Below are 144179 nucleotides of genomic sequence, written 5' to 3'. Positions count from 1 at the left end.
TGATAGAGCTGCATAATCCTTATGAATATGAACCCCTAGATACTTTATACTGCTCGTTTGCCATTGTAGCTGGAAGTTAATTTCCAGGAGTTTGGCTATGCGTTGGGGGATATTAATATTGAGTGCTTCTGTTTTGGATGCGTTGATTTGGAGACCTGAAACCGTTCCGAAATGTTGAAGTTCATTATAAAGAAACGGGAGGGATGACATAGGGTTTGAAATTGTGAGGATGCCTGTTATTTTGGGTTGGGTCCAAATTGCAATAGCGAGAGGTTCGATGGCCAGGGCAAACAGCAGGGGGGACAATGGGCAACCCTGGCGTGTGCCCCGTTCAATCGAAAATTTGGGGGAACAGAATCCCATATGGTGTACAGTTGCTGCGGGGTAGGCATAGAGTGCCTTAATTACATTAAGGAAAGGAGTAGGGAAACCACAACTCATCAAGGTTTTTTGTAGATATATCCAAGATACCGTGTCAAATGCTTTCTCAAGGTCTAAAGATAAAAGCATAGTGGGAAGATTTCTTACTTTCGCTAGATGCAAGAGGTTAACAATTCTACGTATGTTATCCGAGACTTGCCGACCTGGGATGAAGCCGAATTGATCTCTATGAATCAAGGATCCCAACATTAGATTCAATCTGGAAGCCATAATCTTTGCCAACAGTTTGATATCTAAATTCAGTATAGATATTGGGCAGGAAATTTTTACAGTTAGTATGATCTTTTTCTGGTTTGGGGATCACTGCTATACAAGAGGTTAGGGTTTCCGGGTGGAATTTATGTTTGCCTTGTAGGATGTCATTAAACAATTTCTGTAGCCAAGGTAACAATGTAGAAGCAAATGTTTTGTAGTATTTGCCGGACAGACCATCCGGACCCGGGGTTTTCCTAACTTTTAAAGTTTTGATAGCCTGTTGTATTTCCAGGGGGTCTATTGGTGTGGATAAGCTCTCGGTCTGTATTTCTGTCAAGTGTGGCATTTTATGTTTTCCAAGAAAATCATAAATTTTTTGTTCCTCAACCGTACCTCGGTTTTTGTAAAGGGATTGGTAATAAGAGGCAAATTCTTGAACTATCGTAAGGGGATTAGCTGTTAGGTGGCCATTTTTGGTTCTGATTTGGGTAAATGGAGTGTTCAGAAATTTATTAGAGAGGCGACGGGCTAACATGGTGTCAGCTTTGTTTGCTTTTTGGAAATACTTTTGTTTTACCCACTGCAGTCGTTTGATCTCTTTTTCTGTTAACAGTAAGTTTATTTGGGTCCGTAATTGATCTATTTGTCGTTTGAGTGGAAGATCTCTGGGATGTAACTTAAGAAGGTCCTCTTTATTTTGTAGTTGCGTGGTGAGGTTAGTGAGAGTTTCTTTCTTAGTTTTCGTTAGTCTTGCTTTAAGTTGTATAAGTATACCCCTGATATAAGCTTTATGAGCCGACCATAAGGTGGGACTAGTAATATCCTGGGTGTCGTTGGTTGTAAAATAATGTTTTAGTTCCTGTTCCACAGTGTTAGTTATTTGGAGGTCTGATAATAAGAAATCGTCAACTCTCCAATTGTAGGAATGTGGTTTATTAATCAGATTAGACAGGCGAACTAGTACTAGCGAATGGTCAGACCAGGAACAGGAGCGTATCTGGGAGTGCATTATCAAGGGAGTTAGGTGTTGTTGCACGAGGACCATGTCTATTCTGGAAAAGGAGTTGTGGGGAGAGGAGAAGAACGTGAAATCTTTTTGCCGGGGGTTACATTCCCTCCAGGCGTCAACATATCCATGCTTATCTAGCAGTTTGGGAAAATAATGGGAGCTGTGTGCCCTTCTATTGTGGGGCTGTGCCGGAGTTTGTCTATCCATATGGGGATTAAGCACTTCATTAAAGTCACCTCCTATTACAGTGGGACCCCTACTGTGTTCCTCCAGCAATACGAAAAAAGATTTATAAAAGGCAGATTGATTATCATTTGGCCCATATACCACCGCCAGTGTGACAAGAGTGTCCTGTAAGAGTCCGTTTAGTATCAGAAAACGGCCCTCAGGATCTATTTTAGAATCTTGAAGTAAAAAATATACTCTCTTATGAATGCAGATGGCTACCCCTCTTTGTTTTTTAACGGAGGATGACAGGAATACATTACGGTATGCATGATGGAAATATTTAGGAGTTGAGGCTCTGGAGAAGTGGGTCTCTTGTAAAAACACTATATCAGCTCCCAGCTGATTATAATGACGGAAGGCCATGGACCTTTATGCGTCACACATAGCAAAGCCATCAGTCAGACCGGTGGAATATAAGCCAAATATGAAACCAGCCGTTATCTGTACATAGCAGTTTGTTGACCTCAGTACCTCAATGCAAAAATGACAGTCGTATAAGACAGTAAGGAAAGAAAAGTGAACAGTAAACATGAAACATATAACAAAAAGCATATTAACTCTTATAATGAAGATTCGTGGAGTATCATCCATCAGAAATGAGGACCAGCTATCGTCCATGTAGGACAGCAAAGGCCTTCGGGTTGGGGGGGGATTTCCAGCTGGTTAACACCTTTTGTAACAGAAAAGATAGTTACCCATAGTTGAGGACCGTCAGCCATTGTGTTTCTGGCTATTGTGCCATAATGGTGAGATGGGGCGAGTTTCGTTGCTCCTTGATGGAGATGGAAGTGTCGGAGAGGTGGGTGGTGTTCCGGTTAGCTTGAGTTGAGTCAGAAGCTCCAGGCCGTCTTGTGGAGTAAGGGTCGAGTATTGACGATTGTGATAAGAGAAGGTTAGTTTGAAGGGATATCCCCATCGGTAATGGATCCGGTGAGAAAGCAGTACAGTTGTCACTGGTTTCATCAGTTTCTGACGTTGTATAGTTGTGGATGCCAAGTCTGCATAAATGGAGTACTTGTGGCCTTTGTACTCTAAGTTAGGAGCTGACCTGGATGCAATCATAATTGCTTCCTTGGAGGTGAAGTAATGGACCCTCGCTATAATGTCCTTCAGGGGGGGCACCCTGAAGCATGGGCCCCAAAGCCCGATGGACTCTGTCCAAAATTAGCTGGTCTTGGGTTAACTCATTGACAAGGCAAAAGGAACCGGATTCCCCTGCAATCAACAGTGAACCATCTGGGATAAGAAGAAAACAGATTTGTTTGTACCTGCTAGTTTGTAACTTCTTACTCCAAACATGCTTTATCCTGCATTTCTCCTCCTTTCACTCTCATGCTTCATAAAACATTTTTCACTACCCCCTCCATGAAATCCCAGTTCTATACAAATCTCAGCCTCTCTACTCTCCTCTCCTTCCCTCTCCACACATGAAGTTTATAAAGTACTCTGTTCAGCTATTCCACAAAACTCCTCTTTTTCATACAAACCAAGGACTTATAAATCCCACTCTCACTTAGTCTATCTTTCCTTTCTATTGCTGACAGCTGGGGACATTTCCCCAAACCCTGGCCCTTACCCCATCCCAGTTATAACACGGCCACGAGCTCCTTCTCTCCGGAGCAAATTCAATCAGTACAGAACACTTACTCTTATACCCAAAAACCCAGTTAATCTTTCATGTGCTCTCTGGAATGCCAGATCTGTTTGCAACAAGCTCACCGCTATACACGACCATTTCATTGCAAATTCCTTTAACCTACTTGCACTTACTGAAACCTGGCTTTCTCCTACTGACACCGCCTCACCTGCTGCCCTGTCCTATGGGGGCCTACACCTTACTCATACTCCCAGACCTGGTAACAGACCTGGAGGTGGGGTAGGTTTGGTTCTCTCTCCCCACTGTACTTTTAAAGTTCTTCCACCTGTTCCCTCTTTATCATTCTCCTCATTTGAGGCTCACTGCATTAGGCTCTTTTCTCCTGTTTCACTCTGCATTGCTGTTATATATTGACCACCAGGACCAACTGCACAATTTCTGGACAACTTTACTGCCTGGCTTCCTTACTTTCTTTCATCTAACATCCCATCCATCATATTAGGTGACTTTAATATACCCGTTAACAACATTAACAACTCTTCTGTCTCTAAACTTCTTTCACTAACCTCCTCCCTAGGCTTATCTTTGTGCTCAGACTCCCCCTCTCACTCCAATGGTAATGCTCTGGATCTCATATTTACCAGACTCTGTTCAACCACCAACTTTACTAACTCACCATTTCCCCTCTCTGATCACAATATGCTCACATTTCAACTCTCACTAACTCCCTCCTCACCCCCTGCTATTCCCCAAACACGTACTTACCGTGACTTGCAAGCTGTAGACGTGTCACATCTCTCTTCTTCCTTTGACTCTCTTCACTCTAATATCTCAGCCATCTCATGTCCTAATGTGGCTACCTCTGTCTACTATAGTACTCTCACCACTGCCCTAAATGAGCTTGCTCCTATAAAAACTAAACGTTTTAGACCCAAACCACTTCAACCTTGGCATACTGCTCATACAAAAGCGCTCCAAAGACACTCACGTGCACTTGAGCGTCGCTGGCGCAAATCCCGTTCAGAATCAGACTTTTGGAGCTACAAATGTGCCCTGCGCTCCTTTAACACCAGCCTCTTCCAAGCCAAACAAACATACTTTACTTCACTCATTAACTCCCTTTCTAAAAAACCAGCACAACTTTTCTCCACCTTTAACACTCTCCTTTCCCCTTCTCCACCCCCTCCATGCACATCTGTCTCTGCTCAAGATATTGCTGAGCACTTCAAAAACAAAATTGACACTATCAGAAGGGGCATTACACTACTCAACCCCCCCTAGACTTCCACCACCCTCCCTCCACACTCCCCAGTCTCTCCTGTGCTCCTTCACCCCTGTCACTGATGAGGAAGTCTCAAAGCTTCTGGCCTCTTCTCACCTTACCACCTGCCCGCTTGATCCAATTCCCTCAAAACTTCTCCGCAATACCAATCCTTGTCTAATCAAAGCCTTAACTCACCTATTTAATCTTTCGCTCTCAACTGGACTGTTTCCTTCTCAACTAAAACATGCTCTTGTCACCCCTATTCTGAAAAAACCCTCTCTTGATCCCTCCAATCTTGACAACCTCCGACCTATCTCTCTGCTACCTTTCATCTCTAAACTACTTGAGCGCCTAGTCTACAACCGACTAACCTCATTCCTCACTGACAATAACCTGCTGGTTTTAAGCCACAACACTCCACAGAAACTGCCCTGACTCGACTAACTAATGACCTTTTAACCGCTAAAGCCAACAATCATTTCTCACTACTAATACTGCTTGATCTCTCAGCCGCATTTGACACTGTAGATCACCCTCTCCTCCTCCAGTCCCTCCAGTCACTTGGCCTTCGTGACACAGCCCTGTCCTGGTTCTCTTCTTACATCACCAATCTTTCCTTCAGGGTCTCCTACAATGGAGTATCAGCTTCTCCCCTACCTCTTTCTGTTGGAGTTCCTCAAGGCTCTGTTCTGGGGCCATTACTATTCTCCCTCTATACTTCCTCCCTTGGCAAATTAATAAATTTATATGGTTTCCACTACCACCTCTATGCTGACAATACTCAGATCTATCTCTCATCTCCTGATCTCAACCCAGAACTCCTAACTCGTGTCTCCTCCTGCCTGTCCGCTATCTCTACCTGGATGTCACAACGCTACCTTAAATTAAACCTTTCTAAAACTGAAATGGTTCTCTTTCCTCCAACTAACACCAGTAGCATCCCCGAAGTATCCATCATAGTTAACAATTTCACTATCACCCCCTCTCCCCAGGCCCGGCGCCTTGGGGTTATCCTAGATTCTGCCCTGTCATTCACTCCTCATATCCAGTCACTTATTAAATCATGTCACTTCCACCTAAGGAACATATCCAAAATACGATCATTTATCACCCAAGACGCTGCCAAAATTCTTATTCACTCTCTCATCATATCACGTCTAGACTACTGTAACTCTCTTTTAAATGGCCTCCCCCTCCAGAGACTGTCACCTCTCCAGTCCATAATGAACACTGCTGCGAGGCTCATACACCTCAGCAACCGCTCCTCCTCTGCCTCGCCATTCTGTCAATCCCTGCACTGGCTTCCGTTACCTTTCAGAATCAAATTCAAATTAATGACACTGACTTTCAAAGCACTTCATAACTCTGCCCCACCCTACATCTCTGAACTCATCTCTATATACTCGCTTACTACGCTCCTCTACTGACCTGCTACTCAACTCTTCTCTCATTACCTCCTCACATACTCGCATTCAAGACTTTGCAAGGGCTGCACCCCTCCTCTGGAACGCTCTCCCACGGTCTGTCCAACTTTCTCCCAACCTTTCTGCTTTCAAAAAATCTCTGAAAACGCACTTCTTTCGAGAACCCTACCCTCACTCTGCTTAACTACCAAACGCAACACCACATACAATACCACATTTCTCACCCACTTAATTCGATCTTGCCCACTCCCACACCTTGTGTATTACTCCCTTCCCTTTAGACTCTATGCCTATGCACCTTTTTGTACCTGTATTGATTGTGATGTTTGTTACTCCATATATTCTATAGATGTAATTCATGGGATGTAGTTGTATAATCACTTTACAGTGCTACGCAATATGTTGGCGCTATATAAATACATGTTAATAATAATAAAATAATAATAATAGCTGAGGAATCTCAGAGTGTAATTCCTGTATGGCATCAGGTAGGCCCCTTATCCTGATATTACTGCGGCGCGACCGGTTCTCTGAGTCCTCCATGCGGTCATGCAGTTCCGCTAGTTGTTTTTGTAAATCGGCGATGAGTTGGTCGTGAGTTTTGACCTTATTGGACACCTCATCCACTTTATCCTCCACCGCCTCTGTGCGGTTTCCCAGGTCACGAAGCTCTTGCGTCACATGGTCTGTTATTCATGTCGCCACCGCCGTCAGTTCTGTTTGTAAAAGTTGTTTAAAGCGGGTGATTAGCACTGCGTCACCTGAGTATGCGGGCGTAGGTTCAATGTCTGATTCCCCTTTATCGGAGTCTCTGTCCGTTGGCGGGGAGGCCCGAGATGGTGTTTTCGTGCTGGCGGCCATTTTGGATGGAGGCGTAGAAGACTGGGGAGGAGAATTCTTACTTTTTGTGGCCTCTCTCCTTGTTCTTCCTCCTCTGGTCATATTCCGGAGGTCGTATCACTCACTTGCGGGTGTTCTTATGTCTGGGTAAGAGCTTATTATCGCTTATAGGGGTTACCGGGTGCGGAGCCCTGAGAGGATGCGACTGCTCAGATCCGCCTCATAACCACGCCCCTAGAGATGACACTTTTTGTTCAAAATAATTTCTACTTGACATGACAGCTGACCAAATCTTTAGGCCCAAATCAGTCAATTACTGTTTATTGAGCCAGCCCAAAAAATTGTGGGCACTGTAGCATTTTGGAAAAATAGGTCATACCTAGGAAATCAGGCCCATAGCATGTTCTGTGCATACATTTTGTTTCCTAGCCTTTCAATTTTTTGTTGGAATTTGTTTTATGTATACTTCATCTTGCCATTAAAAAAAGTAGAAAATGCTCCAGCTGCTGAACTCTATACTGGAAAAGACTGCAATAAGCACAAAAACTCAGGAAGACAACTAATTGAGCATCAGCCATCCATTATTCTTCTTATTGTTCTGGAGCAGCAATTTCAGCAGAAATGTCATTCATAGCGTTAACCATGGTGATCTGCCAGACAGCGAAAAAAAAAGAAAAGATTAATTTGGGTGTGTGGTTGTATTGATTCTCAAAATGTCTATATATATCTAGTATTACAGCGCATTAATCAAGTGTTTTCACGAAAAAATCGTGAAGATCGACGCCAGTGAATTTTCACCAGCGAATTTTCCCGGGAGATTTGCGAATTTATTCGCCAGTGTTGAAACCCGGAAATTCACTGCAAATTATTATGTTATTCGCCCATCACTATTAAAAATTAACAAGCCCCTGAAAGGAAGGGATTGTTTTAAAAAAAGGCTTTAGTTCCTCACATTTTTATGCAATCTTTTTGTTCAACCCACTGAATTAAAGCTGAAAGTCTGCAGTTCAACTGCATCTGAGTTGTTTCATTTAAAATTAATTGTGGTAATGTACAGAACCAAAATTAGAAAATAAAGTTGTCTGTCCAAATATTTATGGACCTAACTGTATATCACACCTAGAGTGATCAGGTAAAGTGAGTAGCCTATGTTTACTAGATCTGACCTTGTCTAGGTTCCACTTCACCCTTTCTGCCTTACAAAATGGACCCTGAGCACTTGTGCTCAGCTTATATATCATTACACACTGCTAAACCTGGGAGCTCTAGGGGTCATTCTTTGACCCAGGAAATGGAGCCTAGCTTCTGTGTAACTAAAGTGCCCTTCAGTGGCCAAACTTTAGGGGATTGCACTATAAATAGGAAATACATTTATCAGTCCCCTACAATACTAAAAAATATTTAAACATTAAACGCAATATGATTGTTTTGCTTCCAATGAGAATCAGTTACAGTTGTGTTCAGAATAATAGCAGTGTTTAAAACAGTGAATAAAGCTCAAAATCCTTAAAACAGTTTTTATTTCCATACACACAATATATTGGGAACACTGCACATTCTATTCAAAATCAAAACATGAAGGAAAATGTATCAAATTTGTGTTATTCCTTTACAGAAAGTAAAGAAAAGGGAATATTAGGCTGTTCCAAAAAATAACAGTGTCTTTTTTTACAAACTCAAACATTCAGGGGCTTATTTACTAAAATCCAAATATCTTTCATTATTTTAGTAAAACCACCTTGACCAAACTCTCATCAACATTTACCTTATTTATCAATAAATGAACTCAAAAAAATCTGGTGTGGGAAAAGATTCAATAAAATCCTGAAAAAATTGGAATCATACTTTTTTATGGATTTGACGGCCTAAAACTCAGACTTTTTGGGATTATAGCACGAAAACCACAAATTATTCGGATTATTGTATGGAACTCAGCACAGAATATGATATCTTCCAATTGTAAAAGGGACATCTGCTACTGACTTCTACATGACCTTGGCAGGTTTGAGATGCAGTACTTGATTATTCAGACTTTTAGCAGCCTTAGGGTTTAATACATCTTGATTCATAGAAATTAGAAGGGTTTTTTTCCAATGAAAAAAATTGTGTTTTCCCCTTTTAAAACTCGGACCAGAAATTGGACTGTATTAAATAACCCCCTCACTGTATAAACTGAAAAATGTTTCAAGATTTAGCTTTCCTTTGAATCACTGAACTAATAATTAGTTGTATAAGCAGTGTTTCTGAGAACTGCTGCACATCTGTGTTGCATGGAGTCGACCAACTTCTGGCACCTGTTACTTTCCATAATTCTTCTGCATTTCTTGGTTTTGCCTCAGAAACAACATTTTTGATGTCACCCCGCAAGTTTTCTATTGGATGAAGGTCCAGGGATTGGGCTGGCCACTCCATATCGTCAATTTTGTTGGTCTGGAACCAAAATGTTGCTCGTTTACTGGTGTTTTTGGTGTTGTTGTCTTGTTGAAACAGTGATGGAAGTGATGGGGAGTGATGGAATAGAGGACAAGGATACGATGATTAGAAGTGGTGCAGTAAGGGCATTTGTACCAACCAAGTTTAGATGAAGGGAGCCAAGTGTTGGTAGTACCTGTTTGGTAACAATGGGTAGGGTCAGTTTTTACCAACAAATGCCTTAAGCTTTTGCCCTGTTTGTATGTCACCATTGGATGCAACCTAAAGATAGGGGGTAAGGATTTATCTTTCTCCAATACTGACAGTGGCATTTTGAATGTAGTAAGAGTCAATCTATCCAACAGAGACTGTTTAGGGTCTGTAATCCTGGCATGTAATAAATCACTTTAGGTCAAAGTAAGTGCTTTATTCTTACATTCAAGAAGTTCATGGAGAATGTAATCTCTGTGTACAAAACGCAGAATCAAATCATCAAGTTTGTTTGGGCTTGTTCTGAGTTTTCCTCAGATTCAGACAAAGTTAATGTGAGATCTAAAATAGAGATTGAACATTCATCAATGTTGCCTCTGAAACAAATGGTCGAAGGAAGTGCATTCAATTCCTGAACCATTGTCCAGAATTGTTCTGTAGAACCAATCCATAGTACAAACAAATCATCTATAAAGCAAAAAAAGTCTATAAATATGTGTGCTATAGTTATACAATGTAAAAGTCTGTTTATTCATAATGTGCCACATATACAGTAGGTTTACAAATGAAGGTGCCACATTAGAACCCATACTGGTCCGACTAATTTGTAGAAAATAAGAAAATAAGTTCAGCTTTGAAGCAATTAAGGGACAGACAATGATTGAGCAGTTGTAAGATAAATTACTGTATATGGGTAAAATTACTTTATGATGGATAAACCTTCTTCAGTGGGAATCACTGTGTAGAGGGATGAAACATTCATCAATGGGGGCCTGAGGCCGTAAGGTCCCTGTACTGCCGCTTCCTCTCACGCCATTCCCAGTGTCCTAGCGCCAGCAGCGGCGCTCTCTGGCACAAAAGCACTGGGGAGCATTAAGTCCCCAGTGCTCCTAAGGATGCGGCTGGGCAGCATACCGTCCTTAAAATATTACCGCTCTAGGCCCAGGCCTTTGCGGTCTCGCCACAAATCCAGGCCTGTCCAATTTGATTCCTGTGGGGAGTGTATAAATTTCCTGAAGCTTGAGTATAAAGTCTCCAGTGTCTCCAGTGTAATGTTTGTGGAAGTAATATGTACAAAGTGCTGAAGGAATCAACAACAAAATGGCAAAAGGTTGTAACAACGAGTCTCTGGCACTGACAATTGGGAGCCCCGGTGATGAGGTTAGGCTTCATTAGTAAGGAAACCAAAAGTATATTCAGTGATGTATCCCTGTGTGAGCCTCAGCTATAAAGTGGCGTCTACCTGTTGTTTGAAAGCAGAAGTGGGGTTCCTAGCTAGTTTTTGATATACAGATATGTCTAATAACTGTTTCCTAATTTATTCACGGTAGTCAGTATAGTTTAAACCACCACCACCAATGCACCCTTATCTGCTGGTCTATTAACAATGTTAGGATTCTGTGCCAGGCTCCTGACATCTCCCTTATCTGCCTTTGACAAATTAAGATGTGATGTATGTGTGGGCTAGTCATTACATTTATGAGTCTATCTTGTCTATCAAAAGCCTTGTAAATGCTTCAATGGATTTTGGTGTATTAGGGGGTAAGAAGGGAAAGTATAGGGAGAAGTGTCTGTGACTAGTGCTAAAGCTGTACTGTCAAGTCCTAGTGCGTGCTAATAGTTTCCCTCCCTGTGTAAACACATCTATTTTGGTAATCAGCAGTTACTCTCACAACTTTTTGTTTCTTGAATTTGTGCAGTTGAGTAGTATAATGGGTTAGTTGATTCTGTAGTTTCTCCAACCACTTGTGTTCAATGATAATATTATTATTGTATAATAGTACAAAAAATGTATTGTAACAAATGCATAAACATATGCAGCGTTATTTCAGAGCAATACATTTTTTGTTTTAATGTGTTTCACAGTTTGTTTCCTTTAGGCTGAATTCTGATTTAGCCATAGCAGAGGATCCTAGATTAATTCAGTACAACTGGCATTTACAATATAAAATAAGTAAAATTCAATGAACCACACAACCTCACCGTCAAAAGCACAAGGCTATTCGGACCAGTAGTTATTAGTTACTACCAGGAGTAATTAGGAGAAAGATAGTACTACAGAACAGCAGAAAAGGCAACATTCAGTGAAGAATCAGAAGGGCCAGGTAGAACTGTAATCTGAAGTCTTGCCCTAGAAATGGAATTTGACATTTGAATTCAGTAGCAGAGGGTTGATATTGCAATGCAGTAAACAACCATTTTTTTCTTACCTCATAAACCTTATGTAGCAACATAGATTGCTTTCAAGAAATCAGTTGACAGCCACTTTTGTCAAGGAAAAGGAAAAAAAACGAGACCTTATACTGTATATAGTGTGGCATTACCTAAACTCTCCCATCTGTTTCTTCCAAACCATTAAGGACAATATCATTTAGGTGGTCTTCTATAGCTATCATCATAAGACTTAAAATGTGTCTTAAAAATGTCCATTAAAATATTTAATATTAATTATAATAATGTTACAAGTATGGGACCTGTTATCCAGAATGCTCGAGACTTGGGGTTCTCCGGATAACGGATCTTCATACTTTAAACCCATAAAATCATTTAAGCATTAAATAAATCAAATAGACAGTGAGGATTAATTATAACTTAGCGTAGATCAAACAGAAGGTACTGTTTTATTATTACAGAGAAAAGGGAAATCATTATTTAAAAATTGGATTATTTGGATAAAATGGAGATAACCTTTCCATAATTTGGAGCATTCTTGATAAGGGATTTCCAGGTAACAAATCCTATACCTGTATTAGCTTTAATAACTTGTGAACGTCATAGGTAAAAATTGAAACTTAGTCACGTAGCAGGCCCCCTATGTGCTAGCTGGTGCAAGAATACTAGTCGTTTTAAATAAACACCCACTATATCTGTTTTTATAGTCTGTGAATGTTTCTTTGTCATTTAGTAAAACTATTGTTAAAGTGATGCTTCTAGTGTTTTCTGGATTGTAGGCAAACCTGTCCAGCTGGTCCCACGTTCATTAAAGGGCGGTATAGGAGGAACTGTAGCTAATGCCTTTTGTCTCAAATGTTTCAGATCTTCCCAAAGAAAACCTTGTCGCAACACAGTAATAATGATTACAGTTCATTTAGTTAACCTTCTACATGTGTTAATGCTGAAACTGGTCTTAGAATTACTTCAAAAAATACTTTAATGCAATCTACTCTACATTTACATTGCAAATGAAAATAATTAAGTAAAACGATCATGCAACCTTAATTACAACTACTCTATTCATATTATCTTTAAGTTACATGTGTAAAGAATTTGTTTAATTCCCAGCTCTTCCTGAGCATATTGAGGAATGGTAGTAGTTCAACAAGGGTTAGAGTGGCACAGCCATGACTATGACTTTCAGCTGCTAATGTTCTAGAAAAATTAATTTCTTATTCTATATTTTAGAATACAGGAATACTCATTTAGTCACATTTCAGCACAAATAACAACTTTCTATATTTATGTTGCATACATTATGGGGGTTATTAATTGAAGTCCGATTTTTTCTGGTCGCAGTTTTAAAGGGGAAAAGCACAATTTTTTCATTGAAAAAAAACCAATTTTTTTCAAGATTTATTAAACTCTGATGGTGATTTGTTAAACTCTGAAGTCCAAATAAAAAAGTACTCCATCTCAAACCTGCAGAGTTCACGTAGAAGTCAATGGCAGATGTCCCATTGACATTTTGAAGATATCCTGATTTGCACTGGGTTTCTTTCAATTATCCAAAGATTTCATGTTTTTTTCAAGCGACAATCCAAAAAAGTCACTGTTTCAGGCGTCAAATACGAAAAAGTTGCAGTTTTTGGTGACAAATCTGAAAAAATTGTACAATGCCGATTTTTTTAAATGATTTTATTGAGTCTTTTCCCACACAAGACATTTTCATGCAAATTTATTGGTAAATAGGGGGAAAACGTCCATTCAGATTTAGTCAGAGGTTTTCAGAAAATAGTGAGAAAATTTTTGATTTTGATAAATAATCCCCCTATATGGAATTCATGCTAGCGAAACTTTGCCAGCGCTCAGCTGCTGAGACGCAACTTTGCATCTTAGTGAATTAGCGTAATGAATTTGTGCCTGGCGAACTGGTGCAAAGTGTAGCAGATCGTTTGCTGGCAAAATTCACCCTTTTGTGTCATATGATGTTTAAATGCTTAAATCATCCATATAGGTTTTAGTGATTGGTCCAGAGCCAAGTTAATAAACACTATTGTATGTAGCTTTCATAAAGCAAAAAAGAGGGAAAGAATTGAAATAGATGTTTATGCAATGTGTTGCACATATAGAAAAATAAACGGTTGGTGCGTATCAGACAAAGGACCAGATTCAATTTGATGAAAAAAGCTCCAATTTTTGATTTTTCTCATAGAGCCAGATGTAATTCAATGAGAAAATCTTATCTCACTCTGAGAAATATTTGTGCCACTGATTGTAGCTCATACCTGCGTAGATGTTGGCTATTTTTTATTGCAAGCTAAATAATATAGCAATTAGTCAACCAGCGCTAGACATCCCATAGCAGGGACAGGCAGGCAGTTGTGGGCATTGAAGTGTGCAGCTGGTACAGATACACATGCAGGACCTTTGCATCATTCAAATGACATAGTCTGTTTAGTAAACCTTAAAGCCTGATTTCTTTCTTGTTAGCTCTTGTCTGTATGCCTCTCTATTACTACACACAGTATGACTGGATTGATCCTTATAGGACCCCTGGTATTATTTTATATTTCTTTTAGCTTCTTCTGTAGTTAGAATTATGTAAAATACATATATAAATGCCCCAAACTTGATGCTATGCACAGTACACAGTACAGATTCTGCGTTTGGATGATCCTTTATCAGTCCTACAGGTTTACCCAGAAACTTTCCTTCATGACTGAATATCCAAAGCGTAAAATCCCAGTGATGCACCTGACTCTCTCTGGCTTTAATTAAGTTTGGAGGAACACATTCCGAGGATAATCCTTTATCCCCAGAGTAAAAGCTGCCATTAGAGTATGTTAAGGGAGGGGGTAGAGCCAGAAAGTGAAATCAGTACCCCTTCCAATATGTTCCCCTCATCTATTTACATCAGTTTGGCTTTATGTGCTGGGCCTGCATTAAGGTTAACAGAAGCCTCTGTACAATTACACAAGCAACAAACGATATCTATAAATGATACATTTTTGGCACATCCTGATTGGCTTCTGCTACTTTTACTTTTTATTATAAATGGTTTTACAGTGATAATGGTGAATTGTTTGACTGTTGATGAACAACAAATGTTATAGAAATCCTTATGAATCTTTTACTTTTGTTTATGCATAAAAGTGGTGCATAAAATGTGGTACATATTTAACAGCACGACATGTCAGTGTACAGCTTTAATCTCATAACTACCTGATCAGCGATCAAGCTCTAAGCTTCTTTAAATGACATTATGTAGGCTTGGCTGTTACTGACATCTTTTATATTCTCACTGGCCATTTACAATTCTGTCTTACCTTCCCTGCATCCCTTATGATGCAGAAACATATCTGTCTGGCATCTATGATCAAATCAGTACATAATAATGATTGGCTTACTGACTACATAAAATGAGACAGAATAGTTCTGTTTTTGAGGTGTTCCCCTTAAGGCTAATGGTACATGGGGCATCTTGACTGCTGCTCTCATCAGACAGTGGTCATTAAAATGCCTCTATTTGCATGTCAACCTTTGAACAAAGGTCCACCTGCCATTGTCAGGGACATTTTGTTTTCTTTCATCTGATTATAGTCAAAATGCTCCTTGTACCAGAAGCCTAAAGTATTTTACAGCAAGGTATATAACATAAAGCACACTATTGATCCAAAAGTTATAGTGGTGCGCTTGATCCCTGGATGCCTGGCTAGACATCACTATATAGCATTATCTTAAGACAATTCTATTGTGTCTTGCCAATCTGTGGCTCAATAAAATAGGCCAAGGTCTTAAATGCATGTGAGTGCTGATCCCGTCGTTATACAGGATTATTGCCCAGCATGGTGCCATTTAAGTGCTGGTCTCCAGTTCTATGTTTATACATGTCTTCATTTAAGAGACAAATTAACAGATATGGCACCACTCCAGAAGGCACAACAACATAAAGTTAAAACACATCATGGCACACAATTAGCTTTTAGGGGCGGGTACATCAAAATTGTGTGTTTTACACAATTAAAGAAATAATGCAGTAAAAAGATTAGATTGTGAATATACTCACAATATTTTTGGAAAACTCAAATAGCTTCATTTCATTAAAGAAAGTGAAAACCCAGAAAGTATAATGTGCTGGGGTTTTTTTCCAGGTCATCAGAACAGTCAAGATTTTCAGCCTCATTGAAAGTTAATGGCGCTATTTGACTTTTCAATTGTGTGAAACTTTTTTAAGAGACAAAACACAGCCATGACTATTCTGCCCTAGTTTTTTTGCTAACATTGTTTAGGGCCAGTGATGGATAAATTTGTCCCGTTTCGATTCACAGCGAAATGGGGAAAAATCTTGCGAAATGCCGACGACATTTGACGTGCATCAAAGTCAATGGGCGTCCGTTTATTGTTGCCATCGTCAGAATTGTCGCTGGCGAATTTTCACTGCAATTTCACAAATAGCGAATCATTTTGCCCGTAACTAGTTAGTGCTTGAAATGAGAAAACAATGTATTGAGTTTTGTCACAATTTTCTTTCTGCAATCATGTTCTTTTCTACTCAGACTTGAAAACGTATAAATCTGCCTTTCAATTGTGAAGTGGAAAGTACATTTCTAGTTTGCAGTTATAGTAATTTAAAATTCTTTTGTGTTTTTGGAGCTGTACAACTTTTTGTTCTCCAGTCTCACTTTACCTTAGCATTCAGGGGTTTGAATGACTGTAAAATGAACAGAATAATACGATAAATTAAATAGAATTTTAGCAACAGCAATCTAGATTTACAAATAAACTGCCTAATAATAAAATAAATAATAATATTTGTAACATTGCTTCAATTACAATGTTTTTTGTAATTCTTTGTTCTCACAGAATGGAGTGTAAAATGTTATATATACATATAGACCTGGGATTTCATGGATAACATTTTTTCCGTAATTTGGATCTTCATACCTTCATCTACTAGAAAATCATTTCAACATCCAATAAACCCAAATGGCTGGTCCTGCCTCCAATGATTTATTATATCTTAGTTTGGATCAAGTAAGTGATACTTTTTTCTTATTATAGAGAAAAAGGAAATAGTTTTTTAACATTTGGATTTTTTGTTTAAAATTGAGTCTATGGGAGACGGCCTTCCCGTAATTCGGAGCTTTCTGGATAAGGTTTTCTGAATAACAGATCCCATACGTATTCACCGAATCCAGGATTCGGTTCGGTATTTGGCCAGGATTTGCCCTTTTTCAGCAGGATTTGGATTCGGCCGAATCCTTCTGCCTGGCCGAACCGAATCCTAATTTGCATATGCAAATTAAGGATGGGGAGGGAAATCGCGTGACTTTTTGTCACAAAACAAGGAAGTAAAAATGTTTTCCCCTTCCAAACACTAATTTGCATATGCAAATTAGGTTTCGGAATCGGTTCGGGATTCGGCCGAATCATTTGCAAAGGTTTCGGAGGTTCGGCCGAATCCAAAATAGTGGATTCGGTGCATCCCTAATATATATATATATATATATATATATATATATATATATATATATATATATATATATATATATATATTTATTTATTTATTATGTGGAAATTTTGCCAGTTACTTTACACAGTTTATTCTGCAAATATTGTTTTGTCGCAGCATAATACATATGAACATTGAAAACATTATGAGAAATTTACAATTTTGAGTAGAACTCAATTCTATTGGATCTGGAGGTCACAAGAAAGTGGCCATGCATCCAAGGATGTTGTTCACTGGAGTATTTTTGAATTTGGATTTATATTTTTTAAAACAATTGAATTGTTTGGTTAAAATAAAGTCTATATGAAATTACCTTCTTGTAACTCTGAGCTTTCTGGATAATGAGTTTCCAGGTCATGGATCCCACTTGTATTACATTTATTAATACAAGCGCCAAAATATAAGGGTACATATGCAAACAAATATATTAGGCACTGAGGGCCCTGCTTACAAGGATTTTCAGTCTTGGGAGTTAATGTTATGATGTGTTATGTCAATACTTGGGTTCCCTGTTGTTAAATGTATTTATGCTAAATAAACATTCCAGCTTAAACAATAGAGCTGAGCTAGTTGAATCACTGTCCTTCAGATTCATTGATTCGATTTATTTAAAAAAAAAAAATCATACATTTATATGATATAAATATGATCTGAATAAATATAAGCCATCTTCTATCTACTAAAATTTTTCTAGCAAAAGTTCCAAGAATGAAACAAACAATAGAAACCAGTTAACTTCAAACCAGGAAGCAAAGAAATAAAAAGAAAATTTGTACACAGAGAGAAAAAAATGCATTTTTTTAAAAAAAAGCTGCTGGTGCTTAAAAAAGGAAACCTGGGGGGCGTGGCCATGCAGCGGACCTAACCAGACGTGTTCCATCGGCTCTCCGCACCCAGGGGACTCTCATAGCTATCAGTGAGCATTATTATTGGACTTGTTACCTACCCTTTGGCTGGCTGAAGCCCTGACCATGTCTAAAAGCAGCAAGCCCAAGAAAAACCTGCTGCCGCTGCGGCAAACGACGACACCGGCCCGCAAACCAGAGTTATGTCGTCGTTCCAATATGGCGGACAGTGCGCCTTCCTCCCCGGCCTCAACCCCGCGACGAGACCCGGACTCGGATAAACTGGACTCCGATCCGGAGACCCAGACGCAATATTCCGGGGATAAACAGCTAATCGCCCGTTTCAAGCAGCTATTACACTCTGAGCTGGACGCGGTGGCAACAAAGATCACGGACCACGTGACTCAGGAACTCCGTGAGTTAGGCCAGCGCACTGCCGCGGTAGAGGACAAAGTCGACGATCTGGTGAGCAAAGCCCAGTCGCATGACTCCTTGATTACTCGCTTACAACAACAGCTCTCGGATCTGCAAGACCGCCTGGAGGATAGCGAAAATCGATCGCGGCGGAACAACGTGAGAATCCGCGGCCTACCAGATTCGCTCACGAACCTTCAGGAAGAGATCCCGCTTCTCCTCCAGTCCCTTGTGCCTGATGTTCCGCCCTCTGAATTGATGCTCGACAGGGTGCACCGAGCCCTCGGTCCGAGAAAGGAAGGAGCTCCACCGAAGGACGTCATAGCGAGGCTTCATTACTTCACTTCCAAAGAGGCTATTATGAGCGCCTCCAGGGCCTCCGCCATGCTGGAGAACAAATCCTTCAAATTTTCCATTTATGCGGATCTCGCAACCTCCACAATTCTGAAACGGAAGCTTATGAAGCCGATCACATCCATCTTGACGGCTCATCAGATCCACTACAAGTGGGGCTACCCGTTTAAGCTGATTTTTACCCACCAGCACCGTCAATATTCTACGGTGTCCCCTTCAGACGGCATGAAGCTCCTAACCCGCTTGAAGCTTCACTCACCTTCGGCCTCAGCTTCACCTACGCCAACACCTTCTGGCAGCCCAAAGGAGAGGGCTCTCTCCCCACTGTGGCACCGGAACCAGAACGGTAAAACAAAGTGACGGGTTTGGGCACCTTATTTTTGTTACAGATGAGTCCCCTGGGGAGTTTTTATCCCCCCTTACTGAGGTCATACCCTGAGACCTCCCGACGTGTTTTCTACAAACGTTCCCCCTATTGACGGGTCAGTTTTTTCGAGTTGCTTTTTTTGTTTTTCCAGTCTTGTTATGTGTAATATTTTGTTTTTTGAATGCAGGTTATGTATACTGAATGCTTTTTGGTTAGGTGTATGGCACAATGTCTTTAGCTCACTCCTTACCCCACCATGGGGCTGCACTGTATAACTCACAATGTTAAGGGCCTCAATTCCCCCATGAAAAGATCAATGGCATTTAGGCAATATTGTAAGATGGGAGCCGATATCCTCTTCCTCCAGGAGACTCATTTCTCTATTACATCTACTCCCAAATATTTTCACCATGTCTATAATCGTTCCTACATGGCTAGCACCGATAAGAAACACAGGGGCGTTGCCATTTTCTTACATAAAAACCTGAACTTTCACCTTACTTACTCCAAATCTGACCCCGAAGGCAGATACTTAATATTGGTCGGTCAAATCCAAGATAACCTGGTTACCCTGGCAACGGTGTATGGCCCTAATGATTCTCAGCGCAATTATTATTCAGATTTTTTTTCAATCCTGGAGGAGGAGGGTAGAGGTCCCATTATTCTCGCAGGGGATTTCAATGAGGTGGTTAATCCTAATGTTGACAGGCAATCTAGTGCTCCCTCCTCCTCCCCTAAGAGAGGCCCCCATTATTTTGCTTCTCTGCTAGGCCAATATGGCTTCGTGGATGCATGGAGGGAACATTACCCCTTTAAGAAGGATTTTTCATTTTTCTCCCCCCCACACAATTCGCACTCAAGGATTGATATGATTTTACTAAGCAGGCAGCTGACCCCTTCTATCCTTCGCTCTACCATACGCTCTTGCTCTTGGTCGGACCACTCCATCGTAACCCTGGAACTTGCCAGTATTTCGGATAAACTGTCCGGTAATAGATGGCGCTTGGATGACACCTTATTATCCTCTCCCCAACATAGGGACCAAATAGAGTCGGAGATAGACTCATACTTTTCCATCAATAATTCCCCTGAAGTTAGCAGCCCGATACTGTGGACAGTCTATAAGGCTTATTTGCGGGGTATTCTGATACAGCTCCGGTCACGGGTCAGGAAAGCCAAGAATGCGAACTTACAAAAACTTATGGTAACGTTGCAGGAGTTGGAAACTCAATATATCCATGACCCCCACAATTCCAGGTTAAGGAAAGACATAGACAAGCTGAGGACGGAAATTAACTTACTTCTGACTGAGTCAGAAATTGCTAAATTACAATGGACCAAGCAGAAGTTCTTTCGCAGGGCCAATAAAGCGGATGCTATGTTAGCTAGAAGGCTTGCTAATAAATCTTTTAAATCCACCTTTACCCAACTCAAATTGAAAGATGGCTCGTTGACGGCTAACCCGGAACGTATTGCTTTAGAGTTTGCTTCTTTTTACCAGACTCTATATAGCAACCGTCCTGATCCTGACCCATCTACTCTGACACATTTCCTCCAAAATTTGAAGTTACCTTCCCTTACCCCACAACAGATTGAAGTTATATCTGCCTCAATTACATCAGAGGAAGTGCAGACAGCTATAAAGCAAATCAAGACTAGGAAGTCCCCTGGCCCCGATGGGTTCTCCGGAAAATACTTCAAAACCTTTGCCTTGAAACTGATCCCTTGGCTCACTACAATGTTTAACGACATTATGCAAGGCAAGAGTGGGTTTTGCCAGGAGGATTTGCTAGCGCAGATAGTGGTTATACCCAAACCAGATAGGGATACCACTTGTTGTAAAAATTTCCGCCCGATCTCTGTCCTTAATGTTGACGTTAAATTACTAGCTAAAATTATGTCCACTAGACTGAACACCGTCATTGAGAGCCTCATTCATAAAGATCAATCCGGATTTATCCCTAGGAGACAGGTTACGGATAACATCCGCAGGATCCTTAATTTAGTTCATATTGCCAAATCGAAAAATATACCATCTATGCTCCTCTCCCTAGATCTGGAGAAAGCGTTCGATACTATATCGTGGCCTTTCCTTTTTGAAGTCCTCAAAACTTTTAATTTCCCTCCGTCCTTTTCACAAGTCATCTCGGCGCTTTACTGCCGTCCTAGAGCAAGAGTCAACTACATGGGTTTCAGTTCCACGGAGTTCCCTATACTGAGAGGTACTAGACAGGGATGTCCCCTGTCTCCCCTGCTGTTCGCCTTAGCGATCGAGCCGCTGGCACAAGCCATTAGAGCTAATAACAAAATTTCGGGGGTGTCAGTGGGGGAGACAGAATATAAATGTGCCCTATATGCCGATGATATTATTTTGACCCTGACCAAGCCCATGACTTCCCTACCTTTTCTGTATGACACGCTTTCCACATATGCTAAACTGTCCGGCCTAGTGGTGAACTCCTCTAAGTCGGAGGCACTGAACATTTGCCTTCCAGAACATCACAGGAAGCTTCTGGAAATAAACTTTGAATTCCACTGGAGGCCGAAAACCATTAAATATTTAGGGACACTGATATCTTCCCATTATTCTACTCTGGCCTCAGACAATTATACTAAACTTGGTCATAAAGTCTTAGCCATGATAACATCCTGGGGTAAACTTAACTTGTCCTGGTTGGGGAGGGTTACGGCCTTGAAAATGTCTGCTCTTCCACTTTTGTTGTATGTTTTCCGCACTCTACCTACCTACCCTCCAAGGGGCTTGCTGGACACTCTACAGAAGGCTTTTACTAGGTTTGTTTGGAACGGTAGGAGGGCCAGATTGAACTTCTCTACAGCTTGCCGCAGTCGTTACAAAGGGGGCCTTGGTATCCCGAACTTGAAATGTTACTTTTTTGCTGCTCAATTGTCTCAAATAGTCTCCTGGCATCAGCCTTACGATGCCCCGTTGTGGGTTCACATTGAACAACATTCTCTCCAGGACGTTTCTCTTCGGAATATACTGTGGATTACAAATCTTCCTACTAAAGCCACGAATAACCCTATAGTGGCGCATTCTCTGACAGTGTGGGCCCGCACAAAAGACGCCTTTGGCCTATTCTCTCCTCATAAACCGGCTACCTCTTTCCTCAACAATGTTGACTTCCCCCCCGGTAAGTCTTCTAAGGCTTTCGCCTGGTGGGAACAGTCTCTCCTGTCGACTATCTACTCCCTGACACGCTCTACCAAGATACTGTCGTTTTCCCAGCTTCAGGAACAATACAAGGCTCCCCCGGGGGAATGGTTACGATACCAGCAGATCGTGCACTTTATAAAATCTCACAAAGGAGGTACTACTTTCCCCCCTCCGACTGCTTTTGAAAGTCTTTGCCTGCATCTCGTCTCCACCAAAGGAGCGTTGTCATACATATATGGTCATCTGATCCATATCACCCCTATCAAGTCATTGAAGTTCGTCCAATATTGGGAGAGGGATCTCAGGCAATGTCTGGATGAAGATACTTATTACTAGTGTCACGGGTCTCACTCTCCCTAAAAACCCGGCTGACGCTCTGCTAAACAAACATGTCCCTGGTGACAATAAATACTCCAGGCGCATGATCACATATATCTTTTCTGCAGCTAAGCAGACAATAGCGAAAGCCTGGAAAACCAACACCTTGGACATACGTGAGGTAAAAAATCGGCTCGACAATTTGCTGATAATGGAACGGCTTACGAGCATCGAGTCCGGCCAATCCAAGGCCTTTAACAAAACCTGGTCCCTCTGGCTCTCCTACCGACAAATTTCTCAGGGGTTGTTAACCTAGTCAAACTGTTGCTGGGAGTGAGGTAGCGCTAAACAATCCTAACCTACAGCTCTTCTGCTATAATGTGCCTAACTTGCATTCATGTTCCCCTTTTTTCCTTTTATTTTTATTCCCTTCCCCCTTTTGGTTGACAATTTGCTGGATATGTTTTCTTGTTTGCCTTATGTATGCATCAGTACTATCTATGCCAATGATAACTGTGTCCCGGGGTGTTCCCGGTTTGCACACGTGTATGATGTCAACTTTTCATTTGAAAATAAAAATACATAAATATAAAAAAAGGAAACCTGAAAATCATCCTGCATTTGGTTAATGTAAGTGAGTTTATGCTATTGCTTTTATTTGTATCTGTGTTTAAGAGCTTTTGAAAACAAGTTGTTGTAATTAGATTATTGTTGTTGTCATTTTAATAGTAAACATTCATAATAATTTTTCTTAAGGGCATTAAGGGACTGATGTTTTGTACTCTATGGAGATTTAAGCGCTCCTTTGTATGGTTTAATGCAAAATGATCAGCTGCAGGAGACATAAATCAAAAAAAACAACCATTTGATGAGTGCCTGAATATTTGGCCATTTGATTATGTGGCACATTAAATAACGGATATTTGTATTGACTGATGCACCCCACGTTTTGAGATCTGATTTTGAGTGGCCCCTTATCTATAATTTGGGTAAGGTAAGAATGCCTAATTCAACTTAGTTCAACAGTTTTTTGTGCATTACAAGCCGGAGATTTGTTTTTGTAAGTAATTGTTAGTTGAAGTTCCCAAACCTGACGGTTTTGCCAACCTGACTGTCCCATCTCAGCCTGTCAGTTACAGTTTCTAATGCTAACGGACTTGTGCTGCACAAATATGGCAGCCCCCTCATACAGGAACATGAGGGTCAGACAGGTAATGTAAAAGCATTGCGCAAATACTTTATGGCAAAATTATAAGAAACATGCAAAGTCAATTTTATGATATACCGTATGTAAAAAAAGGTTACATTTCTGGTGTCAGTATCTCTTTAAGCAAAATATAGGCTGCTGACTTAGGGCAATTTTTTTTAATTACAAATGGCATTTTTGCCCATGGCTAATATTCTTTTCTAATTTGTGAATAATTGCGAGGACATTCTTTCTGGTACAGGTATGGCATATGTTATCCGGAAACCCGTTATCCAGAAAGCTCCAAATCCCAAAGGCTCCATTTTATCCAAATAATCCGAAATTCTCTGTAATAATAAAACAGTACCTTGTACATGATCCGAACTATGATATAATTATTCCTTATTAGAAGCAAAACCAGCATATTTGTTTTACTTAATGTTTAAATAATTTTCTAGTAGACTAAAGGTACAATGATCCAAATTATGTAAAGATCCGTTATCCAGAAACCCCAGGTCCCGAGCAGTTTGGATAACATGTCCCATACCTGTTATTGCTTTCAACAAGTTTATAAGGAAATATGTGTGTTTAAGTTGTTTAGAAAAATATATTTTTTTATTCAGTAGCTCTGAGGTGCTAAATATTAGGGATGTAGCGAACGGCGGAAAAAATGTTCGCGAACTTGCGTCAAAAATGCGAACGGTTCGCGAACGTCACAAACCCCTTGGACTTCAATGGGAAGGCGAATTTTAAAAGCTAGAAAAGACATTTCTGGCCAGAAAAATGATTTTAAAGTTGTTTAAAGGGTGCAACGACCTGGACAGTGGCATGCCAGAGGGGGATCAAGGGCAAAAATGTATCTGAAAGATACATTGTTGACACAGCGCTGCGTTTTGTGCTGTAAAGGGCAGAAATCACACTACGTCACTCAGGTGATGTTTCTGGACACGGAATGTGTAAAAGCTCACACAGCTAGGTGGCACTTGGTTAAAGACTGGGCAAATAATGCCTGCAAGGGCAACGTATACAGTAGTGGATACGGAATATATTATTGCTGCTGTAAAAACATCACTCAGGTGATGTTTACGGACACGGAATTATTATTGTTATTTAGACAGAATGTGAAAAAGCTCACACAGCTAGGTGGCACTTGCATACCTCCCAACTGTCCCTCTTTTGACCACTCAACAGTCCGCGACATCCCTACTAAATATGATTCAATTGTTTCGCCAAAATTGTTGCCCTGAATTCTATTTTTGTGCCAGTTAAAACTTTCTGTTAAATAGATAAAATATGCACTAAAAAAAGTACTAGAATCATTTGTCTCCAAACATGGACGTAGTCCTAAAATAATGTCTATTCAAACGTAACTAGGGAATCATTATAATAGACCAAATAATTGTTTCAAAGAGAAGATCGGAGCAATCAATGAGCTCAAGTGACAATGACACACTTTTAATGCCCCTGGTATTAAAGAATTCTTTGTCATACCATGCTATGCTTGAAGGATGTAAAAATTCCCCTAATACGTTTAGATTTAAGTAGATAGAGTTACAAGGAGCAGTGGCACACCTAGTTTGGTAAAGTTTGTAAAGAGAGACTGAACAGGGGAGGGGAGAAGGAATACAGAAAAAAGATTTTCATGCTACAAATTCTAAAACTCCCTATTTTAATAAAAGTGAATGTATATTATATTCCTATGAAACATAGAAATGTATAAGGCATTGTTAGCTGTTAGATGGACAGATTATTTTAAGAACAATTCCTTTAACAGCAGTTGCTTGTTACAGATCTAAGATCTTTAGGGCTGAGCAAAATGTTCAACTCCACCCCTAAAACTGCAGTGAACCAGGAACATATTAGTGGCTTCAGACTCACATCTCGCCTTTCGCTCTTGAAACTGGGAGATTACCACTTCTAGCAAACAGCAGAATGCAGGGCATGGAATTCTGGCAGCTACAGGTAAGAGATCCACACAATTAAAAGATGTGTGTTCTGTTCATAATTCAAATACACGCCTGATTCTCTATGCTTTTCATTCACTGGGTAGAAACTTTTTATTTATTCTGAGCCTCAAAGACTACCATAATTTTAGTTCACAAGCATCGTATTTGCCTTTTGCTTGAATGTTTGGGTTGTCAGGCATACACGATGTCCAAGCCAGCAGGAAGTATTGAATGGTTCCAGAATATAATTTTTCTTTTATGTGTTTTCTTTTAACATCATTTTTATGTGGATGTTAAGGATGCAGGCGATGGTTAATTATTACCCGTGTATTCCATGTCTGGAATGTGTGTTACTGTGTAACCCATGTGTAGTCCTTATGTAAAGAGGACTCATTGGAAAGGAAACAAGATAAATGTTTGAAAAGTTCTTTTTATATTTTCTGTGCTGCTTATTTCAAGGTTAAAATATTGATCTGCCTCATCAGATGCTTGAGAACCAGGGACACCAAAAATGTGTTTGTGAAGAATAAGGCTGTGCAGTTATTAACCATATCTACTAATAGAAATAAAGGCTCAGCAGACCCTGTGGTTGTAGGGGAGCCTGGAATGCAGAGTCTACTGTATTGTAATCCTCATCCCCCAGCCCCTCTCCTTCATTAAACTTGGAGGGGGGGGTACTACCCCCTTTCAAGTTCAAAAAGTTAATTTACAAGTGTTCAAAGTTCAATTTCAGGAGCAAATCTTTATGTATTTTACCTACAATGTAGTGCTTTTCCCTACAATTCCAGCATAATAGCATCTAACTGTGTTAAAATGCATGCAATTGTGCATTCACTTTAACTCGAATCAGGTAAAATTGTACTGAAAATATTCAGTGTTGGAATGTCGATATTTCTGCTGCTCAGCAGATGCACATACATTTTGGTGCATTTATGTGAAAACAATGGACGTACTACAACTAATATGAAGTGTATCTATACTTTATTTATTAATTTCAATCATAAAAATAATAAATGTCCTAAATGATATAAAATACTTACGGGGAATGTAATTAAAGTCGCAAAGTGCAAAACTATTCACACCAATAAGAATAAAAATCCACATCTCGCAATGTAATATTGTTCCTTAAACTGTTATTGCATTGCGAATTTTAATTGCACACTCTTAAGAAGTGCTTGAAGGTGTCGTTATCTTTTGGAGCCAACATAATGATTTTTTCAGTAAGAAGTTTTATTACCTTAAATTTACAAAAGGTCTTCCACTGTTGGTGGTCGCTAAACAGTTTCCGTGTTCGCAAAAGCTATATTAAATTCGCACAAAGCAAATTTGTTTGTGCAAAGGAATAACTTTTCGCATTGCGAATAGTTTTTCTGTTACTGACTTTTATTACATTCCCCCCGTTAATACTCAAAACAAACCTCTTGGCGAGAAACAATAGCTCCATTCGTATTTTTTTCCATCTATGCAGGCATGCAGTTTGAGATAAAAAAATAATAGCAAACAAGGAAAGCTATGACAGATTCTGTTTTTCTTCATCTAAAAGCTAGCGAGATTGAAGACACTTTACCAGTAGTGCAGGTACAATAGTTTTAGTTGTGTCTAAATGTAGCTTTGAAGTCGCAGGTAAGGCATTTAGGCAGGGGTGCTTCGCCAATGAGGCGAGTTGAGGCTGTCGCCTCAGGCAGCAGCGCCCCACCAGGTACCAGGGGCAGCAAAAATGCTCCTCCTGGTACTTTAAGAGCGAATTTCTGGGGGAGGGGGGACAGCAGCAACTGCTGCTGCCTCAGGTGGATGATAAAGTAATACAGGTTATAAAGGGGTCAGAAATGTGTAATGTGTAGTCTTCAAATGTTATGGGTCAAGAAGGTAAAGTTTTAGATAAAAAGCAGATCAATATCTTTATAAAATCTACAATTTACAGATACATGGGGAAAAGGGTGAGTTAGTTGGGATGGAGTCTTCCTAGACAGTAGAAATGTATTTTGTTTAATTAGTAAAGGTAGATTATTGCTTGTTGCTCTATACAGAGATATATTCTAGAAGTGAAGGGAAGATTTGGTAGTGCCTTGATTAGGATATCAACTTACTAAATGTTATAAAGCAATTGGGTTTAGGTATATGTCTTTTTAGCCATAATTTTTTCTGCAACCAAAGTTCAAAGCAGAAAGGCTCTGTCATGAATCTAATGCATGTATCTAAAGGTGTGGCAGATGATTGTGCAAACAGATGGGATTATGTGATACAAGATGCTTCATTTGCAAAGGGACGATAACCCATTGAAACCAATCAGCATGTAGCATTTATTTGACTCCTGTTTAAAAGCAAATATCTTATTGGTTGCTCTGCATTAATGCTCCTGGGCAAACATAGTGCTTTTTATGACATATGGGGGGGGGGTTAATTTTTCAAAGTAGTACACACTGGATAATTCATACTAAATAAGTTACTATTGTAATATATCATGTTGACTTACTCAGCATACATGTGGTTTGCACTACTAGATATACCAAATTAAGAGTAAAAATGAAACAAACAAAACAATAGGTAGCTGGTCATTTGGTATGGAAAGGTTAGCTGTAATGAGCTATTGGGAGCACTTCAAAAGGGTGTAGGGTATTGAATTTTTACAGTAGGCACCAGGCAGCCAGGTGGGTTGAATTCTGTTTGGATGCTATTTTGGTTTGTTAATGGTGTTTCATTGATTCATTTTCAGTGGCTGGAAAATATTTGAAAAGGACTGGCCAGATTTATAAAATAGAAGAAGAAATATTTTCTTGTTTTGTTGTAAATGTTAACGGATTCATAATTAAATGTGCACAAGGCCCTGTACAGTATATTCCTGAGATCTATGTGTCTGTATCTGTTGTTACTACTAGTGATGGGCGAACTTTTACCGTTACTACCAGTTCCTAAGCAAATTACTAAATTATTATTTAGATCAGTCTAGTTCATAGCTTTTTCTGTTTTGCAAATGCTACAAGTGTACATTTTTGGGAACTATTTTATTCTGTTACTATAGTTAAACAGAAGTGTCAGCAATACAAAAAGGAAATATTTTTAGTAACCAATTGCTTATTCTTTCTATCTTTCACAAACAGAAAATATGAAATGAAGTGTTGTTGGCTGTTAGAAAATGCAGTTTTTATACCAGAATCATTAACTGAAGCGTCATTTAATACTTATTCATACAGTAATGTAACTAGAGGGGGGTGGGCCTTGGTTCGGGCCAATTTTGCGCCCGGAATCAGCGTTGCGTGAGCCAGGAGACCCTGAGGGGGTGCGGGCCTTGGCCCAATGGCACCCCTGCTCCCCCGGTAGTTCCGTCACTGTATTCACATGCAGGGCAATTGTGCAAAAACACAGCATTTTTTGTTTGCACAGAAGTACCCTTTAGATCAGTTATTTGATGTCCAGCTTTTTGATGTCCTATTGCACATGTGATGAAGGCACTTTCATATTATACATTACAGCTAGTAATTGTGTGGCTTGATAGTACAGGGACATATCAGATAAACAGAACAAGCATACAAACATACAAATATACAAAAGAGGAACTTTTATTTATTAAAGCAATCTGTACACTTTCAACATTTAAATTTTAATTGGGCACTGCCTCCCTTCACCTCTCAGACAAAGGGAGGGAAAGTCCCAAGGAAATTTTCAAGGTGCAATGGTGTCATTAATAAATAGGGTAAAGATAAAGAATAGGATAAAGCGGTTGCCATTTGTATGTACAGCTCCTTGTTCTACATTTGTGGTTTATTAAAAGTAATGTTTTGCTTGATGCCCAATGGAGGTAAAACACTACTGCAATGTAATATATAGATAGTATATAGCCACAAAGGGCTGCCTGAGCATTGAACCATTAGCTGAGATACAAGATACTGTGACAGAAAACTGAGTAATTTTAAATGAAAGTTGTTTGGATGGAGTGGGTAGCTAGGCTATTTGAATGTTACAGTCACTTAATGGATGAATAAGGAAGTGAGAGTGAACCCCAGAGAAAAGTCATTTTCCCATGCCACGGGTTGTTAAACTTGTACACCAGGAAATTGATTGCAGAGGTTTTTGAATATACGATACTGGAGCCTATGGTAGTTTAGATAAATAAAAAAGAGAATATTTTACATTCCAGAGGTTTAATAAAGTAGAGCTAACCAGTTGGTGTTTCTTCTAATCACCTGAAACTATTTTATCTACATTATTGCCCCCCCCGCCATTCTACTGGCAACAATGAAACAAACAATTTCTAGTTTGTGCACTTATAGTTAAAAAAGATATACAAACATTATAAATATTGTGGCAGCATGAACATTTATACAGTTTTGTATAGGTTAAGTATTAAATATGCCTGATGGCAATGTAGTTGTATAGTACCCTCCCATTTGACACAAGTGCTAGTGAATTCGTATGCCTTGCTTAGAGTATGTAACCTAAGTACATGTATGGGATCTGTTATCCAGAAACACAATATCTAGAAAACTCCTAAATAAGGGATATTCATCTCCCATATTATCCATTTTTAACAAATAATTACAATTGTTAAAATTATTTACTTTTTCTGTGTAATAATAAAATGGTACCTAAAAATTATTTATCTGTAATAATAAAATGGCAATAGTCTGACTGAATCTATTTGCACTGGTGCAGTCTGGCCCCTATGTCTGAAAAGAAGCCCCAATAAGCCCTATTCATACACTGCCATGATGTGATCTCTGCCGTTGTGCAAAGATGGCATTTCCCCCCCCCCAAATTATTTGGTTAATAAGAGCAACTCTTGTGAGCAAACATTGAAAATAAATATTGTAAAAGACATTGCGAGTAAAATGAATCCCAAATAATTGTTAAATATATAAATAGTAAAATAAATTAAGGAAGAGTCTGTGGGGCCCTTGTTATTAGAGGGAAAAGAAAGCAGGTAGGATGGAGATTTGAAATAATTGGATACTTCTTTTCACATTTTTTTTTAATAAAGGCTTCATTTTTTATAGACCCAATTTGATTAATTTATGTACAGATATGAATGCACTGTGTTCAAAAGGACTAGAACATGTAAAAATAAAAGAAGATTCAGGGACTGATGGTATTCTAGAGTGCAATGGTTCAGGTAAAAAAATATGCAATGTGGAAAAAAAAAATATCGCTCACTGCACTGGCAGTTGTGTGACACTTGTGCATCACAATAGGCATATGAGTGACTTTATTTGCTTACTGTGATATCATGGGTAATGTTTTGGGGTCTTTATATGTGTGTGAGGGGAATTGGACATTACTATTTTGTTTTGTCTTTGTGGTAGTGCCAGGGCTATATTTTTTATGTTTAAAGGAGTGAACTGTTGTTATTATAATTGATGTTTAAGGGAATGGACACACATGCAGTTTTCGGCGCAGAAACGCTTCACGATTGTTAAAAAAGCGGCCGCCGTGTAAATACACTAACCTAGTGTGCCATTGCCTAAGCTTGAAACTGCTTAGTGTATTTACATTTTTGTGGCAGGTTATAAAAGTTTGAACACAATTCTGTGGTTTTTATGTGTTATTACAGTTCTGTAATACAGTAATGAAGGTGAATTGCCCTTAAAGCTGAAAGTCATAGGGAGTTATTCACTAAACTCTGAATGCAAAAATCTTGAAAAATTTGTGATTTTTTTTTATAAAACCGAACTTTTAAAAAATCATGAATTTTTCAGAATTTATTAAACCCAGAGGATGGAAAAGTCTGAATCAGAAAATCCAGCATCTCAGACCTGTCGAGGTTGCATATAAATCAATGAGAGAAGTCCCAATGATTTTTTTGATGTGCGCTGGGTTTTGTGCAATACCCCAAAGTTTTCGGGTGAAAAATCCAAAAAAAAGTGATAATCTGATTTTTTATTTCTTCAAAGCAAATTTTCGGGAAAATGTGATAATAAATTAGTGTAAAAAACCAGAGCGGATTTGATTGGAGTTTGTAGCAGAAAACGTTAAGATAAAATCAGACTTTGATAAATAACCCCCTAAGTTTCCCCAAGAGACGTGCTTATGTTAAATTGTTACAATTGTTTTTTTTTTGCTATCTTAAATTGTTACAAAAATATCTAAGTATCTAGTCTGGCAGCGCCGATTCAGACCTAAGCGCCGCCTGAGGCGGCTCCTGCAATGCCGCCCCCCCTCGCCGACTTACTTGTCGGGAGGGGAGGCAGGAACACTAATGCGGAGAGTGCAATTGCGCTCTCTCGCATTAGTAAAGCCGAATTTCCGGTTTAAAAACCGGAAATTCGGCTCTTAAAGGTGCAGGAGCGGCTTTTTGCCACCCCTGGAAACCGCTTCGGCGTTGCCGCCTGAGGCGAGCGTCTCAGCTCGCCTCATTGGCGGCGCGCCCCTGTAGTCTGGGCTCTCTGCCAAAAGGTAAAGAAACTCACCAGCCCTTGGAACTGATTTCCACCCGATGCTCAATGTCTCCTGAAGGATCAGCACCCTAAAATTAGTAGCAAGTCAATTGGAAACCAACACAACTAGGCTGTTACAAACGGGATAAACTCTGCATGTTTATTGGTGCAAGTGATATAACGTTTTCGGGGCAAGCCCTTTTGTCAGCCTTCAGGGTTTAGCCTGCTTGTAACAGCTTTGTTGTGCCAATTAACTTGCTTTTTCCAAAAGCCAATTAAGTTAGACACTTTGTATCTTTTTCTGAAAAACGGGACAGTTGAGAGGAATGCATTTTTCGATGGCGATTATAGCACAACGGGTGTCACTTGCTTTAAGCAGGTGGTGGAAGCAACATTTCCTGGCGCACTTGAAAAATCCAATGCAGATATTTAAAGGTGTTATTTAAACCAAAAAATAAACAAAGAAAATAGTATGCAGTCCTTTCTTTTTATTTTCCATTCTGCATATCTTTAACTGTTATATGCAAATAACATGAACAGGTTGAACAAGGTATAACATCCTCAGAACAGGAAGGTAAAACTGGCAGAGCCACTTACATCAATTTCATAAACACATTCTTATCTTTCAGTCATACCTATTCTTACTGAGGGATGTCCAGACTGTGATTTGTCTACTAGCCTACAACTCCCAGCATCCCTTGACAGCCCACTGAAAGTACTAGTTTAACAGAATGCAAGCAACAATTTGGCCTTTTATTACTGTGTGCATTGATTAAGTGTGGAAAGGGAACCTTCAACTTAAAATTTAGTTTTTGGCAGGTATAATGTACAGACCTCTTTTCAAACTAATTTTGTGCTACACCATATATTTAGGGGACTATTTATTAAACCTTAGATTTTTATGGTTGGGAAAAGGAGCGGGAAAAATGCAAATTTTTAGAGGGGAAAAAACTTGAGAGAAACTTTTGTGAGATTTAATATGCTCTGAAGCTGCTAAATTCAAATTTGAAAATACCCCAGCTAAAACCTGTTGAAATCATGTAGACGTCAATGGCCTCTAACCATTGGAACATGTTTTTTACCTTAAGGATTCCTGATAGTTTGGACTGTTTACACTGGTTTTTGTTCCATAATTTGTTCGTCAACTCGAAAAAGGCACGAGAGTCAAGCGTCAAATTGTAAAAGTCACATGATTACAATTGTTGCATGCTTTTGTCGCTATTCTTGCATTGAGGTTACCGGTAAATTAAGAGGATTCGGATTTTGGAATTTGGACAAGTTTTTTTTGAGAAGTGTATTCTTAATCTATAAGTTGTGAACTAAAAGCCATGTTCTTTAAATTGAAAGTTGTCATTTTTATTGTTTCATATTGGGTATAACTGAGTGCTGTTTTTCTGTGCTGCGCATTAGGCATAGTAATTGGTTCTAGTGGTAAGTGCTAAGTTTTGGGCTTCCTTTTGGACAAATGCACCACTTTTTTTGCCATTTGCGCCCATATGAAACTGAGGCCCCTGTAGTTTTACAACACCTGGCTTACAAAAAGGTAACATACAAACGCACTTCGTGGGTGAGGCTGAATGGCGTAACTATTGTGCAGAGCCACCTGGTGATACTAAAGGCATTGCATGCTAATTTTTCCTTTGCAAAACAAAAAAGAAACGGTGTCGGACATATTGTAATCCTGTAGGTGTGTGTCAGAGTTGCCGATCACAAAAGAGTAAAAAAACGACTATGGCCACAACAGATCTGGAACATGAATTCCTTTAGAGTTTCACTAAATGAGTTACAATAAGAACTACTGTAAAAACCCTCCTTTGTAAATGGGAAAAGAAGCAATGACAAAACAGTTGGGTGCAGTGCATACCTGCAAGCTTTCTATATAAGCTAAGCCTAAGAAATGGTGAATCCTCTGTGCTGTATTTGTGCATGAATTCTGGATCAGTGTCATTAAGGGAGTGGTACCCACCTACTCCCTAAACATTGCTGGCTGATTTTGCTGCAATTTTTCAGCAGCAAGTTATAGACATCATACACCTGCAAACTAAGTTTAAAGGGTGCAAAAAATCTTACCTGATGGCTGATTGTGGATACAAGGTGGGATCTAACTATTCAACTTTTACCTTACCCGACTCCCCAAGCATCTAAAATAATTAAATCTAAAAGAAAACACATTTAGACTGTTGTCTAAAGTAATTCTAGATTGTCTTTTCCAGCAATTTTTGCATTTATGTCACTGTTCAGGTGCCTTAAATGATCTTTCAGTCTTTTATTCTGCCAGCATTTTTTTCACTTGGTGCTCCTTATGGCATACAATATGTAATATCATGGCACGTGTATTTGATATATGATGATGCGTATCTAATAGGTTCTATAAAATAACAGCAAAACAGGGCAACACTGCAAACGAAGCTGCAAAGGATGTAAGTCTGCATTTATTCACATTTGAACCAAAGATTCTGCAGCCTGACATAAATGGGATCATTTACTATTCTGGGCAAAAATGAAAACCTTCTAAGAGGAGCAAAAGTGTCCCTATTAGTAGTCTTGCACTGAGCTCTTCTGCCTGAGGACTGTCTATTATGTCTTGATCCAGATAAGTCAAAAGCACAGCACAGTGTCAGGAGGTGCAAGGACACCCAAGTTAGGGGATGGGTATGGAGAGGGAGGGGGGATGCTTAAGTGCCTCTTTCTGTCCACCCCTTTTAAAAACAGAGCTGCCAAATGCAGGAAGCATTGCATACCAAGGGGTAGCTGCAATAAGCAAACAATCAAATCTCCAACATCTTTAAACACTGGAATCCTTAAACCCAATGGGTATGCACAAGAGACAGAGTTAAACATTTCAGCAACATGGGAAACTACACAAAGCTTGAATTCAGTTGCAGATACTGGTTTCACAGATACAAAATAACCCAGATTTGTTTCACATTTGTTTGCGTGATAGATTTTTTTACATTCTTTTGCACAACAGTAAATTATACTCAAATGCTTCTAAATGTTGTGCTACTGGTTATCTAATAATGAAAGTGTGCTTCTTTGTGCACTGGGTCAGTTTCATGTTGGATTATTTTTTAGTTTCCTTTTTTAGTTCTTATGTCCGACACACATTGCATTGGTATAAAGGTCTGCTTCTCAGCGTTGTGATAAATATTGGTTCATTCTTCAATTCTGTCCCCAGTAAAGAATTAATAATAGGAGGAGATTTAGCAATCATGCTTTGTATTGTTGAGGATCTTAGGGCTCTTACTCACTGGCGTTCTGACCTGCGCTCCCCTGCGTTCCGTTTTTTGGCGTTCAGCCGCAGGGGAGCGCAGGAATAGACGCATGTCATTATTTCAAATGGGGCTGTACTCACTCAGGCGCGTGTAGGCGCCGAACGCAGGTTGAGAGGCAACATGCTGCATTTTTCCTGCGTTCGGCGCCTACACGCGCCTGAGTGAGTACAGCCCCATTTGAAATAATGACATGCGTCTATTCCTGCGCTCCCCTGCGGCTGAACGCCAAAAAACAGAACGCAGGGGAGCGCAGGTCAGAACGCCAGTGAGTAAGAGCCCTTAGAGTGGCTGCAGTGAGGAGTCCTAACCATCTTGAGCAATTTTTCTGAATTTACGCCAATTCCATTTCCCTCCAAATTGCATCATTGCAAATGTGAAAGTTCTTACTGTGCCCCTGTATCATTTATGCCAGCATAGATTGGCAACACTGTTGCACTGCGAATTTCACTGCTATTTCCAAAAAAATGTAAACACATAACACAGAAAAACATAGTATGGTCACAAAAATACATGTTCAGTAGAAAATGCACAGTACAGCCCAAGCAAGAAAAATATTTTAAAATAAACTGTTACCTAGCAACAAGCAGAGTGCATAAGTTACAATTAATTTCTTTGTATGGAATTTTTGGAAAGTAATGCCATCATGTGTTTCTTAATTTGCTTTTATTCTGATATTCTCTTTCTTTGAAATGCAAATGAGCTAATAGGTTCCTGCTTATTTCTCATATGCATGACTTCTGTTTGCAGGGCTGAAAAAACATTGAAAAAGATGAAATGGACCAGATGAAGACGTAATCCTGACAGACATCTAATAGTGGTTATGAAGTCCAACAATTTCTTCTTGTGGATAAAATGGTGCCAAAGGAGCTTAAACTGTATATAAGCACATTTTTGAATACATGTGAAATAACTTGAATTAGCATATCTTGCTCTACTCAGTGCTTATCCTTACTTACGGGCATATTTTTTATGCTGTGTAAAATGAAATTCATAAAAAAAAACTGTAAAAAGCTGTGTAAAATAAATGGCGAACGTGTGTGTAGTTTTACGCCAAATTTTACATTGCTTTTGGTGGACGTCACATAAGAAAAACCATGTAAAAAGTTTACATTGTTTTTTATACAGCAAAGCCTGTCAATGTGTGGTGTATTGTCCTGACATTTTTTACACAGCATAATAAATATGCCCCTTAGAATACTACTTGTTTTTGAGTTTCAGTGTCATTGTCAGAAACACTGATATCTGTGAGCTGCTTCTATTATTGGCTGTAAGCACAAAATGTTTTAATTTACATTCCACTAAAGAACTCTGGTACACTGTAATGAGAGATTATACATATATATATATATGGTGTATGATTTAAATGTACCTGTCTACTTCTCTACTTAAGTATCCATACTTTATAAAGCTGCAGTGGTCAGGCCCCATGTTTATGACAATTACAATTAAGCAATGTATTGTTTAAAGCAACATTAGCAGTTTATAAATAATTTTCCATATGTGTATGCCTGGATTTACCTACTCTAAATATTGTAATACTACCACTGCTGCTACTAATACTGCTACTACTACTGCTGCTAATATTATAATACTATTTAACATTTAACATGCTTCTTAAAATTCTGTCTAATTTACACATTCAGCCTTCTCTATGGGCAGTGGCGTAACTAGAGTGCACTGGGCCGCCCTGCAAAAATGTCTTCAGAGGGGCCCAGCAAACTCTGTTCAACATCCTCCTGGCCAATTCCCTTCCCACCTCTGCCCAGTCCACGACCCAACTCTGCCCGCCCACTTCCCACCCGCCTCTGCCCACTTCCACGTGACTTGTGTCCCTTCCTCGCTGCAGGTAAGAGAGCGGCTGAGGAGGAGGATTTTTTTTATTAGTTATAGAGGAAGCAGACGCCACAGTCTGACCCCTGTTCCTCAGGCCCCCCTGCTGTCTGCTTCCTCTATAGTTACAGCACTGTCTATGGAAGCAATCATTCTATGCTTTTCTTCCTCAATGCATTCCAAAACATTCCTGGCTCTCGCTAAGTTTTGCTTGTGAATATTCCCAGTAAATGTTGGAAAGGGCTATATGAGGGGTCATACCTTGCGTAGTTTTAAGATATGGGCAGACCTAAAGAACATAATTATAGTAGAAGCAAAGGAGGGTAGAAACACTTAGGTAAATAGCTACATTTTCATTGTGCCACTAGTAACAGTAAGGGGCAAATTTATCAAAGGTCAAAGTGAAAATTCCAATTAAAAAAAAATTCAGATTTCAAGCTAATTTTTGTGTACTTCGACTAGGGGATAGTCCAAATTCAATTCGAATTTGAAAAAAATCTGAATTTCAAAATGTATCATATTGTTATATTTATCATATATTCGCCATCTAAAACCTGCTGAATTGCTGTTTTAGCCTATGGGGAACCTCCTAGAACCTATTTTGAGTCAATTGGTGGACTTTGAAAAATCAAGGTTTTTTTTCAGTTCTTCTTTTTGAATTTTGAAGTTTTTTTAAATTCGAAATTCGACCCTTGATAAATCTGCCCCTTAATGCTGCATGTTCCATAGCTTTTGCAGAGAAAGGCCATTACATGCCTATCCACTTCTTTCTGTGTGTGCACTGGTATTCATTGCATTGGATAGGGTGGATATTGTTTCTGCACTGATGTCGACTCTAGGGGGCACATTTACTTAGTTTGAGTGAAGGAATAGAATAAAAAATACTTAGAATTTCAAAGTATTTTTTTGGCTACTTCGACCATCAAATTGGCTACTTCGACCTTCGACTACGACTTTGAATCGAATGATTCGAACTAAAAATCGTTCCACTATTCGACCATTCGATAGTCGATGTACTGTCTCTTTAAAAAAAACTTTGACCACCTACTTCGCCACCTAAAACCTACCGGGCATCAATGTTAGCCTGTGGGGAAGGACCCCATAGGCTTTCCTAGCTTTTTTTGATCGAAGGAAAATCATTCAATCGATGGATTAAAATCCTTCGAATCGTTCGATTTGAAGAATTTAATCGTTCGATAAAGCGATTTTTCCTACAATTGTTCGAACGAATGAATAACAGTAAATCCTTCGGCTTCGATATTCAAAGTCGAAGGATTTTACTTTGACGGTCGAATATCGAGGGTTAATTAACCCTCGATATTCGACCCTATGTAAATGTGCCCCTATGTGTCTGCATTAAAGCTAATGCACAGCTTTTAGCTTTGATTTTAGCCTTCGACACATTTAGTTTAATGTTTTACTTGGCCTTTCAAATACTTTATTTTTAACCAGAAATTGCATGTACTGTATTCTTTAGTGAACCTGGGGAATGTAACACATGGTCTGTTTTTTTAGCCTGGGATAAAAATAAGGTTTTGTTAAAGCTAAGCAAAACGGTTATTTATTCAATTACATGATTTCAATTCTAAAGATTACTATGCTATATGTTTGCCTCTCACTATTAAAAAACAACTAATTTATATGTTTTGTTTTCCAGGAAAAAGAATAAATTACATTTTCCCATACTTAAGTGTAGGATCTTGTGTAATCTTATATAGTCTTTCCCTATAAATACGACTTTCTACTATGGATCTGGACCAGGGATAGCCGAACTGCTCTACCGCTTTTGTAGATTTATGATTTCCCCAGTGCTGTTTTTAAAGGGAATCAGCAGGAGCTAAGACACTGGGTCTTGGACCACGAAACTGTCCTGGACCGTGAAACTGTCCTGCTCCCTGTGGGGTCACCAAGAGCTGCTGAATTTTCATGTATAATGTCTGAGTATTTAGGGTCTGTATTTTAAATGAAATAATAAAGGCAAACATTTCAAATCACTTGAGTGGGATGTTTATTGAACTTTTATTGGACAGACAAGAAAAGACAACAGCTACATACATTTTCTTCCAAAAGAATCCATCAAAATGCGCTTCCATGTCCAAAAGGTATGTATTAAACAAACACATACAGAAAACTTTCCTGCATTTGGCTAAATATGTTTATTGGCTTGATTGCTATCTCTAAATTGTTATTATTATGTTTCTTTATAGGCTCATACTAGTGGCATTTTTAGGGCAAGGCTGCACAAATGATTGCCTTTCATCTTGTGTAACTTCTCAAACCTTGAACTAGGTATGTATTCATATAGAAAGAATAAGTTATTTGTGTTTTAGGGTCACCAAACAGAGACAAGGTAGAACATTATATTTTAAAGGCCTATCTCATAGAGTCATAGGGGCAGATTTACCTAGGGTCGAATATCGAGGGTTAATTAACCCTCGATATTCGACTGCCGAATTGAAATCCTTCAACTTCGAATATCGAAGTCGAAGGATTTAGCGATATTCCTACGATCGAACGACCGAAGGAATAATCGTTCGATCGAACTATTAAATCCTTCGAATCGAACGGTTCGAAGGATTTTAATCCATCGATCGAAGGATATTCCTTCGATCAGAAAATTGTTAGGAAGCCTATGAGGACCTTCTCCATAGGCTAACATTGGCCTTGGTAGGTTTTAGGTGGCGAACTAGGAGGTCGAAGAATTTTTTAAAGAGACAGTACTTCGACTATCAAATGGTCGAATAGTTGAACGATTTTTAGTTTGAATCGTTCGATTCGACCATCGAAGGTCGTAGTCGAAAACATTCGAAATTCGAACTATTTTTCCTCTATTCCTTCACTCGAGCTAAGTAAATGGGCCCCATAATGTTAAAAAATACTTATTGATTTATTGGTATTCCAAATAGACAGAGTACCATGGAGACTTTATTTTTTTTAACATTATGCCTTGAATAAACTTTTGCTGGCTTTAAGAATAAGATCTGTGTTGCAAGATATTTCTCTGTTTGGTTTCTGATGCTGTGTCATGATTATGGGAGTTGTATTGTGCTCTCACTGGCATTCTTTGATTGCCAGTGTCGGACTGGCCCACTGGGATACCAGGAAAACTCCTGGTGGGCCCAGATGTCAGTGGAATAACAAAGAGAAATTAGATGGCCAAGCAAAATGTGCTGAATTTTTATGATTTATTCAGATCTCTGCACAGTGCACATTTTGCTTGGTGAGTGCCATCTGATTTCTCTTTGTTATTGCTACATGTATGGAACTGAAGAGCAGCAGAGTTCCCAGATAGAGAACCACAGTATTTAACCCATGGAGGTAGGATTCTATTGAAGCCAGATGTCAGTGGACCTTCATGCTGCTAAACTTTTGGCCTTTTTCATGGTCATTCTCTATTTCTATGAGTGACTAAATAGATGGAATAATAGATGATAGTATTATATTATGTAAAGAAAAGAGACTAGGAGAATAGAGGTTGAGTGTGGAAAGGAAGAAAATATTACTGAGGATGGGCCCCTGGTTGTTTGGCAGGCCCCTGGTGGCCCAGTCTAACACTGCCTATAGCCCTACCTTTTACAGACATTTGGAGGCCAGTTTATTACTCTTCATTCTGTGTTTGCTGTCATTAACACAGATGGGTTAATATCACTGAGAAAAAGTAAATCTCAAACAAAAATCCCATAGTCCTATTCATTTTCAACAAGGTCTTAAATCTATACTGCTAACACACCTACTTGCTTAAATGCCTCCATTAACTTTTCCAATATCAGCAGATGTTATATTGCAATAATGCAAGTTTATACAATTATATTTGATATTTTTGCTAAAAATAATATTTTTGCTTAAAAATACGATCTTGAATTTGCAGAATTTAGACCAAAGTATCCAAATATTTGATGTATAGTCTTATTGGCGGATTCCCTATGGACCTGTTTATTATATTAAATGTATGAACCTGTTTGGCAAACAATCTACAAAATATTTATGAACCTGGCACAAGTTGTATGTCTCTGCAGTATTTTGCAAGTTCTATAAAAGAATGCCATTATTCTATTACACCCATGTGGTTTTAAATATTTTCACCTCAATTTTTAAAAAAAATCTAATTAATCTAGGTGGTTTCTTGTTACTAAATGTATCAAATTAAAAAGAAACATATAGGGCTTCATTTTCAAAGTCCGAATTTATCTCAATATTTTCAGAAAAAAACTCCGACCAAATCCGCACGGGTTTTTCAGCTCATTTATTAATACAATTTCCAGAAAATTTTGTTTGTGGGAAAAAAATGTGAATAAATCGTGAAAAATACTCATTTTACAAATTTTTCTGAATTTCCATCTAAAAACTCTGTTTTTTTTTTTTTGGATTTTTGCCCAGCGCAGATCAAAAAATCTTTTGGACTTCTCCCATTGACTTATATGTAACCATGTCAGGTCTGAGATGCCGGATTTTTGGATTCTGACTTTTTCCATCCTCGGGGTATAATAAATTCTGAAAAATTCATGATTTTTTTTTCCACTAAAGAATTCAAATTGTATACTAAAAAACATGATTTTCTTCAGGTTTTTGGCATTCAGAGTTTAGTATATAACCACCATAAAGAAGTTCTTGTTTCTTATTTCAATAAAAATGCTAAAAAACTCTACGATACTTTTCTAATCTGCTAATATATTGATTTAATACAAAATTACATGCTTTTTAAACAAAAGTATATTCTCCTTTCACAGATCAGACTAGTTTTTATGGAAAATAACACAATGAAAACATATAAACAAATGAGGCATAATATGTTGATACTGATACTTGATTAATATGCATTTTTATCAGTACTAATTATCTCTCTCCATTTTACAGATAAACGGGATATGGCATAGGTGATTGGATTTCTCGGTCATCATTAGAAGTTTTTGTTTAAAGCCCAACCTTTTTTCACTTTGTCATGATTGTTAAAACTAATAAAGTTAATGGTGTTAACACTAAGGGGTTTTGTTGCATTATTTCTATTTGCCATGCATTTATTTCTATCAAACCAAGGCTTCCTCACAGCCAGTTTTTCAAGTATTCAGGTCTTTTATTGAAATTACATTTTCCAAACAGTTTAAAACTTTACTCTAATTATCTTAAATGACATTGTCATTTTAATTATAACGAACAATATACTATTTTCTGAAAGGCTTGAAGAAGAAAATGGATCTGATGAAAAAGAGTAAGTACCAGTTTTTATGTTAAGTCAATGTTCAGTTTAAAAAACACCAGCCAAAGGTTGTGATCTGTGTATGTATGTGAGTGTGTATGTGGAAAAAAAGCCAAAACAAATGTAATTTACAATAACTATACAACAGCTGCTTTAAGAGACATGTTTTTTAGATATCAGTGGGAGAACTTTAAGATATATATCTGAAATAGATTATTTTATATCTTACTCTTTCTTATTTAGCCAATGTAGTGCAACTGGACATATGGAGCCCCTGCAACTCATAAAATACAAAACAAAATTCTACATTTCCTGTTCCTGTATTTTGGTAATGTCTATGGCCACAGCACTGGCATGTTTAAAAATGTCCTTATAATGCTATGAGACAGTAAAAAAGATAATGCACCTCATACTTTTCAAAGCTAAAATTAGCCATATAAAAAAGATCCCTTCATATATTGCTCGTTGTTCTGTTGTTTATAATATATGTACTCATTGCCTATGTTGCTCAATTTCAGATCCTTCTCCCATACAAAACCTGTCTGTCTTAGAGGTTCAGAGCTCAAGTGCTATTTTGAGATGGAGCCCGCCACTTACTGGTGCAAGTGATTACCACGTGTTGGTGATTGGATCTCCCACATTATATATGGATCTCTCCTCAACAGAAGCCATTCTGAATGACCTGATACCTGGAAACTACTACACGGTCATTGTAACGGCTAATGGGTCGCCAGTGGAAATATCTTTCAGTACAGGTACTGTTTAATAGTGTTCTTATAATGTACAAAGGTACATTATTTAGGTAAGCTCAAGGTTAGATGACTTATTGTGGTATTTGGATATAAAGTCAATATAAAGTGTGGTCCAATAAACTGATTTGTGGGAATCATTATGCATTGTTTCCTATCACATTGGTAAGCTGAAGAAGTAAATATATAGCTCAGATTTGGATATTCTTTCTGTGCCATGAAATACTAAAAAAAAATACCTTGACATCAAAGAACATTGTAATTTGTAATAACTTTATCTATATTAAATATAAAGTTAGAAATCACCATATTTAAGGGGTTATTCACCATTGAATTAACTTTTAGTATGATGTAGAAAGTGATATTCTGAGACAATTTCCAATTGGTTTTCGTTTTTTTATTAATTTCCTTTTTTGGGTTATTTAGCTTTTTATTCAGCAGCTCTCCAGTTTGAAATTTCAGCCATCTGGTTGCTAGGGTTCAAATTACCCCAGCAATCATGCATTGATTTGAATAAGAGATTGGAATATGAATAGGAGATGGCCTGAATAGAAAGATGAACAATAAAAAGTAGCATAACATTAAAGATGTGTAGCCTTACGGAGTATTTGTTGTTTAGATGGGGTCAGTAACACCCATTTGAATTCTGGAAAGTGTCAGAAGAGGAAGAGAGGGCAAATAATTAAAAAACTATTAAAGAAAGAAAAATGAAGGCCAATTGAAAAGATGCTTCGAATTAGCCATTAGAGATGGGCGAATTTCTCCCGTTCAATTTCGCTGTAAAATTTGCAAATTTCATTCAAGAATCTCGCAGCACAGGGTATGAAGCTACTACAAAACCTAGCTGTGCGAACCCGAATACTATGATAGCTTCTGGCAGATGGCAGGGGATCAAAGAAAGGATGAGTTTGATCTGTTACTATATTAGTTAATTTACTGGCACACCGTTTCTTAAAAACATCTTGAATTGATGGTAAAGTCTCACCAATAAACTCAACTGCTGTTTTCAAAATCCTTTGCAGCCTACTGCGATCAGCACTTCTGTTATTACCATACCACACCATGATGGAGTTTGTCAGTACACTCTCAACAATTCCTCTGTAAAATGGCATCAGTACTTTCTTAGAAAGATTAACTTCCTTCAGCCTTCTTAAAATGAAGAGCTGTTGTTGTGCCTTACTAATTAAAACAGAGGAGTTGAGATTCCACCTAAGCTTTACTTTACTCATAGTTAAAAAAAAAAAAAAGATACTGAATACTATTAAAGGAATTGTTCAGTGTATTTGCACTTATTATACAATGAAATGTTATGTTTGAAGTGTAACTACTGTAATCAAATCTGCTGCTAATGCCCTTATAAATGCTACATGTACTTTTGCTTTGGATGTGGTGGCATCCCTATCATAAATATGCTATCCACAACTTGCATGTTAAGAGGCTGAAATTCTTGGGCATTGTGAGAATTATCATGGCAATTTGAAAACTGTACTTTGCACACTTCAGTTGGGTCATAAATGAGGATTTCCTGTGACACATTACTAATACACATTCACTTTTTTATAACTGCTACTTTTTTAGGGGATATATTATAAGCTATAATACATTTCCACAAATCTTAAATAAAGTTTTAGACACCTTCTTCTGTATAGAAGCACTTCTCCTGCGTTGTTTAACTACAGTTGTATAATTCACTCCATTTACTTGGATTTAAAAAATATATTTAAAATATATATATATATATCTATATACACATACATACATACAGGTATGGGACCTGTTATCCAGAATGCTCGTGACTTGGGTTTCCAGATAATGGATTTTTCCTTAAATTGGATCTTTATACCTTAAGTCTACTAGAAAATCCTGTAAACATGAAATAAAGCGAATAGGCTGGTTTTGCATCCAAAAAGGATTAATTATATCTTAGTTTGGATCAATTACAAGCAATTGTTTTATTATTACACAGAAAAATGAAATCAGTTTTAAAAATCGGAATTATTTGGATAAAATGGAGTCTATGGGAGACTTTGAGACAGCCTTTCCATAATTCAGAGCTTTCTGGATAACGGGTTTCCGGATAATGGATCCCATACCTGTGTGTGTGTATATATATATATATATATATATATATATATATATATATATATATATATATATATATAAGCAAATCTATACTAGACTATGGGCTGATTTATTATGCTGCGTAAAACAGCAGAGAAAAAAACACCACCAGTGATGTCAACCATATCAACCAATCAGATCTTTGCTTTTGTTTTGACTGTTGAAATCGAATTGCTGGTTGGTTGCTATGGGCAAGATCACCGGTGATGTTTTTCTCCAATGTTTACACAGCATGATAAATAGGCCCCTAAAAAAACAAGATGTTGCTGATTCTGACAAATATTTACCTGGATTACATAATAATATGTATTTATGTTTTACATACAGTGCCTGGAAAGATCAAGAATTTGGCAGTTGTGTGTGTCACCCAGCGTACTGTCTCCTTAAGCTGGCAGCCATCTGAAGGAAATTCAAGTTCTTATGTAATGAGGATCTTACAATTTCCAGCTTTCAAAGGAAACTTGATCTTAGAGTCAGTTACCATTGACAATCTGACACCTGGAAATTTCTACACATTTTATATCTCTGTTGTTGTTGGGGAATCTATGGTAGAGGGAAATGACACCTCCATATCTACCTACACATGTAAGTATCTTTACAAAAAAATACATTTATTAATACATTAAGTAAAATAAAAAATATTATAATAAATCTGTATTCTACTATTTCATCTTTAATGCTCGTGTCACCAATTTTCATCCACCGTCTATACCACTACAGAGTATGGTGCAAGAAAACATCAGCTAAATACAATATTATATTCAGGTTCATATTTTGTGTTATTCTGACAAAAATATAACTTGTGAGTCTAGAACTTTTTTTGTTCATTGAAGCCAAGTTATTGGTGTAAATCTAATGGGTAGCTTTATGAAGGCTTGAGAATCCTTAGTGAGCAAACTGTGACTGAGTTCCTGAACTCACTAGCATTTCCTGCAGCTTTTGCTTGATAGTAAATGTTTTTTTTTTTTTTTTTAAATGAGCGCTTATTTTTCCACCAGTGGCTTGTTTACAAAAATAAAATGAGTTCAAACCCCCTGTTTCTGTATTTTAACAGTGTCTACTGTATGTACATTATGTTAATGGTTGCAGGTCACTGATTACTCGACCACACTATCTATATGTTTTTACTATTTCATAGATACTAAAATTTTGAAAAAAAAACATGTGCGCCATAATATGATCCTAACGGGGTTATTTATTAAAGTCTGAGATCCTAAGGGGTTTATTTATTAAAGTTCGAATGCCAAAAACTAAAAAAATGTGAGGTTTTTTTTTTACTATAAAATCCAAATATTTAGGGGTCCATTTACTTAGCTCGAGTAAAGGAATAGAGGGAAAAAAACTTCGAATTTAGAAAGTTTTTTTTGGCTACTTCGACCATCGAATGGGCTACTTTGACTTTCGACTATGACTTCGATTTTCGAATCGAACGATTCGAACTAAAAATCGTTTGACTATTCGACCATTCGATAGTCGAACTACTGTCTCTTTAAAAAAAAACTTCGACCCCCTAGTTCGCCACCTAAAAGCTACCGAAGTCAATGTTAGCCTATGGGGAAGGTCCCCATAGGCTTCCTAAGCTTTTTTTGGTCGAACAAAAATCGTTCGATCGATGGATTAAAATCCTTCGAATGGAATGATTCGATGGATTTAATCGTTCGGTCGAACGAATAGCGCTAAATCCTTCAACTTCGATATTCGAAGTTGAAGGATTTAACTTCGACAGTCGAATATCGAGGGTTAATTAACCCTCTATATTTGACCATAAGTAAATTTGCCCCCTAGTAAATAAAAAAAACCAAAATCACAGGGAAATTTCAGAATCTGAAAATCCAGCATCTCAGACCTGCCGAGATTGTATATAAGTCAATGGAAGAAGTCCTGAAGATATCCTGATCTGTGCTGGGTTTCATGCAAAAATCCGAAGATTTCGTGGTTTTCTGGCAAAAATCCTAAAAAATCCAAAAAATTCATACGGATTTTTAGGACGATTTCTAGATTTTTTTGACTTTTTTTCCGAACTACACATTTTCAGGAAAATGTATTGATAAACAACGGGAAATAACCTGGGTGGATTTGGTTGGAGTATATTAAAAAAAATAATGGGATAAATTGGGATTTTGATAAATAACCCCCTAAGAGTTTATTACTGAATCAGGGAAAATATATCTTCTTTTATTTGGTCTATTGGTTACTTTATAAGGTTCAACAAATCAAATCTGAAAATGTTTTAATTTTATTTTTTCTTAAGATCCTGGAGAGGTTGTGAACTTGACTGTTAGTAACATCACTACTAGTTCTGTGTTTCTGAGTTGGCTTTCTCCTGTGGGAAACTCAAGTTCATTTCTGATCCAAATCCTTCAGAATTCTACATTTGAGATGAAATTGGCCACAAGTTCAGCTGAAATTTCAGATCTACAGCCTGGGAATTTGTATACATTTTTGGTGTCTGCCCTTGTTGGGGAAACAAATATACAAGGAAACAGTTCAGAAATATCTGCCTATGCAAGTAAGAAGAACATATTGTTTGTTTTATAAAGTTCATTTCTTTACTCGGTATTGTTTGTTTTATAAAGTTAATTTTTTAATTCAGTAGTGATAATTGAAATGCATTGCCTTACAAGTCATAGCCATTTCATGCTGAAGGAACTTCTCTGAGGTAACAGTGCAGAGAGTAGCAGTAGACATTTTAAAGGATAGCTTTACAAAATGTTACAAACCATCTTGAAGTCTTCTCTATTTGTACCTTACATAATGCAACATTTGCAATAATAATAATTGTAATAAATAAATAATAAATATTTAATACAATTAATAATATTAATAATGTATTTATTCTCTTTGAAGTGCCTGGAAGAATCAAGAATTTAACAATTGTGTGTTTCACCCTGCGCACTGTTTCTCTAAGCTGGCAGCAACCTGAAGGAAACTATAGCTCTTACATGCTAAGAATTTCACAATTTCCAACTTTCAAAGGCGTCATGGGTTTAACTTCTGTGACTATTGACAGCCTGACACCTGGAAATTTCTATACATTCTATGTTTCTGCTGCTGTTGGTGAATATTTTGCAGAGGGAGACAGCACCAATATATCTATCTATATGAGTAAGCATCTTTACAATAACTATAATATAGTTAAGGTCAATAATGTATCAATAAATGTAGCATCAACTATTATTAGAAAATATTCAACTATTAGAAAATATGGCAGCATTTTATTTTCAAAGAACAAGCCTGCAATAGCTAATTTAACTCTATAGGGGACATTTACAAAACGTAGGGCAGGATACAAAGGGCAAAACCCCGCTCCAAACCTATTGTTTGCACACTGCTATTCACTTTTCTCAATTGCCTCAATTGTCTCAATTGTGCCTGACTTGTTTAAGTTGTTTTTATAAATTCATTAATAAAATTAAGAAAATTGACTTAAAATTATAAATGTGGTGTAAACTAATAGCATTTTCACTGTTGTGAAGCTTAATGGCTTATGTGTAGTGCCTACTGGCAGGCCTGCCAAACCAATGTCTAGTGAAAAATCATCCAGACAGGGCTGGAACTAGGGGTAGGCAGAGCAGGCACTGGTATTTCTGCGCATGCGTGTCTGTGGGCGTTCTGCCCGGCCAGGCAGCCTAGGGCGCCTGCCCGGGTTGGCCCGGCGCTGCATCCAGATATTAAACAGGCAGGCTTGAAAATCAGACAAGGACCACAGCAAAGCACCTACGGTATTCCATAAGAACCACTGTATGCTGTGGTGTTCACTGTATATACTCAGTGCTGTGCTCAGTGATGTTTGGAGCTTTATAAATGTGTATTCATAATCATTATAATCACTATCATCATCATAATAATAATAATAATAATAATAAAGACACAATAATGTCTGTCTTTGACTCACCACTCTTGTAATATCTCAGATCTGCAAAAAAAAAATAGTAATATTGCCATTACCATATACAATTAAAGGTATTCCTTCACTCCATAAATGCATAGAACCAGTGTGGGATAGGAAACATTCTCTCTAAGCATCATAGTATGTTTAGAGAAAACCCAACAAGTCAAAAAGTCTTTCTCTACATGTGGGAATGTCTTTCTCTACAATAATGGGAAACACTCTACCTATAGCACCGACAGGCTTGAAATGGTGTTCTATCTAATATGCCTTTTGACTAGCAACTCTTGCCATTTGTGAAAAATTTGGGGCTATTCTCATTTGTGGCAAGTATATCCGCTCCTTGTTGCTTCTTTTTTCTGCTTTCTACAAACCTTTGGGTGTTATGTATACTATTACTTTGTAAATCATTGCTGTATAAACGTAACTTTTGTAAACACAGTTGTATAATGCCAAATTGTTTAAACAGTAAAATATTTTTTTTGATACCACCTGAGTCTATATTTGTAAAATTCTTTTGAGAGTGCATAACCTATTGTATGGTATATTGATTGTATGGTCGCTCTGTGTAGGGGTGACCTTGGTTTTTTGCACCTCTAGCTAAATAAATAAATATCTAATTGTATAGTATGCCCTCCGTTCCTCCACAATTCTATACGTGAAAAATTTCCCATTTTCTGAATGACAAGTAGTCACAAGTATGGAATAGTGTTGTAACCACTGCACTTCTCTTCAACCCTGTTATAGACAGAGGATGATAAACATTTACATTGGCAATGACATACAATTGGCTGTGTGGAATGCAAACTTCTGTACAAAGTAACTAGCAGGCCCAATACCAATGAGCACAATAGATTAGTTTGACATGAAGTACATGTTATAGAAATAGTGTGAACAGTGTGTTCCTATATAGGTTCCATTAAATAGTCATTTCTTTCCATGATTTTGTTGCAGAACCTGAACAAGTGAAAAACTTGACTTCATACAATATTAGTAGCACTTCTTTGTCCCTGAAATGGGATCCACCAAATGGAAACTACAGCTCTTTCCTCATTCAGCTTCTGGGAAACACATCATTCAGTCTGACCGTGCCTTCAGAAGGAAACATAAGTGCTTCATTGGTTCAGATGCTTGATAATTCAACCTCAAGCAGAATTGTTAAATCAAACGTTGTTAGCATTGAAGGACTTACACCTGGAAATATGTATACCTTCTTCATTACAGCTCTTGTTGGGGAATCTAACTTACAAGGAGACAGCGCAACAATAGCTCCATATACAAGTAGGTGCATTTTTTGTAATAAATGTAATATATTACTGTTCCAACAATATTAATAACTACATTAAAAAATTTATATTTTTTTTAATTGATGTTAAATAAAACTTAAATTGATATAAACCTGAAAATAGTCTCAAAAAATCTGCTATAACAAATATAGCTGTTGTGTGTGCCACTAAAATATTATATATTCTTATGCACGTAGTTGGTATGTAAAGCCTAAACATGTATGACATGTTATACTTGCTACCCAACTTTGTTGAATAATGTCAGAATTATATCACATGTGTATTAAATGGAGTAATGTACTTGAAATGATAAATATAAAATATGAGAGGGATTCCAACTAAAATATAAGATAAGAATTTACAGCATATGAACGGTGGTTTCCAGATTGTTAATATACAATTTCTTCTAGCTTCCTCTGAACAAAGTCACCAATAGATTTTATTTTTGGAATACAGCCTGATTTGCAAATTACAAGGGAAAGTTTGCTCCAAATGGGATAATTTTACAACATAAGTGATTCTATCATGAAGTTTATTCTATCTGTACCTTCCACTTAACACTTTCTGAAACTCTAAAAAATGTAAACAAAGTTGTGCTGGATTCTCTTATTATAGTAACACTTTTTTTATTTTCCAGTGCCTGGAAAAATCAAGAACTTGACAATTGTTTGTCTGACTGAGCATACTGTTTCTCTAAGCTGGCAACCACCTGAAGGGAACTTTAGCGCTTACATTTTTAGGATCGCACAATTTTCATCTTTCAATGGCAGCTTAAATGCAGAAAATGTGACAATTGACAGTCTGATACCTGGAAATGTCTATACATTTTATATTTCTGCTGTTGGTGGTGACTCTTTTGTAGAAGGCGACAGCACAGCCATATCTACATATACTAGTAAGCATGTCTACAATACATATAATTTATATAAGAAAAATATGAATAATATATAATAAATGTATCAACCATTATTTTAAAATGTAAAACATTAGAAAATATGGCAGCATCGCTAGTTTAAACATTGATCAAAGAAAAGGGAAACAGTCTATTAAAAATGACATTGCTTTACCTTTTCAAATTAGTATCCTAGTATACTAGGGGCTTGACTCAACATTCAAAGTTGGATTTTTACCACAATTTGGGGCACATTTACTTAGGGTCGAATATCAAATATTTTCCTACTAAATGCGGTAAATCCTTCGACTTCGATATTCGATTCGAAGGATTTTAATCCATCGATCGAATGAATTTCCTTCGATCACAAATTGGCTAGAAAGCCTATGGGGACCTTCCCCATAGGCTAACATTGATGTTTGGTAGGTTTTAGGTAGTAGGTGGTCGAAGTTTTTTTTAAAGAGACAGTACTTCGACTATCGAATGATCGAATAGTCGAAAGATTTTTAGTATGAATCGTTCGATTCAAAGTTGACACCCAAAAACCACAAAATTTTCGAATTATTGCATAAAACCCAGAGTAGATCGGGATATATTCAGGACATCTCCCATTGACTTCTGCATGAAGTGGGAGTACTTTTTTATTCTGACTTTTAACACCCTCTGGGCTTAAAAACCCCTCTTTAAAAGGTCAATGAAAAAAAATTAAAAACTTTAATAATTAAACCCCTTTATATTTCTGCTGTTTTTGGTTGTTGTTGTTTAGGGGTACCACACAACCATATCTACGTACATGGGTAAGCACCTCTACAATAAGTAAAAGATGAATAGCTATAATTATAAAATATGCATACATATTTTTTTTTTAATACATGTAAAATTTTACAAGATATGTGAAGCCATCATGAAGCCAACTTTTGTAATTCTACATAATTCAATATATACAAAAGAAGCTTATAACAGGATCTTATTATTATATTAACACTATATTTATTTTCTTTGTAGTGCCTGGACAAATCAAGAACTTGACAATTGTATGTGTCACTGAGCACACTGTTTCTCTAAGCTGGCAACCACCTGAAGGAAACTTTAGCTCTTACATTGTTCGAATTGCACAATTCCCAACTTTCAATGGCAGCTTAAATGTAGAGAATGTAACAACTGACAATCTGATACCTGGAAATTTTTATACATTCTATATTTCTGCTGTTGTTGATTCTTTTGTAGAGGGGAACAGCAACGCTATATCTACCTACATGGGTAAGCACCTCTACAATAAAAATAATCTAAGTAAAAAATATAAAACTACATAATTCTATACAGTATACACAGGTACACTTTATTTTATTGCATCATTGAACGGTGTAATGTCGATGACAAAAGATTGTATTGCCTTTTTTTACTTGAACTTTAATTTTTAACTGTAGAATAATTGTATAATAATTTCACAAGATATTTGAGGCCATCATGAAGTCAACTGATGTATTGATGAGTTTGGCAACCACCTGAAAGAAACTTTAGTGCTTACATTTTTAGGATCTCACAATTTCCAAATTTCAATGGCAGTTTTAGGGGCCTATTTATGAAGCCTTGATTTTTTTCTGGTCGAGTTTTTAGGGGGAAAACTTGAATTGTTAGAGGGAAAAAAATTTGAATTCTTCGACATTTATAATGCTCCAAAGCTGCTAAAAATATGAATCCAAAAATAATCCAGCTAAAGCCTGTCAAAATCATGTAAAAGTCAAAGGCACATGTCCATTAGCAATTTAAAGATGTTTCTTGCCTTCTTGATTTTCGAGGGGTTTTGGCTGGTTTCCATCGGATAATCTGAAAAAGTTGTGTTTTACCGGTGTCAGAAAAAGTCGCACATTTCTATTTGACGCATTATTCTGGCACAACTTTTTCCCTCACATGCTTTTTTAAATTTATTGGTAAATTAAGGGAGTTTCATCAATTCTATTTTTAATATAATGATAAAAAGTCGAGTTTTAGTAAATACGCCCTTGATGTACATAACATAGCAATTGACAATATGGCACCTGGAAATGTCTATACATTTTGAGGGTTATTTATCAAAATCTGAAAATTTCTCAGAATTTTCTGAAAAATACTCTGACCAAATTAGCATGAATTTTTTCCCCTTATTTATCAATACATTTTCCAGAAAATTTCTTGTGCTGAAAAAATTCATATTGTACACATTTTTCTGATTTGTCACCGAAAATTGTGACTTTTTTTGGTTTGACGCCCAAAAACCACAAATATTTGAATTATTGCACAAAACCCAACACAGATCGGGATACCTTTGGGACATCTCACATTGACTTCTGCATGAACTCGGCAGATCTGAGTTGGAGAACTTTTTTATTCAGACTTTTAACACCCCTCTTTAGGCCAATGAGAAAAAATTGGACTTAACCCACTTGATATTTCTGCTGTTGTTGGTTGTTGTTGTTGAGAGATACCACACAACCATATCTACCTACACGGGCAAGCACCTTTAAAATAAGTAAAAGTAAAAGATGAATAGCTATAATTATAAAATATGCATACATATTTTTTTTTTATTACATGTAAAGCCATCATGAAGTCAACTTTTGTAATTCTACATAATTCAATATATACAAAAGAAGCTTATAACTGGATCTTATTATTATATTAACACTATATTTATTTTCTTTGTAGTGCCTGGAAAAATAAAGAACTTGACAATTGTATGTGTCACTGAGCACACTGTTTCTCTAAACTGGCAACCACCTGATGGAAACTTTAGCTCTTACATTGTTCGGATTGCACAATTTCCAACTTTCAATGGCAGCTTAAATGTAGAGAATGTAACAACTGACAATCTGATACCTGGAAATTTTTATACATTCTATATTTCTGCTGTTGTTGATTCTTTTGTAGAGGGAAACAGCAACGCTATATCTACCTACATGTGTAAGCACTTCTAAATAAACAATACATTTTATATAGATATATATATAAATATAAACTCGAAAACTTGCTTGAAGCCGGCACAGCACGTATAAAGGTTAAGGGGCCGATTCACTAAGGTTCGAATATCGAGGGTTAATTAACCCTCGATATTCGACTAGGAATTAAAATCCTTTGACTTCAAATATCGAAGTCGAAGGATTTAGCGCAGATAGTTCGATCGAACGATCGAAGGATAATTCCTTCGATCGAACGATAAAATCCTTCGAATCGAACGATTCGAAGGATTTTACTCCAACGATCGAAGGAATATCCTTCGATCAAAAAAAGTTATCCAAGCCTATGGGGACCTTCCCCATAGGCTAACATTGACTTCGGTAGCTTTTAGATGGCGAACTAGGGGGTCGAAGTTTTTTTTAAAGAGACAGTACTTCGACTATCGAATGGTCGAACAGTCGAACGATTTTTACTTCGAATAGTTCGATTCAAAGTCATAGTCGAAGGTCGAAGTAGCCCATTCGATGGTCGAAGTAGCCCAAAAAAAAAGTTGAAATTCGAAGTTTTTTACCTTCGAATCCTTCACTCGAAGTTAGTGAATCGGCCCCTAAGTGTGCCTGGGTGCAAAATGCAAACAATAAGATAACTGTCCCAAATAAGGCATGTACTCACAGGTCTTATCCAAGGTGAAAAAATGGGGATTATTCAACAAAACACTGCTAACGTTTCGGCTAACCCTCTAGCCTTTCTCAAAGTGCAAATCACAATCAAAAACTAACATACATATGATATATATATATATATATATATATATATATATATATATATACATATTTTATTGTATTATATCACTGAACAGTGGCATGTCTTTAATAAAAGATTGTATTTGCTTTTCTTGTTGAGCTTAATCTAAGTTTCAAATATATTGAAATTGTCCTTTAGAATAACGTTATTAGAATTATCTCTGTCTAATGTCAGAATTGTCATATCAATTATGTATTTATTGTAGTGTTGCACTTGTTACCAAAATGGTAAAGATATAATATGAGATCATTTTCAGCATGCAGTTGTGTAGTTGTAGCTTATCTACAAGAAGTACTCACCACTAAAATCTGAATTTATAAATAACATTTTTAATGAACTACATTTCAGTATTTAAACGCATCCCTAAATTTTTGTAAGGGCTGGTATTTATAAGGAATAATTTGCTCAATATGTGTACATTGGCTGTACAATGAAGCCATTATGATGTCTTCACTATCTGTAACGTTTGCTTTTGGATTTTTTGCAAAGCTACATAACTGCTAATCTTGCTATATAGTAACAATATATTCTTTTTTATTTTAAGTGCCTGGAAGAGTCAGGAACTTGACAATTGTTTGTGCCACTGAGCATACTGTTTCTCTAAGCTGGCAACCACCTGAAGGGAACTTTAGCTCATATATTTTTAGAATTGCACAAGTGCCGTCTTTCAATGGCAGCTTAAATGTAGAAAATCTAACAATTGACAATCTGACACCTGGAAATTTCTATACATTCTATATTTCTGCTGTTGTTGGTGACTCATTTGTAGAGGGGGACAGCACAGCCATATCTACCTACATGGGTAAGCACCTCTACCATTGTATGTATTTAAGTAAATGATTAATAACTGCATTAATACTAAAATCTTAGGCTGTTTTGTCTAGGGAGCCTTATTTGTCATTATATTAACATTTATTCATATGAATGGGAGATGCTATATATATTCTTGCCAGTTATATTTTGTTGAAATGCGGTAAATCCTTCGACTTCGATATTCGAAGTCGAAGGATTTTACTTCGAAGGTCGAATATCGAGGGTTAATTAACCCTCGATATACGACCCATAGTAAATGTGCCCCTAAATAAATCCAATAGGATGGTTTTGCCTACAATAAGAATGCATTATATCTTAGTTGGGAAAAAGTACAAGGTACTGTTTTAATATCATTGAGAAAAAGGAAATCATTTTCAAAAGTGTGAATTATTTCATTATAATGGAGTCTCTGGGAGATAGTATTTCCATAATTTGAAGCTTTCTGAATAACGGGTTTCTGGATAATGGATCTTAAACCTGTATTATAAATTAAATTTCTAACTGTCTCTGTAGTTGCAATCTCTGAAGAAAATGACTGCAGAATAAGGTTGTATTGGAAACTGCTTTTTAACAATGTGAAGTGTGAGAGTTTGCATGTATTCTAGAAGCTCCTAAAAAACCAAAACATTCACTTGGCAAAGCTTTTGTATTTTAGTACGGCAATCTGTTAGTTTACTTTTAAATGCTTCTTTTGCATACCTATATTTGAATTTCTTTATTTTTTTCCTACAGAGTTTACCACCACATTAAATTTATTTCATACTGTGGAATTTCTTATTCTAGTGATGCACTTTTTGGTACAAAATCCAGACTTTAACCAAAATAGATTTTCCGTACTGTTAGGCCAGTAATCATCCACAATTTAGGTCAAAGAATTGAAGTCATGCTTGAGAACATGTATGACAAATGCACACAAATGATCTTTTCAGATATAACAAGTGAGTAATAGGGATGAGCAAAATATTTCGCCGCGCTTCACTGCGAATAAACACCCATAGACTCTAATGTTTAGTAAAAAAATTGTCGCACGGTTTGAAAAATGTTGCCAGAAAAAACATCCACTGCAATGTGTTTGGCAAAATTTTTGCTGTTTCAGATTCGCTCATCACCCGGGCCGGTCCCAGACACATACCTTCTTTGCTGCCTTCTCCTAGTCCAGTCCTCTGTCTTTCCGCTTTATGCTCTCCTCACTTGTCCTTTGCAGTACCCCTGGCCCGCAGTGAAGCTTTGCACAGGCACAAGTGTGCCTACATGCACGTCAGGGGGTGATAGTCCACACAACCATGATCCGGCACTGCTGATCACTAGTGAGTAACCTTTTGTGCAAGCTTTCTTGTGCAGGGTCATGAAAGCAGTGTCAGACTGGGATGCCAGGGGCCCACCAGAAAACCTTAGGCTGAGGGCCCACTTTCCAACCTCACTCAACCTCTTTATTCTCAAAGTCTCTTTTCTCTTCATACAATACTCTATTCTTTCATTATTGTTCCCACAAAGAAATAGGGAATGAACATGAAATAGGCCAAATGGTTAGAAGCAAGAGGCCCACTGACACCTGGGCCCACCGAGAGTTTTCCTGGTATCCCTGTGGGTCAGTCGGACACTGCATGAAAGTCTTAAAGAAGAGTTTTACAATAAATATTTTGTAATTGCACTCTTTGTCAATTTCTTTTCATTTGCGTCCTCACATTTGGTTTTCTGTATTTCTCCATACAAAGTTAATATCCCATTAGAACATATATACATGTACATCAATTTCTTATGCTAAAAATACCTATGTACTAACTAAAATCGATTAACAAGGATGAACAAATGTTGTCGACTGAAACATATTTGCTGTGAAGTTTCTGTTCTAAAGAATCTGCACCGTGTGTTTTGTTTTGCTGGAAAAATGGTGTTCTTATGCAAGAAAAAACACCCATTGACTACAATGCGTTTGCCACAAGAAAACTGGTCATTGACTTCAATGCATTAGTGTGAGAAAAAAAACAGGAAAATAAATGCTTATTGACACCAATGCATTGGACAGGAGAAAAAATACTCATTAACTTTTATTAACATTTATTAAAATTTGTGGTTTTCCTATATTTCTTAAAAGCTCTAAAAATTGGATAATTATTTAGTGGAAAAAACCTACAAAAACAAATGTTTTAGCACGCCATTGCACAATTCTTTTCATTCATACTCTTTATATACAGCTTATAATAAATTAAATGACAAATGTTGTTTTAGAATGTATGCGTTTAGTCGTTGTTTCAAAGACCTCTAAAACCATTAAATTCTACCTTTAATCAATAAACCTTTAAACACAGTTGGTGCGAGATAAAAATTAGAGAAAAAGCACCTGTTGAATTTGGCAACATTTTAAGAATGTTTTTTTTTTGCAGTTTTGTGATTTTTTAGGCCATTTTTGCTCATCACTAGAAATTACTATATTGTTGTGCTCCAAACACACATGAGCAAATGATATGATCCAGAATGTTAAGTTTTAAAGTTGAATAGTATCATCAGAAGTAATTCATCAGTTAACAAAAAACAACAACAACCAAAAAATAGTATTTGTCTTTTCAATAGTATTTGTCTTTTCCAGTTAATCATACCTGGAGCTAGTTACTATGTACTTTTAAATGCAGGAGTTTGTAAATGCACTGCTTTAATTCTAAGCATCCACAGGAATAAAATATTATGTCCTATAGGAAGCAATATATACCAGCTACAGAATCTTCAAACAAGGTTGTGCAAAAAACGTAACTACAGAATAGCCACAATCTCTGCATTTAAAAAAAAACGTAGCTACAGAATAGCCACAATCTCTGCATTTAAACATATTTAGTTGATGAATTAATTTTTTACTTATTTCTCTCCTCTTTTAACTAAAACTGCATTTCAGAGTATTATATCTATGGAAAGTTGAATGGATATAGTCATAAAAATAGAGTTAAAAAAAGATTTAATTTGTACATTAGAAATTGTTCATACATGTTTAATTTCTTTTCTATCAGCAGTTTGTAGATTATCTAGGTATATAGACCAACTATGTAAAAATATCTAATTTAATCGCATCTCAGTCAGAGATCTCAGATAAGACAGAATTTCCTTCAATTCAGAAGTATTCCTTTGTAATCCAGTCATTTGGTTATATTGTCATTACAACTATATAACAGTACATGGTGAATTCTGAATCATATTAAGTTTTCGGATTTGTTGACACCCAGAACTTCTGACTTTTTCTTAAATTCGATGCCCGAAATCACGAAAAATTCAGGGTTTTTTTTCTATGTCATATCTTGTGTTCCACTCAGCTTCACTTATGCATTTACAGCATTGTGGGAAAAGGTTTCTAGCCTATTTTTAAGGCAGTGACTATAACCATTACTTGCAAGAGGGGATCAATTCTTCTGATAGCATATGTCAGGCAACTGAAATAAAAATCTATTTGAGTTGTTGGCTAACAAAACACATTTTATGATAACTATTTGTATGCATACATTTCATAGATGAAGCTTAATAATTTTTTTTTCGTAACTTATATTTTTATTCGTTTTTGTCATGAATATACAGAAAGGTAGGGAAACATAGGATCAATAAGTAATAAAAAAAAAACAAAGAAAATCATACAGTTATAACGGTTCAGTTAGATCTTCAGCATACATATTCTTAAAGTGATACTGACACTAAAAAACTACTTTTTAAAGTATGAATGTAAATTAAAAGTTACCTATAGGTCATGTTGACAGTTTGTTGCTGAGAGGTTTATTTATCTAAGTTATTGTTAGTTTCTAAACCTGACTGCTTTGCCAACCCGACTGTCCCATTTAAGCCTGTCAGTTAAAATTTCTAATGCTAATGGACTCCTGCTGAACAAATATGGCAGCCCCCTCATAGAGGAACATGGGGCACCAGTAATGTAAAAACATTGTGCAAATACTTTATGGCAAAGTTATAAGTCGCTTTCAAAGGCAATATTAGATTTAAAAAAGAGTTTAATTTCTGGTATCAGTATCTCTTTAATGGACAATGGGTTCTGCATTGATAGTCTCTATAAATCAAATCATTGTTTGTTCTAGCAGTGGAGAAGAGGGTAGGTCATTGACTCGTTCCTCTTTGTTCATTGTATGTTCATGGTATAGGGGGGCTGCTGTGTAAATATTAAGGTTATCTACTGTATCTCCCATATTCTGTAAGCTTGCTGAGTATTGTTCCCAGATTTGCCATTTTTTTATGTATTGTTGTGCAGTGTTAGTTATTCTGGCTGTCATTTCTTCAAGCCTTTTATTACTTTCAACCCTGGAGATAACTCTTTTATGGTGGGAGTCATTGAAGATATATATTTAGCTTATGACATAATTTTTAATCATATAATCAGTAGTTTCCTATAATTCTTATTTTCAACTTTCAATTATAAATTTATTTCTGCTGTTGGAAAATGTATAGATAAATAGAAAATGTTATATATTGATTATAAACTGCATCTGGAAACATGAAGTAATGTATATGTAAAATGGATCTAACATATAGTTAGGTAATAATATAACTCAAAATAGAATCTATTTGGTTTAAACACATTTAATTAATTTAACCATTCAATAAGTAAATGGTTGTCCTGGCTCAGATATTAATGTTGAGAGTAAAATCCACTGCAAAAAGAGTTAAAAAGAGAAAAAAATAATCACTACTAAAATTGAATCAAACACAAAAAGATGAATAAATATTATTTTCATCACATTTATATATGGCTGAATGAGTTGCAGAAATTTAATGTAAAAATTTTTAATGTTTACATTAACGGAGAAGAAAAGTCTTCAATAATCAATGAAGGACACTATCTTGTAATGTACCCCCCCCTGATCAAAATCATTAACCTTTTTCCCTGGGCCACTGTACTGGCCTCTGCACTTCCTATTTAGTACTTCAGCTGGATAATTTTTAAGAAGTGGTGTTAACAATTTTGCTTACTGGACGGCTGTCTTATTAAATGGTACCACTAGTCTTTAGGTAAATGTATATAGAACCAGCTACTTACCATTTCAGGGTAAACTATTGTATGAATGAGTATTAATGCTTTCTTGGCTTTTTAAAACATTCAAATTGCATTGGGTATTTCAAAGCAGACAAAATGTTCAGTATGTATTAAAATGCATGGTTTCTTTTATCCTCTAGTTCCTTCTGCAATCGAAATCTTGATCATAGACAATGTTACCACCAACTCAGTGTCTCTAAGCTGGCCTATTCCATTTGGAAATATCAGTTCCTATATCATCCAAGTCTTAGGGACCCCCTCGAATGAACTGATAGTGAATACAAATTATTTTCTTGTGGATCAATTGATACCTGGAAACTATTATACATTCATAGTCTTCACCATAGCTGGGGATATGAATGGCACAAAGACAGAGAATTCTACATTTACAGGTATGTTTATTAAAGAGTTCTAGTGACCATAACTTATTTTTATATTAAGTATTTAATGATGTATAATTATCTTTTAATCTGATTCTAAGAAAAAACAACTTATACTTTTGCATCATTGAGTTCAGTACAAAAGTGGCTCCACCAGATCACCAATCATTTCACCACCACATAACTTTCATTGTTGCTATTAAAAGGAAAAACAAATGAAAACACAGGTAGACACAAAGTAACATGTTCACATTGATTATACAACACTAAAGTATAGATGAACTCTATAGTGTCTGGTTTGCCATATATGCTATAAAATGGGCCTAATACTGGGAGTGTAAGACAACTGGTGCATTATATATTGGAATAATTGTACAGTTTTCATGGTCTCCCATGTTTAAATCAAGTGTCAATAAGAAACTGCAGTTAATTCCAATCTCTACAATTCTATTTATTTCATAAATTTTAAAAGCACTTATAAGTAGTGATGGCGTATCTGAGCCGTTTCGCTGAAAATTTGCAAAACTGCAAAAATTTGATGAAATGCATTAAAGTCTATGGGCAACAAATTGAGTTGTTATTTCTTTTAGAGTCTAATGGTGTAATTTCTGCAGTGAAACTTGGCAAAAGATTTTGCCCATCACTAATTATAATCACGGGAATCACTGTAATTTGTTAACCTTCTACTCCAGGGCCAATGGAACGTTGTTTAAAAAAAGAACCACCTGCCTCATTTCTTACAAAAGTACCTGGGGCAGTTAATTTACTTGTTTTAGGCTGCTTACATTTTTTTTTACTTTCCTTGTCCTTTATTTAGTGAATGGGAAAACAGTATAAAAGGTATTACCACTTCAGGGTAAAGTTGTTGTACAGTGTTAGCCAGTCACAGGGGAAAAAATTAACAAAAAGGTAGTATAAAGGTGATAAGTTTATTGGCTAACTAAAATAATCATAGCAAGCTTTCAGAGCATTTTAGTTTATTTTTCAAAAGCCAGTAAGTACTAAAATGCATGGTTCTTTTATCTTTTATCAGTTCCTTCAGTAATTGCAAGCTTGATCATAGACAATGTCACCACCAACTCTGTGTCTCTAAGCTGGTCTTCACCGATAGGAAATATCAGTTCCTATATTATCCAACTTTTAGGGATTCCATCGAATGAACTGATATTGGATACAAATTCTACAATTGTGGATCAGCTGATTCCTGGAAATTATTATACATTCACTGTCTTTGCCATAGCTGGGAACATAAATGGCCCGAAAACTGAGAATTCTACATTTACAGGTATAGAGGTGTAGTGACTGCACATAAAAGTTTCCTTCTAATGTTCTAATATGTACAGTAGGTATATATGCATGCATACGGCAAACAGGCCCGGACTGGCAATCTGTGGGTTCTGGCAAATGCCAGAGGGGCTGCTATAAGGTCCCATAGAAAGTCAGTATTTAGTGGGCTGGTGGGGGCTGTTTGGGCCTCTATGTGGGCTGATTGGGCCTCTGTGCACCTGAAATGCCAGGGCCTATTTTATTTCTCAGTCCGGACCTGACGGCAAATTATTTATTTCTACACTATTTGTAAATTCTGTGCTGTTCTCTGTACTACGTTTGGACAGAGGACACTGCCTTTTACTTTTACTAATACAGGCCAAACTTTGTAAAATCTTGTGTAAACCTCAGTCCCAGATCATAGATTTTGAAGTACTGTACCATTTCTTCAAACTGTCCTTTTTTCCTTTACTTATCAAAATATAATCTGTGTTCATTAATGGTTTGGTTGCACCTACTGTATATCCCTCCACTTCCCTCCTCTAAATTTTTCAATGTCACTAGTTATTAGACTTGCAGATATTTCAGTGTGGGAATATGTTTTATCTTGCAGTTCCATCATTAATTGCAACCATAGTCATAAACAATGTCACCTCCAACTCTGTGTCTCTAAGCTGGTCTTCTCCGTTTGGAAATATAACTTAGCAGATGTTACCTTGGATAATATAGATTAGACAAAATGCTCACAATGTACTAAAATGTATGGGTCATTTGTCTTCCAGTTCCTTCTGTAATTGCAAACTTGGTCATAGACAATGTAACATCCACGTCAATGTCTCTAAGCTGGGCTTCTCCAGTAGGAAATATCAGTTCTTATATCATCCAAATACAAGGGACTCCATCAAAGGAACTGATAGTAAATACAAATTTTTCCCTTGTGGATGAATTGACACCTGGAAATTATTATACATTTGTGGTCTTTGCCACAGCTGGGAAAATGAATGGTACAACAACCGAAAATTCAACATTTACTGGTAAGTAAAGGTCTAGTAACTATACTTAAAAATGTCCTTCTAAGTCCTCAGTTGAACTTATATTTCCCCACTTCCCTCCTCATTTGTTAATGTCACTTGTCTCTAGACTTCTATATGACTAACTGTGTGTGTGTGTGTGTGTGTGTGTGTGTGTGTATATATATATATATATAATGAATAGAGTACCACCTGTTGTAAAATATAAGGATATTATAAGTCGCCGAGGAGTTTCATACATAAGCTTTAGTGAGTCATGTGACAGAAATTGCATCACTAAGCTCCATTTATAACTGATGACATCACTTAGCAGATGTTACCTTGGATAATATAGAGCAGATAAAATGCTCAGTATGTACTAAAATGTATGGATCATTTGTCTTCCAGTTCCTTCTGTAATTATAAGCTTGGTCATAGACAATGTAACAACCACTTCAGTGTCTCTAACCTGGGCTACTCCAGTAGGAAATATCAGTTCCTATATCATCCAAATACAAGGGACTCCATCAAAGGAACTGATAGTGAATACAAATTCTTCCCTTGTGGATGAGTTGACATCTGGAAATTATTATACATTCATGGTCTTTGCCACAGCTGGGAACATGAATGGCACAAAGACCGAGAATTCCACATTTATTGGTAAGCAAAGGTCTAGTAACTATACTTAAAAATGTCCTTCTAAGTCCTCAGTTGAACTTATATTTCCCCACTTCCCTACTCAGTATTTAATGTCACTTGTCTCTAGACTTACAAATGTTTCTATCTGCCTAATTTTATGTGTTTATGTGTGTTTGTGTGTGTTTATATCGTGAATAGAGTACCACCTGTTGTAAAATATAAGGATATTATAAGTCGCCGAGGAGTTTCATACATAATATTTAGTGAGTCATGTGACAGAAATTACATCACTAAGCTCCATTTATAACTGATGACATCACTTAGCAGATGTTACCTTGGAAAATATAGAGCAAATAAAATGCTCAGTATGTTCTAAAATGTATGGATCATTTGTCTTCCAGTTCCTTCTGTAATTGCAAGCTTGGTCATAGACAATGTAACAACCACTTCAGTGTCTCTAAGCTGGGCTATTCCAGTCGGAAATATCAGTTCTTATATCATCCAAGTACAAGGGACTCCATCAAAGGAACTGATAGCAAATACAAATTCTTCCCTTGTGGATGAGTTGACACCTGGAAATTATTATACATTTGTGGTCTTTGCCACAGCTGGGAACATGAATGGCACGAAAACCGAGAATTCCACATTTACTGGTAAGTAAAGGTCTAGTAACTATACTTAAAAATGTTCTTCTAAGTCCTCAGTATTTAATGTCACTTGTCTCTAGACTTACAAATGTTTCTATATGCCTAATTGTGTGTGTGTGTGTGTGTATGTATATATATATATATATATATATATATATATATATATATATATATATATATATATATATATATATATATATATATATATATATATATATATATATAGTGAATAGAGTACCACCTGTTGTAAAATATTAGGATATTATAAGTCGCCAAGGAGTTTCATACATAAGCTTTAGTGAGTCATGTGACAGATATTACATCACTATGCTCCATTCATAACTGATGACATCACTTAGCAGATGTTACCTTGGATAATATAGATTAGACAAAATGCTCAGAATGTACTAAAATGTATGGGTCATTTGTCTTCCAGTTCCTTCTGTAATTGCAAACTTGGTCATAGACAATGTAACATCCACGTCAATGTCTCTAAGCTGGGCTTCTCCAGTAGGAAATATCAGTTCTTATATCATCCAAATACAAGGGACTCCATCAAAGGAACTGATAGTAAATACAAATTTTTCCCTTGTGGATGAATTGACACCTGGAAATTATTATACATTTGTGGTCTTTGCCACAGCTGGGAAAATGAATGGTACAACAACCGAAAATTCAACATTTACTGGTAAGTAAAGGTCTAGTAACTATACTTAAAAATGTCCTTCTAAGTCCTCAGTTGAACTTATATTTCCCCACTTCCCTCCTCATTTGTTAATGTCACTTGTCTCTAGACTTCTATATGACTAACTGTGTGTGTGTGTGTGTGTGTGTGTGTGTGTGTGTATATATAAATATATATAATGAATAGAGTACCACCTGTTGTAAAATATAAGGATATTATAAGTCGCCGAGGAGTTTCATACATAAGCTTTAATGAGTCATGTGACAGAAATTGCATCACTAAGCTCCATTTATAACTGATGACACCACTTAGCAGATGTTACCTTGGATAATATAGAGCAGATAAAATGCTCAGTATGTACTAAAATGTATGGATCATTTGTCTTCCAGTTCCTTCTGTAATTATAAGCTTGGTCATAGACAATGTAACAACCACTTCAGTGTCTCTAACCTGGGCTACTCCAGTAGGAAATATCAGTTCCTATATCATCCAAATACAAGGGACTCCATCAAAGGAACTGATAGTGAATACAAATTCTTCCCTTGTGGATGAGTTGACACCTGGAAATTATTATACATTCATGGTCTTTGCCACAGCTGGGAACATGAATGGCACAAAGACCGAGAATTCCACATTTATTGGTAAGCAAAGGTCTAGTAACTATACTTAAAAATGTCCTTCTAAGTCCTCAGTTGAACTTATATTTCCCCACTTCCCTACTCAGTATTTAATGTCACTTGTCTCTAGACTTACAAATGTTTCTATCTGCCTAATTTTATGTGTTTATGTGTGTTTGTGTGTGTTTATATCGTGAATAGAGTACCACCTGTTGTAAAATATAAGGATATTATAAGTCGCCGAGGAGTTTCATACATAATATTTAGTGAGTCATGTGACAGAAATTACATCACTAAGCTCCATTTATAACTGATGACATCACTTAGCAGATGTTATCTTGGAAAATATAGAGCAAATAAAATGCTCAGTATGTACTAAAATGTATGGATCATTTGTCTTCCAGTTCCTTCTGTAATTGCAAGCTTGGTCATAGACAATGTAACAACCACTTCAGTGTCTCTAAGCTGGGCTATTCCAGTCGGATATATCAGTTCTTATATCATCCAAGTACAAGGGACTCCATCAAAGGAACTGATAGCAAATACAAATTCTTCCCTTGTGGATGAGTTGACACCTGGAAATTATTATACATTTGTTGTCTTTGCCACAGCTGGGAAAATGAATGGCACAAAAACCGAAATCTCCACATTTATTGGTAAGCAAAGGTCTAGTAACTATACTTAAAAATGTCCTTCTAAGTCCTCAGTTGAACTTATATTTCTCCACTTCCCTCCTCAGTATTTAACGTCACTTGTCTCTAGACTTACAAATGTTTCTATCTGCCTAATTTTGTGTGTTTTTGTGTAGTGTGTATATTGGAGTTTCATACATAAGCTTTAGTGAGTCATGTGACAGAAATTACATCACTATGCTCCATTTATAACTGATGACATCACTTAGCAGATGTTACCTTGGAAAATATAGAGCAAATAAAATGCTCAGTATGTACTAAAATGTATGGATCATTTGTCTTCCAGTTCCTTCTGTAATTGCAAACTTGGTCATAGACAATGTAACAACCACTTCAGTGTCTCTAAGCTGGGCTACTCCAGTAGGAAATATCAGTTCTTATATCATCCAAGTACAAGGGACTCCATCAAAGGAACTGATAGTGAATACAAATTCTTCATTTGTGGATGAGTTGACACCTGGAAATTATTATACATTTGTGGTCTTTGCCACAGCTGGGAACATAAATGGTACAACAACCGAAAATTCAACATTTACTGGTAAGTAAAGGTCTAGTAACTATACCTAAACATGTTCTTCTAAGTCCTCAGTTGAACTTATTTCCCTCCACTTCTCTCCTCAATTTTGTAACCAGTCACTAGACTTACAAATGTTTCAGTGTGGGAATATGTTATAATACTTGGAATGGATGTATCTATCTGCCTAATGATATATAGAGAGAGCAGAGAACATGCTAAATATGTACTAAAATGCATGGGGCTTTTGTCTTCCAGTTCCTTCCGTAATTACAAGCTTGATCATAGACAATGTAACAACCACTTCGATGTCTCTAAGCTGGGCTATTCCATTAGGAAATATCAGTTCTTATATAATCCAAGTACAAGGGACTCCATCAAAGGAACTGATAGTAAATACAAATTCTTCCCTTGTGGATGAGTTGACACCTGGAAATTATTATACATTTGTGGTCTTTGCCACAGCTGGGAACATGAATGGCACAAAAACCAAAATTTCCACATTTATTGGTAAGCAAAGTTCTAGTAACTATACTTAAAAATTTCCTTCTAAGTCCTCAGTTGAACTTATATTTCTCCACTTCCCTCCTCAGTATTTAACTTCACTTGTCTCTAGACTTACAAATGTTTCTATCTGACTAATTTTGTGTGTTTGTGTGTGTGTGTATATTGAATAGAGTACAACCTGTTGTAAAATATAAGGATATTATAAGTCGCCGAGGAGTTTCATACATAATTTTTAGTGAGTCATGTGACAGAAATTACATCACTAAGCTCCATTTACAACTGAAGACATCACTTATTAGATGTTACCTTGGATAATATAGACCAAATAAAATGCTCAGTATGTACTAAAATGTATGGGTCATTTGTCTTCCAGTTCCTTCTGTAATTGCAAGCTTGGTCATAGACAATGTAACAACCACTTCAGTGTCTCTAAGCTGGGCTACTCCAGTAGGAAATATCAGTTCTTATATCATCCAAGTACAAGGGACCCCATCAAAGGAACTGATAGTGAATACAAATTCTTCATTTGTGGATGAGTTGACACCTGGAAATTATTATACATTTGTGGTCTTTGCCACAGCTGGGAAAATGAATGGCACAAAAACCGAAATCTCCACATTTATTGGTAAGCAAAGGTCTAGTAACTATACCTAAAAATGTCCTTCTAAGTCCTCAGTTGAACTTATATTTCTCCACTTCCCTCCTCAGTATTTAACGTCACTTGTCTCTAGACTTACAAATGTTTCTATCTGCCTAATTTTGTGTGTTTTTGTGTAGTGTGTATATTGGAGTTTCATACATAAGCTTTAGTGAGTCATGTGACAGAAATTGCATCACTATGCTCCATTTATAACTGATGACATCACTTAGCAGATGTTACCTTGGAAAATATAGAGCAAATAAAATGCTCAGTATGTACTAAAATGTATGGATCATTTGTCTTCCAGTTCCTTCTGTAATTGCAAGCTTGGTCATAGACAATGTAACAACCACTTCAGTGTCTCTAAGCTGGGCTATTCCAGTAGGAAATATCAGTTCTTATATCATCCAAGTACAAGGGACTCCATCAAAGGAACTGATAGTAAATACAAATTCTTCCCTTGTGGATGAGTTGACACCTGGAAATTATTATACATTTGTTGTCTTTGCCACAGCTGGGAACATGAATGGCACAGAAACCGTAATTTCCACATTTATTGGTAAGCAAAGGTCTAGTAACTATACTTAAAAATGTCCTTCTAAGTCCTCAGTTGAACTTATATTTCTCCACTTCCCTCCTCAGTATTTAACGTCACTTGTCTCTAGACTTACAAATGTTTCTATCTGCCTAATTTTGTGTGTTTGTGTGTGTGTGTATATTGAATAGAGTACAACCTGTTGTAAAATATAAGGATATTATAAGTCGCCGAGGAGTTTCATACATAATTTTTAGTGAGTCATGTGACAGAAATTACATCACTAAGCTCCATTTATAACTGATGACATCACTTAGCAGATGTTACCTTGGATAATATAGACCAAATAAAATGCTCAGTATGTACTAAAATGTATGGTCATTTGTCTTCCAGTTCCTTCTGTAATTGCAAGCTTGGTCATAGACAATGTAACAACCACTTCAGTGTCTCTAAGCTGGGCTACTCCAGTAGGAAATATCAGTTCTTATATCATCCAAGTACAAGGGACTCCATCAAAGGAACTGATAGTAAATACAAATTCTTCCCTTGTGGATGAGTTGACACCTGGAAATGATTATACATTTGTGGTCTTTGCCACAGCTGGGAACATGAATGGTACAACAACCGAAAATTCAACATTTACTGGTAAGTAAAGGTCTAGTAACTATACCTAAACATGTTCTTCTAAGTCCTCAGTTGAACTTATATCCCTCCACTTCTCTCCTCAATTTTGTAACCAGTCACTAGACTTACAAATGTTTCAGTGTGGGAATATGTTATAATACTTGGAATGGATGTATCTATCTGCCTAATGATATATAGAGAGAGCAGAGAACATGCTAAATATGTACTAAAATGCATGGGGCTTTTGTCTTCCAGTTCCTTCCGTAATTACAAGCTTGATCATAGACAATGTAACAACCACTTTGATGTCTCTAAGATGGGCTATTCCATTAGGAAATATCAGTTCTTATATAATCCAAGTACAAGGGACTCCATCAAAGGAACTGATAGTAAATACAAATTCTTCCCTTGTGGATGAGTTGACACCTGGAAATTATTATACATTTGTGGTCTTTGCCACAGCTGGGAACATGAATGGCACAAAAACCAAAATTTCCACATTTATTGGTAAGCAAAGTTCTAGTAACTATACTTAAAAATTTCCTTCTAAGTCCTCAGTTGAACTTATATTTCTCCACTTCCCTCCTCAGTATTTAACTTCACTTGTCTCTAGACTTACAAATGTTTCTATCTGACTAATTTTGTGTGTTTGTGTGTGTGTGTATATTGAATAGAGTACAACCTGTTGTAAAATATAAGGATATTATAAGTCGCCGAGGAGTTTCATACATAATTTTTAGTGAGTCATGTGACAGAAATTACATCACTAAGCTCCATTTATAACTGAAGACATCACTTATTAGATGTTACCTTGGATAATATAGACCAAATAAAATGCTCAGTATGTACTAAAATGTATGGGTCATTTGTCTTCCAGTTCCTTCTGTAATTGCAAGCTTGGTCATAGACAATGTAACAACCACTTCAGTGTCTCTAAGCTGGGCTACTCCAGTAGGAAATATCAGTTCTTATATCATCCAAGTACAAGGGACTCCATCAAAGGAACTGATAGTGAATACAAATTCTTCCCTTGTGGATGAGTTGACACCTGGAAATTATTATACATTTGTGGTCTTTACCACAGCTGGGAACATGAATGGCACAAAAATAGAGAATTCCACATTTACTGGTAAGTAAAGGTCTAGTAACTATACCTAAAAATGTCCTTCTAAGTCCTCTGTTGAACTTATAATTGTCCACTTCCCTCCTCAATTTTTTAATTCTCTCCCAGTAGACAGCACTCCAGTTTCAATAAAACCGTCTTTATTGTATGTGGGACAGCAGCATGAAAATACAAAGTTTTGAGTGGCACTCCACTCTTTGTCAAGCATAAAAACACACATCACCACCTGACCTTAAATACAATGTATCACAGTGCCCCCTAGTGTCATGACATGTTTACATAACATACTTTTAGTGTTTAAAAATCAACAACTTTCCATATGTATCCAAATAACTTCCAGTAGTACTTATCTTTCAATGTATCCATCAAATATCATATCACAAAATCACTGAAGATTATTGTAGTTATATCCCACTCCCAGGAAGCGAATACAAATGTCCATGTAATAACCTATAAATAGATAAGATCAATTTCAAATTAAAAACTATTTCAATAAAAATGGATTCAGATCATACTCATGGTTCAGGCCATGTGGGGATAAGGTCCCCAGCCTCCTAATCCACTGAGCTTCCTTACGTAATGGTTCTTTGTCCCTGTTACCCCCACGTCTCCTTCTCGGGACTGTATCCAAAACTTGGAAGCGTAACTGACTAATAGTGTGACCACTTTCATTGAAATGTTTCGCAACAGGCTGGTTCAATTTATTCCTAATAGCTGACTTATTCTCAGTAAGTCTATCCCTTAAACAACGAACTGTTTTTCCCACATATGTTTTCCCACAGGAGCATTTAACACTGTAAACAACATATGTGGATATACAAGTAAAAAAGCCCCTGATGGGAATACGGGTGTCTTGTAGAGGATGATATATCCATTCTCCTTTCAATACATTACTACAATGACTACATCCACAACATGGAAAAGTTCCATTTTTAGGGTTTTTTAAATGGGTCTGTACATATTTTGGCGATGAACCCAAGTCTGCCCTTACCAATTTGGTTCCTATTGTTTCTGCCTTTGAATAGGACATCACCGGTGGAGTTCGAAATATCATTTTGTCTGGAAAACTCCTAGTTAATAAACTCCATTCCTTCCTGACTATTTTAGAGATTTCTCCACTCAATACATTATGTTGGTTAACAAATGGTATTCTTTTCGGAATTCGCTCTGTTTTGTGTTCACTATTTACTAATTCCCTTTCAGTTACCCTATCTATTCCATAAAGGATTTTAGATGGATAGCCTCTCATTCTGAATTTATCCTTCATTTTCTCTACTCTATCCGCTTGTTGCTGTTCATTTTGAACGATGCGTTTTACTCTCATCACTTGAGATCTAGGTAAAGATTTTTTTATGTGCGAGGGATGAAAGGAATCAAATCGCAGTAAACAAACCAACAGGAATACAATACTGTGATTTGATTCCTTTCATCCCTCGCACATAAAAAAATCATATTGAAAAGATAAGTACTACTGGAAGTTATTTGGATACATATGGAAAGTTGTTGATTTTTAAACACTAAAAGTTTGTTATGTAAACATGTCATGACACTAGGGGGCACTGTGATACATTGTATTTAAGATCAGGTGGTGATGTGTGTTTTTATGCTTGACAAAGAGTGGAGTGCCACTCAAAACGTTGTATTTTCATGCTGCTGTCCCACATACAAAAAGTTTTATTGAAACTGGAGTGCTGTTTACTGGGAGAGAATTAACGTAATAATGGAGCCTTGATGAACAGGCCACATGACGTGCACCTGATGATACACTGGCCAATTCAGTAAGTGCGGTCTAATTGGAATTGTTTGTGAAGTTTCCTCAATTTTTTAACCAGTCACTAGACTAGACAAATGTTTCAGTGTGGGAATATGTTGCAATACTTTTAATGGATGTACCTATCTGCCTAATTAGATATAGAGAGAGCAGACAACTTGCTCAATATGTACTAACATGCATGGGGCTTTTGTCTTCCAGTTCCTTCTGTAATTACAAGCTTGATCATAGACAATGTAACAACCATGTTGCAATACTTTTAATGGATGTACCTATCTGCCTAATTAGATATAGAGAGAGCAGACAACTTGCTCAATATGTACTAACATGCATGGGGCTTTTGTCTTCCAGTTCCTTCTGTAATTACAAGCTTGATCATAGACAATGTAACAACCATGTTGCAATACTTTTAATGGATGTACCTATCTGCCTAATTAGATATAGAGAGAGCAGACAACTTGCTCAATATGTACTAACATGCATGGGGCTTTTGTCTTCCAGTTCCTTCTGTAATTACAAGCTTGATCATAGACAATGTAACAACCACTTCGGTGTCTTTAAGCTGGGCTATTCCATTAGGAAATATCAGTTCCTATATCATCCAAGTACAGGGAACTCCATCAAAGGAACTGACAGTGAATACAAATTATTCTCTTGTGGATCAGCTGATACCTGGAAATTATTACACATTTACAGTCTTTGACACAGTTGGTAACATGAACAGCACGAAAAAAGAGAATTCTACATTTACAGGTAAGTACATTAAAGATGTCTTATAATAATAATGTACTTATAATCTATACTTTGCTCATTGCCTCATGGACCATACTTTACATTATATACGTAAAAGGTATTTTGGCAATAGGTACATGCCTTTTTAAACCCTCCACTTAGATATGCATACTAATCCCGTTACAAATATTGCAAGCAGCCTTAGCATTTGTTCCAAAAAACAGAAATGTATCGAACAAGTAAGAATTTTTTTTAGAAAAAAATATTGAAGAGATTACTAATTACAGCAATTAAATATACCAATATAAAATCTGAAAAATGTGATCTCCTTGGGTAGAATATATAAAAAGACATAGATGTCAATGGATAATAGAGTACAAACTATAAAAAAAAAATTCTAAAGCACGAGCCTGCATATGTAATTATTGATGTGTATAAGGTGTTTTTAGGCAACAACATTTCTATTAATTCCAAAAGCCTGTTTGGGCAAAATGATTAAGATGGCAGAGGTTTTTTTAAGCAACAAACCCTACATGATCCGGCTGTTGTCAGCCTGCATATTTTTGCAGGCTGTGAAAAGCAGATCTGCTCAGTTTCCCTGCTCCGCTGATTTGAATCTGATCAGCCTGTGTGCTCTCAGACACAGGGAGTTGGAGCTGAGGTCAGCCCAAATACGCGAATACAGGCTTACAAGAGCTGGAGTCTTCAGCCTGTGTGCCAACAGTCTTAAGATTGCTTGTGCACAAACAATCTTAAATTTTAAATAGGCCCCATAGTGTCAAGAGAGATTAAAAAAGAAGAAGAAAAAAAATAATTTGCCATACATGCTTTTCATAGAAGTAATGCACCTTAAAATAATATATTGTATGCTAACTTTATTGATCAAATTTACTAGTACCATTCAGCCATTACAATACATGCTGGCTGTTTACCAGACTTTTTAGAAGAGACAGTAACATTCAGTACCTTGTATTTAGATGCCATTCAGTCACCATCTTGTTGGTGGGCAGACAACAGCTTAGTGGATGTCCTAGATGCCCTCCTACTGTTTTGGTTAATAAACATTAGGCCTTACCCACAACTCATCTGTAACACAGACAGGAAGAACTCAGGATCTATAGTGAGCTTCAATAATAATATAGTGTAAGATAAAGGCAACAATGGATTTACCATAAATTGAAATCAGTAATATTTTACTAATTTGTAGTAAAACTGGTTAATTATCTGAGATGCGTCTGCAAACTATTTATCAATATGGATGCTAATTTGTGTCTGTGTTGGTAAATCAAGCTCAAGTTGTGGCACAAGCAATGTTTCCACTATTTGTGTTAGAAACTGCATCACTTCCGACTTGTGCTGTTTATAACAGCATTAGCACTTGGCGCAAATCAGTTGTGTGTATTAATGTAATCTGCTAAGGGCATTCTGAAATTCTGGGGTTCCCTTGCATAAAATAATCTGCTTGCATTAAATTCACCAGAGCAAGTTGGACAAGTAAATTGGCATGGGCTGCAATTTAATAGAAATGTGAGAGGGTGCAAATATCCTTGTAAATTACATCATTATGCTCTAAATTTTGCATTTGTTTTAGTGCTTTTTACTTGCTCTTGCATTTGAAATTAAACCCATTTATCATGTTTTAATAAACTATTGAATGTCACTTAATGCCACTTTAACTCAAGTTTGTGTTACTTCCTTTGTTCTCAGAACCTGCAAGCATAATTGTGAACGATGTGTTAAAGTTGAATGCGAATGTGTTAACTGTAAACTGGCAGCTCTCTCAAGGCAATTATAGTTATTATATGGCTGAAGTCATGATAAATCCACCTCAATTTTTTAACACAACATCACCTTTCTTGAGTTTCTATTCTCTGCCTATTGGAGAGCTCCACAAAATAAGGATCTTTGCAGTCGCTGGAAATGGTATTCAAGGGAAAAGAAGAACAGTATTATTCTTGTGTAAGTATTCTTGTTTTATTAGCAGCTATGAAGCCAATTATCTGGAATGTTTATGAATTTCAGGAAAAAGGGTTTTCCATAATTTAAAAACAATGCTTAGCATGAACCCCAATTTCCCCAATGACCTGGATTTATGGTGGGTCGTGTTACCATCAGTTACAAGGTATTCTATTACTATTATATTATCACAGAAAAATGGTGATCAAGCAAAACTGAGATTGAGCTAATCATGATACTGACTATGTTTTTACATGTATGTGCGAGGACCCTAACACTGTATGCTGGCACTGATGTGAATGATGAAAAGAATCTGGAATGTGCTGTGAAACATATTGTTCTTTTAATACACTAGTACATGCATCTCACAGGAGCAGAGCCACTTCTGCCATGAGGCAAGATGAGCAACCATTTACAAGCAGCGGCAAAAAGGCTCTACTAGTACAGAGAGTGCTATTGCACTCATTGCACAAGCTATGTGGTCCCCTTTGTCCCGCTCCAACGCTGATGTTTCAAGTGTGGAGCAGAAAAGTGGTGCTGACATTGGGGCTGCTGCCTCAAGCAGAAGCAGCCCCAGGATTGCCAGGAGCATCCGAGTAGTACTAGTAATTAACATATCCAACGGAACAGTTGCTTTGTGACAAACTTTAGTAAAGCTCTGGAAGCATACTTAGTAGATGTTGTAGCCGAACCATGTATCAACTGATATATCACATTTTAAAGTTAGCAATCTGGCTTAACGAGTTGCTATAGGGAAACTAAAAACATGAATCATATTTTGTAAAAGCAATCTGAACCCTAATATTAATGTTAACAGTTATATTAAAACAGGAATGCCTGTGCTTGTATTGATAACATCTTGTGCGTTCAATGTTATTAAAAAAGGTTCCATTTTCTCATCCATAGTATCAGATACTCTCAACTATACAAATGTATTCACTGATTCGGTTGCATTAGCTTGGATGTCGACAGATGAACATAATATATCTTTCGTAATTAATGTTACCGGATCTCCATCTGTCAGCTGGATAGGGTCTGCTAATCAAACACTGATTGAAGGTTTGACACCTGGGAATCTGTATACAATTCAGTTATCAGCTTACCAAGGAAGTGATATGTTATATGGTTTTGGAAGTTCGTTATTACTGCAAACAAGTAAGTCTAATTTTCTATTAATGTCTTATGTTTAATAATGTTTTTACAAAAATATAATAGTTTTTTTCATAACACATACTAATGAAACGGTCAATGTTTAACTTAGGGTAGAGTCTACATGGTTCCAATTAAAAGGACCCGTGTCTGACCCAGACCCACTGACCCCAAACCCGACCTGCACCCACCATCTAACACATCCCTCTACTCAGAGCCACTAACCGACCCAAGTTAAACTTTCCTTCTGACCCGGGGTCCATGAAACAGGAAGTGACATCATTGTAGACTGGAAGTGACGTCACTCTGGTGCAGGTTCCTTTTCATCCAGAAAGGTACTAAAAAATTCACCAACAGCACTAGGGAGGTTGGGAGAGAGCAATATCGCACATTTGTTGGGTTACCCGCAGACTACACACATGGGAATCAGGGATTTTCTACCCAGAACCTGACAGCTTTGCAGGTATTCCATGGGTACCTACGGGTACCTGACCTGGTGCAGGACTCTTACTTAGGGGGCCATTAATCAAGGTGAGTAAGAAAATCGCATAAAAATATACAAACCTTACATTGGCCTTACATCACTTCATAAAATGCAACATATTTGTATCCCTCTGCTATAAATATAAATCTGCATAAATTGTATAGCATTCTCCTAATATAACTGATAAATACACAAGCTAAAGATGTATATATTGTAGTTAAAAACTCTGCAAGACAATAGAAGGTATTCTTGACCATCAAACATTCTACCCTCCATTCATTTCTGCCTTTTCCTTACCCTACATGTTAAGTTCACAAATCTTCATTTATGCATTACAAGTACAAGTACTTCTGATGAGGGATTATTTTATATATATTTGTAGTAGATTGATTGAGGAACTTTTACTTTCACTGAACATCTTGGTGATGTCAATTATGAAAATGTTTTAAGGTATAGCCCTGAGTATACTTCTAGTTAAAAACTAGACTACATACTTACTCTTAAGAAGAATGGATGTAAAACCTGTACAATGTACAAACTCAAAAACATTGACCTACATGATATTATAGGAATGTAAAATTGTTGATTTATTTGACCTAGTAATTATATATTTGTTATGATTTAGAATAAAATTATCTAGAGAAAAAGTAACTTATTAACTTATTTTTCTCTTCAACCTCTGAACACAGGGCCTGGTGTGGTTAATAACATCGAGGTTGGAAATGTGTCCACTTATTCAGTAGACCTAAGCTGGGGTCCGCCCATCGGACAACATAATTACTACAGTATTGAAGTAATTGGATATGTACTTCAGCAGCTGAATACAACTTTGGAATCAATATCCGTCCAAAGTCTCACTCCAGGAACAAATTATACATTTAGAATCCAGGCAGTGGTTGGGGATAATTTATTAGGAGATCCAGCTGATATTTCTTCTTTTACAAGTTAGTATGGAAATTATGTATTGGGATTTCTTTTTGAAAACTGTAGAAATGTATAGATGTGTATAGATAAAGCATAACCTTCAGTGCTGTAGTTGCAGAAATGTGCAGCACTGTATTAATAGGGATAACGGCAAGTCTTCAAATCATGGTGGATTGTGCCAATTGTATGTTCTCTGTGTGTCTGTGTGGGTTTTCTCTGAGTACTCCAATTCACTCCAAAACAACCGGGCCAACTGTCTCTTGATTAAATGAATCATGTGTTGTTTGACACTGATAAGGCCCTTAGACTGAAAACTCTGTACTCTGGACTAATATTTTACCTATTTCTACCCCCCAGAACCTGGCAACATCAACATCCTGAATATAGATAAGATAAGTAACAGCTCATTATATGTGAGTTGGCAGCTAACAGAAGGCAACAGAACATCATATCTTGTAGAAGTAAGAGGAGATGCACCTCAACAATTCTATGTGGAATCAGAATCAGTAATTATTACTAACTTAACCACTGGAAATCAGTATACAGTGGGGATTTCTGCAATTGCTGGGTCCCAGCAAGGTAACAAGTATGAGTTCTCAGTTTTGTGTAAGTATTCCCATATAGTTACATTCTATTGCATTGTTTTATTATTGTAGCTTCATATGTTATCAATTTATTGTCTCCAGCTTAATATAGTTGCTGGACAAAGTTGTAACAGTATGGAACAAGAGGTTCCTTATTTGCCTCACCAACTTGGAACTCATTTGCTGTATCCTGCATTTTATTTGCAGTCATTTTTGCTGTGACACTATAGCTTTTCATCTCTTCAGCTAAGCAGTTATACTGTCTTTATATTATATAAATGTAGCATAACAATTTCAAAATCAAATACCTTTCATGATATATGAAGCATAAATTTGGACAGTTGTTGTGAAGGCATTGTGAAGTGTCAAAGGCCCATTTGCCATGAATACAATGCTGCCAAACACCATCGGCAATGTATTAATAGGGTGAGTATAAGTCATTACTCACAATGTAACAATGTGAGGGTGAGCTTGCATTATTCTCAAAAACTGAGGGTAGTGGGGAAATGGTCACAGGGAGCACAGAAAGACCATCATGGTTTCATTTCACTTTGAGGAATCAGGTTCATTTATATTTATTTGTTTAGAGGGTTTTTTTATAGTATTTTTTACATAAGCCCAAAAAAATAAGATCATGTCAAAGAGGGGGTATATTTGCCCTTTAACCAAAAGCTAAGGTTTTTAATCCTTTACATAGACAATCTAAATATGATGAAGGAGCCAAGGTGTATGATTTACAGGAAAATACCAGACTGCCGATAGCCCCTATTGTTATTTATTAAACACGTCCATCAGTTCATTGTCCCTACCCTGCAATGTATCATTCCTCAGGGTAGTCAGCATAGTGGCAATTTTGGGTGCTGTAAGCTCCAGATTTTTTAGTAGTCTGACAATATGGTGCCAAAATGTCAGTAAAAGGTCAACATAGACTTACATGTTAATTGTCTGGCAAACACTCATGTCAGCACTTGTCAGCTGATAGTAACCTACTAACATAGAGATATGTTTAGAGGCTACTATCACTTGAAAATCAGTAACACAAGTCTGTAGGGGACTGCTTGTAGTGTACAGAATATTTGATCTACTAAATATTGCCAATGTCCTTAGATTTTTTACTGGTAGGCAGACTGAGCATTTTCATGTTTCTCTGGTTATTTGGGTGATATTCCTTAAATATATAATGTTGACTTTTGAGTTAGGGATTTTTAGCAAATTACATCTGTGTGAACTCTAGTTTGGAGATCTTTTTGTATACTGTACAAAAAGGTTCTATTGACAGGAGTTGCACATAGTGCTTCATGGTGTTCGTGGTGGTTTGTGCTCTCACAGCCTAGGTATATACACTTACCATATGAAGGCAGTAGCCTTAACAGAGTGGAAATACTGTAGGTTTATAGTACAGTATAATAGAATCAATAAGCATTGGGCTCCAGGGGGAAAACTTCTAGTGTGATCTAATACTATTTTCACAATTTTGTACTATTTTTGTTCATATGCCTTTTAATGCTTACAGGCATCTTAGCATCTCAGATAAAAATATTTGTTATTTCACTTCAAAGCTGGCCATACATGTAGTTACTGTAAATATATACATTTTGACAAAATTGTATAGAAATAGCTATTTGTTCTTAGTTTTCAATTAGAGCTGACCATCCAAAACCGAAATCTTGGTTGGTTGATGATGACCCCTATGGCCATATGTATGGTGGCATCAGCTAATATTATTATTATTATTATGATTATTATTATTATGATTATTATTATTATTATTATTATTATTAACATGTATTTTGAAAGCACCAACATATTAATGCTGTACAAAAAATGGGTTTATACAAAGAAGATACAGAATTACATACATACTGTAATAAACAGAAACTAATACAAAATGTGAGATGCAAAAAATGAATTCCACATTCCTATAGTCATGTAACTGTCAGCCCCAAGATCATTTCAGGTGTGGTCAATGTACACAGCAGCAGAGTGAAACTAGTTCTGCAGTTGTCAGTGAGAAACCTTTTTAATTTTTCTCTTCCACAGTGTCAGATACACTCAGCTGTACAAATATATCAACTAAATCCATTAAACTGTTATGGAATGCTCTATCAGAGTCCAACATAACCTATACAATAAATGTAATTGGTTCTCCACCTGGGAATTGGTCAAATTTTACCAATGAAATTGTGCTTGAAAATTTGATCCCAGGCAATCTATATATAATTCAGCTATCTGCTTATCAAGGGAATAACGTGTTGCATGGTTATGGAGGCCAGATTTCAGTTTACACAAGTAAGTATTTACAATTTTTAATTTATCATATGGTGAATCGTTGTACATCTAGTCATACTACTGACTGGTCTACATGTGCTTTTCTAAGGATATGCATTTACGAATGACTTAATTCAATTCCAGTCCCATTTGAGTAAGATTTTTTGTGTATATTTTTTCCAAGGTCAGCTTCAGAGTTTTCATGATATTTGCTAAATCATCTTTAGGTTTCCATGCTGAGTTTTTACTTCTACAACTACTTTCCTGCTTGAAGTTGTTATAAATCATATTCTAGTTGAATCTAAACACTTTCCTGGCAATCAAAAAAGTGTTTTAGAAATTGTTAAGGCAAAGCAAATACATGTGCAAAGTCTTACTAATGGCACCACCTGTTTTACAAAATCAAAAATTATTACATTTAGTGATATGTTATAGCTCAGCAGAAGCACTGAGGATTAAAGCCTCTCTAAAGCATTAGCTTTAGAGTAGAAAAGGGCTTTGTACATCTGTATTGGTATTGGTATTCTTACCAGTTCATATGCATTGTAAACACACATTTAGGGGATTATTTACTAAACTCAGAATGCAAAAATCACAAAAAATTTATGATTTATTTCACAAATTTTTCAGAATTTATTAAACCCAGAGGATGGAAAAGTCTGAATCTAAAAATCTGGCATCTTAGACCTGTTGAGGTTGCATATAAGTCAATGGGAGAAGTCCCAATGATTTTTTGATGTTCACTGGGTTTTTGGCAATACCCCGAAGTTTTCGGGTGAAAAATCCGAAAAAATCGTGAAAATCTGATGAAAAATCGGAAAAAATTTGCAAAAATCTGATTTTTCACGATTTCTTCGGATTTTTTCCCGCAAACAAAATTTTTGGGAAAGTGTATTAAATAAGCCCAAAAAACCCATGCGGATTTGGTCGGAGTTTTTTTCAGAAAATATTGAGATAAATTCGGACTTTGAAAAATAACCCCCTTAATGTTTAGGGGCCGATTCACTAACTTCGAGTGAAGGATTTGAAGGTAAAAAACTTCGAATTTCGGAATTTTTTTTGGGCTACTTCGACCATCGAATGGGCTACTTCGACCTTCGACTACGACCATGACTTCGAATCGAAGGATTCGAAAGAAAAATCGTTCGACTATTCGACCATTCGATAGTCGAAGTACTGTCTCTTTAAAAAAAACTTCGACCCCCTAGTTCGCCATCTAAAAGCTACCGAAGGTCCCCATAGGCTTGGCTAACTTTTTTGATCGAAGGATATTTCTTCGATCGTTGGATTAAAATCTTTGAATCATTCGATTCGAAGGATTTTATCCTTCGATCGAACTATCTGCGCTAAATACTTTGACTTCGAAGGATTTTAGTTCCTAGTTGAATATCGAGGGTTAATTAACCCTCGATATTCGACCCTTAGTGAATCGGCCCCTTAGTGTTTTCATAAAAAAAAAAATTGTATTTTCACAGTTTTTTTCCTTTCAGTTTCCGAATTAAGTTTAAATACTGACTAGGTAGATATGATCTTAATGAAAAATACACATATCCTATTTTAAAGGAATGTTTACGTGGGACTGGGCTGTGAATTTAAATGGTTACATCCTTTTTAGTTGGGACAGAGGGATTAAAAAGGGTGGAGGAGCGTCTTTGTATGTAAAGCCTGAATTAAAGCCATGCACTAAAGAAAAATAATTTTTTAAATATGTAGATAGTAAAAACATTATGTAGCAAGGGGAGGGACCCTTAATATCAGAGGGGGTTCAGCTGGTTGATGAGATCAGAAAAAAGATCTGAACTGTTATTTTTAGCCTGTTTACATAAATGAGGAACCAGTTAATGAAGGCTTCCTTCTTAATAGTCCCAATCCTGGTAATACAACTAATGATGCATTGTTTACACATGAGGAAATTCAAAAAAGACTAGAACATGTTAATATAAACAAAGGTCCGGGACCAGATGGTATTCATCCCAGGGTACTTAGAGAGCTTAGCTCTGTGATTGCCAAACCGCTTAATTTAATTTTTCAGGATTCATTGAGGTCTGGCACGGTGCTGAGGGACTGGTGAATTGATAATGTAGTGCCACTATTCAAAAAGTGATTCTGCTCTCAGCCTCAAAACTAAAGGCCGGTTAGTCTTCAGTGGTAGGAAAGCTTTTCAAATGCGTATTAAAGGAGAATTCAACCTGTAATAAAAAAAAACCCTCCCCCTACCCTGGGTAGACCCCCTCCCTCCTCCCCCCAGCCTACCTGCCCCCTGGGCAAATGCCCCTAATTTTTTACTCACCCCTCTGTGAAGATTCTGGTAAAAAAATTATGGGCATTTGCCCGGGGCAGGTAGGCTGGGGGAAAGAGGGAGGGGGTCTAACCAGGGTAGGGGGAGGGTTTTTTTTATTACAGGTTGAATTCTCCTTTAATACACATTCAAAAAGCTTTCCTACCACTGAAGACTAACCGGCCTATAGTGGTCTTGAACATAGTATTTGTACCTGGATAGAGAACTGGCTAAAAGATAGACTACAAAGAGTGGTGGTATATGGAACATTTTCTAATTGGACCAGTGTTGTTAGTGGAGTACCGCAGGGCTCTGTACTTGGTCCTTTGCTTTTCAACTTGTTTATTAATGACATGGAAGTGGGCATTGAAAATACTGTTTCTAATTTTGCAGATGAAACTAAATTGTGCAGACCTATAAGTTCCATGCAGGATGTTGCCATTTTGCAGAATGATTTGACTAAATTGGAAAACTGGGCAGCAAATTGGAAAATGATGTTCAATGTTAATAAATGCAAGGTTATGCAAAAATAAATGGCAAAAATAATATAAATGGAGGTTATACACTAAATGGCAGTGTGTTGGGAGTTTCCTTAAATGAGAAGGATTGTTTTTTAGATAACAAGTTGTCTAATTCTGCCCAGTGTCATTCTGTGGCTACTAAAGCAAATAAAGTTCTGTCTTGCATAAAAAGGGCGTAAACTCAAGGAATGAAAACATAATTTTGCCTCTCTATAGGTCCCTGGTGAGGCCTCATCTGGAGTATGCAGTGCAGTTTTAGGCTCTAGTCCTTAAGAGGGATATAAATGAGCTGGAGAGTGCAGATACACTCTAACTGGTTAGAGGGATGTAAGACTTAAATTATGAGGGTAGACTGTCAATGTTGGGGTTCTTTTCTCTGGAAAAAAGATGCATAAGAGGGGACATGATAAAACTTTACAAGTTTATTATAGACAAAAAGCAGGGGACCTTTGTACCCATAAAGAGAATCATTACAACGGAGGCCACTCCTTCAGACTAGAGGAAAATAACTTTCATTTGAAGCAGTGTAGGTGGTTCTGCACAGTAAGAACAATGAGGCTGTGGAATGCACCATCGATGATAGGATGGCCGATTCTGTTAATGCCTTTGAGTGGCTTCGATGTTTTTTTTTGGACAAGCATAATATCCATGGCTATTGTGATACTAAAATCTATAGTTAGTGTATGGTATATATAGTTTATGTATACAGTTTTTGATAAATAATCTCCATTAGGGCAGATTTATTAACATTTTAATTTATCATTAATTATTATTCAAGTTTTTGTGCTAAAACTTAATAATTCAAATTAGGGTTAATTGGTTAGTTGGAAACTGTCTTAGCAAAAGTTAAGTGGTTATTTTCAATTCCAGTTTTTCAAATGTTTTTGAAAGTTTATATTTTGGGTTTGTGTTTAATTAAAAAAAAATAAGAATATTTGCCAATTCTGCTTTTGATAAATAGGCCTTGGGCATTTCCCAAACATTACTCAGCAAGAATAGCAATTCACAATATAAATATGTTTCTGATCACTACAATATTAATTTAAGAAATAAATTAAATTACACCTCCAGCCAAAAAATGCCTTTTTCAGTGAAATAACAGAACCTTTTATTTTAGGATATTTTTTTGGGGAGCCTCTAAAAAGTCTAGTAACTCAAACAAGTGTATTTGTGTTTTCATTTGTTTTTAGTACAATGGCTAATCATTTAAAAGAAACATTAACATCATTCTTTGATGATTTTATTTTTATTTTTAATGCAGGACCAGATGAAGTCAGGAATGTGACGTTTGGTAAAGAGACAATCAGTTCTATAGATGTGTCATGGCTTCCTCCAGTTGGTAACTACAGCTTCTTCAAAGTGGAGATTAGTGGAGTTCAAAACATGACAAACTCAACATTGTGGACTTTTCAAGAACTTACTGCTGCCACCCAGTACAAAATCCAGATCTTTGCAGTAGCAGGAGAAGATATAACAGGATCTTCTGTAGTCTTTCTACTATATACCAGTATGATGTTTATTCAGATTCAAATAAATATCTTAAGAAATTGTAAATCATATATTGTTAACTGATGACATATTTGTGTTTTTTATAGGGCCTGATGTTGTCCGAAATCTTAGTATCAGTTTGTTAAACACCACTAGTGTTTTCCTCTCATGGCACAAACCTCAAGGTGGCAAAAGCGACTACAATATAGAAGTTTTAGACACTGATATAACCATCACAAGCTCCACAGAGTCATGCACAATTACTGGACTTAATCCTGGATCCCAGTATACTTTTCTTGTCTATGCAGTAGTTGGAAATATTAAAGGCAATCCAGTCAATGTTTCAGTTGGAACTAGTAAGTTGTGATTTCATGAATTATTCTGTAACAATGGGAGTAGATCTGTCTATATATGAAAGATCCCATGAGCTGAGCAAAAATGCAACTGCAAATATACTCAAAAGATATTCGCAATTTATTAAAGAAAATGTCTAAAGTTAATAGGTATTACCTTTATTTTTTTTAACCATTTTATATAAAAAAAAAGTTGATATTTTACATTTTATTGAAAATAAGTCTCCTTATTTTTCCTTAAATGTTCCTGTGCTCCAGGATTTGAAAAAAAAAGTTGCATTAATTTTATTGCATTTTTTCCTGCAATTGTTTTTTTTTCTTTCTTAAAAATGGATAAATCTGACTTTATGTAGTAGCAAAATATATATTAAAATATTATTCGCAGCATTCATGTGGCCTGACAGAGGGACATGTATTGCATCACTTCTGGCTATAAGTAGTACTATGTAAAAGTACAGTGTACAAATGATAAATAATAAAAACATTAAAAATAAATATTTAATTTCAATACAAGGTGGATCCTTGCTTGAGCCCAACTTTAAATTTGAATTTGATTTTTATTATGTATTTAACTTCATATTTGCAACATATTTGCGGATCATAGACCAAACTTAGTGAATTGCAGTACTTGACCATCGTCATGAGCAAATAACCCTTTATTTTAGTACAGTGCATCTTCTCTATAATGTATAAATTATATATAGATATAATTTTATATATATATATCCTGGAAAAAGGCGAGCACTCACAGGTCTTATGACGCAAGAAAATCAGTGAAATTTATTTAAAATAAATAACTGACGTTTTGGCTAATCCTATAGCCTTTTTCAAAGTGCAACACACAGTGAAGACCAAACATTTAAACCCCAAGTAGCGGGAAAACAAACGTGATGACGTCATCAGGTGTCAAGGGGCGTGGAAAAGAGTATACAGCACAAAGAAAAAGAAAAATAAAGCCTGAACATACAATAAAAATAGAATCAAAATAAAATAATATTGCCCACATGCAATCAGTAGTCTTATATAGAAATAACATGGTTATTAAGTGCCAATAAATGCATAATCTCAAAACACAGCATAAAAGATGAGTAATCATTAACATAGTGTGATCCCCATACTGTTCCACAAGGTGGGCGTCACATCCAGTTGAAAGATGCAAAATAAAAAGTTCAAGTCAGGTGTTTCGGTTATTTCTGTTACTTAATCACAAGCAATGACAGATTGTACAATGTAGTATGTGGCAAACCCAGTGCTTCGGTACAACTGATATGTCAAACAAACATTATAGGACTTACTGTCAGTATCAGGTATATATATGTGGCTGCATTCATGGGCCATTGTATTCTTCTAGAGGTGTAGCAACCTTGGTAAAAGGTAATAATGTTTCTCATGGGGGGTAAGCACACGTAGGGGGTTATTTATCACAGTCCAAATTTATCTCAATAGTTCATGAAATATACTCCAACCAAATTCGTGGGGGTAATTATTTATCAATACATTTTCCTGAAAATTTTCAGTTCGGAAAAAACTCAAAAAAATTGTTATCACCCGAATATTTTAATCATGTGAAGTTTCAGATTTTCTGCCCTAAAACCACGAAATCTTCCGATTTTTGCCCGAAACCCAGCACAGAGCAGGATATCTTTGGGACTTCTCCCATTGTCTTATATACAACGTTGGCAGGTCATAACTTTAATAAATAACCCCCCAACTGTTTTTAGCTTTCCCTAATTTTAATAAATTGGAACAGTTCAGCTATAGTTAAAAATATAGGTATCCATTATCCAGTAAGCTCCAAATTCAGGAAAGGGCGTCTCCCATAGACTCCCATTTTTAAAAATGATTTTTTTCTATGTACTGATAAAATAGTACCTTATTGGAAGCAGAACAAGCCTATTTACAGAAAGATCCATTGTGTGGGAAGCCCTAGGTCACAGCATTTCAGATAACATTCCCATACCTGTATTACCATTTCAGGGAAAATACACTATATAATATTAACATCTACTAATGAATATTCTGCCATAGCTGCATGAAACACCTTTCTTGGGATTTAAAAAAAATCCTGTTACACTGGGTAAGATCCAAAAAATAATGCTCAGTAAGCAGTAAAATGCATGGCCTTTTATTTTCCAGTTCCTTCAGTAATTGGAAGCTTGATCATAGACAACATCACCACCAACTCTGTGTCTCTAAGCTGGCCTATTCCATTCGGAAGTATCAGTTCCTATGTCATCCAAGTCTTAGGGGCTACATGGAAGGAACTGATAGTGAATACAAATTCTACAACTGTGGATGAGTTGACACCTGGAAATTATTATATATTCGTGGTCTTTGCAACAGCTGGGAACATGAATGGTACAAAAACTGAGAATTCTACTTTTACAGGTAAATATATGAAATAGTTTTGACTACAAATAAAAGTGTTTTTTCTGAATATTGCAAGTTCTTAAATTCATTTATTCTCTGTTATTTAAAACAGTATTGCTTAAATATATTATAATTCGATTTTAAGGAGCAAACTATTTTTGCAGTGGTTGCCCCCCAGTTTACAATATGTGGATTTTGGAGTGGAAAGCACCTACAGTATAATCTCTGTAACATCATAGCATTTGTGCAAATGTTTAATGCTGTAGGTTACAAAGGATTTGTTTCATATTACATTAACTTTGCTCCCATTCTGTGAACCAAAAGTGCTGCTCAGACAGATCTCACCAAAAAACTAATTTCCATTCAACGCAGACAACGTGTCTTAATGCTCTTCAACCGACCAACTAGATGATTTCATTTATATCATATAATGCTATCACATGTTCAGTATGTAATAACATGATTTACTTATCTTCCAGTTCCTTCAGTAATTACAAGCCTGATCATAGACAATGTCACCACCAATTCTGTGTCTCTAAGCTGGGCTATTCCATTAGGGAACATCAGTTCCTATATCATCCAAGTCTTAGGGACTCCATCAAAGGAACAAATAGTGAATACAAATTCCTCACTTGTGGATCAGCTGATTCCTGGAAATTATTATACATTCACAGTCTTTGCCACAGCTGGGAATATGAATGGCTCAATAACAATGAATTTTACATTTATAGGTAAGTTAACTATTATGAAGGTCTAGTGCCTACTACTAAAAATGTCCTTATAATTTAGCCAGTTCTCCAGTTTCTCTTTTGTTTGTTACTTTTAATTTAATTCAGTTATATTTTTCTATAAAAATATTTTAATATGATTTTAAGATTTAAGCACATTACTTACATCTTTGCATCACTGAGTTTAGCAGAACAGTGGATGCCAACAAGTGTTTAGTACATGGATTTTGGAGTCAGATTTAGTTAGATGATTTCTGTTGTATCATATAATGCTATTACATCACAGAACATGTTCAGTATATAGTAACATTCATGGTTCACTTATTTCCAGTTCCTTCACTAATTACAAGCCTGACCATAGACAATGTCACCACCAATTCAGTGTCTCTAAGCTGGCCTATTCCATTAGGGAACATCAGTTCCTATATCATCCAAGTCTTAGGAATTCCATCAAAGGAACTGACAGTGAATACAAATTCTTTTCTTGTGGATCAGCTGATACCTGGAAATTATTATATATTTGTGGTCATTGCAACAGCTGGGAATATGAATGGCACAGAAATACTGAATTCTACATTTACAGGTACGTTAACTGTTAAAGAGGTCATATGGGTTTTGGTATCACTTTCAATATGATAATTTCAGTTTGTATCATGTAATACTACACAACACAGCACATGCTCAGTGTGTACTAACAAGCATGGTTCACTTATCTTCCAGTTCCTTCATTAATTGCAAGCCTGACCATAGACAATGTCAACACCAATTCAGTGTCTCTAAGCTGGCCTATTCTATTAGGAAATATCAGTTCCTATATCATCCAAGTTCAATTCGAAACACATTGAAGTCAATGGCCGTTAAACGTATTTTGCTGCACATCAGTTCGCCCAGTTCTTCAGTTTCTCTTGTTACTTTTAATTTAAATTAATTATATTTCTCTCTATATGCTCAGTACTAAAATACATGGTACTTTTATCTTCCAGTTCCTACAGTAATTACAAGCTTGATCATAGACAGTGTCACTACCAATTCAGTGTCTCTAAGCTGGTCTATTCCATTAGGAAATATTAGTTCCTATATCATCCAAGTTTTAGGGACTTCATCAAAAGAATTGACAGTGAATTTAAATTCTACAATTGTGGATCAACTGATACCTGGAAATTATTATATATTCATGGTCTTTGCCACAGCTGGAAACATGAATGGAACAAAAACACACAACTCTACATTCACAGGTAAGCTAACCTTTTTGAAGTTACCTTTGACACATCACTGCTCAGTATGTACTAAAGTGAATTATTTTATCTTCCAGTTCCTTCAGTAATTGCAAAACTGACCATAGACAATGTCACCACCAATTCAGTGTCTCTAAGCTGGCCTATTCCATTTGGGAACATCAGTTCCTATATCATCCAAATCTTAGGAACTCCGTCAAAGGAACTGATAGTGAATACAAATTCTTCCCTTGTGGATCAGCTGATACCTGGAAATTATTATACTTTCATGGTCTTTGCCATAGCTGGGAATATGAATGGTATAAAAACACAGAATTCTACATTTACAGGTAAATAAACTGTTATAGGTGTCTTGTGACTATATGTAAAAATATCTTTCTAATGTGGGCTGTTTTGGTTTTGATTTTTCTTTGTTGTTTTTAAACTGTATTGCAATTTCTGCCCAATTGTGTTTTAAAGATCCACAAACAATACATACTTCTGCATTACCGTATATACTTGAATATAAGCCGACCCAAGTATAAGCCGAGGTACCTAATTTACCTAAGAAAACTGGGAAAATTTATTGACTCTAGTATAAGCCTAGGGTGAGAAATTAATTTTAGGACATGGCCAATTTAAATTTTTTTCTTACTATATTTTTTTCTCCTTCACTGATCCTTTTTAATTATTTTTAACATTATTTCTCTGCCTTCATTTTCTATGCAATTTGCCCTCTTTGTATTTCCATGTGTCATTCTCTTCTACACAGTACATGAACAGTTCTCCCTCATTATGTCAAATGTACAATTCTTCCACCACCCACTTTTTTTCTTTTAATGTTATCTAAACCCCCTGCTTCTATTTCCTTTTATACCTAAGATGCCATATATATCTGCTTTCCCTGTACCTTTGCTCCATCCCTACCATCCACAAATAGCTTGTGTCTAGAGTCTAGTACTTTTTCCAATGTGCCTTTCTTCTTCAGACTTGACATGCTTGTAATTTACAGTCATGGTGTGACCTATGTAGTTCAACAAACCTGGAGGAGCACATTGTACAAAAGAGATAAACTCTGGCCCCAGTCAAATTATTTCAATCCCTGGCTACGTGGATCGGTTGCTTCTAGCTGAACTCTGGCTCTGACACTGATCAGTCACTGTGCGACAGCAGAAACTCCGTACCGATCTGCTCCGTGACTCCAACAGTGTCCGACTGCAGCCAGAGTTCAGTAGAGGGTTACAAGCCAAAATGATTGCACTGAAGTGGTTTGTTTGAAAAAGAAGGCAAACGGAAGGTAAAAGACTTACCGCATTACTCATTTGCAAAGCTACACCCCAAGTCATCCACTCGTTCTGGCCCTGCCTGTCCTAGTCTTAAACACATTACGTTTAAGAAACTCAACGCCAGCCTACATCTCACTTACCATCCACGTGTGCCAAGGTTCTCTTACTTGCGGGAGTAGCGTGCAAAGTTTCTGGAACGCGCCGCACTGGCCATTTGGGATATGTTGATTATCAGGCAAAAATTAAGGGCAGCTTGTGAGGATGTAGCGGCACTGGAACACTGTGACCCCGTAGCCATGCGGCACCTGTTGGTTCATCGATGGTAGTCAGATTTCACGTGTATGAAGAGGGGAAACTGGGCCCCTAAAACAAGGTGGTTGTGGGTAATCCGGCCCTGTGATTACTGAGTGACGAGAGCTGAGAGGGCAGGGGCTGAGGGATAAGGAAACAGAATCAAGCCACGAGGGGGGAGAAGTATGGGCAGCATGAAGGAGTCACTGCACGCTACAATCAGTGAGTAAGCAGTAGCTTTTTAGCTGACTCGAGTATAAGCCGAGGTAGACTTTTTCAGCACATTTTGGGTGCTGAAAAACTCGTCTTATACTCGAGTATATACGGTTATAAGCTCAGCCATATAGGCTACAACCTAATTCATAGTACTTTTATTTGGGAAGTGCTATCTTTTTGAATATTTCAGTCACATCTACAACTTCTAAGCTTATGCTAAGTATGTACTAACATGCATGATTAACTTATCTTTCAGTTCCTTCAGTAATTACAAGCCTGAATATAGACAGTGTCACAACTAACTCAGTGTCTCTAAGCTGGCCTATTCCATTAGGCAATATCAGTTCCTATATCATCCAAGTCTTAGGGACCCCACAAAAGGATTTAATAGCGAATACAAACTCTCTCCTTGTGGATCAGCTGACACCTGGAAATTTTTACACATTCATGGTCTTTGCCACAGCTGGGAACGTGACTGGTATGAAAACACAGAATTCTACATTTACAGGTATGTAAACTGTCAAAGAGCTCTAGTGGCTACACCTAAAAATGTCTTTCTAAAATGTGCAGTTCTTCAGTTTGTTTTTTTCTAATGTTTTTAAACTATATTCTAATTTCCCACATTTTAATTTTAGTTAAAGTATAAGAACATTATTTCAAATATTGCATCACTGAATTTAGGAGAACAATGGCTGTCTCCAAATGTTTAGTATATGGATTTTTTATTGGATTTTTATTGAAGAGTTCAGTCATATGATCTAATGGTGTTACATCACAACATGTGCTAATTATGTACTAAAATGCATGCTATTTTAATTCCTACAGTGCAATATAAAGCAGGTAAAATGCTCAGTTTGTACTAAAATGCATGGTTCTTTTATCTTCCAGTTTCTTCATTAATTACAAGCCTGATCATAGACATTATCACCACCACTTCAGTGTCTCTAAGCTGGTCTATTCCATTAGTAAATATCAGTTCCTATATCATCCAAGTCTTAGGGACTCCATCCAAGGAAGTAATAGTGAAATCAAACTATTTCATTATGGATCAGCTGATACCTGGAAATTATTATACACTTGGGGGGTTATTTACACATTTTTCTGGTCGGGGTTTTAAAGGGGAAAAACACAATGTTTTTGTGGAAAAAAAACCTTGAATTTATTATACCCCGAGGCTGCTAAAAGTCCAGAAGTCAATGGCAGATGTCCCTTTTACAATTCGAAGATATCATGATCTGCACTGGGTTTCGTACAAAAATCTGAATAATTAGTGGTTTTTGGGTGATAATCCGAAATATTTAGTTTTTAGTAAATTGTTTTTGGGCATCAAATATTGAAAATTCGAACAAATTAAATTTTTTCAAGATTTTATTGAGTCTATTCCCGCACCAAATTTTTCGTGTTATTTTATTGATAAATAAGGCAAAATTGTGGATGGGAGAAAAATTTCAGTTATGTCACAGCTGGGAATATGAATCAAACCAGGTACACTGTAGCACACCACACTTGAAGATCAGTGCATCAAATTTTCTTTATTGGCCCCAAACAAAGTAGATACATGCAAGGCAACGTTTCGGACCCCTCTGGGCCCTTTCTCAAGCCTCAGAGTCTTGAGAAAGGGCCCAGAGGGGTCCGAAACATTGCCTTGCATGTATCTACTTTGTTTGGGGCCAATAAAGAAAATTTGATGCACTGATCTTCAAGTGTGGTGTGCTACAGTGTACCTGGTTTGCTACATGTATTATTGGATCACAGGCGGATGATCCTTTCACTGCTAAAGCACCCAACCCAGCAAAAAGGGTTTTCTACAGGTGGAAGCTCTCCATATTTGTGTGAAGCTGGGAATATGAATGGCATGATAACTAAGAATTTTACATTAACAAATAAGTTAAATGTTGATTTAGCCTAGTGACTACACCAAAAAATCTGGTAATCACTAACACTATGGTTACCTTTTCAAAGCCACATGGTCATCTTTTGAGATTAGATGAAGGGAGATAGTATTTTGGGGCCTTATTTGCAAAGCATGGGGCATGGAGCAAAGTTCAGAATGGGCACAAGGCACAATTCAAGGAGAGAGCCCTAACTGGCTAAACACATTCTACTGTACTTCTTGGGAATGTGGGTAGGGCATGCCAAAATCTTATGGTTACATAGACATGGACCTGTAAGCATGATGTGGAGAACCACAATAAAGGTGCCATTTTGGTTGGTTCTACCAATTTGTTTCTTGAAATTTTCTTCGCACAAAATCAAATCGTGTAAAAAAGTAGTGAAACAGTGACCATGTCACAATGTATTATATCTTACTTACGTGTCACATTATAGTGTATAATCACTTTGAAATATATAAGGGAGCCAATTGACTTACTTAATCATAATGTAAAATCCAGTGGGGTTCCCAGCAGACTGATATATCATATATGTTAAAACATACCTGACTGTCAGAAAAAAAATCCTAACAGTCAGGAAAGTGTTTAATGAATTGGAATATTTATTAAAACAATTTCTTCTCTGTTCAGTCTTGTTGAGTCTGTTTGACTGCTTTGAAAAGTCAAATTTCAGTCTGTCCTAAGAGATGTGAGCACCCAATCACATTGCTAAGCTATAATACCCATCATGATTAGATTAGATTTGTTTTAAAATTAACTCAACTAAAGTCAATGTGTTGGGATCAAACAATTTGGAAATGCTATGTCTTCTGTTGTAATAAATGATTACAGTGTGTGAAAAAGCTCTGTGAATCTTTGGCCTTCGGTAATACAATAATAAGGGTGAACTAATCTGCCCCTTAGTGTTAGTTTTCTCCTGCCCCATTCAATGTACCTGCCGCCCTTCCCATTACAAAATGTCATACAAAAACAAGAGCATGAACATAGTGCATGTGCCAGATGCAGAAGGATGTGGTTTCTACATTTCTTCATCTGATAGAGACATTATATTTATGCTGGATTCATTTTCACACAAGTTGCATGTAGCTGAAAACATACTGAGCAAATATTTACCTTGGTTAGGCCCTAGCTGCATTAAAAAACAACAGTGGAGCCAAGTCCTAATCAACCTAAATTGAAAATTAACTTGACCTTTGTTTTGATTATTATTTATATTTCAGCAAATTGATGATGGTTCTTTTGTGTAAAATAGCACAATTTTTAAAATGTGTGAAACACAGAACTAATTATCATGAAAATTGTCTATAAAATCTTTAAATTGTAGCTCCATATGGAAGCTGTATTATCTGCAATACTGAACTGAATGAAAAACTACAGTTGATACATGAAAAGGTGACATTTTATATATTTAAAAAGTTTTTCTTGTGAAATTAACTATTTAGTATTATTTTCTTTACTTTATTTTTTTAGCTTCTGTTTTAATTTTCCTTTTATCAATAATTATTAATATTAAAATGTGTTTATTACTTCACCCACTGAATTCATAACTGTATTGGATCTCACAGAAGGTGACATCTGTATGAGAAAAAGATTTATTTGAAAAAACCTGATACTTTAATTGTATGAGGAACATTGGGAGCATCAGCAAAAATATCAGCAAGGATACACAGTGAGTACAAAAAGTCTTTATGAATACAAATTAAAATAAGAGCACTGACTTCTTGGAAGACACCATATATGTGTCTATGGTTTTACTTTTTAATCAAGGTTACTCATTCTTTTTTTTTTACTAATTTAGGACTCAGCGGGATTAGATATTTCTAATATCTAATTGCCTACCTTGGAAGATCTACAATGGCTTTCATAAGATCTTAACAGCCTACTGGATCAGTTGCAAAGAGATTTGCATGATTCATTGTCCAACAAATGAATCATACATTGAGCAAAATACTTATTCAAGATCTTTTCAACTTGCTCTCCAGTTGCAGTGTCTTAATGGAGATTCTCCGTTCATTTGTAATAGTAATAGTTGCATTTGCAGCTATTTTGAAGCATATGAAGTGTGAGCTTCTATAGTCAAATATTTGTGTGTGGTATAGAAGGACTTAAAGAACAATAAAAATATCACTTGGCAAAACCTTTTGTATTATTGAAACCAGTTATTTCAGTCTTTGAATTTTTCTTTTCCTATGTGCACATTTGTGTTTTCTTTATTTCCTCATACAAAGTTCAATACCACATTAAAACTTACTGTATATGTTATGTGGAATTTATGTTAATAATGCATTTCTTCAAAAATCTGCATAGTATGCTACAGCAACATATATTTTATCTCTGTTGCCTTCCCATAAGGATCTTTTGAAGTCTTTTTTGATAAGATATTGAAACAGAAAGAATTTCTGAAGAAACCAAACTCAGTGTACATCCAGAATCTAGATCACAGAATTTAAAGTCAACCTTGAGAACACCAGTGTCAAGTGTGCATACATGATCTTTTGTATAACAAGACCCATTCAGGTATGCATTAGTTCCTCAGTATCTTATAAATGATGTGTTCAATACATATTTCTCATTCATTTTCCCTTTTTACATTTCAGAATGTATCTGGTGAACTTCATTAGGAAAGGCATGCAAATAAGTCCTGATGCCCATGAATGGATTGTTGCTGAAGCTCACGTTACACGTACCTGCTCAAGTTTCACGGATACTCTTCTATTACAAAAATGATTTTACAAGTTGATAATAAACCAATGGCGGTAATGGTGTTGAGGGGGTATATTTGTGTATATTTAAAAACTCTACACGGAACAATTACAATTTTTTCAGATTCCGACAATATGTTTCTATTTACCTTATAGAAAGTACTGGTTATTCTGCATTCAGAATACCATACATTCTATTTTTCTATTTTTCCATTTTCTATTTCCATTTCTACTACAACTATAGCTACATTTAATCTATTTTTAATAAACAATGACAGAGGCATTATCCCACTGCTCCTTTTGAAAACACATAATTGAAAATATGTCAGTAAATATCTGTTTTATGTCTTTTGAAACTTTTTTCCTTCTCAGTAGATCTTCACACTAGTAAGCATGATAAATAAGAAAAAAAGCAATCAGTGTGTATAATATGTGCGATGTTATATGTATATTGTGTATCTATCTACAGTATATTATTTCTTGGAAATAAAACACAAACAAGCACTTGACTGTGTATACATTTTTACTAAATATTTTTGATATTGAAAACGGACTTTAACTTGAGGAGTGGAAGAAATACTTGATCAGCTTTCTGGATTATTTGGTTCTAGACAACAAACTTGGCTGAAGAACTTGAACATCGTCTGCCTATAATGACTTAAAGTTCTTACAGCACTTACAAGGTCCTCTACTTGGTTGTTCTCCTGGCAGGAGTGAATTGGTGGGACTGATCATCAAACAACACATCCCATCACTTTATGACTACAGACATTAACCAATGCATAATTCTTGATAAATATGGAGCCAGGTTTGGAACTATAACTGTGTCCTTTTTAGCCTTCCCTGTCTACTACTCCCTGTAAGCACCCTGCCAACCTGATGTGCTCTCTTACCTCTTTGTGCTCTGGCCAGTGGGCACGTTCTGCCTGGCACAAGCATGCATGAGCAAAGGCCTGATTCACAGCATCATGTGCACGGTGACGTCACAGCATGTGTGGTTGTGCGTTTTGAAGCCTTTGGGCACCATCTTTGTTTTAGGCTATCCTCTATTTTTGCTGTTTCCTGGGGTTTGTTGCCAAATCTCCATATTTAAACCTGCTCAGAAAATCATTCCTTGTCCAATCTGGCTTCTGATTCTGTCAGATCCTGCTCAAGCCTTTTTGTGAGTTTCTAATCCTGGCTTTTGATTTTGGCCTGCTCGTTGACAACGAAAATTGCCACATGTCCTGACCTCTGCCTGTTTGTGACTCCTCTTTGCTTGACCCTTGTCGGTACCTCATTTTGGAACTTCTGACCCCTGAAGTTGGTAGGATCCCAGCTAGTATTGCAGCAGTGCCGGGCCCCAAAAGGGCATCGGTGAAAATCGGGTCTAGTTGGGCTCTCGTACTTTATGAAAGAGTCAGATTAATACCAGCAAGCTAACTCCAGGTTCCGTCTTAACTAGTATGTTACACTCCCAGAACCAGACTACTCCCTATTCTCCCATGCCCCTGTCTTCCAACTCCCCCTAATCCTCACCATCCCCTCCTAGACCTACACACTCAACACATATACATTTTAAAGTATAAACTCATAAGCAAACAGAATTTGCATTTTAAATTACATGTGTTTGAATCCTGATTTAAATATTCTAGATTTTTAAATAGCTTCAGATTCAAGATGTTATTCTAGTCATCATGATTGAGTTAAAATCAATTGCATGATCATTAAGAAACGGAGCAAAATATATGATTTTTGTATAAGTCTGTTAATGCTGATCATACTTTAAATTGAAATAGATGTGGAATAATGTATATAAGCCTTCCATTTAATACTTTTAGAATAAGATAAAAAATTCAAAATGTGCATGGCACATACATCCATAAACCCCAATGTATTTAGCATGAAAAAAGTCACCCCAACAAAATGGCCATAAACCCTAGTGTATTTTTGTCGCAAGTTGCCATAAAAAGTTGCCACAGAAAAAGGCAATGCAAAACACCAACCCTAGACTCCAATTTATGTTGCAAAAAAAATTTCAGTGGAAAATAAAGATGTCACTAAAAAAAAGTCGCTGTGAAAAAACACCCATAACCTTTGGCGCAGTTTACCAATTTTCCTGAGGTTTTGCTAATGTTTCGTCAAAAAAGGATAGATTCACTTATCGCTACTAAAAATAAAATGCGTTTGGTTTAAACAAAAATTGAATCATGCACCTATATAGTGAGTACTGGCACATCATCTACTGCTTAGACAGAAAAAAAGGAGACAAGCTCAAATAATTTATTACTAGTTTAATTTTATGTATTAAATTATAATAACATAAATTTGTTAACAAACACAAAAGAATAACCAATATTTATCTTATGTCTTATCTTTGTCTATAAATGGCTGAATGAGTTGAAGAAAGTCATAGAGCAGAACAGTAAAACTGGGAAGGCAGCATTTTCATTATTTGCATTAAAGGGCTGGACAATTTAAAAACATTTAAGGGGTGCCAGTTTGTCATGCACGCTTCAGTGAGCAAAATTGCTAATCTTTTTGCCCAGGCCACTGCACCTCTTTTATAAAAACTAACTGACCCCACCAGTACCTTGTCTGGTCATTCTTTCTAGAAGACGAAGAAGAAGTAAGCAATTTTGTTCACTGGAAGCAGCTTAACAAATTTACACCACCAGCCTTTTTAAATTTGTGTCTTAATCAGTGAATGCGACAGAAACAGCTATAAAAGTATAATAATTTCTGTGTAAAATATATGTAGTCTGGTCTATTAATGAACATTTAGGCGTGGCTGTTTGAAACACCTTCTTGGCTTTTAAAACATTCCAGTTACCTTGGGTAATATAAAGCAAGTAAAATGCTCAGTTTGTACTAAAATGCATGGTTCTTTTATCTTCCAGTTCCTTCATTAATTACAAGCCTGATAATAGACATTGTCACCACCAACTCTGTGTCTCTAAGCTGGGCTATTCCATTAGGCAATTTCAGTTCCTATACCATCCAAGTCTCAGGGACGCCATCAAAAGAACTGATGGTGAATACAAATTCTTCCCTTGTGGATCAGCTGATCCCTGGAAATTATTACACATTCACAGTCTTTGTCACAGCTGGAAGCATGAATGGCACAAAAATACAGAATTCTATATTTACAGGTAAATTCTTATGCATTTATGTACTTTATAGTCTTAAATTGTAGTTTTATTTCGAGAGGAAACCATGGAAAAACTCCAGATTACTTTTTTCCTTGCTTGAAAGCTACATGGGTCATGAACCAACACAGCATTCCCCCATTCCCACATACCTTTTTCTTCACTTAGTGATATGCCAAACCTGCAAGGCTGTAAATATACAAACTAAAAAGCTAGATACCACATTGTTAATTCCTATGTATGGGACAGCATATATTTCCCTATGTTACTGCAGAGGTGTAATTGGTTGCCCATGTGCTTCAGGGAAATGAGCATTAGCACATGATCACAAATAATGTTTAACACAGACAGGGACCATGGAGGATCTATGAGGAGATTCAATAAAAATGTTATTTTTAACGATATTTCTTTTATATCAGTTGCTTTATATAATACTACAGTGTGGGTTATGTAATGTGCTAATCATTTAGCTTATTGTAGTGTTTTGCAAAAGGCCTTGAAATAGGTCATACACAGCAGTGTAAACTGATTAATTACCTGTTGGGTGAATACTACCATTATAAATGAGCTTCTGTATATGTATATGTAAATGAAGAATTGCAGGAAAGGCAGTATTTTAATTATTTATTTTAAAGGACAAGAAAAGATAATGGTACTGAGGGGAGCTAGTTTGTATACAGAGTTCTGGGCCAGTGCAGTTGCATTCATTCTTTTGTTGAAGAGATGCACCAGCCTGCTGTAAAAATTAACCACCTAGTTTGCTCATTGGCATGCCCAATTATTATCAGTGAATGGGAAGTGATCCCACCTATTAACTTGGGTTAAACAATGATCTAATTCTGTGTGCTCCATGAAACACCTTTTTGTATTTTTTTTTTATATTCCAGGTTGTCTTAAATTGGTTAAACAGAGCAGACAAAATATGTATAAATGTGGTAAAATTAATGGTTCTTTTATTTTTCAGTTCCTCCAGTAATTGCAGGTTTGATCATAGATAATGTCACCACCAATTCTGTGTCTCTAAGCTGGGCTATTCCATCAGGAAACATCAGCTCCTATATCATTCAAGTCTTAGGGACGCCATCAAAGGAATTGATAGTGAATACAAATACTTCCCATGTGGATCAGCTGATACCTGGAAATTATTATACATTCATGGTGTTTGCTACAAATGGGAATATAAATGGTACAAAAACAGAGAATTCTACTTTTACAGGTAAATATATTAAGGTATCTTTAAGAGGCCTAGTGACTACAACTACTGTAGATATGTTGATGTGCTAATAGACAGTTTTAATTTTCTTTGTTCTTTTTAAACTGTACTTCAATTTCTGCCACAATTACCTTTTAACAAAGAAAAGAAAATGCTTCTCTCACCCCTCCCCCAATGCTGCATTAAAAAAAACTATATTTACAACATTTGACCTGCGCAGGGGTCTCACAAATATTTGCACCAAAGCTGAGTTTGCTACTGGAATCTTGTTTTGTTCGTGTCACTTCCCTCAAGGCATATCCCTAATGCCCATGTGGATTATGAAGTTGACCCTAAAAGTGGCCATACATGTAGAGATCTGCACGTTTGGCAATTTCGCCAAACAAGCGGATCTCTCCTCTGTATGCCCTCATTGAGGTGGGCAATATCGGGCTGAGCCGATCGTGGGCCCTAGGACCCAACGATCGGATCATAATGCAGCCAACATGGGCAGGCGGATCGTGCCTGACCAACATCTGGCCAACTTTCAGCCAGATATCAACCAGGAAAGCCCGTTGGATGGCCCTACACATGGGCCGATAAATTGCCGACTTGGTCTGTCAGCTGCTTTTATCGGGCCGTGTATGCCCAGCTTTACTTGTATTCTGGGGAATGCTTAATTCTGCTCTTCATGAAGCACAGCGCAATAAGGACAGGATTACGACGTGGCTCTACCTCCTGCTGCTTCCCAATTTGTGTACCTGATTGACACTTCATTCAAATGACCCCCATTGTTCTTTTATTTTATTTTTTACCAAAAAATATTGTAGTTGAAGTAATATAATCAATGTGGAGGAAAATGCAGACTTACATCTTTAAGTTGAGGGAATTTACTGGGTGAAAGAAATAACACATTTTATTTGTAACCCCCTCCTTTTCAAGGGACCAAAAGTAATTGAACAGTAGACAGACAAGCTGTTTCATGGCCAGATGTGGGCAGTTCCCTCATTATTTCACTAACAAATTAACAGGTAAACGGTTTTGAGTAGAAAGCTGACTGTATGAACACTATCTCCAAAAAAAGATGTAATAATGTCTCCTTAACTAGATGGTTGGTTGGCTGACATCACATAGCCTCCAATTACTAACTATATGAAACTTTGATGAAAATGTCAAGAAGTGTCTTACTAGTACTGGTCAGTTGTTCCCTTCTTGCTGGCTGTTATCGCAGGCTGTCCAGTAGAACTTGTGGCACTTGGCATATTGTATAAGTTGCCAACATGTTGTGAGCACACAGACAATAGCTTGACTGACTTGACAGGGGACTGCAGGATATAATTCCATTACTGTGAGAGGGTCTGTTATTTTGATACCCTTATTCTACAACTCACATATATAGGTATCAGACATCAGAGAGCATGTATGTATCTTTTACAAATTTAAAAAAGAATCTTTATATTATTTATCATGGTGTAAATAATGAGGGCGATTTCCTAGCAGGGCTGTATTTATATTTATAGGCACTCGGGTGCCTATAAAACATTTTTTTTTTTAAATACAAAGTATCTCCCCAGCCACTGGAGACTTGTGAGGAAATCCAGCAGCTAAGCTTGGGGTGTAGGGCTAGAAGTGCATTTTTTGGGGAGCCAATTTGTTGTTGAGGTGAACCAATCACTAACATTTTTACAGTAACCTGTGCATTGTGCTCACCAACTAGGTTCAATAGGATGTTTATTTTTGAGAGATACACCAGCCCATTGTAAAAGAATAATGATTTAGCTCCCTTCCTTTTAACGTTCCTTGTCATGAGTGGGAATAAAATCAGTTTACCAGATATTAACACTTCAGGGTAAATATTGTACTAATGTTAACTCTGCTAACCAATGTTCAGGCAGAACTTCATGAAACACTTTCTTGACTTTTGTAAAATAATCCAGGTACTTTGGTTAAGATAAAATAGACAAAATGTTCAGCATGTAGTAAAATACATTGCTCTTTTATCTTCCAGTTCTTCCAGTAATTGCAAGCCTTACCATAGACAATGTCACTGCCAATTCACTCTCTTTAAGATGGCCTATTCCATTAGGAAATATCAGTTCATATATCATCCAAGTCTTGGGGACTCCATCAGTGGAGCTGAAAGTGAATACAAATTCTTCCCTGGTTAATTGGTTGATACCTGGAAATTATTACACATTCATGGTATATGCTACAAATGGGAATATGAATGGTACAAAAATACAGAATTCTACATTTACAGGTATGTTTATTGAAGAGGTCTAATGACTACAACTAAAAATGCTTTCTAATATAGACAGCTCTTCAGCTTCTATTTTTATTGTTGCACTTTCTGACTAAGGATAACCAAAGTTTTTACACTTTTGAATTATTTACCTTATCAGTGGTTGCCCCATATGTATATTACATGTATGATGCAGTCATGATGATCTCAATGAATAAATAATGGTTTCAAAAAAAGTTTGTAAAGTGGGTTTCTAAATGAGTGAGAATATATTTGAAAGCTGAGAAAAATCATGATAATGCTTTATAATCTGATCAAACTATCAGCCTCTGTGAAATGCTGGGTTATTCTTGTTGGCACTGCCTGTTTACTACCTTGATTGATATTTGCAATTGTTACTACAGAGGAGAGTTGCACAAAACTGAAGATTCCTTTTTGGGATTAAGCCAAATATCATTTGCTCTATTTGATGGATTCTGTTTCAGCCAAACCAAATCTGAACCCTTGTGACACAAATTTGAAGCCCAAATTTTGAGGAGCGGGTCGGGATCTCCTTGATTAGATGGTTGGTCATAGGTTCATTGGGGGGCACATTTACTAAGCTCGAGTGAAGGATTCAAAGTAAAAAAACTTTGAATTTTGAAGTTTTTTTCTGGGTACTTCGACCATCGAATAGGCTACTTCGACCTTTGACTACGACTTCGACTTCCATTCGAATGAGTCAAACTAAAAATTGTTCGACTATTCGACCATTCGGTAGTCGAAGTACTGTCTCTTTAAAAAAAACTTTGACTACATACTTCGCCACTTTAAATCTACCGAGCTTCAATGTTAGCCTACGGGGACCTTCCCCACAAGGTTTCTAGGCTTTTTTTGATAGAAGGAAAATCCTTCGATCGATGGATGAAAATCCTTCGAATCGTTCGATACGAAGGATTTAATCGTTCGATCTAACGATTTTTCCTTCGATCGTTCGATCGAAGTATTTGCGGTAAATCCTTCGACTTCGATATTCAAAGTCGAAGGATTTTACTTTGCGGCCGAATATCGAAGATTAATTAACCCTCGATAAATGTGCCCCTGGGTCATTCTTCCCCATTACTAACTTTTAATGATGGGCGACAATTTTTTTTGCCGTGCAATTTTTTGCACCCATTGGAGTCTATGGGCGTTTTTTTGCAGTGAAACCTGGCAAAAAATTGCGCTCATCACTACTTACCATATGCTGCTGAAAATGTTAACAAATACCTTATTTGTATCAGTGGTAAGTGAGCTGACCACAGTATATAATTATAGAGAGAAGAGCTGTTATTTGATATGCATTTTTGCACTTTTGGGAAACATATTTTAGTACATGGCCACAACTTATGTAACACAGACAGGAACCAGAGAGGATCTATAGGTTTCTACAAAATGTGAAATTTTTAAAGCACAAATTTAAATCAAGTGCCTTATTAATCTGGATACAGATTTCAAATCATACTATCCCTCTAAGTCATACTGCTGACCTCTAGAAAAATAATGTTCTGCAAGTACTAAAATGTATGTTTCTTTTATTTTTCAGTTCTTCCAGCAATTGCAAGCTTGATTATAGACAATGTCACTACCAATTCAGTAGCTCTAAGCTGGGCTATTCCATTAGGAAATATCAGTTCCTATATCATCCAAGTCTTAGTGAATCCATTGAAAGAATTGACAGTGAATACAAATTATTCCCTTCTGGATCACCTGATTCCTGGCAATTATTATACATTCCTGGTCTTTGCTGTAAATGGGAATATGAATGGTACAAAAACACTGAACTCTACATTTACAGGTAAGAATATTAAAAAGGTCTACTGAATAAGAGGAAGTGGCAAATTGTATACATGCCTACATGAAACTTAGCTTATTAAAAATATTCCAAGAACTTTGGCTATGACACAGCAGGCAAAATATTAGGTACTGTATGTACTAAAATTCATGGTTTTTCCTTACAGTTCCTCCAGCAATTCCAAACTTGACCATAAGCAATGTCACCACCAACTCTGTATCTCTAAGTTGGGCCACTCCACTAGGCAATGTCAGTTCTTATATCATCCAAGTCTTAGGAACGCCATCAAAGAAATTAATTATGAATACAAATTTTTCACTTGTGGATCAGCTGATTCCTGGAAATTATTACACATTCATGGTCTTTGCAACAAATGGGAATATGAATGGTGCGAAAACACAGAATTCTACTTTTACAGGTAAATTTACGAAAAAGTTATAGTTACTACCGCTACTATAGATTTTATCAGCTGATACAGATTCTCTTTAAAACTTGAGTGGCAAAAAAATAGAAGCAGGAAACCAAATGAGAAAAAATGCCCATTGACATCAATGCACTTGAGCTAAAAACACCCGTTGATGTCAATGCATTTGGCATGAGAACTCCAAAAATAAAAAAGTCCAATTACTCCAATACATTTGGGGCAAGAATATTGGCCATTAACTCCAATTGGTTTGGTAAAATTTCACTATTTTGCTAATTTTCCTGCTGTTTTGCATAGTTCTACTTATTATTAGTTATATCTCCTATAAATTCCCTTCCAATATGTCCTGGTTTTCTGTTTTTGAACTGCATTTTGATACCTGCCATAAATATGTTTTAATCTGATTCTATGGATAAACTGTTTACACATTATACTTATTAACCATAGCAGAACAGTGGCTGCCTCCAATGTATAGTGGCAAACATTTAAATTTGTTTCTAAATGAGTCCGAAAAAAACAACAAAAAGCTTAGACAAAATGTGCAGTATGTACTAAAATGCATGATTCTTTTATATTCCAGTTCTTCCAGCAATTGCAAGCTTGATCATAGACAATGTCACCACCACTTCAGTGTCTCTAAGTTGGGCTATTCCATTGGGAAATATCAGTTCCTATATCATCCAAGTCTTAGGAAATCCATTGAAGGAACTGGTAGTGAATACAAATTTTTCCCTTATGGAGAACCTGATTCCTGGGAATTATTATACATTCATTGTCTTTGCTATAAATGGGAATATAAATGGTACAAAAACTTTGAATTCAACATTTACTGGTAAGAATTTTTAATAAATCTAGTGACTACTCCTAAAAATGGTATTTTAATACAGCCAGTTCTTCAGTTAAATTTTTCTCCATTTTTTAAACTGTATTGCAATTTCTGTCATAATTCTGTTTCGATTTGATTCTAAAAAGCCAAGCTATTTACATTTTTGCATTTTAGTAAAAACTAGCAAAACAGTGGCTGCCCCCAATGTATTATATGTAGTACTTACATTTTGGATTGGCAAAGTTTAACGTTTTCTGCCACATCACAGTATACGTGCAAATGTTTTATAATGCATCCTGGAAATTTTGAAACATTATGATCAACATATTCCAAGGTGTTCAGCCAAAACCAAACTTTCAATAATGAGAAATTCTTGAAGACAGCACACAACATTTTTTGGTTCACTAGTAAAAAGTTCTGTCTCCATCCTTTTTTGTTTTCTTTAGTACAATGACAGACCAAACACACACACAAGGGCATTTTCATTCTGACATGGAATCCAGTTACATACAGTTACAGAAATGCCTATACAGTATGTATGTGCGTGTGTGTGTTAAGGAGGGCATTTGTTTTGGAAAAACAGCTAATGTTTCCACCAACCAGAGTGTGGGCTCTATTAGCATGCATATCTTTGTTGAGAAAACAATTAAAGGGTGATAGATGCCATTTAAGTAAAATGTGCAAGTAGTTGAGAGCTTGTTTTATTAAGATCTTGAATCATCAAAAAAATATGTCATAAAGTCCCCTTGACTGCTGGTTGGTAGCTACAGGGGTCACATTACATTGTCATTGCACTTCTTACTGACTGATTTCCAAATCTGTTGAGAAGATTTGGCAGTACTCTGCATATTGTATGAATTGATAACCAATTTAGTGAGTAAGCATCTAAAAGCTTGGCTAACTTCACAGGGATCCAGAATATATAATTTTCTATGTGAGGGAAGATCTGTAATGTGCTACTCATATTCTGGTGTGCTTTTGGGGAGCAACATTTAGGACATGCCCACAAATTATTTGTAACACAGACACGGACCAGTGAAGATCTAGGGGTTTCTATAATAATGGGGGCATTTTTAAAGGTAACAATACTTTTGAGGATTTGGTTTTTAACTGAAATCAGGGGCTTTACAGCATTCATTATGTGCTACATTATTAAAAAAAGAGGCTATATGGCATTCCATTCCTTCTAATTGTAGGGATGTGTTCTAATTGGTTTTATATAATGAAGTGATATAACTACCTAATTATATGTTGGTAAAATAACACCATTATAAATGAGGCTTGTGTATTTATTTGTACAAAAAATAAGTTTTTGTACAGCACCAATAGATTAAAATGCCTTTATTGGTACATTACATGGCAAACAGCCTGGTCTGTTTGCCATGTAATGTACCAATAATGGCATTTTAATGTATTGGTGCTGTACGAAAATTTCTTTTTTGGATCAATGGTGGAGGATGGACCACTGATGGTACGTGCACCTTATATTGCCTTCATATTGAGGAATTCAGCTGACTCAAGCAAACAAGTATTTATTTGTACATCCAGTTTAAATAATAGAGTCTGGATGTTAAATACAGATAAACAGATAAAATGTATTGTGTTTAGTAAAATTAATGATTTATTTATCTTCAAGTTCTTCCAGTAATTGCAAGCTTGATCGTCGACAATATCACCACCAATTCAGTGTCTCTAAGCTGGGCTATTCCATTAGGAAATATTAGTTCCTATATCATTCAAGTCGTAGGGATTCCATCAAAGGAACTCATAGTGAATACAAATTATTCTCTTGTGAATCATCTGATACCTGGAAATTATTATACATTCATGGTGTTTGCTACAAATGGAAATATAAACAGCACAAAAACCTCAAATTCTACATTTATGGGTAAGTATATTGAAGAGGTCTAATTACTACAACTAAAACAACTTCCTTTTATAAGAAGTTCTTCTGTTTCATGTTTTCAAACTGCAGTGCCATTTCTGTTTTCTTGTGATTCCCAGGATAGCCAAGCTATTTATACATTTTAATTATTTAACTTGGCAAAACAGTGGCTGTCCCCAGTGTAAAGTACACTTCATCTAATTACTCCACATATGTTTTGGCCAAATACTGGGATGTAGCTAAAACTTGCTAAAACTAAAATTATTATTTCAAAAACTCAAATGTTGGGTATTTATTAAGCACAAAAACACTTGAATGTAAAACATTGGCATCTAAAAGCTTGCAAGATCATGTAGAAGTCAATAGGAGTGGTCTCAGCCAAAATGAAACCAAATTTTAATTGCCATTTTAAGGTTTTTCAAATTTTTCATTTTTTGGGATTTGTTGCAAATGATGAGTATAATATAAATTTGGAGCATTCAACTGTTTTTCCATGGTTTTATTAAATTAAGTTTTTAGATTAGAAATTTTAAATAAACGAGCAAGCATTCAAATTTTGCATTACTTCGAATTTGTATTAATACTCCTCCCTGTGTTTAGCTAAACCAAATCCAACAAATCACATTAGGCAGGCACCAATCTGGAACATCCAAGAAAGTAGATTCCAAGAGCCAGAAATTATATATAAAATATAATACTTTATTTTACATCACATCTAAAAAAGAATAACGCCTGACGCGTTTCGTGTCACACAGGGACAATTAATCAGATAGCTATCTGTATAACAGAGCATTCTGTCCCAGTGGCTGCACAGATCCTATCTGAACCCCTTTGGAAGCAGCAGTCCTGCCCTGCTTTATGGCTGATTTTCAAAAAAGCATTTGTTTTCAAGTTTCTGTACATCTAAGTGGTGCCAGTGCCTCTTGTTAACTGCCCCAACTCCCTACTAAAGTCCTACGTGTGAGAACTGTTCACTCGAGCAAGGCCTTGTGCTTTCAAATGCAAATTAGCAAAAATGTTCAAAAATACATTAAGGTGATTAAGGTACAGACAACAGACAAAAGGGTAGGGTTTGGGGTTGTGTGCTGTTGTATTCCATGTGCTAAGTACCATTGTGGGAGATGGTGATGTGAGCTCTTATTTGTGTAGTGAGAGTGGACTCTACTTGAAGGAATGCAGTCTATTATTGATGGTGATCACTCGAGCAAGGCCTCGTGCTTTCAAATGCAAATTAGCAAAAATGTTCAAAAATATATTAAGGTGATTAAGGTACAGACAACAGACAAAAGGGTAGGGTTTGGGGTTGTGTGCTGTTGTATTCCATGTGCTAAGTACCATTGTGGGAGATGGTGATGTGAGCTCTTATTTGTGCAGTGAGAGTGGACTCTACTTGAAGGAATGCAGTCTATTATTGATGGTGCAATGGAGTGCAAAATGTAAACCCCCATCTATATTTAAAATTTGCTTTTTGTAGTATGTTGTCTGGACTGGGAGTCAAAATAGGCCCAAACAGTACCCAACCAGCCCACTAAAGAGTAACTTTCTATAGCTTGTTACAGAAGCCAGTCCTGGCCTGCTGGGTGACATCCCTCATTAGTCTGCTTTTTTCAGTGTAGTGGGGGCCTAGAATAATATCTAGGCACCCCTTCCCCCTGCAATCACATGTGCTTGGCCTGCGGGCATGCGCCAAATAATGCCCCCCACCCCACTGGGACAGAATGCTCTGTTATACAGATAGCTAGAATCTCAGCTGCCATAAAGCAGGACAGGACTGTTGCTTACAATGGGGATCAGATAGGATCTGTGCAGCCACTGGGACAGAATGCTCTGTTATACAGATAGCTAGAATCTCAGCTGCCATAAAGCAGGACAGGACTGCTGCTTACAATGGGGATCAGATAGGATCTGTGCAGCCACTGGGACAGAACACTCTGTTATACAGATAGCTAGAATCTCAGCTGCCATAAAGCAGGGCAGGACTGCTGCTTACAATGTGGATCAGATGGGATCTGTGCAGCCACTGGGACAGAATGCTCTGTTATACAGATAGCTAGAACCTGCTTGTCTGTATGAGCCCTTAGTGATCTTAGATGAATCTCTGCTCAAAGAATTGAAGGCCTTGTAAATTAATTTGAATGGTCTGACACTTGCCTACTTAGCACATGGTATAATGTAGCACACACAACCCCCACTCCTTCCTTGTTGTTTGGACCCTATTGTGTATTCCTGTGTCTAGGAGTTTTGTACTAATTATATCTAAGCAGTACTGACCATTAAATGCCTTCAGCTCGTTTGCATTTAAAAAGCACAAGGGTTTGTTTATATTACAGTGTTTACATATGTAGGACTTTTGTTGGGGGGAAGGTCTGTTAAAGGAGAAGAAAATTCCATGTCCAGACTGTGATTTAATATAGGCCCTGAAATTTCAAGTAGACAGAGGCCCAAACAGCCCCCCAGCAGTACACTAAATAGTGAGTGTCTATGGCAGGGGTGCCCAGGACGTCAATCGCAGTCTACCAGTCGATCCCTGTCCTGTTCCTGGTAGGCCGCAACCTGCTATTAGTTTCAATGGCGTGTTAAAATATGCAACATTTATAATTACTTCCAGTGATATGGCTGTGTCCCCCAAAAAAAATCAATGAGCATGTGAATATGAATTATAGGGGGGGTGGGATGGATTTAGAGGTCTCTCCTTAGCATGGGGAAGGGGACGGAGAGGTGGTTATTGTAATCTCAGTACACCAGGAAGCAAGAGATAACATACACTGTGCCGGCCGACAAATGCGGTCTGGTGATTGGCAAAGGCGGTGAAAATATCAAAAACATAAACCAGCAGTCAGGGGCTCATGTGGAGCTGCAGAGAAACCCCCCCCTCTTAACACAGACCCAGGTGTCAGGATATTTATCATCCAGGGTGTCCCAGGTCCAACAATAGGTGGCCCCAGCAGCTTTGGTCAGAGAGCTTTCAGTCAGGCACATGTTACACCTCATCAAAATGCTCCTCAAGCTTTTGTAACACAGGGTTTGGGTAGCACTTACCAGGCACGGCAGCAAATCCATGTTAACAATCCCTATTACCTGTTTCATACAAATATTTGAAACCATTTCTTGAGACAAGTATTGTGTCGGGTGGGGGGGGATAAAAAAAAATGGGACGAGGATCAGGGAGATGTTTTGGAGGCATTGTATAATACCAAGGGTTTTGAAGGGTTAATATAAAAACAATGATTGTTAACCCTTTACTCAAGTGCATTGAATCTCTCTCTCTCTGGCAGGACATCGGGTGCATTTTATAAAATGTTTATTAGTTATTCTGTTGCCTCTGTATATCACACATTCAATCTATAATAACAGGAATTTTTATTTTTTTTGCGCTGTCAGAAATATAAATACTATTATTTTTAATATGAATAAATCAACTGTTAGAATCTTTCATGCAAACACTGTGCAACATTTAACAGTATGAAGTTTAAAAAATATAAAAAAAATGCAGAACTTGAACCCATGACCTTATCCTTCATCAGGCATTCACATAACCACAATGCTATGACGCCTTTTGGCTTTGGAAGCTGCTGAAAACTTTTCTTTAAGGCTAATAGTAAAATTTATAAAAAAAACAACATTGCTACATTTAGGCTATTGCCAGGGGTTCTATAAAACCTTACATAGATGTATGCATTTTTTTATGGGGAGAAAGTATTCAACCAAGTATTTTAATGCAGTACTTTGCAGATTACTAAAACCCAGAATTATGATCACAATGCCCATTCATTTATGTCCATTGATTTGGCAGTGTCCCACCCACCCAAAAAAATTAATGATTGTGAATTATAAGGGGGAAAAGAAAATGTAGGATTTGAACCCATGCCCTTTACCTTTGGAAGCCATTCATTTAACCACAAGGCTATGAAGCATCATCTTTTTTACAAGCTAAAAACGTTTCTTTAAGGCTATTATACAAAGTTATTAAAAAGTAAAAATAAAAATGACTGCTGTATTTGAGATATTGCCATGGGTTCTATAAAATATAGATGCATGCATTTTTTAAAATTATTATTTATTTGTTTTTATGGAGGGAAAGTACTCAACCAAGTATTTTAATGCAGTACTTTGCAGATTCCTAAAGCCCAGAATTATGATCACAATGCCCATTCATTTATATCCATTTATCACCCACCCCAAAAAAAAGAGATCATGATTGTAAATTATAAGGGGGAAAAGAAAATGCAGGATTTGGACCCATGACCTTCATCTCCGAAGTTCATTCAATTAACAACAAGGCTATGAAGCCTCTTACCTGTTAGAAGTGCTGAAAACATTTATTCAAGGGGAATATACATACCGTATATACTCGAGTATAAGCCGAGTTTTTCAGCATCCAAAATGTGCTGAAAAAGTCTACCTTGGCTTATACTCGGGTCAGCGGGCAGTAGCTGAGAATGCAGTCACTTTTAATCGTTCCTATACCAACAGTTCACTTGGGGAGAGACTGCAATATCCCACAATGCCCTCTGTTGGTTATATGAAAGAATAACAGTGCGCCCTCTGTTGGTTATATGAAAGAATAACAGTGACTGCAATATCACACAGCGCCATCTGTTGGTTATATGAAAGAATAACAGTGCACCCTCTGTTGGTTATATGAAAGAATAACAGTGACTGCAATATTACACAGCACCCTCTGGTGGTTATATCAAAGAATAACAGTGCGCCCTCTGTTGGTTATATAAAAGATTAACAGTGACTGCAATGTCACACAGTGCCCTCTGTTGGTTATATGAAAGAATAACAGTGACTGCAATATCACACAGCGCCCTCTGTTGGTTGTATGAAGGATTAACAGTGATGGCAATATCACACTGCACCCTCTGTTGGTTATACAAAAGATTAACAGTGATGGCAATATCACACAGCACCCTCTGCACATGGTAGTGGGACAGTGGGACAATGCACACAGTAAACCGTTTGGCAATTCTCTGTCACCATCAACTTTGCAAAGAAGTCCGGTTGAGGGGGGGTTGGGGGGGTCTCTTTGGTGAAATGTGCGCTGCTGGGAGACAGGGCTGTAGTTGTGTCTAGGCTTATACTAGAGTCAATAAGTTTTCCCAGTTTTCGTAGGTAAAATTAGGTACCTCGGCTTATACTCGGATCGGCTTATACTCGAGTATATACGGTAATTATAATAAGTAAAAAAAAATAAAAATAAATCACTGCTGTATTTAGGATATTGCCACTTGCCAGGGGTTCCATACAACCTTAAATAGATGTATGCATTTTTTTTTTTTTTTAATTATTTATTTTTGTTTATTGGGGGGAAAGTACTCAACCAAGTATTTTAATGCAGTACTTTGCAGATTACCAAAGTCTAGAACAATAATCACAATGCCCATTCATTAATTTTTTCAATTCCATTGATTTGGCAGTACCCCCCAAAAACTCAATACATTTTTGTACTAAAATAAAATGGTATGGTGCTGACACCGTTTTTGACAAGGAGGATTTTGGCAGCAGTCATGGAGCTGAAATATCAAAATGAGTCCAGGCGCCACCTGGTGTCTGTTACTGGTATTGCGCCTATAGTAATTTAGAATCTAGAATTTCTTAACGTCCATCGCGGTTCCCTGCACTCAACGCGACAAGTGCATTTAGCTTGATCTGTTACAGCGCGCCAGACGGACAATCCATTCTGGCTGCATCTGTATATCTAAAAAACAGCATTCACCCCATGGATATTTTCACGTTTTTACAGAATCACAGTAGATTGAAAATGTTTTTTTTTTTTTTTACACTGATCAATAGAAATAGGCTCTTTCATGGCAAAGTAAAAAAACATCTCTGCAAAGTGGTTTAAATTTAATACAATGAAAAAAACCCCAAAAATAATGTACTGTCTAGGTATACACCTCCTTCAAGTCAGTTGTTATTGGATTGGTGGCAATTATAGCCTTGACTCTGTATGGATAGGTGCCATTATCTGACACAGGTTTTCATCTTCATTTGTTTTCCTCCATCTCCTGATAAAGTTATGTCACATGCTGGAAGCATTGCACAATTATTGTGCTTCCATGTATACGCCTGCTGCAATTTCTTTATGATCAAGCTTCTACTAGTATATTCCTGGTGCCTTCCCATTATATCTCCACTCCTGTCTCCCGTCAGTTCAATATCTACCTATCCTCTTTGCTGTTCTGGCTTGCTCAGCCCATTATCTCTGCTGCCATTTATGTTTCTTTGCCCATCGACAAATCAGGGGAAAGCAGTTCGGGTAACTAGTCGCCCCGACGAAGAGGGGATTTGTCAACGGGCGACTGATCTCCCCGAATCTGACTGTATATCTGTTTACCATCCCATTGTTCTGTTGTTAGGCTACGGGGAGGGAAAGGGAGGGGTGATATCACTCCAACTTGCAGTACAGCAGTAAAGAGTGACTGAAATTTATCAGAGCACAAGTCACATGACTGGAAGCAGCTGGGAAACTGACAATATGTCTAGCCCCATGTCAGATTTCAAAATTAAATATAAAAAAAAAATCTGTTTTCTCTTTTGAGAAACGGATTTCAGTGCTGAAGTTTGCTGGAGCAGCACTATTAACTGATGCATTTTGGGGGGAAAAATTTCCAATGACAGTATCCCTTTAATGTTTAATACTTAAAAACTTGTACTGTAGTTCATTTGGATCCTCTATGAGCAACCAGTTAGACAAAAGATCAGTTAATTATTTTACACTGGCTGGAGTCCAGATTTGCAATCTTTTATCACATTATAATATATCTTTGTACAACTAGGTACTGCAATTTTGCTATCGGGACTCATTCTGGGATATTAAAATTGTTGTTTTAAACATTCCTGCTTGAGGTCATTGTCTTGCTAGAAAAAAAACAATTCTCCCAAGGGATCCAGGATCTACAGGCTTTTAGTGTATTATGCAGAATTCAATCTGCCTTCACACGCCTTCCAGGGCATGCTGCAGCAATCTGGTATCACCATGCACCACAGTGGTGATGGTGCATTTATGATGATGTGTAAAATTTAGCTTATGCCAAACATAAAATTTAGCTTGATGACCAAAATCCTCAAGTTTGATCTCATCACACCATATATCTCCTCATTGTGCCGACTTCAGATTTTCTAACATGCCTATACCTAACTATAGGTGAGATGTCAAGTTAATTTTAGTTAACAGTGCCAGTAACAGTTCCAAGTGCGCTCAAGGCATACTTGGAACCAGTAAATGATACATGTCTGCATGTGGTGTTTTGCCAGAAAAAAGCTCCCAGCAGACATCATTGATCTGTCAAAAAATTTGCGAAAGGTATTGAAAGGCATTGAAGTCAATTGGCGGGGAAACATTTTTTTTGCGGTGGATTTTTGTTGCAGTTTTTCAAACAAATTCACAGATGGCGAAGTGTGGAATTTCGCAGCCAATCCATGTCCGAAAAAATTCACTCATAAGTATTCATTAATCCTCCACCAATCCTCAGCACCTGTTTCTTTGCACTCTGGAGATACAACTGCATTCACTATAGTATAATTAAATGCAAATTAAAAAGGGGATTTTGATCAACCTCATTTGCAGCAACTGAGCAACTTGGATAATGTATATCTCAATGGTGCAATGAGGAACAGTCATGGAAAGGACTAAATAATATTTTCAGATGGTTTCGTAGAGATTGTTCAGCAATTATCTTCTCTAACAATGTAGGGCAATGTATAATCTATTGAAGAGGCAAAAACACCATAACCACAATACAATTTTGCATTCTCTTTGACTTCAATGCATTTTAACAAAATTTAGCAGTTTAGCCAACTTTTGTACAAAGTGAAACCCTCATGGTTCTCTAATCATTAGTGTTGTACTCGCTCAGAAGTTCCCTGGTTGGCTGGTGAACTTTCTGCCAACAGGAGCACTAGCCCATGTTTTGGGTAAGTGATTATAATCACTGGGGTATACCTAACATGTGGCATCCCCCAGCGATTTCACTTTTACTTCTCTTTTAATGAATGAGATTAGAACCAGCTGTAGCAACATCACCACTTCAGGGTGTACAAATTGTACTAATGTTTAATACATATTCAAGCTGTGTGAACAACTTTCTGTAGTTTTCTAGGTAATTTAACTATGACAGAGCAGATAAAATGCTTTGAATGTACTAAAATGCATGTTCTTTGTGTTACCTTCTAGTTCTTCCAGAAATTGCAAGCTTGATCATAGACAATATCACTGCCAATTCAGTGTCTCTAAGCTGGCCTATTCCATTAGGAAATATCAGTTCCTATTTCATCCAAGTCTTGGGGACTCCATCAAAGGAACTTGTGGTGAATACAAATTCTTCCCTGGTTAATCAGTTGATACCTGGAAATAATTATACATTTGTGGTGTTTGCAACAAATGGGAATATAAATGGTACAAAAACTTCAAATTCTACATTTACAGGTAAATATATTAAATAAGTCTAATGACTACATCTAAAAAGACCTTTCTAAAATGGAAAGTTTTTCAGTTTCATTCTGCTATGCATGTGTATCTGCTTTCATGTGTTTGAAATGAGTAGATTAAAAGGCATGAAATACACCTGCTTTCAGTAAAATACCCATGTAGGTGAGATTCTTTATTTCTTTAATTATATTTGTGTATCATTAAAAAATCAAATTGTCTGCAATTCTACTTTATTTGTTTTACTAAGGTGGAACAGACACAATACTTTGTATATTGTGATTTGCTAAGTTATTTGCCAGTTTAACCACAAATAAAGTCATCCATCACTATCTATCTGTATATACTAAAATGTATGGTTCTTTTACCCTCCAGTTCTTCCAGTAATTACAAGCTTGATCATATACAATGTCACGACTACTTCAGTGTCTCTAAGTTGGCCTATTCCATCAGGATACGGCAGTTCCTATATGATTCAAGTCTTGGGGACTCCAATGAAAGAACTGATGGTGAATGCAAATTCTTTAATTGTGAATCAGCTGATTCCTGGAAATTATTACACATTCACTGTCTCTGCTACAATTGAGAATATGAATGGTACTAAAACACAGAATTCTACAAATACAGGTTAGTATATTTAAAGGTCTAGGGACTACACCTACAATTGCCATTCTAATATGGCCAGTTCTTCAGGTTTTCATTTTTTTCTCTGTTGTTTTTAAACTGTATTGAAATGTGTGTACTAAAATGTCTTAATGTGATTCTAATCATAATACAATTTTTTACACTTTTGATATTTATGTTAGCAGAACAGTGGCTGCCCACAATGTACAAGCATTTTGAAGTTCATCTAACTTTGCCACATCTCAGCATGTGCTCAACAAATGTGCAAGTGTTCAACAGTGAATCTTGCAATGGATGAATCTGAGACTGGGTATTGGCATACATTATATGAACCAGATATGAACCAGAACTACTGCTTCTCAACAAAAAACGTTTCTCAGTCAATGACTAAATGATGGTTTCAGCACCTAACAGAAAAAAAGTATTTGTGGCATAGCACGTACTCACATGAATCTGGCTCTCTAACAGGCCTGCACTGCCTGCTCTTTTCCCCAGGATTGAGACAGAGAGACACACAATCCCTTCCCTACTTTAGGAGAGAAAACACCTGTTCATCTCTCAGGTGTTGGGCAAACCCGGACTGTCCATCTGGAATCGGATCCCGCCCAACACTCAACACTCTCGTAAACCAGGCCCTTTTCCGGCTATTACAGCTAGCCACAGACCTGTGAAAAATGTACATTTACCTGGTTGCTTAAAAACAGTATGACAGAAATCTGGATGATACATACACCCCTTCAACCAATTTCCCAGCATTTCTGTTACAATATATATATATATATATATATATATGTATATATATATATATATATATATATATATATATATATATATATATATATATATATAGACAAAATGCAGGGATTGACAGCACTCCGAGGAAATACATGGAAACGTTGGAGCCGAAATGTTGGATAACCAATAAATCTCCACTTTCATTTGAACTATTGACTTGATGTATTTCCTCGGAGTGCTGTCAATCCTTGCATTTTGTCTACACACTTCTCAGACTAACACCCAGGTTTCTGCATACTAATGGTTGTACATTCCATTCTGTTTGATTTTATATATATATATATATATACATCAGATCAACGCGTTTCAACCCCCACAGGGCCGTCAACCCCCTGTGGGGGTTGAAACGCGTTGATCTGATGTGGGTTCAATAAAGAAACCTTTTAAACTTTATCTTTACAATGGAGCTGTGAGTGCTTTCATCTACTGGACTTTATAAATTTTTGGTTAGCACCCAGCCTTGACGCTAATGAGTGGTGAGTGCAGTGACGGCAAGTATATTTATATATATATATATATATATATAATAACTCAGCTAGTGTAAATAAGTGATTTATAGAATAAAATCTGTGTTTTGAGCAACGCTGCTCTCTTCATCAGAGAGAGAAGGAGAGAGAGAGAGAGAGAGAGAGAGAGAGAGAGAGTATATGTATGTTTGCAATGAAGAACAGATTAAAGAGCATGGAATGCACTGTATCTAAGGAACACTTTATATTTCAAAAGGACATCACTGAAACACACAATCCTTCCTATACTAACCATATACTGCTTTTAATTGAGATTTTAAAAAAAACTAGTACCAGCCTGCCATTCTGCAAATCTTGCAAGCTGCTTTCCCAGGCTGTCTAAGAGAGTTGGCAGCACATTGTAAAAGTTGCCAACTAATCCCCAACTTGTGGGTTGACATGAGTGGGACCCACAACATTTTTTTACCTAAGTGAGATAACAACGGTTATTTCATACCCATATTCTATGGTCCTCCTGGGAAACAGGACAAGCCTAACACAGACAGGTATAAGAGAGGATCTACAGTATGAGTTTTTTCCAATGAAGGTGTAATTTTTACATTAATATTCATACTATTAAGGCAAAGCTGCCTGAAACACCTTTTTGGGGACATATAACCTATACAGTATTTTATTAGTATTATTTTATCAGTATTATTTTACTATACACAAAACCATATCAAATCATCTAAAACAGAAGAAGACTCACAGCTAAAAGGGCAATTTACCTTCATTTGCAAAACTGTAATAACGGAAAAAACACAGAAATGTGTTCAAACTTTCATAACCTGCCAAATTTTGTAAAATTAACATGGTAATAAGGGGGTGTGGCCACAAAAATGGGCATGTCTTTTTGTCCTTCTTTCTATTTCCAAAATGTTGGGAGATATGAACCACCATTGTAAGGATATCAGTGGGGGGCAGTTATATATACCAAACCAAAGTACAAAGTAGAAGCCTTTCATTCTTTTATTGGGGCAATTTGCAAACAGCTGATACAATGACATTTGTAGGAGGTAATATGTTTTAAAAACACTTTGTTTTCAGCATCATAACCTATTTTGAGAAATGATGAATCATATAACTGAAAATGAGTATTATATAAAATGTCCCCTTTAAATATTTGAACTAATCTTGGTAAGACAAAGCAGACAAAAGTCTCTGTATTTAGTAAATGCATGGTTCTTTTATTTTTCAGTTCCTTCAGAAATTGGAAGCTTGAGCATAGACAATGTCACCACCACTTCAGTTTTTCTAAGATGGATTATTCCTTTTGGAAATTTCAGTTCGTATATCATCCAAGTTTTAGGCACTCCATCGAAGGAACTCATAGTAAATACAAATTCTTCTAATGTGGATCAGCTGATACCTGGAAATTATTATACATTTGTGGTCTTTGCGAGAGTTGGCAACATGAATGGCACAAAAACAGAGAATTACACATTTATATGTGAGTGTAATTATAAAAGGTCTAGTTACTACGCCTAAAGATGCCCTTTAGTATTGTCAGTTCTTCTCTTTCATATTATCTATTGTTTGAAAATTGTATTCTTATTTTGTCATAATAATGTTTTAATCTGATTGTAAGGCTAAGCATATTATTTATTCATTTGAATTACTTACTGAAGCAGATCACAGACTGTCCGCAATGTAAAGGACATTTTGGAGTGGCATTTTGTTTAAAATATTTAATGTATTTTTGGTAAAACAGAGCAGCTAAACAATCAGTATGTACTTAAATGCATGTTTCTTTTATCTCTCAGATCCTTCAGAAATTACAAGCTTGACCATAGACAACATCACCACCACTTCTGTGTCTCTAAGCTGGCCTATTCCATTAGGAAATATTAGTTCCTATATCATTCAAGTCTTAGGGACTCCGTCAAAGGAACTGAGAGTGACTACAAAGTCTTCATTTGTTGATCAGCTGATTCCTGGAAATAAATATACATTCATAGTCATTGCCACAGTTGGGAACATGAATAGCAGAAAGATAGAGAATTCTACATTTACAGGTAAGACATTTAAAGAGGGCTAGTGTTTACAGCTAAAAATGCCCTACAAACATGGCCAGTTCTTTTTCTTTTTTGTGTAATTTCAGACATAATAATTTTTATCTGATAAAAGAAATGTACATGTTTGCATTTACCCTTTTGTAGCATTTGTACAGGCCCGGATTTGTGGAAAGGCCACCTAGGCCCGGGCCTAGGGCGGCAGGATTTTAGGGGGGCGGCATGCTGCCCAACCACACCCACATTGGTTCAAAAACACTGGGGATGTGCTGGAGATGCAATCATTTTTTTACATTTCCTGTGTGCCAATCCCCATTGCTCCTGTCCCCCTGGAGGGGACAGGGGCGACGAACGGTAGTGGGCCTAGTGCCCTGCATTTGTACCTACTAACAAGAACAAGAAAATAGAACAAGAAAGTCACAAAAAATCATGTGACCCCAAATCACGTGATCTTGAAAAATGTTACTTTGTTTCATGATTGAGGACTTTTAAAAAATGAAAAAGCTTGGCACCTACAACTAGGCAAGCTTTTCATAGTTCATAGTCAAAGAACTCACTAGTGGTCATGTAGAAGTCAATGGCAGGTGTCCTATTTATAATTAAAAGATATCATGATCTGCCCTGGGTATCATGAAATTAATAACCTTATTAATTTGTGGTTTTTGGATGATAATACGGAGAAAATAAATTTTTAAGTCTTTTCTAGAACCAGATTTTTTTTTAGTTAATTTATTGATAAATACAGTAAAAATGTGGATGGGAGTTTGGTCAAAGAATATAATGAGACAATTTGATTTCTTTTACATAGTGCATCATGTACTTTTGGGAGGAAGGAAAGCTGTCTATAAATTATGTAATTAAATAGTTGATCTAAATAGTTATCTAGTAAAAGATATATCTTTGCCAAAATACTATCTCTATGACTAAACATTGTCATAGAGATGGTATGCTATGAAAGTGTACTGGTTAGCAGTTCTGGTCAGTTCATCTTTACAATGTTGTGGGATATATAGGATATATATATATATATATATATATATATATATAAATATATATATATATATATATATTTATATATATATATATATATATATAGAAAGGGTTTAAAATTAATTATTTTTCTCTGGACTAATATTTTACCTTTTTCCACTCCAGTACCTGGTAACATCAACATTGTGAATATTAATAAGATAAGTAACAGCTCGTTATATGTTAGTTGGCAGCTAACAGAAGGCAACAGAACATCATATCTTGTAGAATTAAGAGGAGATCGGCCTCAGCAATTCTATGTGGCTTCAGAATCAGTAAATATTTCTAACTTAACCACTGGAAATCAGTATACAGTAGGGATTACTGCAATTGCTGGGTCCCAGCAAGGTAACAAGTACGAGTTCTCAGTATTGTGTAAGTATTCCCATATAATTGCATTCTATTATATTGTTTTATTATTGTACCTTAACTAAATATGAATTTGAAGATCTGTCAGATTTAATATACCCTGTGGAAAAAGTGGAAACATGATGGAGCCAGAAGTTCTTAATTCTGCCACATCACTTTAAAAATGTTTATTTGTACCCTGTGTTTAATTTGCAATGATTTCTGCTACTGAGACTGACTTTAGCATTTATTTAGCTGAGCATGTCTATTGTCTATAGATGATATAGATGACTGATATATAGATGCACTCAACAATTTCATACTCTGCTAGTACCCATACAAGCATTCTCTATGATGAAGTAAGCAGCAGTGCAAGCTAGGCAGTGGTTTTGGATTATATTAAGTTTCACCAAGCAATCTAACTTAATATAAAGTAAAACTGAATACTGACTGTAAGGACTACTTCAAACTCTCTGACATCACTTGCACAAACTTAAAAATATTAAAAGGGGTAAAAAAAACTTGTAGTTTTTTAAACTATTTCAAATAACAACATGTCTACAAAATATTAGGTCCAGATCCTAATTGACAAAACTTTAATATCTATAAGCAAAAATGTCATCTTTAGTTGCTTAATAACTGGAAGACCAATCCCCGTCAAAAAAAGATATACTATAGTAAACCATGATAAGTTAATTCTAAGCCATAAATTACAATTACCAGCCCATTGGAAAAATTGGAGGTGCTTCTAATAAATGTAGTTTGCAATTAGGTTTCCATTTAATGTGCTGATATATGGAGCATATTTAAAGGGGTTGCAAAATTAGGTTTTGTTTTTCTCTTAAGGCTATATAATGGAGTGCTGGGGCAATGTGTTTAGTATACTGTATATATACATATATATTGGTCTTATTTTAGTTGCACATGGATTATTAAAGATGCTGTTAATAATTCCCAACTTTCCTATATGTGCTTCTTTGAAATTCATTCATTATCAGATGCAGTTTGGTGTGAGTAAACATTTATGAGCAGTTGTCTCCACTGTTAGCAATGGGGAATAGATAGTAGACAGAGGAATGTAACATTTTGGGGCGATTGGCATGGTAATATATGGCAGTGTTTTTTGACAACTTTCAGTTATCTTTTGTCATTTATGTAATTAGATATAGTTATGTTTTATCAGAACATTGGATCTTCACCAGTTCAGTTTGGAGTGCTGAGACATAGTCTTTAATATTGTACTGGAAGGCCCCTGTGGTAGGAATGTCCCCTGTTGTATGTTCAATGCGCTTTTGGTTGCTGTGTACCCTTCCTAGTGCGGTAACATATGAAGACATTAATCTTAGCAGAGTAGATAAGAATAATAGATTACTTAAATGGCAGTTGACTGCACACAGAAAAACTTCAGGTGTTTAATGTTGCAAGGCAGGTGATAAAAGCTATGGAATCTATTACATTCAGCATCAAATAAAACGATTTGCTGCTTCACTTTACAACTTCACAACTTTAATTGACCCATGCAACTTACTTAACCGAGTTATACGAATTCTAACCAAATTATATGGACATTGTTTGTTGTTTATAGAGAGTAAAATGTCAACATTCTTCATTTTTCTCTTCCACAGTGTCAGATACTCTTAGCTGTACAAATATATCTACTAAGTCTATGAAACTGTTGTGGAATGCTCTATCAGAGCCCAACATATCCTATACAATAAATGTAATTGGTTCACCACCCGGGAATTGGTCATATTCTATCAATGAAATTGTGCTTGAAAATTTGATACCAGGCAATCTTTATATAATTCAGCTATCTGCTTACCAAGGGAATAACGTGTTGCATGGTTATGGAGGTCAGATTGCAGTGAACACAAGTAAGTATTTATTTTCTTTTTGAATTGATTGAAGTTGACCTTCTACATTTGTTTGGGTTTCTATTTATAAAAATAAATAAAAAGTTCTATTACTAATATTTAGATTACAGTAATTTTTACAACAATGTAAAAGTTACTGTGACTTTAAGGTGGAAATGTAATAAATTCACAAAGAGAATAAAAATCTCACAAATAAGAACAAAAGTTAGCATTTCCCAATGTGATATTCCTCCTTAGAGACTGTTATTCCAATGCAAATTTTAGCTGCACATTGCACACTTTCTATGGCATGGTGGTGTAATCTTTTGGAGCACACATAACTTTTACAGTAAGTTTTCTTTCATACACTGTGCACTGATGCATACTATAAAATCCACAATCTTTCTTCCACTATCAGAAGTGGTCGCTAAACAGTTTTCAAGCATTCGACTTTTTTCAAGCAGAGGCATCCATTTTCATTTGTGAAAATTTTTCCTGTTGATGACTTTTACTACAGTCCCCCCGTAAGGGTTACAATGCCACAGTGCATATTACATATTGGTATTGCCACAGATTAATCATTCAGTACATGGGCAAGTGTGACAGATAGGGCTACTGACTGGTTTATCTGTGCTTCTGGGAAGATATGCAGTTTAGATGCACAGCAAAAGGGCTGTAGAACAGGATTTGGAAGCCCTTCCTTAGAGGTATAGATGGAGCAAATCACTGTTTTTATTAACGAGATGGATAATTTAGTTACATTGAATTATAAGCATATAAATGAATTCTTGCTAATGAAAAAAGAGTTTAAGTTGTAAAAGAGAAAATAGGTTTATATTTTTCATATTACTTCCCCCCAAAAATCAACCTCCTCTACCACAGACAAATAATCTCCTCTGAAGGCTTTCCCACCAGCAATAAAGTGAATCATTGTTTGTTTTCTTACCATCAATTCACATTATTGTCAACTGGTTTTTACATTGTGATAGAACTAGCAAATTATACAGTATATCTGGGGGAAAACACCATTATAAGTGAGCTTTAAATATTGTCATGTTTAAATCAAGTTTTATAAATAAATTCCAGTTTATGCCATTGTAAAACAAGGAAGGCAGTCTTTTCATGAATGACTTTAAATTACAGCAATATAGAAGCATTAGGGATGCCAACTTGGTAATCACCCCTTGCTGAGTCAGATTGCTAACATTTTTCTCTACTACAACAAACCTCATTCTGTGGTCCTTGAGCCAGTACAATTTTTTATAAAAAATTACCACTTCAGGGATAATTATTGTACTGTCCACTAATTAATCCAGGTAAATTAACAGCAGTCAAAATGCTCAATCTGAACTAAAATACATGGTTGCTTTATCTTCCAGTTCCTCCAGTTATTGAAAACTTGATTATAGACAATGTCACTACCAACTCGGTGTCTCTAAGATGGCCAATTCCATTAGGAAATATCAGTTCCTATATCATCCAAGTCTTAGGCACTCCATCAAAAGAACTGAGGGTGGATACAAATTCTTCCCTTGTGGATCAGCTGATACCTGGAAATTATTACGCATTCATGGTCTTTACTACAAATGGGAATATAAATGGTACAAAAACACAAAATTCTAGATTTATAGGTAAGTTACATTTTAAAGTGATCAAGTGCCTACACCCGGCTAGCTGAAAAGTTTTTATTTGTTACAAAAGCCTGATTTTAGAAAATAAACATGATGCCTATAAACTAAAAAAATTGCTGCTCGTCACAAATTTGTCGCACAATTTGTGCCCGTATACTTCAATGCATTGTAGTAATTTGTATGGCTTGTGATAAAACTGGACAGTTATGTCATGTCCCACTGTTTTTCTGTTTAAATCAAGTTTGAGTAATAAAACTACAGTTAATACCATTCTCTAAGACTAAAAAAAAGACTAAGGCAGCTGTTTCATTATTTACTTTAAAGGACAAGAATAATTTAAACAGACAGAGGGGTGAAAATTTGTCAGGCCCAGTGAGCAAAATATCTATTAATTTACAAGATAGTGCCAGTGTTCTATAATAAACAAACGGTGTGTTGTGTGCTCCCTGGGGCAGTTCATTTTTATAAAAGGGATGCATCTGGAAACCCCTCAGTGTATTTAACTTTTCTTGTCCATTCAACAGAAAATGGGAACATGGGTACCAATAGTGAATACAAATTCTTCCCATGTTGATCAGCTGATACCTGGAAATTATTATACATTCACAGTCTTTGCCACAGCTGTTATTGGATTTCCATTATCTTTATGTTTAAATCAAATTCTCTAAGACTAATAAAACATTGACTTTAAAAGAGAAGAATAATATAGGCACAGAATACAGCACCACCCAGTGAGCAAAACAACGCCCCCTTTCTTCCCAAGTCAGTTCTTTTTTTTAATAAAAGAACTATGACAATATCACCGCCTCAAGGTAAAATGTGGTACTACTATCTACTAATGAATATTCAGACATAGCTGCATGAAACACCTTTCTTGGCTTTTTAAAATGATTCTATTATGAGAAATCTAGATGTATAAGGCAGTCCCTTGGTCCACTGATGAAAAGAGAACTGAAAACATACAGTACATTTAATACAAACTTCATACATCCCTACATCCCATTTTAGTATTGTACAACACTGAGGAATATGTTGGCGCATTATAAATACATAGTAATAATACTAATAATAATACAGGTATGTACTAAAATGCATGGCTGTTTTATCTTCCAGTTCCTTCAGCAATTGAAAGCTTGAACATAGGCAGTGTCACCAACACTTCGGTGTTTCTAAGCTGGCCAATTCCATTAGGCAATATCAGTTCCTATATCATCCAAATCTCAGGGACTCCATCAAAGGAACTGATCATCAATACAAATTCTTCCCTGGTTGATCAGCTGATACCTGGAAATTATTACACATTCACAGTCTTTGCCAGAGCTGGGGACATGAACGGCACCAAAATTGTAAATTCTACATTTACAAGTAAGTTAAATATTAATGAGGTCTAGTGGCTACAACTAATAATGTTCAAATATGGCCAATTTGACATTTTCTTTTTTCACTGTTGTTTTCAAGATGTAATTCAAGCTATAAGTATGTTTTAATATATTTTATATTTTATAATGATAAGCAAATTATTTACATTTTTTCACTAGTGACCCTAACAGGAGTGGCTACACAAATGCATAGTACAGATATGGGATACAAATTGAAACCCCTCATCCAGAAAACTAAGAATAACAGCAAGACCATTTAAAGCAAATAATTGTAATATTTTTAAAAAAATATGTCCTTTTTCTTTATAATAATAAAACAGTACATTGTACTTGAGCCTGACTAAGCTGCAAAATGTCAACAATTCAATTGGGTATATTAAATATTTTAATGTTTTTAAGTAAACTTAAGATCTGGATATGCAAATTTTAAAATAATCCTTTTTCCAGAAAACTCCAGGCCCCAATGCCATTCCAGATAATAGATCCCATTCCTACACATGCATTTTGGAGTGGCAAGCATATGCGCAAATGTTTAATATAAAAGCTTAGAAAGTTTTAGCCTGAGACTGGCTGAAGTGGGCATATATTCTGTATACCAGAACTGCTGTTCAGTAAGGTGTTACCAAGGACCTTGTTATTAAGTAATAAAGTAAATGTTGGTTTCAGAAGAATCCGGGGTTTTTGTACTGAGCAATGATACCTGTCTGAATCTTTTTTTAATGAAAATTGCATATTGGAAAAAAGAGTTGGATAATTATTTTCATTTAAAGAAATTGTTGAAATGCAGAAATATGGGGATAAACTTGCAACGTTTTACCAAGAAGATACCATTGTTACTGCTTTGTAAAATGTATCAATGACTTTAGAAAAAGTAAACTATACATATTAGTACTTTGAGATCTCGGGAGCCTAGCAGCAAATCAAACAGCTAGTTTGGAGGCAAAACTGAGCATGCCTTGATGCTGTTCACAAAGGTACTTGCACCCATTACGATCCGACAAATGCATCACATCAGTGCTTTCAGATTTATTGTAACTGCACACATTGATGTGAAGAAATCTGGAAACTAATGCCGGCTGGGCTTGGCAGTATTTCCACGATTTCCCAAGTGAGTTGCATCATTAGTGCAACTGACCAGCAGTCATTGAATACGTTTTTATTGTTGAGGATGTAATATAGCTTTACTGTGGAATTCACAAATGTATGCTTGTACAGGTATGGAATCCATTATACAGAAACCCTTTAAAGCTCAGAATTACGGTATGACCGTCTCCCATAGACTCCATTTTATCCAAATAATCCAAATTTTTAAAAATGTTTTCCTTTTTCTCTGTAATAATAAGACAGTACCTTGTACAAAGATCCAAATTACGGAAAGATCCATTATATGGAAAACCCCATGTCATGAGCATTCTGGATAACAGGTTCCATATGTGTACAAAAACAGCTCCTCACAAGTTGCAGTAGACACAAATGGGTTTGTGCAAACAGCACAAAGCTGGATTTCTAGAGTAAACAGTGAATTTTTGGTAAAATAAAGTGATTTGCATTTGTATACCTCTTACAATAATCTATATATTTAAATTAACCCTGATAGGCCCTTAGAGGAGGCAGACCCATGGCCACATTTTTATAGAAGAGGTGTATGGTTTATCAGTTCACCATCTCTATTTTTCCAACACACACAGAGACTAATTTCACAGTCTCTTCCCACTATTGCCAAGGCTGCAACATTCTTACATCCTTCAAAAGCAATTGATTTAGAAAAACTTAAAGAAGACCTGTCACCCAGACATAAAAAGCTGTATAATAAAACTCCTTTTAAAATTAAACATGAAATTCAAATTCTTTTTTTTATTACAAAAGCGTTCATAGCTTTTGTAAACTCATTTAAATATCTCAGCCTAGGCATAGAGGCGGGGCAAGCAATTACTTTCACTTTCCATTCAGCACTTCCTAGATGTCACTGCTCTCCCCACATTCCCCAAGTTCTCTTAACCATTTAATTATGTAGCCAGTGCATGGGGATGGACATCATGGTTCACAAACAAGATTCTGAGATGATGCAAGGCTTGTCTTAATAACAGTGTCCACAAAATGGCTCCTGCCTGCTTCCTATAATTATGAATTCCCAGACTGATGGAAACAAGTTTCAAATAATTTATATAGTGTAATTAAAGTTAATTTTGCTTGACTCACATGATAAAATAGAATTTGGAATACTTTTTTTGGGTGACGGGAATAAAGCTATGAATGCTTTAATAAAAAAAAGAATTTGAATTTCATGTTTAATTTTAAAGGGACTTTTATTATCCAGCTTTTTATGTCTGGGTGACAAGTCCACCTTAATGAACGTTTAAATAATTTTTAGTAGACTTAAGGTATGAAGATCCAAATCCGGAAAATCCCATGTCCCGAGCATTCTGGATAACAAGTCTCATTCCTGTACTACTGTCTACTAATGTTCAATATTGAGACATAGCTGCATGGAATGCCTTGTTTTAACTTTTTAAAATTATTCACTTCCACTTCACTGACAGAGCAGTCAAAATGTTTGGTTTGTACTAAAATGCATGTTTCTTTTATTTTTCAGTTCTTCCAGCAATTACAAGCTTGATCATAGATAATGTCACCACCAATTCAGTGTCTCTAAGCTGGCCTATTCTTTTAGGAAACATCAGTTCCTATATCATTCGAGTCTTAGGGACTCCACAGAAGGAACTGATAGTGAATACTAATTCTTTACTTGTGGATCAACTGATACCTGGAAATTTTTACACATTCGTGGTCTTTGTTCAAAGTGGGAATAAGAATGGTACAAACACACAGAAATCTACATTTACATGTAAGTATATTAAAAGGTCTTGTTACTGCACCTAAAAATGTCTTTTAGTATATGTAAGAAGAAAGACGTTTAATCGGAATGCATATGTGGGAGGGAGAGATTAACCATTACCCGTCGTCCGGTAGATCAATTCCACTCTGGTCACGTGGGCAGCCATAAAGAGATGCGGAGAAAAGCACACTTAGGGGGCAGGTTTACTAAGCTCGAGTGAAGGATTCGAATGAAAAAAAATTCGAATTTCGAAGTATTTTTTTGGGTACTTCGACCATCGAATGGGTCAAATTCGATCGAATTAGATCAAATCGAATGATTCAAAGTAAAAATCGGTTGACTATTCGACCATTTGATAGTCAAAGTACTGTCTCTCTAAAAAATACTTCGACTACATACTTCGCCACTTTAAACCTACCGAGGTGTAATGTTAGCCTATGGGGACCTTCCCCAGCACTTTTCTAACATTTTTTTGATCGAATAAAAATCCTTCGATCGATCGCTTAAAATTGTTCGAATCGTTCTATTCGAAGGATTTTATAGTTTGATCGAACGATTTTTGCTTAGATCGTTCGATCAAAGCATTTGCGCTAAATCCTTCGAATTTGATATTCGAAGGATTTAACTTCGAGGGACGAATTCGAGGGTTTATTAACCCTCGAAATTCGACCCTTGATAAATGTGCCCCTTAAAGATCACCGAATCGGTACACAGGATAGGTCTCTCATGTCGGATATCTTTGTTAAAAATCCAAAAAAATCCAAAAATCTAAATTTATTCAATCACTCTGCATAAATGCAGAGCATACAAAAATGGAGATTGAGCAGGGAAGTGTATGGCCGTGAGCATGTGCGTGTCGCAGACACTTCTAATAAAATCCAAGATGAGAAACTCCTGTGACAACTTTAAAGGCTGGTTCAATTAGTGCAGTATATAAAATTTCTAGCCATATTAATTATTAGGATTTAGTTCTCCTTCAAAAATAATTGGGCGTGGGTGACAATTTGTTAGGCACCTCCCAAGTTAACAACATCTTTAATACTGGGACATCGCCCCATTTCTCCCTGGGGAAGTTTATTTTTATAGAAGAGCTATAAAAATATCATCACTTAAAGGTAAAATGTGGTATCACAATCTAGGCAGTCCCTCTAGTCCACTAATGAAAAGCGAACTGTCATGAAAATATAAGTTTAGTACAAATTCATCCCATTTTAGTATTGTACAGCCCTGGGGAATGTGTTGGCTCTTTATAAATACATGGCAATAATAACAATATTTACTAATACACATGGTTCTTTTATCTTCCAGTTCCTTCAGCAATTAGAAGCTTGATTATAGACAGTGTCACTACCAATTCAGTGTCTCTAAGATGGCCAATTCCATTTGGAAATATCAGTTCTTATATCATCCAAGTCTCAGGGACTCCATCAAAGGAACCGATGACAGTGAATACAAATTCTTCCCTTGTTGAACGCCTGGTACCTGGAAATTATTATACATTCACAGTCTTTGCCACAGCTGGGAATATGAATGGCCAGAAAACTGTGGATTCTACATCTACTGGTAAGTTAAATGTTGAAGTGTTCTAGTGACTACATGTATAGGAAAAATACTCTTCTAATATGGCCACTTATTCAGGTTTTTTTTTAAAGAACATTCAACTGACACATTAGAGCAGGGGTCCCCAACCTTTTTTACCCATGAGCCACATTTAAATGTAAAAGAAGTTGGAGAGCAACATAAACATGCAAACGGTTCCTGGGGTGTCAAATATGTACTGTGATTGTCTATTGGTAGCCCTTAAGTTGACTAGCAGCCTACAGGAGGCTGTGTTTGGCTGCACACATGGGTTTTATGCAACTAAAACTGGCCTCCAAGCCAGGAATTCAAAAAGAAGCACCTGTTTTCAGGCCACTGGGAGCAACATCCAAGGCATTGTTGAGCAACATGTTGCTTCCAAGCCACTAGTTGGTCATCACTGCATTAGAGAATACTGTACAGTATGTGAAAGTGTTTATTATTGGAGCATCAAAAGGATTAACTTAAAGGGAATGTAAAGGCAAAAAAAAAATCCCATTTTTACTTTCTTTAATGAAAAAGAAACCTGTCTCCAATACAGTATACTTTAATTAAAAAATGTGTGCAGTTTTAATAAGAAACCTGACTGTATGCAGCAAAATTCCCTCTTCGTTTCACTTGCTCTGACTACTGCGGATAGGAAACTTCAGACGGTCCTTAACTGCTCTGCAGGGAAACAGCAGGGGGGAGCCCTCCCCACCTTACTTCCCAGAACTCAAGCAGCTTTGTTTCCCTGTAGAATGGTCGGCAACAGTGTAGAGTTGGATTGTATATAAATATAAGAGTTCCTCAGCACTCAAGCCATTATCAAGGACATTAAGGACATTGAAACATTTTGTGCCTTTAGCGTTTAAAAATGCCTTCCCCTTTAAACAAAACAGGGATTATTTGTCCATATATTGCAATATATTTAAGATGGCCAACTACGTCAAAGTCATCCCATATCTGGCCAGTCCTATGCTCAATTTTCATCTGATTCATTAAGAATTCAATTGCTTTATTATACATTTTGCATTTTTACCTGCAACTTACTTGCTGCTTTCAAAGTAAAACTCGCAAACTTGGTTGCCCTTTTATTAGAAACCTGTTGGATCACCTGACTATAGCTGGCAGGGATGGGAGCTACAACAAGGAGCTGGCCAATGCTTTTATAGGATTTTATTTTTGCCTTTACATGCCTTTTAATGTTTCCAACTCCAGCTTCCAACTCCAGTGGCAGGGACAAAGATCATGGAGCCAGATTTAAACAGATAAACTGGGATTCTCATTGAAGGATTATTTTGCTGGAGCCACTGGTTCTGAGTTGGAGAAAGTTTGTATTAAACAATACAAAAACTATACAATCTATTAGATTACATGACAACACAGGACCCAGTGCAGTCTACATATTCTTTTTATTAATCAGACTTGCTGTATTAGCTTCTGGCAGATATTAGTTGACTTGTGCAGTTTTGATAATTTATGACGATCCCTAAGCTTAAGCTCCCAACTGAAGCCCAGACCACACTGAGCATGTGCATGGTCTTGGTCTTGCAAAGATTGTTTAACGGTTACAAGATAATGACCCCCTGTGGCCAACTTTGAGATCATAAATCATGTGTTTTATTAGGCTTGTGGTGCAGTAAGTTCGTGTTTATGTATAGTGTACAAAAAACAGCATTTCTAGCATTATTCTATTTTAGACTTTAGTTTCCCTTTTAAGACTCGATGAACTGGAAACACATTCTGTGAAATAGAAATTTAGTTAAGTCATGTGTTAAGAATTAAGAATCTTGTTTTTTTAGTCATTGACTAAATAAGGGCTGTTTTTAGCTGTGATAAACTGTTTTCTGTAGTTACCTTTGCTTATGCATTGAGAGAATTGCATATTTATAAGTGGGTGCCATTGTCTTTGTGTTTTAATAAGTATGATTATTAAAACTACAGTTTATGGCATTCTCCAACAATAATAAACAGTCAAACACAGCCGTTTTAATATTGGCTTTAAAAGACAAGAATAATGTTGAAAGCACACAGGGTGACAATTGTTAGGCACCGCCCAGTGAGCAAAATTTGTATTCTTTTAATGGGACAGTGTCCCTTTTCTGTAATAAAAATAAGGGACAATGTGGTTATCTTTATATAAGAGGTGCATAGACCTGGGAAAAAATCTTGCTCAGTGAATATGAAACCGGCAACCGTTTTTCACCTATTTATGTCCTTGAAATAGAAAATTACAATAGAACCAGCTATAAAATATCACTACTTTCTGATGGTACTATATACAAAGTAATTTACAAGTACAGTATAGCTGCAGGAAACATCTATTTTGGTGTTTCAAAATAATCCATTTCCAGTGGTTGACAAAGCAGTCCCAATGTTCAGTTTGTACTAAAATTCATTATTCTTTTATCTTTCAGTTCCTTCGGCAATTGAAAGCTTGATCATTGGCAATCTTACCAACACTTCAGTGTCTCTAAGATGGCCTATTCCAATAGGAAATATCAGTTCCTATATCATCCAAATCTTAGGGACTCCACAGAAAGAACTGATAGTGAATACAAATTATTTCCTTGTGGATCAGCTCATACCTGGAAATTTTTACACATTTGTGGTCTTTGTTACAAATGGGAATATGAATGGTACAAACACACAGAAATCTACATTTACATGTAAGTATATTAAAAAAGCTTTGCTTTCTTCATGAAGAAAATATAGTTATTATTTATTATAAAAATATTAAAATATGCAGTTCTATACAATAATAAAGCTATGGAGGGAAAGGAAAAGGGATGGGAGGGGTGTGGGGAGTAGGGAAAGGCTAGTGGAGTACGCTGGCCCACAGTTTTATTTTACACATAAATTCAGTGGGGGAAGGGTGGGAGAAGAGGAGGGTGTTTAGTCCTCTTCTTCTTCAAGGCTGTCTCATATGATGTAGTCTCTTATCAAGCTGTGAATAAGCCTGTGGTTCCTTAAAATAAGGCAATTCCTGGAACAAACAAAACCTCCATAACACAGTTTATAGGTGACAGGCTTCCAGGATTGTCCTTCCATATAGGTGCCCTTAAACAGTCCATAAAACATCACAAAGTGAGCGAGAAACATGAGTTCATGTTCCAAGACATCAAGTACAGCCTGTGCAATCCCAACAATTGTGCAAACATGTTTCCTCATTGATGATGTGTCAAGACAATGCCAGTACCTACACACGTTACTGGTATGCATGTAGGTTCACTGGGGTAGTCCACCTTGGATAACAATCCATGCAATGTCTATGTGCTCGTTGGTCAACCTGTCTGAAGAAACATTCCCCAAAACAGATTTTGCAGTTTCAACAGGAAGCCCTAGAATAGACTTTATCACATCCTTTACTCTGATAAACTTTTAATTGTCTTTGGTTTCCACAAGTCAGGCTGGACTCCTCCAGTTGGTGTCCCTTCACAAACTATGTAACATCCAGGTAAAATCAAGGGGTGTTCCAGTTGTAAGGGTAGTAGCTGTCCCACTTGTGCCACCCCAGTGTATGCCAGAGTGGAAGAAGAAAAAAGCAGGACGTGGAGCCGCCAGCAGAGTCCTTGTATTTTTTCTGTGATTGTCTAGCTGATACAGCTGCACACAAAAAAATCGTCTCAGCAGGTTAGGGATGTCTGAATCACCTTTTCCACTTTTGTGGAGTCCTTGTACATCACTGCTTAATTCTATCCACTTTGGAGCCACAGATGAAGTGAAACACAGACCTTGTTATGGCTTTGCAGACTTTAGCCAACAGTTGTCATGTCTGGGCCATGTACTGCAGGACTGGAAGCATCTCATTCCACAAAACCAGTGTTTTTCCCTCAATGGTGAGATATCGGAGGCTTCCAAAGCCGTCTCTTTTGCCATCCACTCATCCCTCTTAGCACTTCAGTGCGGCACCCTTCTCCTTCAAGGAGAAGAGACATTGTCAGATTCCATTCCATTCTCTGAAGAGAAAGAAAGTAACTATGTAACTTTCTGCCACAATTATGTTTTGGTAGTCATTCAGGTGTTATGTTTTGTTAAGTTAGGTGTTTAGCCATTGACTTAGGGGGTTATTTATCAAAATCCAAAAACTTTCTGAAAACTACTCCGACCAAATCCGCAGACTTCCCTCCCTCTTCTTTCGAAAAATATTTCCATTAATTTTTCATTTGCGTAAAAAGTCACAATAAAATCATAAATAATCCAAATCCCATGTTTTTTTTATTTTGCACTCAAATCACCTGAAAGCTATGATTTTTTCAGAAAACCCAATTGTTTAAGGGACATCTGACATTGACTTTTACATGTTTTTGGCAGGTCTGAGTACTTTTTTCATCTGACTTTTAACACTAACGGACTTTAATAAATCCTGAAAAAATTGAGGAGTTTTTTTCAGAAAAAAATTATTTTCCCTTTTAAAAGCCAACCAGAAAAAAAATCAATGCTTAATAAATAACCCCCTTAATGTTGGTTTTCTAAGAAGATAGAGCTTCTGTACTGAGCAATGACTGAGCACCACCTGAATTGTCAATCCCAATGGAAATTGCAGATGAGAAAAAGATTTGCATAATTTGAATCGTTTTTGGAAACTCCTTGAAATTCAGAAAATACTGTGTTAATCATTGCCTCTTTTTACCAAGATATAACCATGGTTACTGCATTGTAAAATGTATCAATGATTAATACATTAAGGCAACTATTTGCTTTAGTACTTGAAGGTCTCAAGAACTTTGCAGCAAATCAAGTGACAATGCATCCCTTCAGCCTGCTCAGATTCACTATAACTGCGCATATGGATATTAGTGGAACCTGGGAACTACTTATGAACAGTATTTCCATGGTTCCCAAAATGAGTTGCATCATGGGTGCTACTGACCAGCAGTGACATACCCACTCTGGAAATGTGAACAGCAACTGGTGGGATTCACAAATGCATGCAGTAGATGCAACTTAGCATGTGTCTGCAGTTAAGCTGCAACTCTAGGGGAAACACTGCGTTGTGGGTAAAATAAAGGGATTTGTGCATGTAAATTGAATTTTACACAACTATTTGTATTTGCAAATTAACCCATTATATGCACTATTTTCTATTCTATTATCTATAGTGCCTGGTCCAGAGACGTTAAAATGGAACATTCAGTAAGGTGTGATAGAACTGGCTATTGTGCATCAGGAGAATGATAACTTAATAATTTTTTTTCATTGTCTTTGTGTTTAAATCAAATTCTCTAAGAATAATAAAGCTGACAAAGACAGACATTTCATAATTGACTTTAAAAGAAAAGAATAATATAGGCACAGAATAGGAGCACCACCAAGTAAGCAAAACAGCTCCCGCCTTTCTCCCTGGGTCAGTTCTTTTTCAAATAAAAGTACTATGAATATATTACCACCTCAAGGAAAAATGTGGTACTACTATCTACTCATGAATAATCAGACATAGCTGCATGAAAAAAAAAAATGATTTCTGTTATGATAAATCCAGATACAGGCGGTCCCTTTAGTCCACTGGTGAAAACGGCAAACATACAGTACATTTAATACAAATTCATACACCCTACATCCCATTTCAGTATTGTACAGTACTGTGGTATATGTTGGTGCATTATAAATACATGACAATAATAGTAATAATAATATGTACTAAAATGCATGGTTCTTTTATCTTCCAGTTCCTTCAGCAATTGAAAGCTTGAACATAGGCAGTGTCACTACCACCTCAGTGTCTCTAAACTGGCCAATACCATTAGGAAATATCAGTTCCTATATCATCCAAGTCTTAGGAACTCCATCAAAGGAGATCATGGTAAATACTAATTATTCCCTCGTGGAGGAGCTGTTACCTGGAAATAATTATACATTCAACGTCTTTGCCACAGCTGGGAATATGAATGGCCCAAAAACTGTGAACTCTACAGCAACAGGCAAGTTAAATGTTACATAGTTCTAGAGACTACACATAAAAATGTTCTTCTGTTCTTCAGTTTTATTTAGTCTCTATTTGTTAAGAACACAAAGGGGCAGATGTATGAAGGGTCGAATATCGAGGGTTAATTAACCCTCGATATTCGACTAGGAACTAAAATCCTTCGACTTCGAATATCGAAGTCGAAGGATTTAGCGCAAATCCTACGATCGAACGATCGAAGGATTATTCCTTCGATCGAACGATTAAATCCTTCGAATCGAACGATTCGAAGGATTTTAATTCAACGATCGAAGGAATATCCTTCGATCAAAAAAACTTAGGCAAGCCTATGGGGACCTTCCCCATAGGCTAACATTGAGTTCGGTAGCTTTTAGCTGCCGAACTAGGGGGTCGAAGTTTTTTTAAAGAGACAGTACTTAGACTATCGAATGGTCGAATAGTCTAACGATTTTTAGTTCGAATCGTTCGATTCGTAGTCGTAGTCATAGTCGAAGGTCGAAGTAGCCCATTCGATGGTCGAAGTAGCCCAAAAAACACTTCGAAATTCGAAGTTTTTTTAATTCGAATCCTTCACTCGAGCTTCATGAATCGGCCCCAAAGTGTTTAATCAATACAGTTTCAAAAGTATTAACCTGAGACTCTGTGAACTGGGAACACATTCTGTCAACTAGAAGTCCTAGAAGTCAGGTATTATTTAGAATTTTATTGTTTAGCCTTTAAGTAAATGATGGTTTCAGAAGGTGTCAGGGAAACCACATGAAAGTATCTAAATGCATTTCCTTCCTTATTTCATTGACATTTGCAGTTATCACTCTAATCATGATATATTCCCACATAGTCTTCAGTGTCCCATGGGTATCCTTTCCTTATTATATTCCAGTGATGTCTATTTAAGTAAAGTCAGTTACGGTAAATCACTTTAGTTCAGTTTCGGTTCACATACACAAAAACTGAGCAACGTGTTGTTGTTTTTTATAGTTACCTTTCCTACGTACTTGGCCTTGTAATACTCTACCAGCATAGTATAAGTCTTAACAATTGTATTAGTCTACCAGCATAGTACACTTTAAACTTTGAAAGGATATATCATTTTATGCTAAACATATGGGACCTCATTTATAAAGTATGGGTCTTACAGAAAAGTACGCCTACAGCAAAGCATTCAAAGTGTTAGCCTTATAACATGAGGTGTAAAGTACAGCTATGCCCCAGATTCACGTTCTACATAACTGAGCAATAAAGAGTGTGATTTTCCAACCCATGCTCTAGGACCTGCATCTGGGCATTAATAAATACTACCTTTAGGGGCAGATTTATCAAGGGTCGAAATGAATGCGAGGCAATTTTCGAAGTAAAAAAAAAAATCGAAATTCAAAGTAATTTTTGGATACTTCGACCATCGAATAGGATACTATGACTTCGAATTTGCTTCGATTTCGATTCGAAGTAAAAATCGTTTAGAATATTCGACCATTCGATAATCGAAGTACTGTCTCTTTAAAAAAACTTTCAATACTTCGCCAAATTAAACCTGCCGAAGTGCTATGTTAGCCTATGGTGACCTTCTACAACATTTTTCTAAGTCTTCACACATTGAAGTGAAATCGTTCGATCCCATGCTAAAATCGCTCTATCAAACGATTTTACTTTGATCGTTCGATGGCCAAATTCAGTGAAAAATACTTGGACTTCGATATTCAAAGTCGAACTATTTCAATTCGAGGGTTGAATTTCAAAGTATTTATCACTTCAAAATTCGACCCTTGATAAATTTGCCCCTAAGTGTTAAGAACAAAAATTCAACAAAGCCCTTACTAGCAGTGATGGTTGAATCTTACCTGTTTCGCATTGCATTCGCATAAAAAAGTCAATGAGCATTTTTTCATATGACCATTTTTCGCACAACTTTTTTTACTATGGGTATTTTTTCTAGGCAAAATATTTTGCGTATCGCTACTTACTAGTAACAGCTACCATTTGTTATTCTCGTTTTGAGAATAACAATTAGAGAAGATCTATGGTGCTGTACTATAAATCTGTTATTCTGAAAGGTAGTAATTGTTTAAATGAGTAAGTCTATCTTTTTTTAACTGTCTGATAATTAAGATTATCTTCTCTTCTCAGCTGCTGTGACAAATTGATTTGTGACCACTAAAAAGCAGTCTGACCAACTGACACACATGCATCTGCTAGGATAAATATCATTTTTTATTATATGTTATAACTTGAACTGCTGGGAACATTTCAGAATTCCCAGGTCATTTTTACTATTTCAGATTTTTTCCTAAAATTCAAGGTCATAATAATGGGAAATAAATCATTCCGTTGGACACAATGCTTTATGCCAGCTTCATGCAGTATACTGTATGAGTAAAAAGCCAGTAGCAAAACTTAAATATTATACTTTATAATGTTCAGATCAGAAGTCAGATGTGTCAGAAGTGTGACAACTGACAAACTGTGTTTAAGGGGCAGATTTATCAAGGGTCGAAGTGAATTCGAGGGAATTTTCGAAGTAAAAAAATTCGAAATTCGAAGTAATTTTTTGGATACTTCGACCATCAAATAGGATACTACGACTTCGACTTCAAATTTGATTAGAAGTAAAATCGTTCGAATATTCGACCATTCCATAATCGAAGTACTGTCTCTTTTAAAAAACCGTCTAGAGCATTTTTCTAAGTTTTTGGAAGTTGAAGTAAAATCATTTGTTCGATCGCTGAAATCGTTTGAATCGTTAGATTCTAAGGATTTAATAGTTCAATCAAACAATTTTACTTCGACCGCAGGATACCCAATTCGATGGTTGATAAATCTGCCATCCAGGTTCTCTGTCCCCCACTTTTTGTCCCATGTCTTCTGATTTCCTTAATATTCTTAAATGCTGTATATTAATTTAGAACATCTAATTTTTACACAAAAATAAAATTAGAAAACTAGAAATAAACTAGAAATATTTGCGGAAAATAAAGGCGACCCCCCCCTTTTTTTAATTGCATGTTAGGTAATATCAGATCTCTAAGTTGGTTAGAACCTGACCACTGACACTATACTACATAGAACTTCTAGTTTATAGACTTAGGCTTATATTATTAGACTAATAGACTTTTTTTAGATCTAGGATTTTTAAATTTAGTGCAATAGTTTCACCATGGTAAGGCATTCTATTCTTGTTTTCATATTTGTCTGGTTTGAACATGGAATGTTGCAACTCTATTACAGTATACTGACATGTCCCACCCCTTCCTCTATCAGAAGAAATTCTGCATTACTGGGTAATTAGCACCTCCCTGGAAGCTCCATTAGATATGGCTAGAATGAAAAACCTAGTTTATTTACTAAAACTCAGATTTTTATAGTCGAGCTTTAAAGGAGAAAAAACAAATTTTTAGAGGAAAACAGTTTGAAATGTTCACGATTTAGTGGGTTGTTTATTAAAATCCAAATTGTTCTGATTTTTTAAATAAAAAAAGTCTGACCAAAACTAGAATCCACGATTTACCCTTTCAAAACCGCAAGTTTTTCGGATTGTCGCATGAAAACTGCAACTTTTTCCTGCAAAAAATCCGAATTTTTTGGATTTCATGCCCAAAAAATCCGAATTTTTTGTGAAAAGCCCAAAATTTTTGGATTAACATATGGAACCCAGCGCAGACAAAAATAGTCAAAAAAAAGTGCAAATAGGACCTCTGCCATTGACTTCTACAGGACCTAGACAGGTTGAAGATAGAGTATTTTTAGATTCTGACTTTTTGCAGCCTCAGGGTATAATTAATCTCGAAAGATGGTAGTTTTTTTCCCCACTAACAATTCGGGAAAAAAACCCAAATTTTTACCATTCCGACTTTAATAAATAACCCCCTTATTATACCCTGAAGGTGCTAACAATTCAAATCTGAAACCTGTCGAAATCATGTAAAAGTCAATGGCAGATGTCCTCTCATTTTACTTCTGGAAAATGTTTGATGCCTTCATGGTTCTTGAAAGTTTTGGGCTGTTTGCGCTGGTTTTCATCCGATGAAAAGCTGTGTTATCAGAGCATCAATGTGAAAAATTCGAATTTGTCTAAACTTTTTTTCACACTAATTTGTCAAGAAAAAATATTGATAAATAAAGCAGATTCAAGTTTGACGGTTTGGTTGGATTTTTTTCAATAATAAAATGAGAAAAAATAGTTTTTTAGTAAATAACCCTCTTAATAAAACTACTTTGAATGAGAATACAGTTTAGATAAAAGAGCGTGATACATTTATCAAAGACTAAAATGTTTTCTGGCAAATAAAATTTTAGGCCAGCCAAAATATTTACACTTTTTGTTGCCATTTAATTAATAAAAAGTAAATAAAAAACATAAATATCCCAGGTTTATTGTTTTCCTTATTCTTTATTGCAGACTCCAGCAGCTTGTTTTTATCAATGACCTATTCTACAAATAATAGCAACATACAAAATAAAATTATTCAACAGGTAAGAAATAGCTAACATTCTCTCTTTATTTGGACTTTATAGTCTATGAATAAATTACATAATTTGTCTGTGTTTTATTTCAGGTACAACAATTCTTAAGCAAAACCTTTCCTGGACAGAAAATAACAGTTACATTGAAGAAAATGTCAAAAATGTGATAAAAATAGTATATTAAATGATATAATAAAGTATTTGTCCTCAGATCAACAATATCCAGTCTCCCTAATTCAGCATACTGTCTAAACCTTAAAAATCTTTATTGCAAAGACATTCTGGTACGGGTATGGGCTCCGTTATCCAGAAACCCCTTATCCAGAAAGCTCCAAATTACAGAATGGCCATCTCGCATAGACTCCATTATAATTAAATAATCCAAATTTTTAAACATAATTTCCTTTTCCTATGTAATAATAAAACAGTACCTTGTACTTGATCCAAATTAAGAAATAATTAATCCTTACTGGAAGCAAAACCAGCCTATTGTTTTTTTTAATGTTTACAAGATTTTCTTTAGATATGAAGATCCAAATTACGGAAAGGTCCATTATCCGGAAACCCCAGGTCCTGTTCTGGATAACAGGTCCCATACTTGTACTGAGTTTATTGCATTAAAGAAGATAATAACATGCTTTGGACCATCCTTCTTCTCTCTCTGTAACCTTAATGCAGTTCATGTTTTTTTATTTATTTGCCTTGTTCTTCAGAGACAATGCAACATGAACAACAGAAGCTAAATATATTTAGAACTATTTTCAGTGGGGGAAACCTGAAAACATCATTGATATTGTCTGTTTTTGCCATTTTAAGTGATTCTTACTGAACATACCATATGTGATGCCCTACCTTGACTTATTTTTCACAAAGTTTCCCCATAAACTTTTAAGGCACTTAATGTATATTTTTAAAGATATTGTATTATTTTGTATTTAAAAATACTCATGTGTAATTTGTTACCATTTTATGATCTAATAAACAAAGAAAGCTATATTTTGGGTTTTGTTTTTGGTGTTTACTGGTGAATAACCATAGTGATTCCAACATGCTCTTCTCTGGGTAGATTTAAAGGTATGGGATGCCGTTTGTCACGAATACATTCTTTATATAAAACTACCCCTAGTACAGAGAATTAATGTCTTTCAGGGTACATTCGTATTTGTGACCATATACACAGATAAAAAATGCACAAAATACTTATTTTTATTAAAGAATGAGAACGAAATCTGGTTTGTGCCGAAAAGGATATCATCATAGTACAAACTCCATTCTGTACATTGTAACAAGCAATCTGTATCACAAATGTATAACATCCATGTAACAGACGCAGTTATGTATAAAGTTACTTACAGAATGAATTATGTAAAAACAAACTTGGACAGAATATATAATGGTGTAATGCATGCTAAGCTAGATCTTAGTGACACAGTTTCACAAAACAGATAAAATATCCATTCTGTGAAGCAATACTGTCAGTCACATTACTGAACCAATAAGAACAAAGCTTATTCCTCCTGTTTTGTCTTGTGATTCATATTACTGTTCCTGTTTCCCTCTTCCTGTCTAAGCTGAGAGGAGAGGAAGCATATATATATATGAGTCCTGAGGGTATTTATACATGAAATTGCCTTTGTGAGATCCTGATATGAGTTCTGGGGGTATTATACATAAAAATTACCTTGGTGTCATCCTGCTATGAGTTCTGGAGTTATTATAAATTCATTTGCCTTTGTGCCATCCTGATATGAGTTCTGGGGGTATTATTCATGGATTGCTTTTGTACCATGCTGCAGTGAGTATTGGTGATATTATACATGGAATTACCACTACATTCATTTATATACTGACCGAGGGTGTATTTGTAAAATGGGGAGTGGTTAGTGTGTGTGTGTGGGGGGGTTGTCTTGCAAAGGGGACGGTGCCGCCATGTTCTCCCCTGCCTCTGGATTTCTCTCTGAAAATCTGGTCACCTTACTTGGTGATGTGATGGAATGACCACTTACTGGGTGAACACTAAAGGGATCCTGTCATCGGAAAACATGTTTTTTTTAAAAAAAAAAAAAGTTAATAGTGCTACTCCATGACTTGGGGCAGCTGGGAAATTGACAATATGTCTAGCCCCATGTCAGATTTCAAAATTGAATATAAAAAATCTGTTTGCTCTTTTGAGAAATGGATTTCAGTGCAGAATTCTGCTGGAGCAGCACTATTAACTGGTTCATTTTGAAAAAACATTTTTTTCCCATGACAGTATCCCTTTAATGAAAGCTCATTTTTTGGATCGCCAAGGCAGGCAGGCGGGTCCATGCTCATGTTGATCACATAATTGCTGCAGCATTATCAAAGGTGATAATATACCCATCCCTCTAAGTGGTTTCTAATAAGACTAAGGAATTTTGCCACATGTAAAATGGCAGGGTGATTTATATGCTGAGGTGTCTCGGTTGGAAAGTCATACAAAGTCAATGCAGGGGATACAGTCCCTGTTGGAAAGCCCTTGCAGAAAAAAACAAGAGGCAAGTAAGATGACATATAGGTAAACACTACAGAACCAGTTCAGGCCCTGGTAGTGCTCTACCCTTCCCCACTTGAGTTTGCAGGTAGGAAGGTGCAGGAACCAGGATAGCTTTGCCTAGTACACCCTTCCTGCTTGGACAAGCAATGAGCATATTATTCAGTAATGAACCTTAAAGGGAATCTGTCGTCATTTTAAAAAATTATTTTTTTTTGCATTTTTATAAAAAACACACATCCATAAACACTGTCTGGCAAATAAAATGTTAATCCACAAATCCAAGCATAAGTTATTTTAGTTTGTATTTTGTCATGGGGGCTTCCATTTCTGCTCATTACACATTCATCCTGTGCTGCAGGCACAGCATTACCTGTGTGCTTGGAGGCAGCCACTCTGTAATGAAAAGCCAGGTCGCACTACGACATGAGAATCCAGCTATACACTCCCCCTCCCCTCTCTGCCCATGTGTGTGATGTTTGGAGGAGAGAGGTCACATGGTTTGCAGGGAAGCAATTACTTTCATTTTCCTACGTCCTGCTCTACAGCTACACTAGCAGCCCCTCCTCCCACAGACACTATCAAAGCTCCTGCCGTTCTATAAGTTTGTT

The 144179-nt window shown here is 36.5% G+C and overlaps 1 protein-coding gene across 12 annotated transcripts; it reads left to right on the top strand.

Moving 5' to 3' along the window:
- The first annotated feature begins 38513 nt into the window (after window positions 1–38513).
- Window positions 38514–141475, top strand: LOC108718067 (tenascin-X). 12 transcript variants are annotated; one of them, XM_041564781.1, is made up of 59 exons: window positions 42421–43316; window positions 45759–46016; window positions 47683–47940; window positions 48279–48536; window positions 50275–50601; window positions 51244–51501; window positions 52504–52758; window positions 54184–54438; window positions 55781–56038; window positions 61207–61458; window positions 62480–62731; window positions 63495–63746; window positions 64131–64382; window positions 64763–65014; window positions 65445–65696; window positions 66083–66334; window positions 66715–66966; window positions 67289–67540; window positions 67775–68026; window positions 68397–68648; window positions 68971–69222; window positions 69592–69843; window positions 70078–70329; window positions 70700–70951; window positions 73218–73469; window positions 75156–75407; window positions 76311–76559; window positions 77727–77981; window positions 78319–78567; window positions 80586–80834; window positions 84874–85119; window positions 85208–85456; window positions 87590–87841; window positions 88303–88554; window positions 88883–89134; window positions 89535–89786; window positions 89864–90115; window positions 91815–92066; window positions 99032–99283; window positions 100245–100496; window positions 102481–102732; window positions 104279–104530; window positions 104694–104945; window positions 105532–105783; window positions 107414–107665; window positions 115845–116096; window positions 116472–116723; window positions 119220–119471; window positions 119785–120036; window positions 121189–121437; window positions 123036–123284; window positions 124643–124894; window positions 126008–126259; window positions 128867–129118; window positions 130418–130672; window positions 133087–133338; window positions 136339–136590; window positions 140989–141062; window positions 141146–141475. In XM_041564781.1, exons 1-59 carry the CDS (start codon window positions 42962–42964, stop codon window positions 141218–141220), a joined length of 14709 nt encoding a protein of 4902 aa, XP_041420715.1. In that variant the 5' UTR covers window positions 42421–42961; the 3' UTR covers window positions 141221–141475. The 12 variants fall into 12 exon arrangements, with proteins under 12 accessions (XP_041420726.1, XP_041420720.1, XP_041420721.1 ...); XM_041564786.1 differs by lacking the exon at window positions 67775–68026 and having other exon boundaries at window positions 42420–43316; XM_041564787.1 differs by lacking the exon at window positions 70078–70329 and having other exon boundaries at window positions 42420–43316.
- Window positions 141476–144179: the final 2704 nt, after the last annotated feature.

The sequence above is a fragment of the Xenopus laevis genome, chromosome 5S (genome assembly GCF_017654675.1).
Source record: "Xenopus laevis strain J_2021 chromosome 5S, Xenopus_laevis_v10.1, whole genome shotgun sequence".
Lineage (NCBI taxonomy): Eukaryota > Metazoa > Chordata > Amphibia > Anura > Pipidae > Xenopus > Xenopus laevis.
The sequence above is the reverse complement of the archived record's forward strand: the minus strand, read 5'-3'. Positions and strand labels throughout refer to the sequence as shown.

Excerpts from the sequence above, each read along its gene's own strand:
- LOC108718067 (XM_041564781.1), top strand. The coding sequence starts at position 42,962 with ATGCACCTCATACTTTTCAAAGCTAAAATTAGCCATATAAAAAAGATC. Across the intron at positions 61,459-62,479 it reads AGAGAATTCTACATTTACAG|TTCCTTCAGTAATTGCAAGC; the intron begins GTATGTTTATTA and ends ATCTTTTATCAG. Across the intron at positions 80,835-84,873 it reads CCAGATTTCAGTTTACACAA|GACCAGATGAAGTCAGGAAT; the intron begins GTAAGTATTTAC and ends TTTTTAATGCAG.